The sequence below is a fragment of the Pempheris klunzingeri genome, chromosome 15 (genome assembly GCF_042242105.1).
Source record: "Pempheris klunzingeri isolate RE-2024b chromosome 15, fPemKlu1.hap1, whole genome shotgun sequence".
Lineage (NCBI taxonomy): Eukaryota > Metazoa > Chordata > Actinopteri > Acropomatiformes > Pempheridae > Pempheris > Pempheris klunzingeri.
Window position 1 is genome coordinate 19,460,652 of NC_092026.1, and position 109,541 is coordinate 19,570,192.

The 109,541-nt window shown below is 40.9% G+C and overlaps 1 protein-coding gene across 1 annotated transcript; it reads right to left on the reverse strand.

Moving 5' to 3' along the window:
- Window positions 1-4,636: 4,636 nt before the first annotated feature.
- LOC139213892 (zinc finger E-box-binding homeobox 1-like) lies at window positions 4,637-65,807 on the reverse strand. Its single transcript, XM_070844586.1, has 8 exons — window positions 65,741-65,807; window positions 22,780-22,959; window positions 12,606-12,758; window positions 11,452-11,654; window positions 10,779-10,905; window positions 8,639-10,449; window positions 7,723-7,900; window positions 4,637-6,648 (listed from the first exon to the last, which is right to left on the reverse strand). The coding sequence occupies exons 1-8, from the start codon at window positions 65,796-65,798 to the stop codon at window positions 5,939-5,941; spliced, it is 3,420 nt and encodes a 1,139-aa protein (XP_070700687.1). The 5' UTR covers window positions 65,799-65,807; the 3' UTR covers window positions 4,637-5,938.
- Window positions 65,808-109,541: the final 43,734 nt, after the last annotated feature.

Here is a 109,541-nt window from a genome sequence, read left to right on the forward strand (position 1 = left end):
TAAATATAATGTACACTTAAACTGATGTTTGTCTTTTTACATGTAGCTAAAATGTCTTTCTGATGTCCCCGGCGGCAGCAGTAGATTTCTTGACCCTTACCAGCTTCTCCAAACTGTAGGAGTGCTGACTGTTGTCTAGTGCTGTTGATACACTAACTATGAAGAAGCACCTCATACAATCGCACTTCAAACAATCTGAACTATCCCGTATTCAGTGTGTGTGTGTGTGTGTGGTGTTAAATCATAATTATGTGGTGTTCTAGTAGTTTCCCATTGCTACCCAAGCATAATTTGACTCGAGTGTGTGCTCATAAGTGATATGGATTGTCATTCTGTAAACAGTACTTAGACCATTAACTCTTACTGAGAAAATTGATTTTGCTCATGGAGGGTAGATTGTGAGATTTCACTTCACTAGAAGATCGGATGTGTAGCATTTGTGTCTGTTTCCACAGTACCTTTGTTCATAACACCTGTCGGAGTCCCAAACACAGACAAAGTATTTGTGGTTACAATGATTAACACCAAATACTTGAACTGCTCTAACACCAACCACTTCAACAAAATATTCTTTCATCTAAATGTAGCATTGAACCACTTTGTACAAGAAAATCAATGTTTTTTCCTTTTCGATGCTTCAGTATATTTCATTGCCACCACTTTCATACTTAGGTTGAAGCGTCGCTCTAATGGAGGGACACTGGCCTCTCCTGCAGTGATAATCCATTAAGGGCTAAAATGTTTGAGTACTTCTTCCAGACAATGCAGACTACAGCACGAACCTGCAGCCGGCAAAACCTCCACGATCAAAGACAGCATGTCAGACCTCCACTGCCACCCACTGGTTGTATTATGACAAGCAGTTTAAGTCCTTTGAATCAACACTGAATCTGTATGGCATTACATTTCACTAGTAAAGGTCTTTGTATACATGTGCGTATACTAATATGTTTGCACAGGCATCACAGATGCTTAAATCAAGTTTATAATTTGTCCAGTTTGAGCTGCTAAAGGTCTCATTCAGAGCGATCAAGTCACTTGACACACTTGCCGTTGAATGCATCAATCATTGATCCTCATAGTTACAGTACAGACTGTAGGAGTCTGAACTTTGGCACTGTTCTCTCCTCTAACTCCGCCATGATGAACAATGAAGAGCAGGTTCCCTCCCAGGGGGGTCTGGGGTCTGTTCGCGTTGGGGAAATGGAGTCTCTCCTCTCACTGGTCTGGTGTGACCAAAGCAGGAGCAGCTCTGCCTCATTCTTGATTGAGAACATTTATTTTAAAGTGAAAACAAACCCCCATGGCTCCACCGCTGTGGGACAGTCCCGACAGTAACTCTTCCCAGGAACTCGATCCTCTCTGCCATCCCACCTCCTCCCTGCAGACACCCATTTTAAAACCCCCTCTGCCTGACACGTGTCTGCTTCTTTTTAGTAGTATTTCTGGTTTATAAGTAGTGACAGCACTTATTTATACTCTGTTGCTCCTTATATTGTTGTTGTACATGAATGCTTTCCTTCTTGTAAAAACAATTTACATCGTACACGGACACATAATATCTGTTTATGTTACGCCGTCTGTTTTGTCTTATTTTAGCAATGTACAGAAAAATGCCTTTACTGCCCTCATAAGCATTTGGCCACAGCAAACATCATCAAGTTTATCATGAATATTCATTGGCTCCATTTACACTGAAACCACTCGCACTACTATCATTATGTGGTTGTTTGTAGTAGTTCTGAGTGTGTTAAAGTACATTATAAGCGTGCTTTTCCATTAGCTGGACATAGGTGATCGAGTATTAGCAGCTCTTTAATGGGACAAAACTCTCCTTGAGGGAAAACACGAAAACTAAACATCTCTGCTGGCTCAGAGAAAACTCTGCTGGTTGCTTTTGTTGTCTTCTAACTTCACTATCTCTCTTTCATATCATTGTTTCCTCTAATTGCTCTCTGAAATCAGCCATGGAGATAATCTGTAATTTTCCCAAGAGAGAAAAAAACCGATGTTTGGATTTCATGGGTTCTTATTTGGATAAAGCTCCAGATTATCCTCAGTCATCAGAGGACACTGGCTTAAATTAATAATCATGGTTTATTATTCAATAATTTATGAAAGGTTAAGGCTGATTTGTGCTCTCTTGATACGTTGCGGTCTGCAGACTTCAGTTCTCTCTGGTATTGTCTAAGTATGCTGGATGGTCTTCTAGCTCCACCTGCTGATAAATCTTTATTCTATTTCAGATATCAGTCAGTCAGTGTGAGCGCTCTTCCTCACCTTTTGGCAGTTTTCTGCTTAGCTAAAAAAACTTCATTCCATTTGTATTTTTACATCAGAAATGAACAGACTTTGTTCTGCACTTGATTATTATTATAACCATTATCTAAATATACCAGAGCACAGAAGGAGAAATGGAACAGAGATCACTCACACTCAAACCAGTCAAACACAGGCACACACAGACAGCACAGTAAACGATCACCTCTCTAAAATGTCCAAATTTAAATTCATCCAATGGGATCAAATATTCCAGTTTTCATTTCTTTTAAAGTTCCTTGTGGGGTAACAAGACTTGGCCGGTCCCTGAATCTGAACAGTCCTTTAAAATGTGAGAAGTGATTCTCATATACTGAGGCAGCTTTACTTGGACACATTTATAAACAAGTGATAGTTTGTTAGATAGTTTTCCTCCTGTCGCTCCTTCTGACAAACATGAGTGGGAACTTTTATGTTGAATAAAACAGTTAAAAACCAAACAGCTAGAGGTGATCTGTGGTGTCTTTTTGCTCTGATTAGAGTGATTTTCTTTCTTTCTTGTTTTTTTAGGGTCTTTGTGTCGAGTCTGATCTTCTTATCAAATTAAAAGTCAGGTTCCTCCTGAGGTGGAACTACATTGTCTTTGCCTTATGGAAGAATTTAACCTTTACAGGGATATTTTAGCGAGAAAATGTGCGTTTTCTGCTGAACTGACAGCAACAGAGCGGTTTGATGTGGTTGTTCAGTCAGTCACGTTTTTATTTACCCATAATCCATAGCAAGTTAGTCATATTTATGATGGCTAAATCTACAACCTTCAACATACTGGATTTAACTTTTCTTTTGACTTTTCATCCCAGTAGACTGATGTAGGAAGTAAAAAAGTAAAACGAGTAACTCAGAAATGCTGTCTTATATTTTATTGTGATGGGGAGTCATAAAAATGGAGCGAAACTAAAATGAAAACAATACAAAAAGACAGTGGATTTACAAAGAGTGAGGACATAACGAACGATATGCAGCCTTCGACAGTACAATGGAACAGGTTGGCACAGAACAGAAAAACGGGATGGCGGGACGATCCAAATTTGGCTTCGAAATAAAAAGGGAGGAGTAACGGCTTCATAACAAGATCCTTCATTAAAACGGCGACGACTCATGCTTTTAAAATCACAGAGTTTTAGAATTCAGTAGCTTCATAACGACGCAAAGAGCGGATGCACATGTAACAGTTTCTATTTCTCACTTCATTCCTGTCTTTTTTATATTTTTTAGCTTAAAACAGAAGTCATGTTTACAGAATACATGTTTTATCTTTTTAGGCTTTTTTTTTTTTTTGTTAAAACAAACTTCAGCTCCCAGAACCACATTATGGGGATTTTTGTTTGTCTTGAGATTATTTTTCATACTAAAATATATTATTGTATCAATTCAAACTACAGTAATGTACACTACAATGTGTAATAAATAACCATAAAAGAAAATATAAAAATAAGACACATAAATATAAAAAAGTCTTCTAAAAACTAAACAGGTACATTTTTGTAATCTGTGAAAAGGGTTCTAATACTGCCATTGATGAAAAAACATACAGAGGACACACATAAAAACAAAAAATTAAAACATACTAATACTATAAACACTGTTCGGTAAAACCAAATGAAAACACTTCAACAGAGACCACATTCACTAACGTTTGTTACCTGAAGTGCGGGACAGCTTGCCACAAATTTTCCTTTGTTTAAAAATTATTTGACAACAAGTGCACAGATCTAAATGAATGTATAATTTTACTGTGAAATGGATCTTGATTATCTATGTTCTTGATTTCTTCCTGAGCCAACCTGGCGGAGCTGAACGTCAAACTGGTTTTAGCTTCAAATATTTCAAAATATGTTCTGTTTTTACGCACGTATGTAAACTTTGACTCGTCCAACACATTAACTTGCCTTTTTAGAAACTGCTAACATCAGTGGGAAACTGATTATCTCAACTTCAAGAGGCAGTTTGTATCCACAGGTGAGCTCCGTCTGGACTGTTTGCCTCAGTGTCAAAACATTTTACTTTTGAACTTTAATTTGAGAGATTCTGGACACTGCTGAGCACCTAGAACTGTCAGCTAGGCCGTAACTGAAAATTATTCATCAACAGCAAATATTCATGTCTTAAAGTAAAGATTTTACAGATGCACTACGCAGGGCTGGAACAATTTGACGATTAATCGATGCTTTTGCTGATCGACAAGTAATATCTTAATTGTTTCAGGCATTTCCTTTTTTTAAAAAAAAGGTGCCGCTTTGGGAAATCAACAGGTTTTGTTGCTATTTTCTTTCATTTAACAGACTAAAAAACAAGAAGAATTGATTCATTAAAAAAAATAAATATCTATAATATATATAGTGGTCAGATTTAATTAATAATGAAATTAATTATTATTTGAAGCCCTGATACTATTTCCCCGCTTTCACGTGTGGTGCGACTACTTTGTAAAGGCCTCAAAAATAGTCAGTATCTTTCAGTTGTTGTGACAAGTTTGCTCTTCTGTGCAAGTCGACAAACATTAGTCAATATGGGTCTTGTGTAAGTAACAGAGGGACATAATACTGGCTACATGTGCGAAGAAGAAATGATAACACTGTTCAATGGCACTTTTAACAGCACACAGGTCTTGCATAAGGCTGGAGGCATTGGGGTGGAGCAGGAAACGGCCCTGTTCCTTCACGTACAGCATGACTTCATATATAAGCTAATAACACTGAAACACAGACTCGGAACTAAAGTCAACCAAAATAAGGAGAAGCTTGGTAAGAATAGGCGCGTGTGTGTGTTTGGAGCCCCAGCAGAGCCTGGAGAGGGGAAGTCTGCGCCTGAATCTTCACCTGGAGACCCCGCCCCTACGGGCTACGCCGAGCTGCAAAACACAGGCGCCTGATGCTGGCTTTGAGGTTGTGACTCTACCTTCCCTGATAGGACAAATTTGGTTATGGCGTTCAGAAGCCACGTTCTCATCCCGGACTCCCCATCCCGCCCACAACCCTCCCCAAGAATACTTTGTTTTCCTTAAGGCTAACAGTCAAACTGAAAACAAAAGTAATGCTAGCTAGCAAAGACTAACACTAACACGAACAACATCTCGCTAGCTAGTGTACATATATAACACTGAAGGGCATACAATGCATGAGGCATGTATCCATAGGTAAACCAGGAATACTGTAGTGCAGAGGTTTTTGTTCGTAGAACTCAATAAAATACTGATTTAGGAAACTTCATTGGCAATAAAAAGGTATAGAAATCTTTCTCATCTTTACAGGTTAAAATGTTTTCAAACAAGAACAGGATTAGTAACACTGATCAAATGAAAACAAACAATAAAACAACCTGGGATGTCTCAGTAACAAGTCTAACAAGTTGATGGGTGAGTTCTGCTTTAAAATCTGTACTTCTATAAACAATTTTTAACACTGATTTCATTTCCACAAGAAAAAAGTCACTGTTTTGTTTTTGTTTTTTTCTTTTTTCAAGTTCAGGCACACCTGGGTTTTTGTACACAGTAGTGGACCGTTAAGATCAGGCAACCGCCGTGACTTTCTTTCTTGACTTTTCTGCGGTTTTGTCTTAATTAAACTGGACTTCAATGAGGGACAAACTGGAACTGTCCCGGGGAGGCTTTCCTTCCTTTTTATTTGGCGTTTGTCACCGCTTCCTCTGTGGGTTCGGCACTGTCTGACCCCTCCCTGATGCTTTTGTCCGTATTTGCTTCACAGTCTGCCATTTCCTCTGTGTCCGCACTTGCCACTTCCTCCTTTTCTTCAGTTGTTTGCTCCATCTGCTCGTCCTCCATGTGATCGTCCCCCAGCTCGATCTCAACCACGTCACAAACCAGCTCCTCATCCTCCCCCTCTCTTCCTTCCTCTTCCTCTCTTGTCTCTTCCTCCGCCATCTCCTCTCCATCCTCGTCGTCATCGTCGTCAAAGTTACCCTCGTATATCTCGCACTCGCCGTCGTCCACCTGCACGACCCGGATGTCGTCCATGCACATGGCCTCATCGTCTTCATCCTCCTCCTCCTCCTCGCTCTCCCTCTCATCTGAGTCCAGTTGGGAGGGCGGGGTCGTGGTCCGACTGTCCGACTGTGGGCCGGTGCCAGGGCTGCCGAGCTCCAGCGGGGCCCTGCGTGGCCCTGAACCAGAGCCAGAGTTTGGCCCGTCCTTCTTGCAGTAGGAGTAGCGGTGGTTCATGTGCTGAGAATACGAGCCAGAGTGTGAGAAGCGCTTCCCGCACTTATCACACTGGTAGGGTTTCTCGCCGGAGTGCAGCCTTGAGTGTTCGATCAGGTGGTGTTTGTGTTTGAAGGCTTTCTTGCAGACGTTGCACTCGTGGGGACGTTTTCCTGCAGACAATTAAAGAGACAGTCAGACAGGGATTCATACAACCAGTCTCTGCAAAATAACTCCCGAAACAGTTATACTTTTCTCTCACTACAATCTGACGGAGAGTTGATAAACAGAAAAGTAACTTGTGACTATTCTTAATAATCACTGAAAAAGTTTTAACCTTGCCTTGTTCTGGCTTCTAAATGATGAATAATTTCAGCTTTTGGTCTGCTGCTTGTACAAAATATAGAGTGCAATACACAGTAATGATCTTGGACTTTGGGAAGTTGTGATGAGCATTTTGCACAATTTTCTGACATTTCCAAGGAGAATATAACCGACAAATTCATTGATTTAATAAAAAAAAAATAGCAGCATTTCACCTGTTTAGGCCTCTAAAATTATTGGTAAACACATGCAACAGGTGATGGGGTGGTCAGATGTTTTAAGGGTTCACAAGCCAATAGGGGTTGGGAGTCACCTGTCAAAGATGTGATGTGAACTAATACCAGTTACTCTCTCTCAGCACCATTCTTTATCTTTAGCTGTGTAAAGTTAAGAGTAGATGTACACAAGTGAGTGAGAAAAAACCGATGTTTAATGTATGCATGTAATACAGCTGGTGTGATTTTGTGTTTAGGTGGATGACGTCGTGGCCGAACCACCACACACGTGTGCACAGTAGTGCAGTGAACATCTAACTGCTAACACACTTTAATAAAACCACGTTCCAGATCCTAGCTGAAGCTTCGGGGGAAAATATCCACTTAATTTATCTCAGGAGTCTCATCTTCTTGACGAATACTGATGTCAACTCTTTCTGAGCTGGTGCATTTACAGGCCAGCTGTCCAGTAAAAGTTACAATTGCGGAGTGTAACACATTTAATGAGAGATGATGTCATGTGTAAAGTCATGGCCTTGAACTACCTTAAGGCAACTCAATAAAATAAACTAGACTTAGTTGAGATCATTTCAATCAGTTTAATGTAATGAAACAAACAAATTAGTGTGTTAGTGTTAATTCAGCACATAAAGTCAATTGAGAAAATGTATTCCTGTGTCTGAGCCAGCTTTTAGTTTAACGGCATACCTGTGTGTTCATATTTGTGCCTGAGCAGGGAGCTGCCCTTCTGGAAGACTTTGGAGCAAAGATCACAGGGGTAGACGCCGTTTTCCAGCCGTCGCTTCTTCATCAGCGCCGCCGGATCCGAGTCATTCTGCTCCTCCACTGTGGAAACGCCGTCTGAGCCGCTGTCCAGCCTCTTCTCCTGCTGCAGGTGGAAGACAATGACATTTATCAGTGTTCAACTCATTTAATGTCGTGTATCAGGTGGCGGCAGTAACCTAAAAAAGGAGGGAAATTAGCTCAGTGATCGGCTTGACTGCTCGTCAGACCCGTGAGTAGCCTTTGAGTCCTCCTTGAAAATGATACGTGAGGTGCTGCAGTGGAGCTGCTCTGTGTTGAAGTTTTCAAGTCTGAAAGTGTGACTTACTCGGCAGAACTCCACCTTTAATATAGTGTTTAAAACGGTGGCTACTAATACTGTGCTCATGCACTTATACTTGTATAACTACTCCAATACAACTGCACCTGATATCACCTTAAGTAGCCAGTGTGCAGCACTGTTGCTGAGCAGATCTCAGTAGCCATCGCATCATTTCTTGATTCCTGACTTTTTCAATTGCATACTTAAATGTATTAAATTGTAGATTAAGGTATTATATTCATATATAATATTATTATTGTTAGTATTGTATTTCAGTATAAATGTAATAGTTTGACAGAAACGCAAGCTAGAAAGCTTTCAACTGTAAATGATAGTCCTCTGGCGTATTATCAAAATGAATACAGTCAGGTAGAAGAGGACTGCAAACCATTTCAGAGACATTGTATCGTGACAAGAATCCCTTTGGGGGTTTAAAGTTTGAAGCATACACAAGTCAAATTGTGTGAAGCCCACAGAAGGAAATTTTGTTTGGAAGACAAAATGTCTAACCCTACCAACCTTATGGCCATTCAGTACGACAGTCTTTGCTCCAGTGGCATTGCCAGCTGCAGTGGCGTAGGTGTAAGTGAGTTGGGGGATGAGAATGGTGCGCTTCGTCGTGGCGTTTATGGCACTGAGACAGCCCACCGCGCCCTGGCCAGCGATGGCCACTAGCGTGGGAAGCTGTGCAGCAGTGACGATGTTAACAGGTCTTCCGGTCTGAGGCGTGGTGACGTAGATGGTGCGACCTTCCAGCTGCTCCTTCCTCAGGCAGGTCAGGTTCAGGGGCTGTTCCTGCTGCTTGGCTGGAGGCGCGGCCATTTTTGTTTCCAATGCCGCTGCAAGATGTTTAGGAAGGGAAAGGTCAAGTGGCTCTGCCTGGGAGTCCGGGGCCTCTGGGTCCTCCGGCTCCTTTTTAATGATGACAAGGTCCCTGGTGTTGAGGCTTAGTGGTGAAGAGTCTGACGGAGAGGCGCTGCCAGATTCTGATGAGGCTTTGTTGGATGTTTCTTGGGTGCCGTCTCCCTCTGCCTCTCCGTTCTGATTTGAGGCGTCCTCGGAGCTGGAATTTGTGATTTCAGTCTTTTTGGAAACCACTGTAGCGTTACTGCGGTATCTGCCAACATTTTTCCCGGAGTTCATCTTGGCAAACCACTTTCTGACTACATCCACGGGAATACTGACGGACTCTGAAATCTTCGTCAGGTCCGACTCGCTGGGGTTGGCATTGGAGGCGAAGTAGGTCTTAAGGAGTGACAGGAGGTCGTCCACAGGTGGCTCCTCCAGTGTCACCCCTGCCTCGCTCAGCAGGGCAGCAAACGAGGGGTCCAAAGCAGCGGAGTCGACCGCCTCCCCATTGGCTGCTTTGCGGTGCTGGAGGAGGTGTAACGCCTCCAGGTTGTCAGGACAGTCGTCGCATAGTAAACATGTACTGGTGCTGTTGACTTTTGGCATCTGAGCTGTTTGTGTGTCTAAAGTCTTAACAGTTTTCACATCTGTCTGTGTGACAGCCTCTTTGTCCACAATGGGCACTAACTCTGGCTCTTTCTTTACAATGGACAGATCTGCCACCTCTGGAGCTGGGGATTTATCTGTTTTGGTGGGGGTGGGGGCTGCAGCAGTGGTGATAGTGGGAGGGGGAGGAGGATTGTTTTTGGCAACAAGCGGTGCAGGCTGGGTAGTGGCAGTGGTGGCTGCTGCAGGGCCAATACTGTAGTTGATGATGATCTTTGTGGTGCCGTCGTGATCCACAAAGGCCGGCAGGCTGATGATCTGCTGCTGAGGCTGCTGCACTACAATTCCCTGCTTCCCCTGCGTCACCACCCCATTAGCTGTACCCAGCACCTGCCTGAGCACGTTTCCGTCCATTGCCACCTTGAGCACATTCTGCAAGTCATTCAGATTGATGCTAATGGGGGACATCAGGCCGACTGTTGGTACAACCATAGCCACGCCCTGAGGCAGGGCTGGAGCTGGAACCACAGCTGGCTGTGCCGTCCCTCCATTCACCACTCCGTTGGTACCAGCTGAAGTTGTCGATGTCGCCGTCACAGGCTTGCACTCGTATTCCACAGGTTCAGATTTGATCTGGGTGACAGGGAGCTGCTCCTGGAGGGGTTTACTTTCAGTCTTCTCTTTAAGAATAACACGGGCTGGAGCGATAACGACCGGTGTGGTCTGCGTGGTGGGTGGGGGAGATTTGATCGACGTTCGAGGGACACCATTCGGGGGTGCTGCACCCACACACTTCTTACTGCTGATGTGGGAGCTGTAGGAGCCTGAGTGGGAGAATCGCTTCTTGCAGTTTGAGCATTCATACGGTTTCTCACCTAAGAGAACACAGAAAAATTACAAATTGAAGAAATGTCCACTCATATTCGCTATCTTGTTTACTTAATCTTTTATCAGATAGTTTGTGATTTAGTTGTTTTTCCCTTATTTTAGACTGCACTGTATTAAGGTAATGACTTTGCACTGATGCTTGTGTTTAGACATTTATCTCTTAAGAACTTTGTTTCGGCTTTGCTAGAAGACGTGAGACCTGGTCAGGCTGTGGACTGACTGTGTGTGTGTGTGTGTGTGTGTGTGTGTGTGTGTGTGTGTGTGAGTGAGTGAAAGTGAATGGCCGAGAGTGATGGTTGCCGTGGCAACAGCTCACCGCTGTGAATGCGCAGGTGCTCCTTCAGGTGGTGCTTATACTTGAAGGCCTTGGAACATTCAGTACACTTGAACTTGCGGGTTCCACCTGTTCCTCCTGATCCTGCTGTCGACTGGGAAACGTGACGCTGAGACAGGGAGAAAAATAAAACACAGTGAAGACGTTGATGAGAAACTGCAGCATATGCTTCCATATAACAGAAACAAAAGGCTTTCATTTTTCTATTGTTAGCATGAGGTGTTTAGTATTCATGGGGGTGAAGTATCTAACTGACTAAAAGCTTTGACCTTTATAAAAAACACAGTAAAGATTTAAATATTCTCCAGTTTTACTTACTCAAATGTTTAAAATGGAGTACTGATTATCTGTGCAGAGCTTTGTGGCTAGATTTGCAGATTGAAAAGCTGCATGTTGATGATAAATTGATAATAAATGTATGACTGATCAAGTAAATTTGTCAGGAAACTGAAATTTACAACATTTTTTTGGGTTTAATGAATAAAAAAGAATCTTTATCAAAACTCCTGTGTGCCTTTCTCTTGTCTACCAGCTCAGTCCATGACAGAGACTCTTAAGGTTCCACAAGTTCCCACAACAGGTCATGGTCACTGCTTTATCAGGAGGAATTTGAGACATTCTACAGCAGCCCACAGTTTGACGGCTCTGATGTTACCTGCTCCCTGGTGCCCCTGTGGTGGCTCATGTGCCTCTCCAGCTGCGAGCGGTAGGTGAAGGTGTAGCTGCAGTGTGAGCAGCTGTAGTTGTCCTCGCTGGTCTCGTGGCGATACTTGATGTGCTCCTTCAGCGAGGCATTGCGCTTGTAGCCCCGTGAGCAGTAGGGGCAAGTGTGCAACTGGGAGAAGGAATCTGGTGTTCCTGCGATGGAGACAACAGAATTTAAGCACCACCCTCCATGTTTGTACCTCTCCCTGTCATCCTTCGTCTGAATTAACCTGCCGTCATCAGAGGTGCTTGTCAGAACGTTTTGGGGGAAGGAGATTTCAGAAGCCATTTGACCATCTAACATCTGATTAGATCCGGGTCTGTCCAACCATTACTTTCTGAAACACATGATCTGACAGCCACACCACTTCACGCTGTGATTGGCCAGCTGTCTGTCTCCAGGGGAGCCTGTTCAGTCCGAATGTCCTTTGACCTGAGTTGCCTCAGTATTAGCCTTGACTTCAACCGCTACTAACTGAGCATATGATACTCAAGTGGAGCATCTGGACTTTACATAGGCTGTACTTTGAAGCTGAATGTGTAGCAGTGCAATGTCTTACTGTATCTCAGAGTTTCCTTGACTGTCCCATATAATGACATATAAGTTTTGTGAATAGTGATTGAAAGAGTATTAGGGTATTATTTAGAGTGTAGTTTGAGTTGCTGCTATCATCCAACCTTGGACTCCGTATTGGTTCACATGTCTCTGTATATGTCTGTCAGTGACTCAGAATTAACCAAAGCAAACTACAAGCTGAAGTCTTTCCTTCACTTAGTCCTCAAATGAACAGGGAGAAATATCGTTGGATTTAACATCACTGTGAAAGTTTAAAACAGAAAATTCTAACTTATTATTCAATAGTAATCATTTAATTATGACATTTCGGGCCAATTGGAAACCTTTATCATCACATCTAAATTACCATAAATGTATATAAGAATACTTTTTTCTTTTTTTTTTACTTAAATGCAATTGCAGGCTACGGAGACAACAAAGAAATACGATGACATAAAATATAGTTTAGGTTTACATGAGTGATGATGTGTTGATGACTTTTTAGGCACAGATGCTGAAATAAGTAAGCAGCAGTGTGTAAATGTTACCGTTTTCATCAGCGCCTCCGGTCTCTGCTGGACTCTGCTCATCCTCAGGAGCTTCAGGATAGATGATGGCTGTGTCTCCCTGCTGGAGAATCTCCTCCACTAGAGTATCGTTCACCACCTCCTCTTCCTCCTCTGACACACACTCCTCCTTCACTAAAAACACACAAACATAAACAAAGTTCAGGATGAGTTTAGCTGCTGCAGAGGTGATGTTTACGGGGCAGCAGGATGACGGGTTAAATCTGTCCCTGAAGAGAAAGCACAGGTTTATCCCCCGAGACAACAAGTATCCATCCTACTGATAATGTGGATCACTTATTTCTTGGCTTAGATGTTACAAACCTCCACCAATGTGTGCACCAAGTGAATAAACTTAGAATACTGCTGGATTGACTGATTTTCCAAACATGGTTTAATTGCCTCCCTTTTCATGGGATACAGACATGATGCTGTTTCTTCACCCCCTAAAGAATCTCTCTCCTCACATCCAAAGACTGAATCACCAGCTGCATGTGCACTGCAAAAGCACCACTAGAGGGCAGCAAAATGCTTCTTAATATATCCCTGTGAGAAGCATGGGCCTCGATCTCAGGTTTCTGCAAGGTCTGCAATTTTATATTTGTAAACTCAAAGCTTGGACAGTTCAAGTTTCCAAAATGATTGAGAAAAACATTTGGTTATTTTTAAGGTTAACTACCTGATTTGATTAATAATCCTAGCAGCTCACCATAATCTGAAAAATTCCACCTGCTCTACTTTTGATGTTTGGAAAGTACAGAGTTCAGTTTCATACCATCAACAATGAGCTGTAAGGAAATATGGATGAGAACAAAAAGACTGGTCAAATTTGGTCAAATCCCCAAATTTGGGGATTTTCTCTTTTACTCTAACATTTGAAACCCTTCACAACTATGAGAAAGAACTAAAGGGCACATAGTCACAAGACCTTGATGAAAAGTGGACGAAGCTGTGATTTTGCTGCGTGTTTTTGTGCAGAAATGGGGTCTAGAAGAGTCACAAGCTGATTTATTTGAGTAGTTTTATAGGATGTTCCTTTCACTTTCTTCAAGTGCACTTAGTAGGCTATGGTTAAAGGAACAAAACACCAAAATAGCAGCTCTTTAAATGGCTGTAATGAGCAGAAAACCATGACCAGTGGGACAATATTTGCTAAAAAAAAAAACCCACTGTGAGCCTACACCAGTGTTTTCTTTTGCAAATAGCATTTCATAAATAAACCAATCTTTCATTCAGAACTTGTACACGGCTACATCCAGTTCATCAGGACTGCTCAGCTGCTGACGCGGTATCAGATAAAGTCTGTTGATGTCTGAGTTCACTTGGAACAGCTGGTTTGCCGTTAAAAAGAGACTGTGTGTGTGTTTCCCTGTAACCACAATGAGCCTTATGAGGAATAATTAGCTGGCTGGACTCTATTCTAATATGGCAAAGTGACCCGGGGATGTAACAGTGGTATGAAACTGACAGTGTGTGCTCTTATTAAACCAAACATACTTCTCTTTTCAAATCAAACTCTGGTAGGAGACTCACAGACAGTAATGCGTGAGCTCACAATGACATATAAAAGTGTTATCGCCCACCACAAGCTAAATGTCTGAGCTCTTCCAACAGATTCTGCATGCAATAAGATGTAAACAAGTTTGCATCCATGCTGGAATTTGCTGTTATTATATGCAATGGCATGACAGTGATATGTTGATGTCTATAGAGCAGAAAAGGGGGGGCAGGATTTTATTACATTTACCTTTTGCACAATCATGTTCAACTGACTATATCAAGATTTACAATCACTAGCTTTCAGTCATTGATATCAGCAACCAATGGCAAGCAAAGGTCAAAGTAGCCAAAAATAAATTATGCTTAATATAACTAAGTTATTTTGATAAGTTAATCCTTTAATTCTTCCAGGGTTACAGTTGGGCTGGATAGCTGTTCATGTAACTGCACTTTTACTGAAAGTTGATCGCTCTGATATCAACTTTCAGGTTTAAGCAACAGTGGGGAGAATGGTCTAAAGGGTTAATGCCCATATTAAAGGGGTACTAGAGAGAATTAGTAGTTGGGGCACTCACCAGAGAGAGATTAAAAGAGAAATATCACAATGTAAGCAGCAGGACTGAGATTTCTTGACAGGTCAAGCTGCAAAAACACTGGATCCTAAATATCCCCCATATGCAACTGGATGGTATCGTTCATTAGATACCCCTTCGTCTATCAAATGCCCACCTCTTTCAAACCCCACAGCTCAAGTTATGCAGGCTGTCTGCCATGAATTTGAAGTCTTGATTGTTGTTACATAGTCATCTTCATAACAACAGTAGTAAAGTATCTGTGGCAGAGACGTTACCTCACTTTCTGTGCGTAAAAACATTGATAAGAACAAGCCGTGAAACTGCGACCAGAGTTGCCATAGAGATCAAGCACTTTAAATGCAGGCAGAACCAGAGCCAAAGGCCACGCCCCTTCCTGCTGAGCCTCGTCATGGACAGGTGCAGGTGCAGCTGTGTGTGTGTGTGTGTGCGTGTGTTTCTTCATAAAGAGGAGGCGGGACCAGGCCGGGCCCTGTTAAGCCTCATTTTAAACACACAGATCTTTGCTTCCCATGACCTCATCCAAAAGCTTTCCAAATCTCTCTTTCCCCCTCAGAGACACACACATCTACTTTTCATGCTTATTTCTCTCTTCACACATTCCTCTTTCTCTTAGTCCCTCTTCCTTTCTCTCCCCTACCTTACTTTTCCTTCCTGTGTTTTTAGCAGGGCCCACAGTCCAACCCACGATCACTTTAACAAAAGTGTAAAAATATGTTTATGTGCATATCGCTATGTGAAACAGCCGTGACATGGCCTGTGTGCACGGATGGATTGTTTTAAATGGAGGTCTCCTGTGTGGACGCGCTGAAAGCTAGCTTAATTTAAAAACTGATCTTTTTCTCTCTGTTTTGGCCTCCACACTGAGCCAACATTTTTGACCCTTTAAGAGATATTTTGACAGAAAGTCGTCCCCTTAACTGACAGTCGACTAACGCTCACACGCTAGAAGGGTTGTCATTAACCAGCATTTACTCTCTATGCCCATTTTGTCGGATCAGAAAACAATGATTTTTCTGTGCAGCAGAACAGAGGTGTTTAACCAGCTGAGATTGTACACAGCAACTCATCCGATCTTATTGTTTATACATGTTTAGGTCTGCAACTAACAATTATTTTCATTATCAATGAATCACTTGGTCTATAAACGTTTCAAGAAATATTTTCCTGAAGCCCACATTGCTGTTTTTGTTTGGCGAACACCATAGAAACCCCAAGATATTCAGTTCATAATCTCGCAAAAATAAAGAAAAGCTGCAAATCCTACTGAGAAGCTGGAACTTCAAAATGTTTCGCTTTTTTGCTTGAAAAATTACTAACACGATTAAACCATCATAAAATAGTTTCATATTAATTTTCTGTTGATTGAGTAAGAGGGACTATAATAAGAGAACAGATTAATCAATTAATAGGCTGATGAAGAGATTTGTCAGTTACTTTATACTTTGGTATGGATGAAGTCTCACTTGTTCCATAACCTCCCCACCTTCTCTATACCTTCCTCTGTTCTACTCCTTCCTGCCATCACTCTTTCACCCTTTTGTTCCACGTCTTCCTCCCCACTCCGCCATTACTCTCACAACTCACCATGCACTTTCCTCTCTTCTCTCCACTTTCTCTTGTAACGTCTGCCTCCATTTGTCTCCGCAGCTTTATTTTTTCTTTAAACTCCCTCCTTTGCCTTTCTTTGTCTCTGCCCCTCACCTCGCTTTTTTTGCTTGCTTGCTTCATTTCCCTCCATCCCTCCTCCCCCTCCCCCTCCTCCCCCCTCGCCGATACACCTCTCTGCATATTTTCCCACCACACTCTACAATTACACTTAATGCCTCACAAAAAGCCACGCAGTAATGACAACCAGGACTCCACAACACACACATGTGGATCTCTGGATATCAGAGTGGAATGAAAACAGGAAATCATGTGGTACACACACACACACTCAATAGCACACATTTGCACGCACACAGAGCACTGCACTTGTATACCTTGCCAGAACCTGTCACTGTGAGTCCGTGGTGAATTTATAAGGCAGGATGGATTGGAGCTGCAGTGCGGCCCAGGCTGCAGGGGGAGTAGCAGACACTAATCTCTCACCAGAGGACCAATTCAACACCAGCTGCTCTCCCTGCCTTCTCCTCTTGCTTCAGACGGGGAGGAACGAAAGGAGTGAAAGTCAGACGATCCAAAAATATCACGCAAAGCCTTTGAAGGGTTCCCTACGTGGCTCTACAGCGCTGCAACATTTCATGACTTTTCCATGACTTTCCTCCAACACCGTCGGAGCTCTCACACACACTAGAGACGTTACTCCTTCCTGGTTTGTTAATGTTTTTCTAAAGGAGTGAACGGGCTGGTTTCTACTGCAGGTGCAGCTGAAAAGCAGCAGGTAATGCCACGATTGCATGACTCAAGTCAAATATGTTATGGTACACTTCTGTGGAGGGGCTCAATTACTGATCAGATTCTCTGAATTTCCAAATCCAGATAATACTGTCTTAGTCTGTAATGCCATCATTAATCACACTTTGTTGACAAGTGTTAAACTGCTTTTGTGTACTGTGGACTATAACTAAAATGGGGACAAAGTACATATACAAGTTTACTAACCTACACATACATTATGACAATGACGCACCGGATAGTAAAGGTCAAAGGTTGAAAAACAGCATCCAGACAATAAAAAAACACTCATGGTGGCACACAGCTAATACAATAATTAAATAATTAGTTTGTCGTTGGTGGTCATAACTCTTCCAAGTAATTTTCTCATATCTGAACAAACATCTACTGAGCACCAGTGTTTCATCCTGATGAATCTGTTTACATACTGTATTCATCTGCATATATGTTAGTTAGCTGGATTATGCTGATTTTGCAGTGCCAGTTATTAAGCCAGACCTCAGATCTAACACTTGATTATAATACAGTTATTTGGACAGAAATTATCTGGAGGGTTTACAAAGTGGTCAAAAAAAGGAAAGAGCCTGTCTGATACTGGATATCTGAGGCCAAATCTTGTATCAGTCAATGTATGAAGCTTTAAAAATCCCAATAGCCGGTATATTCATTTGTTTTACAAACACATCACAATAAATGACAAAATGACTGGTCTGTGTAAAACCTTTTGGTATAGGTCCAGTAGCTCATGTCTTAGGCAGGTGAACACAGGCCGTGAATGAGTCAATGGCTGTAATATCATCCTTCAGGGCAACTGCACCTGATCAAGTTCATCCACTTAAAGTGTTTGTTTTTGCCACTGACATGTTGTGAGACATTTTGAACAAGAATATGAGCCTAACAGACAAGATCCCTACAGCAATTAAGCAGATTCAGATGTATCAAGCTATTCAAACCCACCAGACTCCATTGACAAAAACGTCATTTTACCTTGCAGAACATGGGAGCAGCTGCTCATCTGCTGCCTTGATCGGTTAGTTTGCTTATGTTACTGTATGTTTCACAGATAATGTGTTGGATCCAAACTGACCCTCTAAAACACCAGCGTTGCATAATAAAATAAACTAATCGAGATAGCAGAAGAGCAGTAACTACTGAGTAATGTTTTAAAGTTTTGGTACTTACCATGTAATGTATCACTGTAATGGTGACACTATTTCTCACATAACCTCAAAGAAATGGTAACTTCTGTACTGTAATTTCATGTTACTTTTCGACTATAGTCTCCTAATATAGAGGCTCTAACAACCACATCTTATCTCATTATGCACTGTCCTACCTGCAATGTGAGGGCGAGGCATAAAAAGTTAGATGTTAGTTTGTCCAAAAAAGTGAAGTGATGCTAATTTCATGGTTTACTGAACAACAACAACAACAAACCCAGCAAACCTTCTGTGGATAATTATTGGCTGATAATATCCCATCACTTCAAAGACAGCGGAGAGGCTTTCATATAATATCTGTAGTTGGATTCTGAGGAGAAGAAGAAATGAGAAGAAGAGGAAAATACAGGAAACAAAGGCAAAGAAGGCAAGAGGCAAGCTGGGTAGAGGAGTACAAAGAGATGAAAAGGAATCAGTGACGGTAGAAAAATGGCGGGTACACAGAGGAGAAAGGAGAGAGCTGAGTGAGGGAGGGAAACAAAGTGAAAGAGAGCGAGCAGCGCTCATGAGCACTGCTCACACCATGTAAGGCCTTATTCAGAAACAATGAAACAAGCCTCGAGAGCAATATCTCTGAGTGTCACATTCTCGCCGTCTCCACGGTTTTAGTATTTCCTGCTTGGCTGTAACTGACTGCTGTTGAGATGAAGGCAGATGCTTGCATAGGCTGAGCTGTTTGTGAGGAATCGAGGATTAAAAGGGCATTGAGGAGCGGAGTAAACACAAGCCAATCAATCTCTGCTGTTGAATGCAGACGTGGTTCTGCCTCTGCTTATTAAATCTTGTTCTACTTTTGTTGTTTTGGTTTGTATGCTAAGGTGTGTCATGTTTTTGAAACTGTACTTGTATGGGAAAGTACTCATCCTGCAAACTTTCCTATTATAGGTTATCCAGGGGTTTAAGTTCAAGAGTTTTAAAGAGCTTTCTCAAGCTGTCTGGGAATGCAACGAAAGGCAAGAAAAGCTTCCAGAAAGTCTATTTCTGTCAGGAGGGACACCGGGGCTGATGAGCAACATGATGCATGATTATGCCCATTCTGCGTTAATCTATAAGTGGACATGCAGTGCAAATAAAACACGTCTGCACAGAAAAACACGAAGCAGCTTAGCTGACTCAGCCCCCCACAGACAGACATAATCCCAGAAGTGCTAATGAGGGAACTCATTAAAACCTTATTTCTCTAACATCTTAGTCATCAATGTTATTAAATTATTAGTTTATCATTTGATACTTGGTTTTCTTTGTTTTATGTGATCGCAGACTGAATATGTTTGGATTTCAGACTGTTGGTTGAGCTAAACAAGACATTCACTTCTGACTTTAGGGCATTGTGATGGGCATTTTTCAATATCTTCTGAAATTTTACAGACCGATTTATCAGTTTAATCAGTAAATTGAGAAAATAATCGGCAGAATAGCAGGTTATTCTTTCTTTGAAAACTGTTAGCTGCAGCCATATTCAAGATTTACATTTCAAAAAAAGGTCATAGTAGGTATTTGTTTATCCTCCATCATTCTCCAATTCTGCAGTGATGACTATGATGAAGGGGAAGACGATAATGATTAAAAATAATGTGTTTTTTTATTACTTTTGCTTTAAATTAGGTAGTTGGGATCAGTTGAAGTGACTACCATCCATTTGATGACGTTGCAATTGATATAAGAGAATAAACTAGTTCTATTTGGCTATTGCAGGAAACTAATATGAAAAATAATAAATAATATAAAAAGGTGATATTGTTATATGCCTTAAATGTATCATTTGCCTGTGTTTCACCAATAAAGAGTGGTTGTACTGGCTGTTTGACTCCTGGTGTCAAAAGTACAGGAAAAAGTGGGTTCATTTGTCTTTGTAAGTTGTCTGGTTCAGGAAAAAAGATGATCTGCGTTATTCCATCAATCACATGGACAACAATTCAAGATGGCCGCCAAACAGGTCATTAGTTAAGGCTGGCAACATGAAAAAACACCATTAAGGCCCTAAAAATGCAGGGTGCAAAAAATGCCATGCAGGAACGTGTGAATCTATTTCTCTTGTTAGACTATAAAGGGAACATTACTGAACATAGGGCAGAAAAATTGTAGTGTTACTGTTTCATATGATACATTTTTAATAGCTTTTAGGGTAACGTCATATTTCCTCAGACTTGGCAATCTGATGGCTAGGCAGGCACTGTTTTGGAAAAAAACTGAGTCATTCATTCTGTACAAAGACGTAGTTTGACACCAGTCTGAGGGCAGAGATGACAAGTAATGATGATGAAGCTCACTGCTGTGTTTTATCACAGAGAGATGGAGAGGGGGAGATTCAATTCAGAGGGAGGAGAGAATGCGTGTGTGTGTGTTGTACATTTCTAGTTCTAGATTAGCCTTTAGGATGTAGCGTTGGAGAGAGGGAGAGAGACGGAGAGAGAGAGCAGAACATCTGGCTGTGCGAACAGAGAGGCGTTCCCCAAGGCTGAGAGGAGGACTGAACTAATCTGATCAAAGAGAGAGCAGGTAGATGTACACAGATAAATAAAGTAAAGAATATACACCTGTGCACTGTGTGGAAACAGATATATTGTGTGGAAACAGAGATATTGCAGGTTCTTTGCATGCAACACTGCAAGATGGATCAAATAAAAATCTTGGCTGCAATCCATGTCAGACGGTACAACCTCTATCTAAGAATACCTGGTCAATCCTACCACTAAGCCGTAAACAGGGGAAAAAACCTGCAGCTTCGTCAGCCAGTGTACTCATTTCATTCTGTATTCCGATTGGTTGGTTTGGAAATGTGGGTCATGGCAGCAGCCACATTTTGACACTTTGGTCCTTAATTTCCATAAGTCAGCAAAAATCTAAATTGACCTTTGGACGATTAGTGGCCACTTTTTTGGATTGCCGATCAAAAACACTTTTCTCTCATGACTGTCAACCTTCATCTGGCACAGTCTAAAATCACCACAAGTGTGTCTGTTACTGTAAAATCATGTCAATATTGATGTTGATGCTAACATAATTGTCTTTTCTGTACATTCTAATGGCTTCACTTTACTTGACTGGATTACAGTTTCACTCTGATCCATCCATCTCTAGTATTTGCATTGTGCCACATGCGGTGTAAAACAGAGCAGTAAATTGTTCTGTTTGTAAATCTTTATTATCCCATTTGTCATGGGTGTAAAAGTTGCATCGTGTTCACAAAGCTCGGACAATGCAGCAGCATTAAATATAATTCTAACAAGCACTTATTATATGGCTTATGTGAATGGGGCTGTTATATCAGGGATTTGGTGTGTGATCTGCCCGTAAAATTGGCATGAGGCAGAGTGCTATAAATGGAAGATGTGTTTGCCTGTTAGGGAATGTATGGGATTTACACAGGTTTGTTAGTGAGGATGTGAGAGCTGGAGATTATACAGGAAGAAGCTCTGCGTGACTGGGAAGATTACACATTATTGAAGCTTGTCTATTTGTAAGACATGCTGCATTACGTTCCCTTCTTCTGTCTCATTCTGTTTCTGTATCTGCATACCTCACATTTTCCCTCTTTCAAATGTCCTCACGCTCGTTTTCTGTGCCTTGTGATCGCTCTTTAGTTCTCTGATCTCACCACACTGACTTGCGATCGTGTTCAGCCGACAGCAAAATGCTTCATTTTTGTGTTTTTTCCTTGCCATGTGTTGACATCTCTTTATTCAATTAAGAGACAACATAAAAAACTGTCCTGTGCATATATATACGTATATATTTATATGTGCGTGCTTTAGTTAGTGTGACTCTGTTACACAATAATGTGCAACCACCACAGTAAGCATAAGTCTGCTTCTGTCCTGATTTGGTTCCACTTGACAACAGTTGCATGAATAATCTCACCACCTGTTCTAATGTATCTACTCAAACAGAAGAGCCAACGCCAGTCCACATAAAGATGATAGTAGTGCCATACACTGAGCTTGATAATAACTCCATTATTAATGTATCTTTTAAGCTTTATTTACAGCAGTTATGATTACTACACATCACACTAGATAGATGAACTGTTGGCTATCACTATCTAGTCTGATTGTAGTCTTGAAATTATTGATTAAAATCTGTGCAATTAAAATGAATAATACTCAGCTGGGTGGGGCAGCTGGGTAAAAGTTTAACTCATCTCCAAAGCGCTGCAGCTGAGCTGTGTGGAGACGGCTTGTGTAAACCTGTGGGCGCGCTGGGCAGATCCCTGCTGAGAAGGTGTGTTACTGTGTGAATGTGAAAGAGGGCACTGCTGGGAAAGAGCCAACATGCTCGGCAAACCTTCCCCGGATTAACGGCGATAACGAGGATCAAACCCAGGGAATGGCTGACCTACATTTGCTTTTACAAAAAGTTTGCATGGATTACGCCTGGAATTTATACCTCCACAATGTTTCTAATTAACAAACAATTTTTTTTGTTTCTATGATGGCATCTCACCTCCGTTTAAGGAGCCATTGTGGGGTAATACTGTTGTGGCAGCGTTATGGCTCCCCTGCAGCGTGGTCCCATCAGCGTTGGCGACCTCGGCCTCATGCAGGCTGTCCTCCTCCACAATGTGTAGCTTGTCCTCGTCATCCGAGTCTGAACTGGCCTCCAAGCCATTGTTGAACTCTGTCACTGCAGAGAGGAGACATGGAGATGGAAGATCAACTAACACATAAGATTTTAGCAGCTACACCTTAAAGTGCTCTTTCTGATTCCCACTGCTGAGGAGCTAGCACCCTGCTGTTGTAATCAGTGTCTGATTTCCATCTGGGATGAGGAATATAGGCAATTAACTGCAATTATTGAAAGCCAAACATAACATGAGTGTGATCAACAACAGAGCTGCGTTGGAAAAAAACATATCAGCTGAGCTTCTATAGGAAGCATATGTCTAGCATAGATAGTACCACTGAAACACTTCACCCTAGACTCAAACAGCCTGTTTGCTGGTGGTGCTATGCTCTACTTACTGAGTAGTACACAAATATAGGATGAGGTTAACAGTTCAACAGAGCAGAATCAATTTGTATTGGTTTCAATGATGACGTTGATATGTAGAGAAAACTTACAACCCTGTTCACGCAAACTTTAAATCCTTTACTGCAAATGCACTGTAAAGACGTGTCTAATGGCAGCCGGCCATAATGTTGCTGCAATCTTTATGGTAATTTCCTCAAGACAAGACACTTGTGCTCCAAGTGTGTGCATTAACCTGATAACCAATAAGAGAGAGGTGGATCCAAGACAGGCAGCACGGCACGGCCTCAATTAGCCCGCCTCCATCTAGCAGGACTGTAGGCCACCGCAGATCAGACAATACACTGTACCTGTTATCTGCTACATCACTTTAAATGAGACACAGATGTTTAGGCCTATGAAATCACAGAAATTAGCCTGAAATAGGCATAAATCAGTCTGATATGTAAACATGCCAATATGCTGGATAACCATATCAAAAACACAACATCATTTGGTACAAGCCACAGTAGTTCTAGTTCTAGGAAAGAACAATATTTTTACTTTAAACTGCATTTTCAACTAGCCTGAACAAAGTAAACCAGATCCTCTGCCACCATTTGCTCCAAACCACAAAAACATGGCCTTCATCACATCTCTCAATCTCTGACTACATACAGACAATTTCCCTGTCTTCACGCACAACGGAGAGGACATAAAGCAGGACAAACTGCAGCCACGGGGGGAAAATAATCACTTGTATATCAGCTTCAAAAAACAAATCCATTTTACTCTGTGCTGCGGTCAGTGAGTTTGTCTGTGGGGTACAGCTTCTTAATGGGAGCTCAGGGTGAAAAATGGACCAACTGGACTGATCAGAATGAATTTAGCAGGAAGTGTGTTGTAGGTGATAGGTATTTAGTTGCTTTTCCACAGTCAGCATGTGTGATGTCTGATGACTGTGTGTGAGCACATATGAGTGAACAGAAGTGTGTGTGTGTGTGTGAGTGTGTGCTCTCTGCAGGGAAGCTGTACGTCTTGGCAGAGGTGCTGAAGACACCTAATGAGGAGAAAAGCTCTGGTTGTTTGTTCACAGGTGACAGGTATACACACACAAACACACACGCAGATCCCAAACCACAAAACGAGCTCTATGTGTGTGTGTTAAGTGTTGTTCTGTATGTCGGCATGAGATTGGAAGCTATTTCAGGGAGGGTCGTTAACCACTCACACACCCTTGCAGCATGCACATACTGCAGACCAGATAACACACCTACAAGACTCACCCTGAGCACACACACTTTCTAAACACCATGTGCACACACAGTCCTACACACACTCCTCCGTCACCCCTCCAGGAGTGATGGGGCACTTTCCGGAGACGATTCTGTCACTACTACAGACAGATGAGCGGCGCTGGAAATGTAAAAACGTGTGCGTTTTGTGTGTGTGTGTGTGTACGTGGGGTTGAGATCGATTGTCTGGATCGATGAAAGAGGCTGGAGCAGAAAGAAAGGAGGATAACACATTTTTATGCTGGAGCTCTGGTTTGTTATTTCATTAAAGCCAGATGATAGAGAGAAACATGGCATGTAGATAACTTCTGCCAGTCGCTGTTCGACATCCTTGGACATGTCTGCATGTTAAAGGACGTTACCTCATCTATGTACAGACATACATGTATCTGGTAGTGATACTGTCGGGGAACAAAACTTTATCCTCCATGTGTCTACTGTGACTCAGTTATGATCGATTACAGTCAACGAGTGATGAATTTGTTTTCATTCACTCCAGATTTCAGATTCCAGATTAATCTACTGATCATTTTCTTCATTTATCTTCTAAAAAGTGTGTACATTTTTCATCAAAGTCTCCCTGTGTTCAAGATGACTTCTTCAAAAGTGTTAGTCTCAAAAGTTATGACTTATAACTTATTACGATAGATTGATTTTCAAAATAGTTGATGAATAATTATGATTAAGACCATACATTTCTACCTAATCTGACTACTACTTGCAGTGCCCTCTGAGTAACACATTACAACCAGTTGGTTGTAAGCTGAGAATCAATACTTGACAATGTGAGCAGAAAACTAAATGGTAACGTAAGTGGACCTCCGACAGGGTGATACAGTTCACTTTGCAATAATGACTGCCGCTCGTACATTGTCCTGCTTATTACATGGCTTTGTACAAATGAAATCAATAATTTGACATAAAATATTGATTTAAAAATGATTTTATTGCTTCCACTATCAGAGCTGTGTCTGCCCTACGAAAATAAGACCATGGAATGCCGTAATTGATCAATCAGAAACACGTATTCAACAAAGCTGTGTAATAATTTCAGATAAACAGCCTGTGTCTGCTCTGGTGAGTTTTTCTTAACAATGCTAGCTGCAGGGAACAGCACGCAGCTGGTTTGAAGGCACTAAATAAAAGCTTAGGCATCATACCCTTACCCTGCTTATTACTTCATTCAATCTGAACTTTATTGTTAAAATGCTGTACAGCTTCTGATTGAACTAATAGCACAAGGCTGATTGATATCAGATTGCTGTTGGGCAAAAACACAATTTCTGGGTTTTACTTTTACTCTTTTACTTCCATATCATCAAAAATCTTTTCCAGACTTCAAATGCAGTTCTTCAACTTGTAAAGCCTTCAGTGTAATAGCTCTCTCAATTTTTCCAGACTCTGCTGGCTGGTGAGGAGAAAAATGTCGTTATTGCTTTAAAAAAAATACAGTGAAACTGCTCCACTCAGTGTCTCTACAACATTAGAATAAATCTCTATAGTCAGATTATTTTCTCATTAAAAAATAAGCACAGAGGTTGATGAAGTGCTGTTTCATTTGCTTGGTTCTTTTGCAAAATTTTAATAAAGTTGGTGCTTAAAAGTAAAATTCTGGTGTCATGTATGTACATCACTCCTATTCCTACTTTCAAAAAAACAAACAAAAATGAAACAGTGAAAAACAACAGCAAACCAGCACTCTGTCCTGAGACGTCTGACTGTAGCGCCATTAGACCTGATTCCTCTCCTGTTCCTTTGGATTCGATTACACACTGATGTGGTTAGTAGTCATCAGCGTGCCATGTGTTGTTTAATGACATTAGATTTCAGGATTTTTGGGTAGTCAGATGCTTACCTCTCAGTAACCTGTGGCTCACATACTAGTTTGTCAGAACAATTTCAATCTCAACTCCAATGAATGCTCTGAAGGCAATTTAACAATAAACGATATATAAATTCAACCAAATAATCCAGGAATTCATAATTCAACTGCGCTTTCTCTGGTCACTTGGCCAGAGTGCAGTTAAGATAACTACAGGCAGGGGGCAGCAGTGAGCAGACTAGGAGACACAAAAAGAGACGAGATGTAAACATACTGTGGACACAGCCTTGCAACAACTTGTGTGTGTGTGCCTTTGTTAGACAGAGAAAGACCTGTCCACATCAGCACAACAATGCGTCGAGTGAACTGTTAATCCTCCATCTGGAGATCTGTGCTGAGGAAGAGGGAAGTCTAGACGATTGCATTCCTCCCTTCCTGTCATCCATCTCTCTGATTAAAAATGTGTTTCATAACAGACCCCATCATTATTACACTGAGCTAATGTTTATTCACATTTCTTTCTCTGATTACTCGTAGGATTGCTGCCATGAAGCACTACTTCTCTCTGTGCCTTCTGTTTGTTGAGTTTATTCATGTTTCATTGTTCAGTGCGCTAAACATCTGGCTAGAAGGCTTGCCCCTGCATTTCATATCATTGATATAACAACAAACTTAATGTATGCTCATCTCTTACAACTCAAGGGGCACTTAAACAAACAAATGAGTAATGTAAAAAACAATACTGAGGAGAGAATTAACTTATAAACCAACTTGTAATCACTTTTTTTGAGAACAATGATTTTAACTATGATAAAGGAGAAAATGATCAGGTATGTCTGGCCATATATCGATATAATGTCTGTTTGTTTACATTATGCCAGTTATCCACCAACCAGGACCATGCACCACCATATATTAAAACTGTAATTGTAAGATTTACCATCAGCAGCACTTTGCTGTGAAATTTCCCCTCAATTAAAACAAGGGAAACATTGCAGAAAGAGTGAGAGCAATAAGTCAGAGAGTGGAATTCATAATATCCTGTCTGCCTCATCTGAGGCATTTATCTAACCTTCATTTAATCCGAGTGTCTGTCTGAAATAAAAAATACTTCAATAAAACCTCAGCAAGGCAGCGGCACCAGTGTTAGTAGATTAAGTAATAAGAATACACCAAATAATAAACGGATACTTCAAAAAATCACTACAGCAAAGAGGCACTCCCCCTTAATGCTACTGCACTCTGTACAGCTGCATCCTCTGAACTGCCCCTTCATACAGTGTCTTCCTTTTACGTATCAGTGACTGAAAAAGGAGAAAATAAATAATGCCTGACAAACAGTTCTTCTTGGGGAAATGGACAGAATGCAGCGGCAGCAGGTCTCTGAGTGAGCAGCAAAGCATCTGACTTCCACAGCATCGGCGTCAGTGAGCCAGGCCTGCATCTGGACATGTGACCCTGGAGGGGAAATCATGTGTGTCTGACACACCACAACACAACTCTGACTGGACCACATAGTCTGGTATCTGGGTCAAAGTTCAACTGCTGTGCAGTGGGAAGCAGAGGGAGAGGTGGGGAAGGGGGTCTAGAAATAGACACACGTACAATATATCAGGACTTCAGTGTATATAAGGGTCTACAGGCATGGTAGCACAGCCAGCTGTATTTTTAGCCAAATGATAACATCAGCGTGCTAGCATGGTCACAGAGACAGATGTTTAGCAGGCATGTTTACCGTGTTCACAACTTAGTTTAGCCTGACAGCATGCAAAATTTGCAAGTTGGAACTAAACATAATAGATGATAACTCATGGTGCAGCAGAGAGTCAACAGATATGCAGGTATTTGGTAAACCAAAGTACTGGAAGGACAAATAACATTTTTTGACATGATGATGACACTACAGTTAAGGAATCATCAAAGCTATTACAAGTCATCCAGAGGGGGAACATGAATGTGTGTATAAAAGCTGAATGGAAATCCATCCAGTAGTAATCAGGACATTGCACTGTTAATCTCAAATGTCAGCCTCATGGTAGTGCTAGAGGAAAAGTCAGGGGATCATCAAAAGAAAAGTCATTTAGATTCATCCTCTGGGAAACATGAATGTTAGTTCTAAATTTCATGGCAGTCCATCCAATAGCTGCTGAGCGATTTCAGTCTGGACCAAAGCAGTGGACCGACGGACAGACTGACATCTGTTGACTCACCTCACATGCATGGTTAAAACCATCAATCAGCTTGACTTTGCATAATTTTAAATTGAACGGTACGGCATAACTAATAAACAGTGAATAAGTCATCACGAACAGTCATAATTAAAGACCTGATGATTACCTCCTACAGCTGAGCAAACACTCATTATACTGTACGTGAATAAAAATGACTCAACTCCTTTATTTATGATGCGTTATTGAGAAGTGCTGACCAAAGAAAGACCTGTGAGCTAAACATCAAACAGCATGACCAGACCAGAGCTAGTTTGCTAGGGGTGCGTGGGGGAGGGGGGGAGGAAGGGGTGTATGTGTGTGTGTATTGACCCAGTGCAGCTGTGCAGCATGGGATCTCTGCCAAGCCCCTAACAGACAATTAACCCACTGTGTGTGTGTGTGTGTGTGTGTGTGTGTGTGTGCGTGTCGCACACCGCACACAAGAGTGTGCATCACTAAAGCTGTCTGTCTGCTACTAGATGTGACCAGACTTTAACATGGTGAGCAGCTGCAAAAAGAGTCAGCCCACTTAAAGGGCCAGTCACACATTTTCTTGTCCCTCATATTAGATAACTGGTTTATGTTGTGGGAGGAATTTCGTCCTGCTTTTTAGAATACAAATACATATTAACTGGCGCTTCCAATTAAACTTACTTTCAATATTGTTTAATCTCAGTTATTTTTTTCAGAGAACAATTTCCCAGAATCCAACATGACAGATTTATGTTGTTTATTTTGTCCATGTTGTCTGTTTACAGTTATGTAAAACATGAAACTTACAAAATCAGCAATGCCTCATATCTGAGAGGCTGAAACCAGCAACCATTAAGCATAGTTTGACATTCAAGTAATTGTTTTAGTATTTTCTTAAAAGCAAAAGTGTGCAAAGATTTGCGGATTCAAATTGTAATGAGGTGTCTTGGTCATATATACAAGTAAACTGAATGTTTCTGGGTTTTGGACTGCTTGTTGAATAAAACAAGATATCGAAGAGCTGGAGAGACATTTTTTATAGACAAAATGATTAATCAAGGGCAGCATGGTGGTGCTGTTGCTGATGCTAGCGTGGGTTCTCTCCAGGTACTCCGGCTTCCTCCCACAATCCAAAGACATGCAGATTAGGTTAATTGTTGACTCTCAAATTGCCCGTAGGTGTGAGTGTGAGAGTGAGAGTTTGTCTGTCTCTGTATGTGGCCCTGTGATTGGCTGGCGACCAGTTCAGGGTGTACCCCGCCTCTCGCCCAAAGTCAGCTGGGATAGGCTCCAGCTCCCCCGCGACCCTCACGTATAAGCAGTATAGAAAATGAGATGAGATGACATGATTAATTAAGTTAGTTGCAACCAAGTTCTGTAAAGAAGACAACAATTCCCATAAATCTTTGCTTCCTGCTTTAAAGGAATTATTGTTACTTGCTCTCAACTAAGTTGAAAGAGATGTTTGCATTAGATTTTAAGTCCTTCCACCACGACCTCTGAATTCTTTAACTACTGGAAGAAGAGGAAGTTTTGTGTTGTAAAACAATCAACCATCTAACTGACCACCACATGTAAAACACACCAGACAACTCACAAGGTTAACAATCAACTCTGCAATGATACCTTTTGTTTGTGTTAATTAAATGTAACTGCAATGAGTGCATTCACTGCTAAATGCTGCAGTACATGACATTGTCTTTGAATGCCCTCCAGGTTCAAAAAAGGCTACATCAGTGTAAAAACAGCCCTCGTAGCAGGACTGGAAGTTGTTAACTACGAAGCACTGAGTCATATTCCTGAGGTGTCTGTTAAAAGTCAACATCATGAGGTAAGACTGAGGCTGCGTCATCGGCACAGACAGGAGAGGAGGGTGTGGTCGCTTCTTTCCCTGGCACACCACACCGGGTTTCCATGTCCACCTCGCCTTAATGCAGCCGACAACCTCTGGACACACTGCAGAGCTATAAATGCACCAGCTACACACACACACACACACACACACACACACAAACACACAGGAAAGCCCCTCTATTTGCAGCCAGCAATGTAAGCTAGAAGCCAGGGGCTCCCCCCCTCCCCCTCCTCCCCCTCCTCCCCCTCCTCCTTGTCCTCCCACCAAAGAGATAGAGCATCTGCCACGTGTATGTTCTTATGTTCTTATGTGTGTGTGTGTGATTGTTACAGTGAGAGAAAGAGAAAACCTCAGCTTACATGTGTGTGATTAATAACTGTATAGTGAATCTTTGTAATTCACCCTGCTTAGTCAATGAAGCCTAACAGGAATTGTGTGCGTGCGTGTGTGTGTGTGTGTGTGTGTGTGTGTGTGTGTGTGTGTGTGTGTGTGTGTGTGTGTGTGTGTGTGTGTGTGTGTGTGTGTGCGCGCGTCCACAGAGTAATCAGGACTCTCCAGCTGCTTCCTGCTCGGCCCAGGTGCTCAATCAGACCCCATCAGACCTCCCTCTCTCTCTCTGTTTCTTTGTAGGCTCGGGCCCTCAGCACACAACAGTAGGAACTACAGACAATTTACCGGGCCTCACCATTCTGCAACAGAACAACAATCTGCAGTAAGAAAAAAATACTGAGGCTTTAGATTGGACGCAGGGTGGGCTGGAGCTTTGAAGGTCTGTCACATAGCTTGAAGGAACAGTTTGACATTTTGGGAAATACTCTACACTTCATCTATTAGGCCACTTTCATGTCTGTATGTTAAGTGTGAAGCTACATTAAACAGGTGATTACCACATTAGCATAAAGACTGGAAATAGTTGGAGACAGCAAGCTTGGGTCTGTCCAAAGGTATCAAAATCTGACTACCAGCAACTATAAGGCTCACTAACTAGTATATATAATCTTGTGTTTTTCAAAATCCATGCAAGTATAAAGAACCGTAATGTTGGACACTCATAACTCGCTTTATACCACAACTTAGATAAACTAAAAGAAGATATAATGTGCTAACTAGTAAGCTTTTAGAGGCGCAGGTAGCACATTTTTATGCCATCCTAAGCTAATTTCCTGCTGGCTCTTCATATTTACTGGATAAACACATCTACCACATGTAAAACTATTCCTTTCAAAGGCCAATGACAGCAGTAACTTAAAGATATAAACATTTTATTCATTTTTCTGATTCATAAACAGTCTTTGCTCCTTGTTTCTTCTTAAGCCCTAATGGCCAAACACCACGGACAAGGAGAGTCAAAACATATTGTAATAAAATGAAGTTCTTGAAAAATCAACTGTTGTTGCTGTGCATTTTTACATTGTAAATGACAATAACGCCAAATGGCAACAATCTCTGTAACAAATAAGCTTCTAATTGGTCCATTGAGCTGTTGAAACAGGTGTGATGCCATGGAAATAGAAAAACCACATGCTTTCATCTGCCTTGAATGAATATGTTACACAATATATGATCATATAAGACAACTAAAGGAAACCGCAGTGTATCTCTGCATTTCAACGTTTCATCATCAGGGAAACAAAAGGGTTAATTTGAGAGACTGACTACCTGCTCTGCCCACTTTAAGTCTCTGTGTGAGAGAATCATCATGAATCTAGGTTAGTCCCACTGAGATCAATGATCCTCTTTAACAAGCTAGACCTTTTCGTACAGTGCTGTGAGTGTCAAGTGTGAGCAATTGATTCTACAAGTTTCACTCCAAATTTCAGTGTCACAGCAGAGATCTTATAAGATTCAGTATAATTTAGTTTTTAGTCTCCTGGTTGAGGATTAGAGAAATCAGCTTTAATAGTCATATTTAAGTACAGCTTGATTAATATATTTTTGTATTTTTGGCCACAATAATTCCAGCGAGGACAAGAATGATGTATTTACATTATTTACATTTATGATTTGTGGGTGGTGCAAGTCAGTCTGAAAAGCTTTCAATGCAAGGAAGATTTCAACAGTTTGGTGACAGTAGCCAAAAACAGAGGTTTGCTAAAGTTAGTTCTCTACTTTAACAGAATTATCAGCTATTTATCAACATCTTAAACTATTAACATACAGCAGTGGTATCTGTAAAGCTGGCACTAATGAACAAAAAGTTCTAACGCTAATGCTCAGTTCATCTCACAAGAATCCAACAAAACAAATGACATTTATCTCAGAATAAAACTCCTGAGTGTATGTACACTTGGGTGTTATCGGTCGACTGCACCAGTTTCTGCCATCAAACTGGGAGACTTAGTTTAAAATTCATGTAATATTTGAAAAAGCAATAACTCTTAACCTAACTACTCAAACAAAATAAAATTTTTATGTTTACATTAAACATAAAAGAGACAGAGAGGGATAGGATCCAACATGAAGAGGTCCCTTTAAAATTACGAATGACTCTAATACTAACTGTCATGTTATTCAATTGAAATGCATTTAAAAATTTCCAAAAGGTAAATGTCACCTTTAGAAATGAATCTGTTTCAGGCTTAGCTTCTTACTAGCCACTCTTACAATGAGAATACAGGCCTAAAATGACTCTTTTCACATCACCCAGACGTTATTAGGTAACTTACAGGTAACAGGTACGACACCGCCGCTGGTGTAATTTCCCAAAACCTCCTATTTACTGTAAGTGCAGCTGACAAGGCCATGACTCACAGACGACCCTGCACCTGAGAAACCACTGAAAACCACAACTCAAGTCTGGGTGTTACCAAGCGTGTTAAAAGAGTGAGGGATTAATTAAAGTGTGATTTAAGTGTTTCTTGAGTGATTTTACTGTGAAGGTAAATAATGGCCATAGACATTTAATCTTAGAAATACCTGAATACCTAATCGTGACCACTACTGAATTTCTCACGTTGAAAACAGTCTTTCTGGATCTATTCTGTCTAGTGAATTTAATAATTTATTTCATACGAAATCACAAAATATCACAATCATGTATGAGTCACATTTTACAGTCATTCAGTGACAAAATAAACACGTGACTGACGTGTTTTATGCACAGTCCATCCCTTTAGAAACTGATAACATGCATCTGATTACTGACATACACAACATTTTGTATTTGTGTGAGTGTGTGTGTGGGGAATGCGTCATGCCCTACAGGGGGTGGCAGTGCACTGGGGTATTACATAATATTCTCAGCTCTGATCTCAGCCCTGTTACTGCTGCCTGGAAAAACCACTGATTCGACTGCACCTCTGCACTACATCATCATCTGTCGAACCAACTGCAGTTCATCAGTGAGTCACATAAACACTAATGGGTGAGGAGGTATGGATTAAAGCTGCTCCGGGCCACATTTTTGTACAAAATCCCATCACCTCTCCTTAAAGTGGGCTTTCAAGCTGAAGAGGTAACTCTGATTAGGAGGCTCGTTTTGCCTGAGAAAATTCTGGTGTCAGATGTGAGCGCTTCTCTGTGAAAAGATGTGGATCAAACTCTCAGAAAGAAATCTAAACAGTCTGCTAAAACGCAGCAAATGAGGTGTGTGTGACGAAGAAGCTGGCCTCAACAACATTAAAAATCTCTCGTCTTTTTAATAGAAAGCGCCACAGATCAGCCAGAACACTAAAACCACCAATGAGGTGGCTTTGATTGAAATGAATACAGCCTCAGATAAACTACTGTAGGTATTTAAATGAGAACGTGCAAAGTTCAATGAATCATAATCAGCCACTTAACAATGAAAAAAGGCCATCAGTGCTACATGATGTAAGAGCAGCCTTATTTTGTAAATCAAAACACGGAAAGAACAGCACTGCTTCACAATGGGAAAACGGGTGGGCAAACACACACACTTTAAAAGAGAATACTTTAGACAAATCTGCCTCCTTAATGTCAACTAAAGTAGGAGTAAAGAACAAAGATAGAATGCCAGATGGAGTTCAACACTCAAGTATAAATGTGAAGTGGGCACAAAGTTTAGTTTATAAACATAAAAAAAATGCTGATATATTATCTTGAAGTCAATCTTTTCAGTTCTGGGAATATATCTGCTCATTAAATTGGTCAAAAATTACTTCAAATCCTACATAATCTAAGGTTTACAACTGAAACGTCTAATGCTATTGTTGCTGCAGCCAGTTCTAGGGCATTTCTCTGCATGCAACGTGCACTCTGGCCTTTGACCCCTGCTGCGAGACAAAAAGTGTGCTTTTGTGAGTGGAGTTCCCCAGTGGAAAGCAGAATTGGATTTTGCAGAAGTCCCCCCGAGCCTGGAAGTCAGTAAAAAGTGATCTGCCGACTAGATGCATCTTTTGATGTTCACCTGCCACACTGACTTATTGGTACCTGCCTGACAAAGCACACACACATACTCCATCCACTGTGTGTGTGTGTGTGTGTGTGTGTGTGTGTGTGTGACATGTGTAGGATCAGCAGGATTTAACTCACTCTGACAACAACTGGGTCACACGCTAACACGATGCTGTTAGGATTTTACTCCCACACATATATATGCAGACATACAGTACAAACACAGCTTTGACCTACATATCAACATATCTTGTCATGTATAATAAAACATGTCAGGTCTATTTCTTCACCGACACACACACCCCAGGTTCAGTGAGGCAGGGATTCTCCCCCTTTCTGTGACAAATACAACCTGAGCGCTCCTACAGCACAGAGACCTCCATATACAGGAAGTGACATATAGGGAAGTGGGGGGTTAAGGTGTGAGTGGTCACTTCCTGTTTACTTTAAATCTTCCGTCTACCGTCTTCCCTTCTAAACCTGCCCTCCACTCTCAGATCAACCCTGATTGTAAGCAGAACAGTGTTTAATAGGCTTTACAGGTGCATTTTCCACAATTTGTCTGCAATGTCCATTATACATTAAGTAGGATGCAAAGGCCAGATTTCAGCATTTGATTCTGACACTATGGGCAATGGCTGGATATTATCTTTTACTTCATGCAGCATCAATATTTTAGTATATCTGACTGAAATATGAAGGGGCTGTATTACATACACAGCTTTGCATGGATGATTGGGGATAAAAGGGAAACCAAACTGGATGCATACAGACCGAATAAAAACTGCTGTTCTTTTCGGTTACATTTCCGTTTCTCCAATTCAAAATCTGTATATGTGACTGTGTGGAACTCCACTGGGATCCTGCCAGCATACATTAAAATAAGCCAAGAACTGTGGCGCCACTGTAACCTGAGTCGGCGTCTGGTGTGACTGAATGAATGTAAGTGATAACAAAAACACTCAAATTTATTATGGCATTGACCAACAGACTGCATTTGATGTGGATTGACCACTTTATAGCCGATCCCTAATTTGCCTAATAAGATCATGGCCGCGCACATACCCGAAATGTGAGCAAACGCCTTCCTTGGTATAAGCTTCCTGTATTCAATCCATTTCATCAAGTCTTATAAATATAAAAGAAAAAAAAAAAATTGCTGGTTGAAATTTTTACAATTGTTTTTTTATTTTATTCTTCTGTCTATGTGGAGGGAAACGAGCAAAGTAAGAATTTCGTTGCTCAGTGTCACCACCGTGTTCTTACTGTGCACATGACAAATAAACATCTTGAATCTCTTGAATCTAGAGCTACACATGAACGAGCAAACATGACATCAAAACAGAATAATCTACTCACAAAAAAGCAACTGATCGTTTTAACGATCATCTAACATTTTCTATTTGAGGAGTTTGGCTTTGTCACAGCCCAGCTCTTCGACAGTCTATGCTTAGAGCGTAGACTTCCCAGTTATAAGTATTTTCTTTCTGATTCTGATGAATTTTGATAAATTACTTTTCTTTTAGTGTACCCATGTTTCATTCACTTTTGTCCCAGTCTATGTGGTCTATGCATCAGCGCTCAGTTTGACTGGCGGCCAGTCCAGGGTGAGCCCAGGGCCCCCTTCCTCCTCCCTGTGACCCTTGGGCATAATCGGTGAAACAAGTAGGTGGGAGCAATCTGTGAAATCTGTTATGTGGGAAATGAATGAGTGAAAATGTGTTGCATGGATGTTGTGCCGTAAAAATAAACAAAAGGAAACCAAAAGCTACAGTGATGTGGGAAGAGGAGATCTGCCCACCGTTTTGTTTTCCCTTAACTCATTACATTTAACCAAGTACTGAAAAATGCATCACATTAGATTTGATAAGAAAAGCTAAGCACCAACATCAAGAACTTCCAAAAAAACACCCAGCCCCTTATAATGGTGTTGATAACAAACAGGTCAGACTCACAAAAACAACCTGACACGACAAAGTATGAAGAAACACAGACAAAGCTTTGGCTGCAAGTCCGTGACTGTTTCAGACCTAATGTACCAATTCCTTTCTCGATTCTCACCCGATCGCTTCTGATTCACATCTAGGAAATGAGAAGGACATCACTAACAGTTCCAGGCTGCTGGTGGAAACTCCCTGTTCTGTCCGGTTCTTTTAAATGCACGGGAGGAGAAACAGAAGCTCTCACCTCAAAACGAGTACCTAAAAGCCCGCAGCCAGTTATAGAGTGTGTGTGCATGTGTGTGAGAGGTGTGTGAAGGATGAGGCAGGCAGGTGGTCAATCACATAACCTGCCTACTCACTCATAAACCCCCTCCCACTCTTCCTACCTACACACACACACACACACACACACACACTCTCTCCAGCTCTCTAGTACACACACACACACACACAGCGCAGGGCGTTTCCATCTTACCTCACCACAGCAGCGGCAGAGGCGAGCACCTACTGAAGCTTTAATTTAATTTAATACTATAGTACATGCATTAATCTGCCGCATCGCATCAGGAAGCACACACACACACACACAAGCTGTACACACTCTAATCTTCTCTGCCAAAAGGCCATCCATACCAGCTCTATGCCTGGATTAAAGGGGTTTAAGCGGTAATCTATCATGGAGGAGTTATTGTGTACAGTTACTGTTTGTACACTGAAATCACAGGGTTTTACCTCCTGTGTGTCAATGAAATCACAGATCAGAGTGAAGCTGCAGACAAGGTCATAGTTAATGAGATGAAAGCAGACAGCATCACATTTCCCAAAGTACCTCTATGCCTGTATTCTCATGTAAACTCCTATTTGCATCGGATTAATCAGTTCATTTATTAGTCCAGGAAATGTCAAAAAATAGTGAAAAAATGGCCTTTGTGGTTTCTGTTTTATCTGATCAGCAGTCCAGTATATATCTCACAGGTGTGAGAACAGCAAAAACAACAACTTGCTGTTCACTGGATGAGCCCTAATACGTTAAGACTAATAACGTCCACAGTTGAATATAATTAATTGAGCACATCGGGCTGCTAGAAAACAAACAAAGGCATAATATGATGAAATTTGGTCTGACTTTGTGAATTGTATCCCTTCTTTGGACTTTGTAAAAGCAAATATGTGTGTTTGTTTTTGTTGACTATGTTTTTGTTTTGTTTTGTCTACCAAATGTTAGAAAATATATATATTTTTTAAATGTTATATTTTACCACCACTTAAGGTGACGACTTCAAAGTTTATTACCGTGTATGACAAAAAAAGTTTTGTATTTTTGCTTTTAAAAATGACTTCTACGATTATTGCTTATCGTCTATCAAAGTTGTTGGTGACTAATCTCAACTAATCCTTTCAGACCTAGACATAACATTACATCATCTACATAGAGTGCACACACACAGACACACAGAAAAAAAAACTACAGAAAACAGGAAAAAAATACAACATCAAACAAAAAAGGTCCAGGAATGTGTGATTTTCCAACACTATTAATCTGATTCAACACAGAAACGTTACACAACATCAATACTGATCCACACCTCTGACGATAGAGACATGAAGACTCAGTGAAGGCCAGGTATATTACTGTGGGCCCCTCCCACCACTCTGACACTTCACTGAACTCCCAGGATACTTTTAAAACACGGTTTAAGATAACCAGTGTAGCTGATGGCCTCTCTGCTGGTTTAACATTGGTCACCCATGAGTAAGAGGCTAGTAGGCTAATCACTGTGATGTAGTCTGCCTGGCTGTCTGAACCTCTTCCCTGCAGTTTGACAAACAGCCTGGGGAACAAGAGGCTGTATTTTGGTGAAATATCTCTTTAATAGCCATCTGAGTCTGAGGGCTTAGATGGAGGACAGGTTTGAGGGCAGGACCTGAAGTCAGGCAGAAAATAGCTCAAAAAGATACAAGCGTACGTGTGTGAGTGCATGTGTGGAAGTGTGTGTGCGTGCACGTGTGTCTGCCTTGCCAAGAATAAGCGATTAAGAGGAGCTGGACTGACCCCGTTTTCTACTAGTCTCTGGAGCAGACTCGTGGGGATAAAAGACTGGGGAGGTTACGTAAGCTCAAGTCCCAGAAGACACTCACATGTACTGTATAATAGCTACTGTCACAGTCACAGAGAGACTGACTGGCAGAGCAGACTTAATACATGCACCGCTGGTGACAGAATTCATGCATAAGATGAGATCAATGAGGGAGAGGAGGCTGCTGTGGGTCCAGCAGGCGGCAGCCAGTTAGCGACCTCCCAGGATTTCAACTCTGCTGGACCCAGTCGAGTAGCTCGGCCATCCCTGGAACACCAGGCTGAACAAGGAGGAGGCCGACTGTGAGAGAGCAAAAATCAATCTGATAGTTTGAGTTTCTATGCCAGGGGCCACACAAGAGCCCGGCCGACTGGGGAGAGACTGATTCAATTTACCTAAGAAGCCCAGCTGTTACTCAGAGAGACAGAGAGGGAGAGACAGGGAAAGTGTGTGTGTGTGTGTGTGTGTGTGTGTGTGTGTGTGTGTGCGTGCCAAAGGAAAGTGCTGCACTAGCACTTTCCTTTCTTCTTTCTTTTTCTAATTTCATTTTTATGTAGGTCCCCACTTTGCCAGACATAAGATTCAAGATTTAGACATTAAATCTTGTTGGCTGGCTAAATGAGTGTGTGTGTGTGTGTGTGTGTGTGTGTGTGTGTGCGTGCATGCATTCTCTTTCACAGTGCTTAGGCTCATGACAGGCTATATATTATCCATACATCACCTGCGTGTGACTCTTTGATTTCATTATGGGCACAAATAGACTGCAGTGCATGCGCAGCAAGACCCATCGTAAACAGGTTGCTTTTAGAAAGCTGCTCAGCACTCATTTGCCTGTTCCCTGCCTCCTGCTATATTAACAGTATTGCAGTCTGCAGCCTGTGGGCTAAGGTTTACCCTGCTCACAGTCTAGGGTAGTGCAGTGTAACGTTTATTCTGACAGATTAAGAGACAGCTTCCCTGTCTGAAATCATAGCATAACACAATTACTTTCACTAAATTTAAATTAATTATCACTAAATAATGAATGTCCCGTTGCAGCTTGTGGCCGGTCACCCACCATTTTTGCTTACAATATGCCATTGCTGAATATTTTTGGAGGGACATCTGTGGTTCTTGCAATGTCCCATCGCCCCATTTTACTTAATAATGGACTTTACTGGGAGACTACCGCAAAGTAGATGAGTTTATGAATAGCGTTTGGCATTAATAACGTAGGTGATCCATGCATTAATGACAAACAGTTTGTCCAACACGCTTTGATAACATGTTATGGCTTGTATTGTATTTGTTATAGTGCAAAAACTGCAGCCTGCCACGTGTGACATCACGTCTTGTCTGAATGTGAAGTGTGATTAAAACAGAATTAAAATAAGATGCTATAATAACATGGATGCTAAAACAAAATGTCACCCAGTGGACTGAATATCTACAATACTGTACTCATGACATATAAATCCTGCCTGTGCAATGGCATTAGACAACCATGTTAACAGATTGCAGTTGCACCTGCAGAGGTCCTACAGTGAAACCAGTCTCCAGACTGCAGATTCTCTTTCACACATTTACTGACAACACCATTTCGGAGCAAAGGCTAATTATGCTTCAGAAAAGATAAGACCTGGCACCTAGAGCAGGAGAAGGTCAGGGAATACAGAGTCCTCACTGCCTTGGAGCTGGACCACACTGCACCACGCTTGTTTTATGCTGCTGTCAGAGAGAGCCAAAAACAAACCTGTTCTGACAGTATTAGCAAAGGACGTCTGGGAACGGAGGTTTTTCTGTGGTGAATCAGCAACTTTAGTCCACCCCAGGACAATTATTCATTTGTAGCAAATGTTCTTGCATATTCTATGCCGATGCAGGTACCATCAGATCAATACATGTGATTAATGAGGTCAGACCTGCTGTTTTCTATTCTACTTGATGCACTCACAAGATCCTCTTTTTAGGTAATGAGGTCAATCCTTTCCAAGTACTTTGCACAGTCTCCAAAGGTTTTGTCTACAGCAGGACACTGAGGAATACAAATGTGTTTTTTATTTTCTAAGATGCTGCCTTTGCTGCTATTTAACTTACATTAGTAATCAAGTCCCACATAGCCTATGTATACATATATCATCCACACTGTTTAAATACAGTAAATCTTATGCCATCTAGGTAGTTCATCTTATACATTTGGCAGGAAGTTAACTTTTGCTATATTATATCGCAAACCACATTTGTAATTTCACCAGTGTAATTAGTCATTAATGCTTTGAAAGTTTTTAATAAAGAGCTTTCGACCTGGGAGGCAAGTTAATGAGTGTCAAGTGACATGTGGTAATTACCCTCTATAAAAATGACTAAAAATCAAGTGCAGTCTATGAACAGCAGAACATGCTCAGTTGACAAGAGATGAACATGAAGTGCAGCTGGTGACCACCATGTTGATAGTTACCAACAGCCTCTGCCACCCCCCAGTGCGCAGCCATGTTTCAGAGAAAGACCAGGAGCCAGTGAGGAGAGAGTGCAGCCAAGCCGAGAGCCGTGCTTTACCAATCAGCACTAAAGAGGTCGAACAAGGTCACTACCCGGCCACTGCTGCCCAATGACTGGGAACGAGCACAAGCTAGCCATGTAGGGGCCACCTCATGAGGGGAGGAGGCAGGGGGAGGAGGAGGAGGAGGAGGAGGAGAAGGAGGAGGCAGGAGGACACTGTGCTACCGGGGGAGGAGAAACCCTGAGCACATGGTCTTTAATCACATGACACACTGGAGGAGAGAAGAAAGCAGTAGAGTTGGAGCTGCTCCTGCATCCATTCATTTGAATTTAAATCCCTCTTCCCTGGTGGCATCAGCACAGACACAATTTACACAGTAGCATTACATGAGATTTTGTATTTCAGCAGCCTAGTCGTCTGCCAAAACTCCCACACGCTGTCGCAGACTTTGAGTTACACTATTTTTAAGCAACACATGAAATTACAATTTCACATATTAAAGGGAAAGCATTGCTTTTTTTTATAAAGGTAAACATTATCACAACAAATATCTGCAAATAGTACCTGGGTGGCACATACTGTATGCCAGGGGTGCAACAGTACTAGTGTTAGTATGCAGGCTGCTGCTTTCTAAAGTGTTCCTGGTTTCCTGCTCCCACCACACTGGCCAGAATTCAACTAAGCAACTACCACCCACTGCACAATGTACTCAACAAAATCACTTCTCCACTAAAAATCAACAAGGAGCTCCTTGTGTTCTGTTAAAAATCAGCATACGAGACTGTTGATCTGCAACTTAAACTTCATGAATACACTATATAATGAAATACTACTTCCATAGTCCTGCCATCAGTATGCACCAATACTCAAATACCAAATATCGGTCTCCACTATGACTAAACATGATTCTCTGATTACAGTTGAATAAAAACATGCAAAACAGTTTTATTTTGTTTGCACATTTTATTTTGTTCTTCTACCTGGCAATTTAATACACATTACAATTCCCAAGTCTTCAAATGTTTTGTTTAGTCTGACCAACAATTCAAAACCCAAAAGATAGAGTTAACCGTCATATGAGACAAAAAAAAACAATGTGAAAGAAAAGTCTCAAAACAGAGAAGCTGGAACAAGCAAATCTTTGGCATTTACGCTTGAAAAATAAAAACAAAATCAAGATTAAATGATTAATCAATTACCAAAATAGCTACAGTTGATTTTCTTTTGAACAACTGACTCTACTGCCCTTTGTTCCACTTTCCAAACAAACTTGATTCTGTCTCAGATTGTATCACACCAGCCTGTTTTCTATTTCTGTTGACTCATGAATACAGATATATTCTGCTCTTTCAACTTAACCCAAATCAATCAGGATATGAACGTTAACTAAATTCTTTAAATGTCACCATAAAAACATTCACAGCCCCTGAGTCTCTGGTGTCTGTCAGAGCTGATGCACATCTGGAGGAGGAAGTCCTGTAACCAGCTTATTACCCAGCCCTAGATTCCTATGAAACGGGCCTGCATGACACGTTCCCTTCCTGCGTGCGCCTTATGATCGACAAAACAAACAACAAGCAGGTAGACATGCAGCAGATGACACCTTTATAAAGCATCGATAGAGCTGGGGATTTGTTACTTGTTTTTGAAGCCCCGTAGGATCCTCTGTTGCTCTGCTGGAGTGACAGCTATTGGTGGGTGCAAATCTAGGTCATCACTGTGTTTTGGATGCTCAGCATTAGTATTTGACCCAGTAGTTTCACAGCACAGAGGTTTTCCAAATGTTGTGTGGCACGTGAGTCTTAGCATTCACATTCCCAGACACAGACTGGTAAGTCATCTCCTATATCAAGTCTGTCAGATGGATCACTGGCTGTCAGCTAGTAATCACATTTCACTGATTCCTTGTTTCTCTCACATTTCGCGTCAAACATTCAAAAGAAGAATATTCAGAGAGCAGTTCATCATCATTAAAGCGGAGGGCAAGTTCTCAGGCATGTGGTCCTTTGTATGTGGAGGATCAGTAAAAAAAAAAAAAACAGGATTTGCCTGTTAAAAGCTGTATCTGCAGACCATTATACAGACGATTCAGTCTGATATTTAACAATTTTCAACATGCCTTTTTATAAAAATCCTAAACGTCTCCATGCCTTCCCTTAGCAGGTAATGCACTTCAAAGTTCTTAAGTGAGTGGGAAAAAAGCCGAAGACTGTGATTACACTGGGCCGTTTCCAGGTCTCAGTGCGTCTGTCTGTGTGAATGTGAAGCGGCTGTAGCTGCTGAGCTTGTGTGCTGAGTAAACTTTCCTTGGATTAAAAAAAAAAGTTAAGCAATCTGACACAGTACCTTGTGGTTGTATAAAAAGAGACCAGCAGAAGCGTGTAATTAGGCGGTGAATATGATGTACGACATCAAACTCTCAGCAGGGTTTTAATTAAATAAATGTGATACTTTAGCTGCACTTTTGTACAGTTTGAGCAGAATCTCAGGGGAGGGGCATTGGTTTTCCCAAGTCAACCACCCATGCTTTATTTTAAATTACAGTTATTTTCTACTGTCTACCATGTGCCATTCAGAGTTCCCCTGGTGTGTTATCTGTGCACCAAGCAGGTCTGCAGGCACTGTGTCATCTGTACCTCTTCCATACAAATTAGCTTGCCTCTTATTGTAAGTCATTCAAGCAACTGTGATTCTGATGATGATACTGTAACATGGCCAATGAGCTACTTGTCTGTATTGTCAGGCACTGTTGAGCATTAGAAGCAACTACAGGAAAGAAAAGATGTCGGCACATGCACGATCCTTTACGTGTTTTCAGTAGAAATGATTAGTTAATTAATTGAAGAGCTGACTGGCAGAAAACAACTATTCTGATAAACAATCCTGTGTCAAATTCAAGCAAAAAGCAGAAGTTCACTGGTTCTCCTCAAATGTGAGTTTTCTGGTTTTCTTCATCTTCTATGACAATAAGGTGTTTGTGTTAGTTGAACTAAACAAGCAATTTAAATGTTACAATGTGAGATTTAGGAAAGTGATTTTTCAATCAATAAACCTGCCATGTATTTTCTTAAAGAAATGTTTGGTCTATGGAATGTCACAACACAGTAAACAATGCCATTGAAAAAGCCTAAAAAGATGTCATCGAATAGATTTGATGTCCGAGCAACAGTCCAAAATTCAAAGAAAATCACTTTACTATCACATGAGAAACCAAGAAAAGCAGAAAATCCTCACAAATGAGACGCTGGAACTGGGGAAAATTCAGGATTTGAGCGTGAAAAACTGTCCCAGAGATTAATCAATTATCCCCATAGTTTCAATATATCATTGCAGCTCTAATACTGGCCAAAAAAATCAATGGATTAATCGAGGAAATAATTGGCAGAATAATTACTAATCTAGATAATCCTTGCAGCCCAATGCATTAATGCAGCGTTACGGCCACAGTCTGCAAAGGTTTGGTGGACAGGGCAGTGACACTGCGAGAGATGAGACTTCTCTTAAATCCAAACAGCTGGATTCAACTCAGCACGCACCCGACATGCTAAAGTGTCCTTGACGGTGAATCGTCTTGTTTCAGAGGGGCTGTTATGCAGCTGATCCCGACCTGTGACCTCCATGTGCAAAAGGGAGAACGGGCATCAATCAAGTCTGAGATTGGACGACATCAAAAAACAGAGAGACAGAAAGGATCAGTCGGGGGACGGGGGGCATGTGCCATGTACTCTCCATGTACCGTGGGTGCAGTGCTGCCTCATGACCTTTAACACAAGCCTCAACCCCCTTTCTCTGTCTTCCATCTTTCCTGTCACTCGATACTGCAAGAGGGGGTTGGGTTGATCTCTGATGGGTGCAACAAGGTTAATATCCTCTCAGTCAAGACTCGCTTCATCAGTGGGTGGCGAGAGTGAAACCTCTGGATAAAACCAGAAAAAAAAAGATGTTCATGAGGAGCTGCCCAGAGGGCTGCAAGGACAGTTGGACTCTTCCTTGGAAATGAAAACAAGTCGTTTAGAGAAACAATGGTGGTACTTGACTTCTGGTTGGTTTCTGCTTTGTGTGTTAATATCGTCTCCTCTGGCCTTTCCTTTGTCGGGGTTATCGCACTAGAAATGTCATTCAGGTTCGCCCATTAAGTCTTTAATCACGCATAACACTGTCTATTCCCTGAGATTCACCCTGCCTTCTACAGCCTTTGAAACCATTTATAATATAATGATTATCATAAAATATAATGGGAGAGACGGAGCTTCAGAGCTGCTTCAGAGTGGAGGACTCTGCTACCTCCAACACATCTTGTGTTTCAATCCACACACTAATTTTCCCGACATGCTTTAGTTGCAACTCATCATGTATTTTCAGTTTTGACAAGGGCTAATTTAATATCCATTAGGCCTTGCTTTGTCTTTCACTGCTGAGCAGAGGATATCCTATAGGTGTAACGGGTGTTTGGTGGACCCAACTGCAGCACGTGAGGGGGACAGCGTAAGACAGAGATGCCGAGGCTGCAGGCGGACCAGTGGGTGAGCTGGGATGCTGTACGCCGGACTGCCGCGGGAACGGGCAACCAGAAAACAGGAGAAGCAGAGGCAGAACTCGTAATTGGGGACAGTAGGTTGAGGCGTTTTCCGGGTGAACCGGCGAAGCAGGAGAGTCGGGAACAAGCAAGGTCGGCAACAGGTAATCAATCCAAAAGTTAAACGCTGGAAAGTCAGGCGTGGAGATCTGGCAGTGAGGGAGTGAGCTGTGGAAGCTTAAATGCTGGGCTGATTGCAATGTGCTGCAGGTGTGCAATCAGGTGAGTGAGGTGGGAGTGGTTGGCAGGTAGAGTGGAGCAGAGGCTGGGTGAATGGTAATACTGGGGGAGAGCTGGTGAGTGGTGAGGCAGAACTGTGACAATAGGTAATCAGGTAACGCAAAAGCATTCAGCTCATAATACCCCCAATCAATAAACTACAGTCCCACCTACTCTGTCCCTGGCCTGTGGAGACCACAAGACCGCTGTTTGAGTGGTTGACAAGTCCCGGACATGACTGACGTGACAATGCATACATTTCTTGACAGTGCAAGTATTTTCTCCTTTCCTCTCCTACTTTTTCCTTTAGAAAAGAAGCATTTCCCAGATGGTGACTGTTTATTCCTCACAAATACACAGATGAGGAGAAAATCTATTCATTTTACTCTTCAGCCAATAATGTTTTTTTGTGCCTGTTTAAGCAGCACGTTTGAAAACATTTTGGCCGCCTTCTTTTGGTATGAAAGTCTGCTTTTCAAGACAAGCATGGAGAATTAATCTCTCCTCTCCCTTACATTGGTCACAGTGAGTTTCAACAGGAAAAAACACTTCCACCTTATCAATAATAATCTCTGTGTGGCTGATTTATGCCCCAGCAGGTACTGCTGCACCGCTGTGGTCATGATCTCATACTCACTACCAGCTCCCCTATGTTTTCCTCCTCTTCTCACCTGCTCAGTATTCATATCACACACGCTCTCTCTGGCTGAAAACTCCTTGGGAAATAGGTCGGAGAACTGTAGACTTTCACTGGTTACAAAGAGCAGCTTAGCATCAGTAAAAGCTCAACGCTGTGATGTGCAAAACATGACATCTGTGTGTTTAGCTGTGTCTCTGATAGAGATAGCTGCCTCTGCAACACAAGCTAGCCTGTGGGGGAATTGTGTATTGCCGTGAGCGGTTTCTGTTTCTGTGCTATGCTTCACTTGGCTAGGCTACGCTAAAGTAAGCGCTTAGCTTAGCAGGAGACCAGACAAGCCTCATGTGGGTGTGCCCTGGGCTTTAGGGCAAACATACCGGAGCACACACACAGGCTACTGCTGTCATGTCAAAAACGCTCTTGGATAACAATGTTGACCTCAGTAGTCCGGGCAAACTGAGGTCAACTGTAAGGTAACATCAAAACAAATGTTTGCAGTCGAGTAAAAGTACTTTCTCAAGCAGAAACGAGCTTAGATAGAAACTTGATGCCAGTTTACCTCCTGAAACACATACAAATGCAGGTTCCTTAAAGGCAGAGTGAAATTAAAAATACATTCTCAGGTTGTTATTCTGTGTCCCTGCATTAACTGTTGTATCTCTTGGCATAAATAAAAACACATATCCAGAAAAAAACATCCCTATATGTAACAAAACTCCTCTCTTTTTTAGAATTAAATGTGATTTGGAGCAAAAACTGGACCCCTGTGATTTTATAAGACCACAGTTATAAGCTCATGGGTGTAGTGACTAGTGGAGAAACATCACTGGTCGCAGGTGTGTGTTCGGATGTCATGTCTGATATTTTAATTTCTCTCTCCTGCTTCATCTCCTGATCTAATAACTCGGATGTAGTAGGTGTGGGTGGACGGATGTATTAGCTCTGAGTCGCTGATGCTCACTTTTGAGCAATTAAATCAATTCTATATCAGCAGTCTTGATTGCTTACTTACTAAATTATCAAAAAAACAAATTTGTACTGTAGTACTTCACAGTATCGCTCAAAAGCTGACATTTGCTTTGGTAGATTTAAAATCAAAGTACTACATGATAAAATGGCATCACTATCTTACTGTAATAACTGTACTAATCCACCTGTGTAGCTGTAAAGTCCCAACTTCCGGATTAAGCCTTTATGAATGGGTCTGTGTATTCAGTCAGCTGCCTAATTTCATAATCAGAACACAGATGGAGAACAGACAGAGCTACGGCCTCCCCCTCCCTTCCCCACTAACGATATCTCCATCTCTAAATCCAGCAGGCTACTTCACAGCATCCCACCATCTTACATCATATTACTTAATCAGACCACTGTATTTTTGGCACTGCCGCCCCAAAACCGCCCGTCTACTGTATGTCAGGAGTTGGCAGCAGCCGAGGCGAGCTCTGCGGGCAGCTCTCTGGCAAGTAGCCTCGGCTGGCATGGCAGTTCTGTCCTCACTAAATGAAGACCATGCCGCTAACGCCTGGATGCCGGACTGCTACCTAGCTCGCTTTGAACGAATGTCAGCGGGAGAAGCATCAAGCTGGGAGATGAGACAGTGCCCGCGTACCAGAGAGCTGGCAGGGTAGGGGGAAGGCTTCATGTCTGAGTGGCACACAACCAGAGCCGGGGAACGATCTCCATATGCTTTCAGCCGTTGGATTAAAAGTTCAACTGAACCTCTGGGATGGCTGGAGTAGGCACAGCTACAGGCGACATTTTCAAAGATCTTTATCTCACTGCAAGGCAGCAATGTGTGTTTGGTATAAATTCAAAAGGTTTGGCCTTCACGCCACTTTCTGGAAACGTTCATTGCTTAGTCCTGGATGATCTAGTCTATTGGCGTACAGATCAAACAGTTTGGTTCGCTTGTTCCACCTATTTAGCACAACTCCTAATGTCTGAGCAAAGGAAAGACTAAGCAATAGAAACCTTCCGTGTTCAGACTGTGGAAATACTGACCTGTTTTGCGAGCATAATGAGATGCTAACCTACTTTTTCTTTACAGGTGTGTTTAGGGAAAACATCAAATATAAACAACAGAGGCTGCTCTGTGCATTTTAGGCCATAAAGACAAAGGCATAATCCTAAGCCTGTTAGCGTACAAAGCAAACTCCCTTGATGTATAGGCAGTCTGTGAGGATATACACGTTTGAGTGTGTGTGTGTGTGTGTGTGTGTGTGTGTGTGCGCCTGTTTACCTAGCCACACAATGCAGGGAGGAGGGGAAGGAAAACACAGGGACAAGCAGAACCTTCTGAATGCAGTTTAGCAATATGTCAAGCATGTTCAGACCGCTGGTCAACTGAAATGTCATCGAGGCGAGGCAGCAAGGAGAAAAAACGGAAAAACTCTGCACGGGTGGATCTGCACAGAGTGAATGCCAGACAAATATTTATAATTACAGCACCTTCTGGCCACAAATGCGCCCAATTTACCTTGACTGTTAAAGGACACAGAAGGATTAAACTCCAGAACACCTTCACCTTCGTGGTGTTTTTTTCCATTAAGCACCATTAAATTTGATGCACTCTTCATGCTTCTGAAAGTGTGTTTAAGTGACTGTGTGTGTTTTGGCCCAGGTTAAAGTCTCAAATGAACATGTGTGGCCGTGGATATTAAACATTATAGCTCTGAAGGATCCACTTTTAAAAATAACTAAAAAGGAGCCAGCTAGAGGTCAAAGTCAAGTCAAATGAATTCATGAGGTGCTTTTAAGAAAACAGGTTTATCACAAAGTGCTTTAAATTCAGAAGTAAAAACAGCTCAGATCTGAAGTCATGAGACACAGCTTGAGAGAGAGCATGTGTGCTCAGAGGAGCTCGGTCTGTTAAGAGGTACTGCGCAGGGTGTAGCTTTCCTCCTCTGAAGTGTGGTATAATATAATTGTGCTGAAGGGCTGCATGCTCACGCCACGGGAGGAGAGTTTTATATCGAAGCCTGCCTGCTGTAACGGTGTCAGGTGGTATTTATGACACTTGTAATGGGGCTGAAGCCCAGGCACACCTGCTACACTGGGGAGGATATATATATATATATATATATGTGTGTGTGTGTGTATATATATATATATATACACAGTATATATACATATACTAGCAGTAAATCCTTTGTTTGCTGGTTTCTGCTTTCAGTGTTTTTTAGCTGTGTTTAAGCACTCCTGCTAGACAAATCTGATGAGAGAGCCATGTGCATAAATAAACTGGGCTTGTCTTGACATGGATTAAGTGGGAGAGAAAAGAGACTGGCAAGGGCTTCTACAGCTATTCCATGATGGAGGTAAAACTTAAGGGAACGAAGGAAGAAAATTTCAGGTCGTGTCCCATTAACATATTTCCACACACCTATCCTATTTTGGATTAATTAGTTTTGTATGCACCTTTTTCCACTTCCAAATTAGCATGAGTTTATTTCAAGAGCACAGTCACATATTCATCAAATTAGGCCTGCGACGGACAATTCATATCATTGTCCGTTAATTCCAATTCCAATTATTTTCTCAATTAATCGTTTGGGCTATAAAAATGTCAGAGGATAGTGAAAAACGCCCATTAACATCTGTTTTAGACCAGCTCGACATGTCTAAATTGCTTCTTTTATCAAGCAAACAGCCCAAAGCTTACAGATATTGAATTTACTACCATAAAGACAAAGCAAACATCACAGAAGCTGGAACCACGGAATTTTAGGCATTTGTGTTCAAACATGTACTTAAATGACTAATCAATTAGCAAGTAACGTAGTGACTCATTGTTTCAGCTCTAAGTCTGTTACACAGCCGCGCACTATCTTACTCCAGTGCACTGTGATTGACTCCTGTCCTTTGTACACTGAGCTGGAAATGAAACATAACTGACAGTTAAGCTAACGGGTCATGATGAGGTTCACTGTCTGACAAGCAGAAACGCAGAAAAGGTTGTGTGAGTGTATGCAGCCTTTTAAAGGTATTTAACTGCAGCTGTTAATTTGGAAGTATCTCACAGTCTTCTTCCTGTATGATAATGATGAAAGTGTAATTTAATGACCAACATCATTGCTGCTAATGTTAGTCTATGAGTCATGGGTTAAGTACTCTCAAAATACTTCATGTTTGTCTTGCAAAGCCAATTATTAAATCTTTAAATCCAAAATGCATCCAAACACTTGGCTTTTTTTTTAGCCCATACCAACTATATAAAGAACAGATAAAGATCATCAAGTGTGATGAACGCAGAGCACATTTTTTGCTGTAAAATGGCCCTTTTGTTGAATTCTGGGCCTCCGCCAGCCTTTTCTGTTAGGTTGTTAGAGGCAGAGCGACTGGTGACTAATGAGACTCTACACAAGCTCACTACAGGTTGGTGAGATTAACTCCCAAGTATCTCTGAGCTCACATTAAGATGCCTGCAGCATGAGACCAGAGAGGAAAACAAACTGTGTTGATGAAACCCAGTCAAGATGTAAAAGCTGCAGCCGCGGAGCTGCACCTGTGCCAATTCTCTTATACCGATAACCCAAAAAGGAAAACTGCAGCTCAGCCAGAGTTCTACTTAGGTTACTTACTTGATGGAAGCAGGAAATTAAGTATTTTGAGCATCGAGTACAGTGGCTGATGGTTTTCAAAAGTCAACAGCTAATTTGGTGGAGCACTGCAGATCCCAGCGTGTAAGACCATGGTCTACATCTGAAAATGTTGTCATTTTATTTTCAAAAAACTAGGCATGGGCTTCACTAATATCAATCTAAAATACTTAGACTGAGCTGTAAAACACCACTGATTACCTCGACTAACCATCCATAAACACGCTGTCACCTTCCTCTCGTGTCTGTTAAGATAAACTGTAAGCTATCTGGACTGGTTATGTGGTTTGACATCTGATGTTTGCACTTCACAGTGCAGGGTGAAGATGACATTTTGCCTCAGCAGGTGTAAAGATACCACAGAGTTTGTTCTATGTTCACTCAGTACCAAGAAAAGAAACATCCTTGCAAGTATAATGCAACATTAGGAATGACAGCTTTTTGTTGGAAATAAAGTAAACAAAATGCAAATCAGCAAGGACACAACAAGGCCACACCGACCCCTCTGCAGCACGATCACAGAGGAAACCCTGCAAAGACACACAGTAGACCCCCTCATTCACATCCTGCCGTAACAGACACACTTCACTGAAAGATAACAATCATAAACACACAATTCTTGAAGGTTGATAACGTCAGTCTTGTAACCTTTTAGTAAAGAGGCTTCAAAGCATAGAAAAGTGTGATGACGTTACTGACACGAGAGACAGCTCCTCTGGTATTACCACATACAGTACACATGCACAGAAAGCATAGGTGAGGGTGTGTTAGCCTTGCCCCACAGGTTTCCCTCAGCGAAGGTAGAGGGAGCCAAAATCCCACTGAGCAGCAGCTGCACAAACAGAGACAAAATGATGAGAAAGCCCGCAGTGTCGCTTGTCCACATCTCTTGTAGACTGAACAGCTGACGCCTCAGCAATCACGCTTGCAGCGGCAAACACTGATGCCAAAACTGCTTTGATCAACAAAAATCTACCAAAGTGGATAAGCACGGCGGCATTCTCAGTGACAGCAGAGATCCTGAACGCTCAGCAGAAAAAAGGAACAACAATTACAGAGGGAACGCACATTGGATGTGATAATACATACAGAAATGCAGTGAATACTGTATGTTTTTATCCAAAACGCCTTGTAGTTTCATGAAATAATACTCAGTGTTAAGACCATGCATTACTCATGAAACTGCACTTGAGCTCCAAATAAGGATTGCTTTCATAAACAGTTAATCTGTCCGTTATTTTCTCAATTAATTACCTAATTGTGTGTCTATAAAATGTCAGAAAATGGTTAAAAATGACAATTTCCTAAAGTCCAAAGTGACGTTTTCAAATAGTTTTTCCTTATTATCCCTAAAATTGAGAAGCTGGACATGCTGATTTGTCAGTCAATTAATCAATTAAACTGTTTCAGCAGTAAACCACACAAGGAAATGAAACCCAACACCTTGTAGTGCTGGTGCCATTATCTTCCCCAACCGACTGCATCACAAACACATCACAACCTCAGTGTGCTTCCTACTACTTTACCCTGTACAATCATCAGCGCCAAACAATTTCCATGGAATGTATCCAGTGCTGCTGAGATGCAATCACACAAAAAAACTCAAACGAAGGACGAATGAAAATGTATGAACAATAAGATAGGAAGTGATGTCATGGGAGGCTCAAATCCAGGCTGTGATGTTTCCTGTCTCTTTAAAATGTTTCTCCAAAACAAGCAATCAAATAGCCTGGGTGCTACTGTGACACTATTATATTTTTACATTTTCTGTTGATGAAGTTTGAGCTGCAGAAGGTAGCATTCTTGTTCCTTCTTCAACAATACTGTCCATACTACATCCACACCGACTCAAGGCTGTAATCTAATAAAGCTAACAAATACCGCCTTGGAGGGAGTGATTACTTGAGCAAAAATATTTTGGATTTTATATTTCTAATTTAAATCACTTTGCAGAGATCTGTTTCCACTTTGACATTGACATAGACCAGGTGTGTTCAGCCTATCATGAGCTACTTGGTTGTAGGCAGAGCAGAGTAAGATTGAAAATATGCAGCGGGAGACAAAATGTCAATGACATCTGATAAATGGGCATGACAAGTTCTGGAGGCTCAAATCTGTAGATCCAGAGGATGTTTGCTATTTTTGCTGAATTGCTTAAAATATGAATCTATCATACATTTCACTGTTATCAATTTTCTGTCAATTCTCAATTATGTCAGGACTGTTGGCTGTCACCGCTCATATTAGCTACTCATTTTCTTCTGTTCACTCCCAACAAAGGCTTAACTGCTACAACAGTAAACATAAAGCACTTCCATCTTCTCAGAAATCTGACACCTAACATCACATTTTTACAATTTCATGGACTGGCTATAAGCTGACTCACTGCTGTGTCACATGAATCAGTGATAGAACAACAGAGTGGTATATGTAGAGTAACATGTGTATAAAGCAGTATAACTTTCAGGCCTGGCGTCACCCTGCCAAGAGCAACAGTGGGGTGATAATGCTGTTATTGTCACAGCTTCGGTGCAAACGTGTTGCTCTGTGCCTACAGCTCATCAAAACCGAGCGCAGCAGCTGCCTAAATTACAGAAGCTTCACCGCCGGCTCAGTCGTCCCTCCATCTATCCAGTCTGGGTGTAATTCATCAGGGCTGGGTGGCCTCCATTAGCGCTTCTCCGCAGGGACAGGACGGCCTCTATAGCACAGCACTCAGGGAGCGCACTGGGGCCCCGCACTTTACCCTAACAGCTTCATCAACTCTGCATCCCTAGAGCCAGGCACACACACACACACAGACACCAAGCACACACACACAGACGCCAAACACACACTCAACCTCTGGAGGGCCCAATTAGCAGCCATCACCTGTAATTCAATAACAACACTCCCTTTCTTTCAGTCTCTCCAGCTCTCTCTTTCACTCAACCGTGAATTTGCTTGCATGATTTAAAAAGGACGACTCCTAATGTTCTCCTCCATCAACAAACAAATCTAAATCTACTCTGGCAGTTTATTAAGGGATTTGAATAGACCTGCATATCTTGTTTGCAAGCAAGAGCTGTGTTCCACCTACTCTCCCTTCTTACTCCCGGTGTTCACTTTTACAAGCGCCATTTATCATCCCTTTGGCTCCATGCACTGGAAATCAAGCCCACAGGACACAGGATGGAGGAGAGACGCAAAGAGAGAACCCGCATCTCAGCTCAGCTGCTAATCAAATCCTCTGCTCCATTTCAATGTGTTAAGTCACCACCCGTCCTGCAGGGTGGGAGAGGCAAAACAGAGAGACGGCAGCTATCCTACTATGAAACAAATATAACATCACAATAGACAATTCTGTCCACACACAGAGGAAACATTTGTTCAAAACTGAGCAGAATGATCAGCACTGGCCAGGAGGAGACCCTGCAACTAATGATTATTTTCATTATCGATTAAGCTACCAAATATCCTCTTGATTGATCGATGTATTGTTTGGGCTGTGAAACATCAGAGAACACTGAAAACTGTGCATCTAATTTCGGTGAGCGAAAGCAGGACATCTTCAAATGCCTTGTTTTATCCAATAATCCAAAACCTAAACATTTCATTTAATCTATGATAAAATGATAAAAAGCTGAAAAAAGAGCAATTCTTTACATTTGAGAAGCTAGAACTAACCCATGTCTAATCAAGTAATTACCCAATTATCAATTGGTTTCCAGTAAAGTTTCTCTCAGTTGACTAATTGTTTCTAGTTCACTGTGAACTGAAACGCCCATCGGTAGTCAAATATTCAAAAGTTGCAAGGCGACAACTACAGAACGTTCTCTGATCCAACTCAACCGCCTAAAAGTAAACCAACAGGAAGGAAAGCTGATCATCGTGGTCAATGGCTTCCCAATTTATAATAACAAGCTACAAGGGCTTCAATGTGAGAGCGTGCAAACACATTCCTATAGACATGAACTGCTTTATTGCGTGCCAGTGTGGTGGCAATGGGGAAAAAATAACCAATCAGAGCTACGTATCTAGATTACAATACTAGCACGATGTTGTCAGCAAGCTTCTGGCGACCACCTGGTGATTTCATCCGAAGGTAATGTGGAAATTGTGGGTATAATAGAGCTTTTTTTTGATCCGTGAGGTCATTATGCCTCTTTACTTAGTGCACCATGTCACATACTTTCAGTACTGTCCACTTTAATTTTCTGCTTTGAGCAAGTGTGCAGGTATTTCATCAAATTTTGAAATTTCTCTAGAACTGTGGATTTTATGCACACCATGATTCAAGACTGAAATGCAAAGCCAGCTACGGTCTAAAAGAGGAGAATAAATCCCTTTAGTGTATTTCTAATCTAATTCTCTATTCCACTCCCACCTGACCTGCTGCTGCTGTACCCACTTGGGTCTCTGGGGGGTCTTTAGTAAGTCCAGGCCCCTCCTAACCCACCTGTCCACTGCTTATGATTTATGTCCCCTGAGACCACTGGGGCTGCTGGGAGGTCCCCTCCCCTGCCCCTACTGTAGCTTTCACATTTTACTTTTTATTCAACCAAAAGTAAGATGAGATTTTCCAAGAATTCTTCGGTTAGCGTTGTGGTTTTATACAGCTTTGGTTTGTTAAAGTCATAAAATGTGAAATCAGAATAAATAACTCACTGTGGTTATTTCAATACATACTGTTTCTATGAAAACAATCTGGTTCCAGTGAAAAAGCATATGAGCTAAAAACGGGATATCCCATGGTACATGCCTAATGAAGCATTTTCCATTACTGTATGCTGTAGGATTTAAAATGCAAGAAGTGCTAATTTAGACTTGAAAGCCTTTTCCAGTAGTGTCCTGGTCAAAAAGCACAGAATCTCACCAAGTCAGTCGCACTGAGTCTTAAAACCCTGTCATAAAACAAGTGACAAGATTTGCACTTTTTTCCACCTAGTGACTAAACTTGGATTTTCTGAGCTCAAGTGTCAATTATTCACACTTCAGCTCCTCCATATATTTTGATGCAGATTTACTCAACATCCCTTTAAAAAGTCAATCACCAGTATTAGAAATTAGTAGAATGATCTAATCCCCAAATAGCGGATTTTGCTTGTTTTAAGAGCATTTGATTTGAGGGCTGCAACTGAATATTGTTTTTTCAATTACTCAAGCAATCTTAAGTCTAGAAACTAGTGAAAATGTCCTAAAGCCTGAAACAACAGCTGAAATATTCAGTTTACGTTCACTTAAGACAAAGAAAAGCAGGATATCCTCACAACTGAGAAGTTGGAACTAGAAAATGTTTCAGACTTTTGCTTAAAAAAATTCAATCTATAATCGATTTTTTTTTTCCTTCAATCAATTATTCAACCTGTCGTTTTACACTCAGTTTGATTTGAATGACGCAAATGGCCTTTTACTGAGGTAACGAACAACATGTCAGCACATAATTCAATGCTTAATTGGGCTTTTACATCGTTCTGTCCAACTGTTTCTCTTTTCTTTATCCATTTCATGACTCCTCTCCTCTCAGTTCTTTTCATTTCAGCTTCCGCACACCTGTCTCTTCTTGGTTTACCTTTGAGATGTGTCCCAATTTTAATGGAAGCGAATCAAAACAAGTAGCCTATCATAGGCAGGCGGCATTTCACTTCAATGACCAACATGCAGAGGATTATGGCTCGACTTATTCTCCACTGTACAGCGCCCGTAGCTGTGGCTCGGCGTTGTGCCTGGAGGGAGGCGGCAGCTTTGGGCTGCATTTTCACTGATTTCCTCTGAGCTCAAGGAGCTGGCGGCCTCTGTTCTGCTTCTCAGGCAGCAGGAGAAAAAAGAGAATGGAGGATGGCAGGGTATGCAAATTGTCCCACCACCAAAGGAGAGGGAGAGGAGTTTCCCACTGACTGAGTGTGAAAGAGTGCTCCCCCTCTCCCCCCAACACACACACACACACACACACACACACACACAGGACTTTGAATAGGACTCTTTCTTTTGATGCACACTGGCCTGCATGCACACAAAACTCTCACAATCACACAAATGTATAAACACAAACACATGTATAAACTCATTTAACACTTGTGCAAATGCATCTATTCAATCAGATTGGGAAGTTTAAACACATGCACACACCCACACATGCATGAGACGAGCTGGGATGCTGGTCAGCAGCGGAATTAACTGGGTCCCTTCACCACAAGCTCTTTCACAGCTCAGCCTTGGTTAGCATCAGTATAGATTAAAGTTTTAGCTCTTAGCTGCTAGGGGGAGCCTCTTGAATACATGAATATTCAGGTGGTTTAATGGGAACGATGAAAGGAAAAAGCAAAGCAGGTTACTTGTGGAAATGGGTTAGGCCACCTTTAAGAAAAGTGCTAATACGCGTTTGGCAGTTCCTGTGAGATTTTATGCACCAGTGGTGCTGGAGGTAAATTTCACTTCTGGTTCTGCATTTGGCTTTGTTTGGAGCGTAGGTGGCAGGGAGCAAACTCGAGTCTTCATGTCAATTTTGAACAGCGTTTGGAGGAATTGGCTTTACTATAATCTTCTTTTAATTTACCACAGCAGACTATACAGAAAATGGATCTTTTCCACCACTCTTCTGAGCTCTTCATTCATAGCATGGCACTTTTTTTTTTTTTTTTTTAATTATATGAGGTCACAGCAGAATTAAACTCTGAATGTCTTTCAACAAATGGGCAGCAATTATTTTTTTCAATTTATCCAGAAAGAATGGACCTTAAATTCTGAAAGACATTCATTATACTGACCTGTAACAGTCATTGAACTCAAGTACTCTTCTATGATTTGTCATTATTGAGAATATTTCGATTCTATTGGAGTTTTGAATGTGGGACAAGACCCAAGTCTGCAGCCCAGAAATAGAACAAGTTTTGGATAATAATGCTTAATTTGTTTTCTCTAACTTTGTCCTCAAGGTCTGCCTGCCTTAAGTTTGGTCTTTAAGAAGTGACATTAATGCAGTAAAGAAACAGTTAGCTTTACTATTAATACATCTAAATAGAACCTAAATATAAATGTGCCAAACACTGAAACAATACTGAGCATCCACATGCTGGTCACTGCTACAGTGCTTCTCAGCACATGTGGCTCATGTGCTTTCTGTTGTAACACAGCTCCAGGGCTGCTCCATTGACCTCTGACCTCCCTGTGGAGGACTGGGAGGGTGGATTACTCAATGGGGGGGCTATCCTCTAAAATCTGTGTTGTCAACACTGGTGATGCAGACAACTTATAGTTTTGAGTTTCAAAAGCCACATAGCTAGGCATGTTTTGGATTTATTTACACTTTTGCAGTGCAGCCTGAATGAAACAATTAGTTGCTCTCAGTTTCGTATCAAAGAAGAGGAAGGCAGGGCACGATTTCCCTTCCACCTCAGCTAAAAATAGTTCTCATGCTGAGTGTTCACGACTTGCAGAGGCAAATCACACCTGCATGACAACATGCATGTCTGAGCTGCCTAATGTTTTTGGTCATCTGTCATTTGATTGAGGCTACATTCTGAATATGTAGTTCAACCAAGTGATTGTGATTTAAAACACACCCTGAGCATCTGCTACAGCTTACATCGCTGCTGTGAAAATACTCGTCACTAAGTTTCTATAGTGACAAACTTCCCACTTTCTGCCATTAAAATCAGATATCTTATCTTATCTTGAGAAAACTAAGATAAGATAAACTTTCTTAATCCCACATGAGGGAAATTTACTTGTCAAAGCAGCTCAATAGTAGGACAAAGAGCACAACAAATAGAAAAACATAAGAGACATAAATTACATAAATGTACTATAAACATAAATACGCTATATACAACCTAGATATATGAGATACATATAGGATAGGATAAATAAACTGCAGATAATGAATATGAATAACTTCATCATCTCATTAAGTATAACCTCCATGTCTGCTGTATACTTTTACTACCCATAGTTACAGTATAACTACAGAGTTGTATACTAAAAGTTGCTGTATAGTTCATGATGAACAAATTGATTCAGACTCGTTTATTTGACTTAACCTGCTATAGCTGCAAAAACACTGAGTCAGACACGGGGGTGTACATTGTTTAAACCCATTTAAAGCTGTGCGTACGCCTTTATTAGGCTGTATTGAGTCATCTGCCTCAACTTTCCATTCCTGACCTGACAGTTAGTTTTATTAGCCGATGTCATCTAATTGAAATGCAACGGCATCAGCAGGAACCGTTGATTTTCCCTCACAGGCACCATATTAATGCATGTAAATCCAAACAAGCAGGCCTGTGTTGTTATGCAAAGCCTGGAGGAAAGTAGCAGTTTCCTACCTTGATGCTAACACACACACACACACACACACACACACACAACACACAACGCACACATTCTCTCTCTGAAGCATGCACACACACACAAACACACTACTCAATTAGTCACAGCAGCAGCATCAGTAGCTCTGACGCACCTCCCCCTCTGGACCATAAAAGGCAATGGGAGGAGTTAATGCTGACTTGCTAAAGACATCCTGTAGTGCTTTGTCATTCCACAAGCCCATTTGTGCAAGGGAAACAACACACACACACACACACACACACACACACACACAGCCCCAGGCTCTTTAACACCAGGAGAAAGTAACATGAATGACCATTGGTCGTGGATCAATTAACAGCTACTGTTGACCACAACCATTTCTACTACCTCTCAGGACCATTTCCCTCTGGCACTGTCGTCTCCCTACTACATTACAAAGGAGGACATTTGCATTCATATTCACATTACACTTCAACAACACGTATAAAATAGCTTTGGTTGCTAGGAAAGCATTATAACAAATGATGATATAATATGATTTTTTTTGCAATTGGCAATACTTCAAGTGATTACACAACAATATAACATCTATTTTATGTTATCAGAACAATCTAATGAGTGTACCAGGATGAACCCAGCCTATGGCAAGGCCTATTGGCCGCAATTACATGCTTAATATTATCTCAGAGGCAGGACACTCACGTGTCTCCTCTGTTCTGAAGGAGAGCTGTAACTGGAGCACCTTAGGGTGACCTCAAGAAAGTGGTTCATCCACACAAAGATAAAAAGAGGACAACAAAACGTGCTGCAGCATTCATATTTTTCCTTTAATAGACTGTGGCATGGCTCAAAACCCTTGTAAATCGCACTTTGTTGTCGTCTAGATGCTGGTAAACAGAATATAGTCCTACACAGTCAACTACACAGCACTGATTTGAAGCAATGAGCTCATCTGAGGGGCCGTGGTCCTTAAAAGATGATGCAAAGCTTGCTTGTACAGCATGCAAGCATTACTAGAGCATTACAGCTTCTGCATCCACAGAGGAGAGCTGAATAAATACCAGTCACACAGTGAGAATGCTACTCATCTACGCATCAAACAACAGCAAGCTGATCAAAGAGCCTGTCACCAAAGCGAAAAGAGCACTCCTTTAAACAGTAATTCAAAGCTCTTTCATAACAACAAATGTCTGTTCACTACCTGCAGTTTTATATAAGTTATACCAGGTCGGGGACCAGAGTGGTTGAGAGCTGCTCTTAACGCTTTTCTGTCAAAGCATCACTACCACAGCGAGTGAAAATACTCCACATAAATTGTTCTGAGAAATAAAAATATGAAAACAAAACTTGTAGCCAAGCATCCGATCTACAACTGGAACTGGTTCCAAAACAAGGAACCTGTGCTTAAAGAAGTTTTGACCTCTAGTAGTGCTATGGAGCTGTTGTTTGTGTGACAGTGGGTCCCTATTAAAGTTTATCTCAAGCACGCACACGTGGTCACACATGCACACAGGTGACTTTTCTCCCTATCCTGCTGATCCACAGGTGATGGTAACACATCAAGACATGCAACAAAACTTTAAAAAATGGCTTCGTGAATATTTTACGAAGAAAGAAATGCATCCAACACATTTGTCGGACTGTAAGGATACACACAATGAGTTTTGGTGAGCAACTTTTGCTTGTTTACAAGGAAACTCCACAGGACACCTTTAAACACCCTACCCCTTCCTTATTTCTCCAACAACCTCCACAGGACAGGCGCACAGACGCCGGTGAAGGCCCCGGCCCTGGCAGGCTTGTACGTATGAGCAGTCCAAGCCTGGGAGTAGGTCGCTGTGTTTATCCTGTTAAGGTATGTTAACACCAGGCCGCATTCCTGTAGTCTCTAAATTGCAGTGTTAGATTACAGCCCAGCTGAGAGCGCACTCGTACACACACAAACATGGAGCACTTTGAAGCAAGAGGAAAGGCGTTGGATGACGAAGCCATGACCAAAGTGGCAGCAGCAACAGGCGGCGCGCAGGGCGGGCCGACACCTGCCATTTACAGAAGAACTGCAGACGACTGACATGTGGCAGAGCTGAAAACAAGTTCATTAAGACCATTAGGTTTGGATTAAAACAAAAACAACTTCATGCTTCTTGATTCCTTTTTTCTTTACACGAAGGCCTGTATCATACATAATTACTTTAAAAACAGTATAATGTGTGGTGAGCATTTAATTTAGGCTAAAACAAGCACAATGAGAGAAAAGTGAAGGTTGTTGGGGGTCTCTGGGGACCTAGAGTTATGATGTCACCCATCATTTCCTAGGCTTTTATACCAACATGTTTACAGTTGCTGCCTGGTGAGGAATCATCTCTGTGAAGAATTAGAGCATGACCGACTGACTGACAGCCATCAGTAACACCAGGCAGGTTTGGCTTCATTTGTTCAGATAGGTGAGAACAACGCGAACTTCACACCACAGCAGCACAGAGACACCTGAAGAAGAGTCTCAGTTCCCTCTCGAGCAAACTGAAAGGTGGCTCATTATGAACGAAATCATAAGTACAGGAAATGACTCCAAAACGCAAGGGTTTATGGGTAAGAAGAGATGGCCTGTTAGTGTTGCTCATGCATAACAAAAAATATCCAAGGGCAAACTGCTCTCTGAACTGTTGCTCACATCCAGCTTTTTCATCATGTGTTGCTAACTATTTGGCCACTCTGCCTCTACTCAGAAAGAAAATGCAATGTGAAACTAAAACCACAAAGTGGTCTGCCTTCCTTCCTCTTGTAGATTCATGTGTAATACTTTTCTTTATATGTTCTCTGGCCGTAATCCTCGTAATCGTAAGTCAGCAAAACTCTCATGTGAGCAAAGCAGGTGGGAGCCCTGGGACATGTGAGGTGTCAAAGAGCGCAGCTGAAACTGCTTCTTGATTAATTGATTTGACAATTACTACAGAAAATTAATTGGCTATTTTGATAATGAGTCATTTTCAAAGCAAAAATGCAAACATGGGCGTGTTCCAGCACCTCAAATCTAGAGGATTTGCTGCTTTTCTTTTATTGTATACAGGATTTTGCAAAAAAGTTGGGTTGGTTTTTGCACTGTTAATGGGACAAAACAAGAAATTTGGATATGCTGTCTTTGGCTTTTCTCAATGATCTTGTCTATTTTAGATACAAAATAATCATATTGAGAAAAGAACCTATAGATTTGGCTCCATGCTTTTAAGTATTAAAATGTGTAAAGTGAAATGTATCTACAGTCACCTGAGGAATATGAGTTATGACCAGAAAAGAAGCTCTGTCTACTCACTTTCTAATAGAAGAAAGAAAGTTAGTCCACCTTCAGATGGGCATACATGTAAATGAGTTCAGATTTAAGGATCACTGTCAGTGGCATCAAGTAATGAGAGCATATGAACTGTTAAAGAAGTTACAAGCTCAAACTAAAGCCTTTGTGACTGTGGTTGATAATATCAGCAGCTGGTTGCCACATGATGACAGGCCATGATGGGGGTAAATTAGCACAGTCTAATGTTTGGCACATCAGCTCTTTTGTAATTCAAAGCAGTGAACGGGGCAGTGGAGGAGCAGCCCATGTCACGTGGATGAAAACAAATTAAAAAAAAATTTTTAAAAAAGATGCATGTTTGAATTGGGGCAGGTTGGGAATGACAGGAAGAGGAGAGGCAGATGAGTTTCTCTTGCAGCAGATGAAAGCAGTGCGCACTGAATCACGACACCTTTTGCCATCTTGATTGTGCGCCCCTTCACACGGACAAGGGTGAGCTCCTTTTTACATTGTAATCTCATTTCACGTCGCATGTTTGGGAATTAAACTAGAGAGGAATATTCCCATTGAGTGCCTGAAGCTTCCTCTGCAAGGGCATCACGGGAGGATCGGTTAAAATACACCTTTATAGGTGTTGCATCACCTTGCGTACCTGGCTGTCTCCGGTCCAGGAAAAAAAAAAAAAAAACACAGCAACCCCGCCTTCACTGCAGTAATGGTACTGACCGCCATTCCCTTCCGCACACCGCTCAGGAAATTGTATAACGAATTACCGCAACACAATAGATGGAAACGGGAGGTTTGACGGTGAGCCCTGTAGGCACTGTGATTGTGGCTACACGGCGGGGAATAACAGAGCAATAACCACCTTATGCACCGCTCATTTTCCGTGCACACACACACACACGCGCGCGCGCGCGCGCGCACGGAGCTGCAGACTGCACTCGATCAAACCAGACGACAAGCACACACGCACAAAATATATAAAAAGGGAAGATAAAGCATGCACAAGTGAGTCAGAAATGCGTGTCGAAAAGATAAATCCCGCGAGAATGACGGGGAGGCGAGCATCCATGCGAAGCTGGCACGGTGGTACACGGTGAAAAACTACAAAAAAAAAAATCATCTCTACCTGCACAAGTTGACATTTGGAGCGATTTTCCTGGCTCCTAACGAGACACAGAGCCTTTAGGAAACGGCGTGCAGATCCGGTTTGGTTGACGGTGGAGAGCCGCAGGTGTTATTACTGTTTATTTCTAGGCCATTTGTCAGCCCCGTTATCCGCGTTCAGGTAAACATGATGATGATGATGATGATGATGATGGCTCCGGTACGGACGCGCAGAGTCACCGTCGTGTCGTCAGCAGGAGGAAAAAAAGGTGCTTTCCTGCCCCTCGGCTCACACACACACACACACACACACCATGCCTCATAACGGTGTCTAAAAATATATATATTTAAGGGTTTACTTTTTTATTGGCTGGTGCGGCGTAAGAGGGAGAGAGCACAGGTGAGAAACCGCCCAATGGGAGACTCCGGCTCCACAGGCTTGTGTAAATGTTAAGATATTACCACAGCCTCCATCTGAAAGATATTTTTATATCCTTTACTTTATAACAGGTGGAGTCGAAAATACTCTTATTGTGTGGAGGGGAAATGCTTCAGCCCACAAGCACCTACTCTGAGATGATATCATAGCTGTAAAGTCACTGTAGGTGATGTTAGAGGATTATTACTCCTATACCACTGCAGATATAAAGTCTACTGAGTAAGATATGGTAAATACAAATATCAAAAGTCTATATATTGTAATTAATATGCTCTAAACCTATGCCTAGAAGCTGACATTACTTTCCCTTATAATGTCTAAATGCAACCAAAAACAACATTTATTTTAAGCATTGCAATCGGTTCACTGGCCCGAATTGACAGGTGCAAAAAATAAGAGGAAAATGTGCAATAGGAGCGATTTGCAAAGACGATCGACAACAAAAAAAACCACGCCGATTGGTAAAAATTGCTAGATTAACAAGCAAAGCTGGTGCGGGCAATGAGGAAATAAATGCACGGAGAAACATTTGCCAAATGTACTTCAGGAAGATTAAAAATATAACGTCCGCTCTTACCTTTTAACTAAGAGAACATGTGGTGCTGCAGTTGTAGCAGGGAGGGGTGAAGTGGAGATAAAATAAACATCCCATCTCTCTGCCATCACCGGAGCAGCAGTGAAGTCGACCAAAGCCCATGCAAAATATCCCATACACTCACCACAACAGCACGATTTACCATCCGGTCACCAACACAACCAGATAAAGTTGAATTATTTTCATCGGGGGCGAGAAACTGCACCGTCCGGGGCAGCAAGCAGCAAGTTAGCAGGAAAACTAACCCCGCAACAACCTCGCCCTGAAAGAAAACCATACACTTAACTACAAACTGCGCTCAACGGGCCACGTTGTTGAGTGAAAGCCCCGCAACCTGCCGCCAAGTGCTGCGAAAAGTGGCGAAAAAAAGTACAGAAACAAAGAGGTGGAAAGTGAATTAAAGTGGAAATAGAGACAACTACGGGGCGCTGCTCGGGTTGTTATAACTGACGGATAACGGTTCACTCAGCCAGGCGGCCCCATGCACCGCTAGGCGGAGAGAGAAGCCAGCCAGGTATAACGGTACACCACCACACTGGGATATAACACACCAACACTCCCACAAAACTCCCCGAAACGTGGTCCAACTCTCTCCCAGAAAGTCTCCAGAAGGAGTTTACCGAGTGAAAAGCCCACCAGCGGCCCGCCAGGCTCGCTTAGCGACGGTAACGGAGGGTTCCGGACTTACCGCTGCTCCTCTTCGGGTTCGCCTGTTTTCTGCGCTTACACCTGGGGCCATCCGCCATGATCCTCTCGCTGAGTCTGAAGTGCAGCCGCTCATGAGTCGCCTCCCTCCCTCCTCCTCCTCCTGTCTACCCCCCCCCCCCCCCCCCTCGCCCCTCTCCACCCCCCCCCCCCCCCCCCTCACCCATCCACTGCCACCTCCTCCGCCTCACCCCTCCCCTCCCTTCCCCCCTGTCCTCTTTACGACATCACCTTCCCCCAGCAAAAACACCTGGTTTGCGACACGCTGCGCGCCTTTACGGCACCACCTTCTCAAACACCTCAGCACATGGCCCCTCCTACTGGCCACACGTGGGTGTGTGCTCTCTGAGGGTCGTGTCCAAGCTGAGCTCCTCCTGACTGCTCATAAAAAAGAAAAAATATAACAACGAGGTGTTTCTCCACAGGTGGAAGAGTAGAAATATGTCCACAGAGTTGAGCTAAAGGGAAACTAACGTGTCAGTGGTGGAGGAAGCAGTCTCTTAATTCACTCAAGTAGCTTTAAGCAGCAGTGGACTGCAAATAGATTCATATATTTACTCAATACATGCTACATTTGTTGTATTTTACTGGAGTATTTCAATTGTATGATACTTAGGATGTAAATGTTGTACTTTTTTACCACATTACACTTATTTGATCGCCTCAGTTGATTTACAGATTTAGATTAATAACACAAAATATAACTAATAAAATCTGATGTATTATTATGGGTCAAGCCACCCAGTAGTATATAAGTAGCACTCTGTGAAAGTGAAAGTGAAACACTTGAATAGAAAATATTCTGTACTTAAAGAAAAGTGTCATCTTCAGGTGTTGTGTTTAGAGTTTGGCATAGTTTCTGCCAAATATAATCCTTTCTGATGTAAAATAGATAATAACCCTACATTTGATTTAGAGATACAGTAGCGTATCTCTAAATCAATGTGCGGATGATGTAGTGGTGTCAAAATGCAGCATGTTGCACCTTTAAAGGCAAACCTGAGCCCAAATAAACAAGCCCACACAGACACTGAGCACAGTTTTGTCCTCAGCAGGGACAAAAGTTCAATGACAGTTCACAGCGGGTCAGAGGAGTGGCCTTCACAGTCCGTCGAGCTATTCTTGTACCTGCCGATGATCAGGTTTCCAGTTCAGACACACCAGGTGCTGCGAGCCTCTCACAGCCAACAGGACTCCTCTGGATACCCTGACACTGCAGTGGTGACGGGGGACGAAATGAAACTGCACTGACTTAAAAGCTTGAGAATAGGTGCCTTTTTTCCAAAGATTCAAAGACTGTGTGTGAGGTGAATTCAGCCGGATAGTGAAAGAATTATACAAGATGAAAATGTGTGGAGCCAAAAACAGCAGCAGGAGAAATATTCAGATCCTTTACTTAAAGAGTAGTAAAACCACATAGTAGAGATACTGTTACAAGAAAAATCTGAATCAGATTTATTTCCAGGTAGGTTTTCGTGTTGTGGTGCACAACGGTCAAAATAAACAAAGAGAAAAGAAACAGGTACTGTTAATGTCACAAATCTAAATTTACAAAAATCATGTAAAATATGTATTTATATTGTAAATGAAGAGCTGTACAGTGTTAGAAATGATGGAAAAGAGGCAAAAATATTGATTAAAGAATGCGTCAATGTTTGCAGTATGAAGAAAGCCAAAGTGAGGTATTGCTGCTTCACGACAGAAGTATTCACATCTTTTACTTAAGTAGCAGTACTCCAGTGTAAAAGTACAAGGCCTGAATTTAAACTCTTATACAACTAAAACTACAAAGGTATCAGCATCAAAATATAGGTAAGTACTCATTATGCAGAATGGCCTATTTCATAGTCATATAATGTATATAATTAATGACATTATGGATGCATTAATGTGTTCATCACTTTAACCTATAATTATATATCATAACCTATTAGTTTATTATATTTTGTATTGAAACATAGCTAGTAAATAAATCTCAGATAAATATAACGAGGTGAAAAGTACAATATTTGCTCCCAAAATAGAGCAGATTAGAAGAATAAAGTATCATAAATTTGAATTACTCAATTAGTGTACAAACACCTTCAAACTGTACTTATCTACTTAGTTGTTTTCCAGCACTGGCAAAACTTTATTGTTTCATGTGGTGCTGCAGTGGGTCACTTACCATTTAGTAGTTTAACCTTCAATCTGCATAATATTTTAAAGTGAAGTGAAATGATTTTCTACACTGTAAGACAAGACAAGGTCACTTATTCTGTCAGTTTCTGTTTCAAGGATTGTTCAAATTAAAATATTGAGTTAAATATATGAAACCAAGAGGGCACTTATTCTTACTGCGCCATTAAATGGAAAATGTGCCATGGCTCAGAGGTCATTTCAAACATGCTTTGCTGTGATTCAGCATGAATAATGGAAACGTGCTAATCTTGACCAGAATGTAAAATAAAACCTTGTGTATGGCATGACTGTGTAATAATGACTCAGCAGTTGCAGATGCAGTTTAAGTGGTACAGTCTTAGTGGCAGAACTCAAGTGACTAAATCTGAGCTACTTCACTTGAATATTATCATTTTATGTTACTTTGTACTTCTCTGCAATTGGAGTTGGAGCCAATCCCAACTAACATTGGGTGAGAGGCGGGGTGCACCCTGGACTGATCGCCAGTCAATCACAGCGTCAGCACAGAGACAAACAACCCATCACGGTCACACTCACAACTACGCGGAATTTAGAGTCACCAATTAACCTGCGTGTCTTTGGACTGTGGGGGGGAAGCCGGAGTACCCGGAGAGAACCCACACAAGCACGGGGAGAGCATGCAAACTCCACAGAGAGAAGCCTCATGTTCAAATGGCCGACTGCATTTCTGCTGCCCAGTCGAGAAACAAACATCTAAATCATAAAAGAGATATTTACAGTACAGAATGACAAAAAATATGCTAAAAATGTACACAACATCTGTTTAAATGTAAGGGCTAGATAAGCAATACCACGTGCCTATACATTCAGCAGACCAGTAGTCAAATATTGCACAGATACCTCAAATACTGTACAGGTGAGCAGGTAGTGACCGGATTGAGTGACATATTGGAGCCTCCAAACTGTCATGTTTCCTTGGTTGAGGACACAGGAATATGTCAGTAGGGGACCTGGGCCTTATTGATGGGACCAGGACATTAACTATTTGGAGCATATGTCACATTTTGTACTTTTTCTCCAAGAGTATGATCTGAGCAGGTCTTCTACCACGGCTCTTTTCATGATCTGCTTTTGTTCCCCCCCTTCTTCTTTGCGTTCAGTTTAAGACTTTAGACTCTTCTTAGGACTCTTGAGAAGTTATTTTGGTTCTCACTTCCCCTGTCGTGTTTGTTCCTTGTTTTATTTTGGTCGTAGTCTCCTCCTCGTGTGTTACTTCCTGCCTTTGTGTGTTTTCCCGCCCCTGTGATTGTCTGCACCTGTTCCTTCTTACCTCACCTGTCTTCAATCCCCTCACCAGTCAGCCTGCACTTATCCCAGGTCAAATCCTTTGTTTGCTGTCAATTTGTCATCAGTGTGTGGCTGGGGTTTTTTTGTCCTTGTGGTTAGCTCCTGTGTTTTTGATACCTCCTCATGGATTTTCCCTGCACCTGCCTGCACATATTTTGCTTGTAAGGTTTATTGTTATTTAACTCTTGATTTCTGCCTGCGTTTGGGTCCCTTCCACCTGTTCCAGGCTACTACTCACACTTACACTGTCAGTAAATAAAAGTACTGTAAAAAGTGTTTCCAATATGCAGCAATAGGCCTCATATTAATCCTCAGTGCGTGGGTGATGTCACACAAATAAATATTCATATCATTTCCTACATTTTTTCTTTCCTTTTTAGTTTGCTAATAAATCCATGCATCATTTATTTGATTATCTGGTCAGCAGAAAATTTTACTTTATGGTCAAAGGTTCACATATACAAAGAATTTTACATTTTACTATAGACTATAGACGTTCTGATTCGTTTTGTACCATATAAAGTACCATTTTCAGGTCTATATGGCCAACAGATATTTTTGCAGCAGACATTTTGACAGCAAAGGCTCTGTTATGTTCCCTATTTACTCTGTAGTGCAGTTTTATTTACCCTCTGCCATTGCATTTGTCCAAATGTGTCCTAATTCTGAGTGTGTATATGTATCCACCATATGGTGCCCAGACAAATTCAATAGTGGAACAAAAATAGTCACAGTCACATTAAATCTATTAAATGTAACAATAATATTTAATAGATGTGAAAATTACAGTTGCGTTACTCTAAAGCTAAAGCTGAAATCTCTGAAATGCGCCGTTCAATAGTGAATGAATGACTGAATGAATGAATGAGGTGATTTCTGACACTGCCCTGCCCCCATAATAATAATAATGATAATATATAATTGTTAGTTGCGGCTGTAATTAAAATACATTTGAACATGCCAACCTGTTCCTTCAGCACCTATAAACATCATTTCAGTAGAACGATGATCTGTCCATCAGCCTGAACAAGCCCCCCAAACAACCACAACACTCTCCAATAGGCCCCTAAACCACCTCTTGCCCCCACCACCACATGACTAATGCTTCACTTGAATTGAATCTCCCACTGGCAGGATATGAAGGGCCAGAGAGTCCTGTGGTATTTGGGGAGTCCTGCTCCACTACATCACAACATCTCTACAGGCGACTGCTGTCCTGCTGCATGTGATGACAGAGAGGAAATGGATGCCATTATTGAATGCTAATTTGGCATTGACATGAATATTGGGCTCCACTGGCTTTTAGGCTTTTTTACCTCTTCAGTAAATTCATTTGAATTTCTGCTGGAAAATCCTTTTGAATGAGTCGATGGCCAATAGACTATGAGTATTGTTCTTTGAAAAAGAGGTGAACCCTCGGGCTAAATGCCTTTTTATTCCCTACTCAGCAGTGTCCTTTGTCATGCGTCAGGTAGGGGTTCTACCTTAATGGATCTGTGGATCTGACTGAGATAAACAGGGAATTTAACCCCTAAACCTCAGGGGTTAGTGTTAGTGCCTCACTGTCGCCAATCATTTGCTGGTATTTGTTGAAGTTTTCATATTCTTTTATCTTGCCATATCTAAGTTTTTGAAACTTTTTATTGTAGAGCACTTTGTAGCTTTGTACACCACCTTTTGTTTTTGAAAGGTGCAGGGAATGGCTCCAGCCCCCTGTGATCCTTAAGGATTAGCGGTATAGACAATGGATGGATGGATGGAGTCAAAAAAGGCACAAAATTCTGCCTACCATTCCAATTACCAAATAATCTGGACTCTGGACTTTATCCGCACTGACTCAAGCCATACAACTGTTTTCTGATCTGCCCCTGTTATGTGTAAGGTTTGTTAGGTTTAGCTTAAATACACGGTCAGATAGTTGACAATAGATCATACTGGGGCGAACATAGAGGAGCACTTTTCAAATGCTAATTTAAAGAAGCACTTTTTTTACTCTTAATGTAACTCTGGTTTTCATTTGAATGTCATGTAATGACCTTAATAGATTTGGCCTTTGAAGCAGTTCTGTCCTCTCAGGCTAAATGCCTGTCGGTTCCCTCCTGAATGTTTTTGTTTTCATGTTTATCAGGTTGCGGGTTAGCGTGAAGCTGTTTGGGTGAAAAATGGAGACAAAGGTATAGTATAGCTCTGCCTCTGATATGGTAATCAGCCCAAACATGTAACATTTCTTTCCAAGCAAATCAATTAACCTCAGCTCCATTTTCCTCTGGTTCAGCACCATAGAGAGGCTCTGTGACCAACGGATGAATAATGTAATTTTGTGTCAGGGTGAGTAATGCGTGCACAAATCACTTGTCTGGATGAGTGGCTGGGGAGTTGATAATGGCGAGTCCTCACGTTGGGTTTATAAGGCAGGAGGAGAAAGGCAGATAATTCATCCTCTCTCTCTCTGTCTCTCTCTCTCATTAATGATATGCTATGTAGCTCCATGGTATTCTGTGAAGAAAGAGAAAGGCATGAACCTGGAATAAAGGAAACAATCTGCCGGGAAATGTTTACTTCATGACAAGGTTAATTAAAGGGTTATTTTTGTGGTTCCAGTTTAGTTTATCCCAGCATGTAAATGTCTTTATGGCTATAACTATTCTATAAGGTGTCTCATTAATCTGTCTGTTATAGTAAAGACCACCTCAGGTATTGCTAAAACCTGTTTATGGGGTTTCCTATGCAAAGTACTGTTTTATTGATTTCTCTGATTTTCATTTGTTACCTGAGATAAGAGCTGTGTTTGACGGGGCAAAGTCTGAATGACTTTTGGTTGCAGACAGGTAAACCACAGGTCAGTTGGCTGACCACTAACCCAGGTGTGTGTGTGTGTGTGTGTGTACTGTTCTGCTTGTCTGTGTGATAAGAGTCTGAACACCAGAAAAGCAGGTAATAGGAAAAAAGTTGAACTCCTCGCTATCTTGACATGCATGCACCCGAACAAACGCCAAGTAGACACAAATGGATTCTTTGGATAAAATAATTATGCTCAAATATTTATTTATAGATGTGTCTGTCTCAGACATATGTCCAGACAAACTACAACCAATATCCTCGAATTCAATACTGAATTCATCGACTCGTAAAACCGTCATCTATAGTGCAGAAATGACAGAATTCACACCCAACTCTGCAGCTCTGTGGAGCTTTCGACCCTCTTCTTTCTCCCTGGTTTAGCTTTACAGCCTGCACGTTTACTGTATGGTTCAATTTCAACCGTTCTTATCGACACTAAGCTCAGAAAGTGCATGTTATATCATATAGATTGCAAATATGAGCACCAGAATGGGAAAGGTTCGCTGTAATTCTGTAAGTCAGAGATATCAGCAAGGTCTGACACCCACTTCAGTGTCTGTCACATGGTGTGAAAAAGTGACAAAGACAGTGTACGTTAATTCAAATAAATTTCAATATTAGCTGCAGATGAAGAATATGCTGTTTGTCTTATTTTAGCTGTTAGAAAACACTGTCCAGTATTTAGTACATAAGAATTGTTCGTAAAAAGACAACTGCCATTCATCAGACTAGCACTAGGGGTAACCATGTCAGAATAATGACTGAATATATCCGTGAGGGCTTCCTATCTTGTCGACTACATGTGAATGCAGCATCAACGCACCCATAAACAGTAGGCCAACAACGGTATCGATTATCTGATGAACATAGGCTAACATTTAGCAGCTTTGTTTTTTGATTTTTGACTTTCAAAATGGTTTTTTCTGCCATCTATTGACCAAAAATAGAGGGATACTGTTAGAATACAAATAGCATGGCCTCCACCACACAGCTACTCACACACTCCCACTGTTCACCCTCCAAATGAATCAACACCTCACTCTGAATGACACAGTAACACCCTGGAGCCCTTTGCACAACATCCATTTCCTTTGCAGTGACCACCAGCCTCCTCACATCACATGAGTGATCAATAGACCCTCGTCCACTTCAGGTGACGTGTGCAGTGATAGCCTGGCCTGTTTGCTCACTCCCCGGTGGTGATAATGGTGAGCCGTTATCGGCCGGCGTAATGAGTCACATGCAGAAACAGGAGCGACTGATGTCATTTTGCATCACTTCATCTCCACTGGGACCAGACACACTGTGTTTGTGTGTGTGTGTGTGTGCCACAGTGCAAGCCTTTATACATGCAGTGATGTGTGTGATAGTGTGTTTTTATTGCGTGCCTGTGCGTGTGTGTGTGTGTGTAAAGCAGTGCTCGACCTGAGGCGCTGCCTGCTGTTCAAGCCCATACCTGGAGGCTGACCTCATTTGTTGCAGCACTGCAGCTCCGGACACATGGAAGTCACATGACTAAGCCCTCCCAACTCCATATGGAAGAAAAGCCTCCTGCTACAGACCCCGCTGACCTTATTATCACAGTTTCCTTTTGGAGCTTTATAGGAACCTCTGCTTCTTCTAGTGCAGAGGCTCCTAACCTTTTTGGTCCCTTAAAATGAAGGAGTCACTCAAGATAAGAGGCACAAAGAAGTAAAACTGTACGTTATTCCACAACAAAACAAGATTTTTTTTCTTGTTTCTGGTGCCATCTATCAATTGAATCATCCTGATTTTGTTACTCCTTGGAGGGAGTCTGTCCCCCAGGTTGGGAATCATTGCTGTTGTGTTACTTCAACATAAAATAGAGAATATGAACAGTTTTTCACAGTTTTAGGATCCACAAATTTAAAGTGAAGTTGGATGACTGAGAAAACTTTAACATACCTTTTAATCACCACGTTTTACCCCATAAGGTCACATTTTAGTGTCTTCACTGGAATCGAGCAGCAGTGAAACATTCACACATTGTCACACTAGCCAAGAAAATGAAGTGTGTTATTATCATTGTTCAGTGAAAACATGGTGCTGTGCTCCTGGCAGCAGAGGTAGCGACTGTCACCCACTCTGTTTCACTGCAGTCTACTCATATCGTACCATCACTACTGATATTCAGTTTTCGCTGCTTTTGTGGTTTGATGTGCTGGTTTGTAGTTTGTCATTTTTTACATTGTGAATACTTTGCTGTCCAAATTACTAAATGAATATCAGTATCTTGTCCTTATCAGAAGTTTGTCATATTACTATATGTAGACCCTTTTATAGAACACATTTTTGTGGAAAAAGGTCTAGTGTGGACTTTTTTCTTCGAAATATTCCACCCTTCAGTTTTCCTTCGTTTATCCAAGGTCGTCATGGTGGCAGTCCAGATTTCACCGCTTCCACAACCGGCACAGGCCTGTCCGACAGTCTCCCCCACCATCTGATCCATCTTCCCACCAGGTGGTGATCAGCTCCTCTTTCACCAGAATATCTAAGACATACAGCCACAGATCTGATGATACAACAGCAAAGTCGATGATCGACCTTTGTCCTGAGGTGTTCTGGTGCATCTATTAATCACCCAATGTTCAAACACGGTGTTTGTCACGGCCCATCCATGACTAGCATGTAAGTCAAAAAACAAAGCACCACTCAGATCAGGCCATTCCTCCTAATCACCCCCCTCCAGGTCTCTCGATCATTGCCCAGGTGAGTGTTGAAGTCTTCCAGCAGCACTATAGACAGACTAGACAGCATAATTCCCCCACCCAGAGACTCTAAATGTGCTGGATACTCCAAACTGCGGTTTGTTGCATAGGCACAAACAACAGTCAGTCCTCTCAGCGACTCATAGTCACATGGGGGTGACCCTCTTGACCCTCCCCCAGCACAGCAGCACTCAGCCGGGGGCTCCTGAGTAACCCCACACTCACCTGGCACCTCTGACCCTGGGCAGCTCTGGAAAAGAAGAGTCCGTCCCATCTCGAAAAGTCTGGTTCCAGACCCAGTACTATACATAAAGGTGGGCCAAGTTGCTCCACCTAACTCTAGATAGATAGAACCCTAACCCTTAACCCAAACCATTATAACCTGCATGTAGAGGCTTCATTGAGCCTAACCCTGCCCCGGCCAGTGGGATATTGAGGGGCTAAAGAGTTTGAAGGCCACTGGCACAAACAGTTTAATTTCTGTACCTGAACTCTGCAGTATTTTCCCATCGTTTCCCAATATGCCACACAAGGCAACATCTTGGCAATGCTGTGGCTCTTCAGTGCCAACCTACCGAACTGAGACCTGAGCCCTGCTGTCATTCCCACAGGATGTCAGTGTTTGGCTGTGTAACACATAAACATCATTTCAGGTGGAGCATCCTATTTCCAAAGCTATTGTATTCTCTTCATCCTGTCCAATGGCACTGTGTGATACATCCCTGGATGTACACACAGAGACACCTGTGTCAGCATTTTAATCTCACCCTGTGTGTGTTGGAGATCTTTTACGATTCACTACAGGAGTATGTGTTTCCTTCGAAAACAAGCTCAAGGGGCATATGTGTGGGAAGATTAAATATTCTTTGCACGTGGGCATGCAAACTGCATCGAATCAAACTACCTACTATGAAAGAATGTACGCACACCTATTAAAATTTATATGCATATGACTGTAGGTTTATGTAACAGGTGGAGATATGCAGGCTTCATGATGTCTTTACACTTTTCTGAAACACCTGATATGATATTTCTGTACAAGGTGTGTTTGTTTGAATTTCTAAATGTCCCATAATGTTGCAGAATTCAACAGAATAATGCATTCTTTTTCCTAACCACAAGGAATGGTCTCACAGCCCAGCAGTGATGATGCCACAGCCCCAGTGTATGATGGGATAGGGAGCAGCGCTCTGTGTCTAAGTGGAGTGTAAGTCATTGCTAAGACGTCCCCATGACTCATCGTGGCTGACATTATTCAAGATGAAAGTCAGACTTGCTGCTTGTCATGCTTTCACTAATAACTGGAGGGAAAAGGAGAGAAAAGAAAAGGAAGGAGTTCAAAGTAAAGAAAGAAGAAAACCTAATATATTATTAATGCACTGAGCTGTTAATGGAATTACCGGGGATGACCTGAATGGTCTAGACTCACAGGGTATTAACAGCAAATATGAAGTGTTTATTTTTCAACCTGAAAAATTCAGTTATCAATCATTTTCTCAGGCCTGAGTGTAGCACCTGCAGGTATTTCTCTCAGGTTGTATTCAGCCCCAGTAGCCTGCCAATAAGGCAGGACAGGCTATATGTAGCCTGACAGGTGAAGCCAAGGACAAAATAAGGCTGCAAAGTACTCACCGCACCACTTGCTGCTGCCCGTTAAGCTTATTATTGTGAGCACATGGTGACAACTGAGGTGATTCAGATGATCATCATCATTTTTGTCAACGTGTCTCTTCTCATATTTTGACAGGTGACCAGACGCATTAGTGAAAAAAGGTCCTGAAACAATAAATGTGAGGATTTTGAAGAGTGAGGTAGCAGCTATATTTGGGTCATATGATGACAACTGACAAACTCCATCCGCAGAAGACCGTAATGGTGCTGTTGAAAGCCCCAGAAAAAAAACTTGTAAGCTAATCTTTCAACCTGCTTTGATTGATTTTTTGGCCACTTGGGGGCAGTGGAAACATGCTGAAAACACGATACCACCATATTAACTTACGGTCATTTGGTTAACCTAAGGTGCAGATAAATATGATGAGAGCGAAACAAACGGTTTCAGGCTCTGAAATCCAAATGATGACTTAAAAGACACTAAAAACACTCCCAACAGCACATATGATAATTCTCTACAGGTTAATTACTGGTCGCCCCTTTAACATTACATATGGCCATTTGATCTACTGTTAATATAAAAATGTTCAGTGTCTTGGCAGGTTCAGTAGGTAGGCTGACCATGTAATCCCAGTGTGTCCAGAGACCCCCAGACTCTGAGAAAAGACCATCCTCTCTCTTTTTCTCCTTCTCCATCCTTCAGTAAACGTGTGTGAAAACGCTCCATGTGGATCCTCTTACGATGTCCTGAGGGAATCTGTTGATCATGTGATCTCCTTCAGCTATTCGGCAGGCTGACTGTCCCAGCTCACTGAAAACCTGAATCCATCATTGTATCCATTGTTTTTTCCTCGCTAACGCGAGCTACAGGTAACGTCGAAGGTGAGACCAAGCCGCAGATAGTTCTGTTCCTCTAAGAACCGCTACAGCAGCCAGGTCTGATATGAGAAAAATTTGTTTTTTTGAACATTAAATCATGTAAACCTCTTTTTGTAGGACCTCCAAATACAAATATGAACTTGAGCAGCTTTTAATAAAAGCAAAAAATGCCCTCAACACACTGACATAACCTTCACAGCACAGAGTTAGAGAGAGAGGGTTAGGGTTAGGGTTAGGGTTAGGGTTAGGTCATTTCCATGATCTCTACCCATTAACTCTTGATGGGTACGTACACATACACAAAACAACACTTAAATTGCTGTTTTTCAATCCACTGAGCATCATTCATCACCACAGAGGTAACACTCCTCACCACCTCCATCACCCCCCCTTAGCTTCACCCCGTCGTCATCCTCAGATCAGCAGAAACCATCTACCCTCCACTCCTCACTGTTTTGACACTAATTGCACTTTGTCGAGATCAAACTGCCTCGCAGTGTTTTCTCTGCTCACCCTGAAATTCACTCTGACACTTGACAGTCACTGAAAGGGGCTTCATATCTCACACACCCGACAGGTATCGCGCACGATGTGATAAAAGCCAAATTTAATATTCAAACCTCTTTTTTTCCAACCTGCCACCCCCGACCGCCACCACTCTCCTCAACTTCAGAATCACTCTTTAATCTTATTCAAAGTGGGTAAGAGCGGAAAGACTCTGTCTGCGCTGTTTGATGTACTTTTACTGCTGGGGCGTGTTGTGCATGATCACTGATGAAGATTTTCTTTTCCAAAAACCAACCTTGAAACCTGTAAGGAAGAGGAAGCAGGTTATAAAATATATCAATCATAAATATCGGGTCCTTCTTATCATTTAAACATACTTTAGATGTTTTGTTTAGATGTTTCTGGCATCAATCAGTGAGAAAGTGTGAAAGAAGCAACATTATATTTTCTAATTTTAAAGAAAATTTTATTAACATCATTAACATGATGAATTCACAAGATGTACAACTACACCTTCAGCTCCATAGGCGATTGTGTCCAATATCAATTGTGTTTGAAATTGAATTTTTTTTTTTTTTTCCAGCAGTAAAAGCAATTAACACTTTAATTTCAATATGTTAGCTTTAAACATTTCCCTGTACAATTATTCTCTATTCAAACTGCAGTTATTTATTCACAAATCGAAGCTGTAAACAAACTCAACTTACTTGTGTTTCACAGGCAAAGTTGAGACACCGGTGGAAAGCGAGTCATTACTTCTGGCACCTTCCATGAGGAGCTTGGAGGAGCGCCTGTGTACACTGTGTTCGCACTGTTTTCAGTTCGGCAGTGAAGTGCTCTCAAATGTGAGCCTTTCATTAATGCCGGCATTGAGGCTCAAGCTCCACAATTCATGCAGGTCCTGCAGGTAGAGCACTTCAAATCTCTTAGTTCCTCTGGTGGGAACTGAGTGTGCTTTAGAGAGACAAGAGGGGGAAGAGAGGAGAGCGCCACGACTGCCTGTAAAAGAAGTAAAAATATCAGCATAAGAATCAACCTGTGAAAAGTAAAAAAAAAAACAGGGCTTTAAATTGAGTTCTGGTGCTTCTGTCATTCAGGGATTTATTCATGTGATGGTAACAAACAGCTACTTGATACTTGTTACTGTACCAGCACATTTCAGACAAACAGCCTTTCACCTTGAATGAACCAAACTCAAACTATTCTGTGGCCATGATCGAGATCTTTGTGAAACTGTCCGTTAGACACTCTTATGTAACTTTGGCCTTCATGTGTTTGCACGTGTACTTGATTGTTCATACAATGTTTGTATGTAGCGTTCTGTAGATTCATATTTTCCTACATATAGTAAGGAAAGTATGAGAGTTTGAAAATAATTCTTTATTTATCCTAACAACCACCTATGTGTGAAATGTGTGATATTATGTGTTTGTACATTTAATTTCTTACAGTTCATTATGTAAGAAAATCTGAAAATCACATTCCTCTGTGCTAATTTTTCATACGTAAAACAGATGTTACATTACATATGAGATATTCTCGTGTTTTTTTTTCTGTTTTTGTTGTCTTTTTATTTTCTTTTTTTAATGAGTAAAATTTGACTTTAACCTGCTGAAATCTGACATACAATCCATTTGTCAAATTCTGTTAACAAACGCAAATGCAATAAAATGAGCAAATTTGGAACTGATTCCAGTTAAAATACATGATGATACATAGAGGTATAATATTTTTTAAATATGATCAGTTGTAAAATTGTTTAAAAAACACTCGACGACAAACATCCACACTCTTTCTTCCTTCCCTGGTTTTGTCTCATGAAAACACTCAGCAGCTCTTCTCCAGCTATACACCCTCAACCCACCTGTGAATAACACCACAAGAACAACCACTTATAACAGATAATTGACCCACAACAAGGTCAGCCACTCATCTCGGTGCCTGCAGGACCTCTCTACCTGCCTTGCCAGGAGCGTTGGAAACACCTAGAATGGGAGAAGTGCATAAAGGATTAAATAATGAATGGAGATCCAGTGAGGCAGAAGGAAATGGTTGTGATAATAGCATGACAGCATATTTAATTTGCAGATAATTGCACTGTAGGGGCTTTTAAGGGGCTCATCTCACACTGCCATTTTTAATGAAATGAGCAAATCATACAGCTGTTGTCACCTTACAGCCTCTAAAGAAAGTCAAGGTAGATTAGAAACAGCAATAGTACAAAAAAACCTGACCTGAATGGACTGTGTCAGCCATTTTAAAGCTTCAAACTGCCATTTAAAAAATGGGAACTAAACCTTTGCACTGCCTCCATTTCATGACAGCACCCTCCCTGACTTCATCATCATGGGAGCTGAGTTGTTATTATTTTTCATTTTCATTCCATTTTCAAACTTGTATTTTGTATCAAAACAAATTAGAATTTGCAGGAAGCAGATCTGGAGTCTCAGATAAAAGCTTTTTGACTTGTGCAGTGTGCTTGTAGAAATGCTTTATCTTGTCACACAAACACAACTGCACAGTTACACCTTTTTAAGTCTGGCAGCCTGTCAAATCCTGCATCCTGTGCCGCGCATCATAAAATGTAATTTTCACATTTTTGCCATAATTGCCTTTGTGAATGTGGAGTGAATCTGACACACGTCAAAAAAATGTAAAGTCATAAGAAATATTTGAAAAACGGCCAGTGTGTGAATGGAATGGGAATTTTTGATTTCTGTTACAAAATCGATGTCTCTGAAAAATGTTTCATGCACAAACATGAAACATTTAACTACAACTTCTTGAATTTGCAAACACGTTAACCTGACAGGGACCAGCGTAGGCATGGATTCTAATTTTTGGGGTTTGATTTTAAGGAGGCTATGATCAATAATTTGGTATCAAGTATTATTTTTGTGTAAATGTAGCCAAATTCTAACCATAGTCACAAATAACTTTTTTTGTTTGTTTATTTATAACTGAGAAAACAATCTAATTTCAAGGTGAATAACTTTTCTGGAGCTTTTAAATATCAGTTGATTATGATCAGCAGTTTGCCCAGTTGCTAAGAAGTGGTACATGTTTGCGTGTCCAGTTTACTGAGTACTTGCAATTTAAGTAATTTTTTTAAATAGTTTTTTTCGAAGACACCCATAAACTTTGTTGTCCGCCCAATTGGGGTGACACAACAGAATAAAGCTCATAGGGGTAGTTCTGGAGGGCAATAACAAATTACCTCCTTTGCCTTTTTTGCACAGAAATTACAAATATTGTCACTTCTCCTACAATCGTTGCAAAAAACACATTGGAAAAGTTACTGTAGAACCAGTTTGTCACACAGCTAAAGGTTAAGATGGTGCACGTTCAGTAATATAACCCGCTCTCACCAACGGTTATGGTTCATAAATGTGAATATTTTCTAAAAATACAAACTAAGTGCACAATCGCTCAAAGGGAATCCGCTACACGATGCAAAAGCCGACATCTTAGTAAGTCATACAGTTTTCAAGAATTCCATGTATTTTTTCCAGGTAGTACATGTTCCAACTTTTCATACATGTGTATCTCTTTTGCATAAGTGATTTATGTTAACTGGCCACATTTAGTTCCAGTTTAGGAACTGTGATGTTCCTGCCATGTACTTCAGGTGAAAGTCAGTGGAAGTCAGTCAGGAGCAACACTTGACATGATGTTCTTGACTCAGGTTCACATCACAAATCTTCCTATGTCAGCACTGATATTTTGAGCCAATCGATGCTTGAATATCAACAATGGATCACGTGACTGTGAGTAATATCAAAAGTTACCCAACTCTATAGGTTCCTTCAGTTCTACTGAGCTTTTTAACTTCGTTGTTTGTCATTTAGAGCCTGCAAAATAACTCACTTCCCACTTACCATCCTCATCAACCGCTTATACAGTGAAAAAAACTAACTAACTAATATTATTTCTGTAAGCTACCTTTGTGACACAGAAAAGCAAAAAGCTACTAGCTGATGAACATAGTGGAGCATTAACAGCTTGAGGGCCACATTTCCCCTGAATAGGTGGTGGAGACCAAAACAGAGGTAAAAGGTGAATGAATATTACTGAAACACAAGACTCTAAATGAATGCTTCTGTTACATATTCACCATAACAACTTTAACAGCTTTAACAAAATGGTTTTAATCCCCTAAACTTAAGAAAACCGTAATCATGCTTTTCAGTAATTGCCTGCACATGACATTCAATGCTGCATAATAACATATGGTTAAGGCAGTTTATGTCATTAGCATGGAGACTTTTAAACAGAAACAAGTGAAGTAAACTCCTCAATTCACTCTCTAATCAAACTTTTCATTAGACTGCCAAATACATATTAATATTATATAACATGAATATTAATAACATTCAACATTCTAATTTAAATGACTAAATCTATATCAAACTAATTTAATAGATCAAATAAGAAATAATCAAATGTATCTTTCTTTTTACATAAATCTGACTACAACAGTCTCAATATGTTGCATACTGTCGGCCTTCAGACTAACTGAACAGAGTTTAAGAGGTTAGTGTTGAGCTTGAAGTACCAGTCTGAGGCTCTTTACAGAGTGAAGCCACTAATCACCGCTCATCCCTGTGTTTAGTCTTGACAATAATGTTATGGGTGAAGACTGCAGTGACAGAGATGATGACTGATGCTATCCAGCTGATGTTGCTTCCCTAGATCCACCGGATACCTTCAAATATCATCACTTATACTTTGTAATATAACACATGACAATAGTGCTACCCTAAGAGCCAGTGTGCCCTGAAAATAGATGTAACATAATAATCCTGCAAGACTCCACTCAAGGGTGAAACCCAGCACCCTTCCACCTTCTGCATCAGCTGTCCTGCAGACATCTGTAATCTCTTCTGCCTCTGAGCTTTTAGTTGCTGGTCAGCTGAACGTTTTGATTCATGTGAACACACAAGTGTAAAGAAGGTAATCTGGGTCTCAGGAGCAAGTGAGCACACTTGACGACTCATGAGAGCTGAAACAACTTGAGGTTCCCATTTTGCCGATTAATGAGGTAATTCATGTAAATGGTTTGGTTTGTCATTAGCATACTATAATGAGGTGAGTAACCTCCTTTTCTTTTCTTTCTTCTTCTTCCTTCTTCTGCTTCAGCATCAGTGTGCTACACTGGCATTTACCGGCAAATTAATACAAAGAGACAGCCGTGACCTCCTGAAGAGGGATGTTGTGTTTGTGTGTGTGTGTGTGTGTGTGTGTGTGTGTGTGTGAGTAAAAAAGAGAGAGACAGTGCTGTGCATACCAGCTGTTTAATTCAGCCATCTGTGGTGTCAGATGTTTGTAAGGATGCTGGAAGACTCTCAGCCTGGTGTGACGAGCACAAGTGTACATTTTGAGCATTGTTTGGCACGCACACATGCATATACACACGTGCACACACACACACACACTTTCATTTCTTATGTTTCCATCTCTCTTTCTTTATGACAGCTCAGCGAAATTCAATTTAATATATTTCAACTCCGCTCAGTTCAGTTGGTGCTTTCTTGGCGTGAAATTATATAACTGCCACAGCAGACGTTGACAAAATTAATGACTATGGAACAATGGCAATTAAAACACATCAGAAACATTATGCGTCAGTGTGTCTATTGTTGCAAATGTAATTGATTTACATGATGAAAGTGAACATGCTGTTGGGAAACGTGTATTTTATATGTTACATAACAAAGGTAGTATCCAGCAGAGTTGTACTGTATCTAAGAAGATAATTCTATATTATCATTAAAAAGCTTTTATTTTCAAAGGTCACATGCTCCATCAGTTATGATAACTGCAATAATAAACTTAATGGTGCTCTTGAGTAAAATCACATCAGCAGCAGTTTGATGGGCAAAGAAACACGTGCAGTCAGATGACAGAAATGATGCTCAAAACTATGGGCATAAGATCCAAGTTGATTTAAATTACCTTGTTTTTTGAGCTTTTGGGAGAAGTTGAACAGGATCTGAAATTTTGTTTTTTACAAGGCAAATATATTTTTTTTTGTCAGTTACTCTGTGCACTAAATGAAGAAATAATATTTAGATCATTTAGACACAATGTATGTAATGCTGTTCAATATATTTACACAAAAAACATGAAGTGTCCAGTAAATTCATTGTAGCTGGAGTTTGATGAGTGTAATGTGACTTAAAGATCCTCTGACTCTAAGACGGACATGAGCCTCAGTCGTGATGCATGGTCATGGAGTCAGTGAACGCTGACCAGTTGCTTTCTACATGGTTTTGTCATATTTAAAAGCAACACATTGTGATTAAGATGCCTGCCATGCTACGTTTAATCATTCTGTTTAAATAGGTAAGTATACATCAAAGCTGTCTTAAGCCAGACTGAATATCAACTGCTATGGTATTCAATTAGATATATAAGCTGCACTTTGAAGAATAGGACTGGTTGATCTGCGGCACATTATTTATGGCACCGTCAACAGATAATGTCTCCAATATCTCTGATCACAACATAAAAGAAGTGCATCAAAATATGCAATTTCCTCTGGAAATATTTTAAGTAAAAGTAAGTCACACTATCATTAGTTTTATCAGATCACTGTAAATATGTGTTAGCTTTTGTTTAAGTCCAGTCTCTAGTACTCTTTATTAAGAGGAGTACATTACGATTTTAATACCTTCTCCTTAATACATGTCTAATAACATGACTTTGATATAAACTTGAAAAACACTGTATGGCCACCATTGTCTTACATTTTAGGGCGTCTACCTTCATGTGTAGATGCTTTACTTTAAGATGGTAAAAGACATCAATTAATCAATGACAAACATTCATTCATCAGACTGTTACATGACCACTCTGGCTTACAGTGGTGTGGTATCAGCTGAACAGAGTTTGCCATCAATTAATCTAAAATAAGCACACCGGCTGTATACACCAAGGTAGCAGACTAATCAAATGGACCCAACATTAGAATATTGGCGCGCTGCATTTTGCTGATTAAAAAGTGGGGGAGACAAAAACAGGATTTTAAAGAGTGGGGGTCATGTGCCCCCACTCTCGTCACTTGTGAATGTTGTGCCGATGTACAGCTCAGTGGCAGAGGTTGGGTTAAAGTCCTTGATGGAGTGAGAGCTCATCTGGACAGTCAGGAGGTCTGAAAATGTCTCAGACTTTAGGAAGCATTATGAGTGTGTGTGTGTATGTGTGTGTGTGTGTATGTGTGTGTGTTTTGCTATTGATTATTATTGTAAACTTTGACTCTCACTCAAAAGTAATTAGCTTCTATGACAAATAGCATTGATTTTATGTAATAGATGTAAGTGACTTTTTAAACGTGAAGCTATGTCCAGCTAACCTCACTAAATGTGTGTGTGTGTGTGTGTGTGTGTTCTGTTTTCCTGTCCATCAAAGCAGCAGACAGCCTGATGATTTTACCTGCCCACTGCCAACAATCTACCTGCATCTGGCGGGTTTTGTATGCTTATTTCAGATCCTGAAGTCAAGTCTCATGTCTTCATAAGCAAACACCCAGTTAACTGAGACTCTTTCACATGTCTTAATAATGACTATAAAAGGACACAGTGTTTTTTTACATAGCAGAGACAAAGACCCTTCAGTGCACTGAACTAATAACGTAAAATATGTTGCAGTGCCACGTTGTTGCTTTAATCTTTTATTGTTCTGGGATTTCAGAAGGGTTCAAAACTTGAGACTTGAATGTTTTGACTTTCTTTAAGGAGTCTAGTTTCACAGCAGTCAAGTCCAAAGTCCACATTTTTGAAACTGAAACCTGGAACCTTGAGTTCAAATCTCATACAGCTCTGCCAGGGTGTTAAAAATGGTTCTGGATTTGGGGGTTTCAGGTGATCACATTACAGTACATCTTAATAAAATAATGTGCAGTAGTATTTTAGCATTTTGGAACTTCGCTTTTCACCTTTTGGAAGAGTGTGACAAAACATGACTACAGCCATGTTAGCGGTTCTGTGAGGCTATACTTAGGGATACCTTGGGTCTATTAGCTGAATGCTAACATGCAGATGTGTTAGCAGGTATAATGTTAACCATGTCCTCCATCATAGTTCAGCATGTTAACATTTGCTAATTAGCACTAAACACAAAGTACAGCTGGGGGTGATGGGAAAGGCTGTAGTTTTGCAGGTGTTTGGTCATAAATCAAAGTATTGGAATCATTTTGATGATGATGGTGTTAAACGAAAAGTTAGAGTATCACCAGATGTAGTACAATTCATCCTGATGGGAACATGAGTGTATGTAACAAATGCCACATCACTTAAACAACAACAAATAGCAGCCAAATGGTGGCACTGCAGGAAAGGTCAGGGGGTCACCAAAGTCAGTAGGGATTATCATCTGAGAACCAAGAATGTTTTTGCCAACTTTTGAATTGATCCGTCCAGTAGATGTTGACATATTTCACAGGATAAACGTTGACCCGTATGTTGTCCTGGGGGAAAAATTAGGGTATCACCAGAGTCACTGGGATCCATCCTCTGGAGACCACGAATGTCTGTACCTGTAGAATAAAACCTCAAATGCATGACATCAAGTGGTGGCGGTATGTTGGGCAGGGATATTATCTCATGTGATTGTTCAAAGATGGCCTGTGGTGAGTGATCTTTCTCCACCTGTCCTCGATGCTGCATGCGACCAGCTCTGGTCTGCTCTCTTGTTTAATGATGTGGCGTTCCCCACAGCTGGTGCATGTGATCTCACTCACGCACACCGCTCCAGTTTTCCCATCCAGACAGAGCATGTCATTAGTCTTTAATTTATGACATTTCCAGCTAGATCAATCGTCATGATTGAGCAACTTATGGAAAAGTAAAGTTCTAACCCCCAACTGCTTCAGTGACTGGACAACAGAAGATTAAGTTTTACTGGCACATGTACGAATGTGAATGTGATGGTCAGTGAACCGCCAGGATAAATATGGGATTTAAAAAAAAAATCTGTGTTGCCTCTCAGTTGGACTTCGTCTCATCTTGTCGAAAACGACTCCATAAAGCAAGCTGTTTCCCTTCAGCCAATCGCCCAGATGATCGGAGTGAATGCCAGGATGCTGTAAAGAGTTACAGATCTGATGTCTGAACAGGACAGCAGAGCAGAGAGCCGGTGAGATCCTTCCATGTACCTGTCAGCCTGAAATGATGGCTGACTTCCTGTGGGCTGGAGAAACACTAATAGTCTCCAGCTGGACGGAGAGAAATCTTCACCATGTGTGTGTGCGTGTGTGTGTTTTCTTCTAACAGCGGGAAACTTTACACCTATGTGAGGTCAGAGGATGACTTAAACATATGTGAATTTCTGTGTTCACCTGGTGGTACTTTCCCAGCAGAAGAAAATATTTCACTGTTAAGGTTTGAAAATCAAACCGGAGGTGACTTCATGAACACGGCTGGATCTTTCTCTCCCCCTGTCAGGTAGAAAATACCTTGGAGATTTGACAGCACCATATTTTTGTAGCTGCATTACAAATATCACGCCAACATTGTCTGCTACCATCATGGAGCTCCACTGGAGAATGTTATAACGGACACATGCCCTGTGTAACAGCCAGAGCAGAGCTGGCAAGTAACCTGGAAATATTGTGTTCATATGGCAGGAGGTGGAAGTAGGAAATGTTCAAAAAATTCTGATAAGGTAGATTTACTGTAAACTGTCTTGCTTTTGGAGAATGAATTCCTCGGTGTTGCTGAGGAAAGCTTAGGCCTGAAACTCATCAATTTTCTTATGCTGCTGTGCATTAATAAAAGTTTTAACATTTACGATTTATTCGCAAGTGCTGACAACTTCATTTGCTATTTTGTGGAATTAAGGGCCGACACCCATTACACTCTAAAGACCTTTGAGTCGAGCGAGCCAGGTCCTCCCTGAGTTTTTCTTTTTTTTTTTGGTCCTGCATGGTCTCTAAAGCAAAATAATCTGAACTGTAATATCAGCTGGGCCATAATGAGAAAGTTGAGTAAAAGTACGCACTGTAAGACGTAGAGTGGAGGTATTCGGGCCAAGCTATGCATCGTGTCACATTGCACCTGTAACTTCTTCACATTAAAAGCATCTCATTGGTTCACAAGTGAAAAGCTTGACACAGTTCCACTGTGTCAGAAAGAAATAAGTAAATAGTAAAATTAGGCTGATATCTGAAAGTACAAACAGGAACATGACAGTGAAACTAAACTCTAAGCCACAGAGATTCAGGTAAAAGCTACAAAAGTACCGAGATCTGAACGCAGGGTGACTTTTACTGCTGGTAATACTTTATTATCACGTATTCTCACCATGTAAGCAAAGTAAAAGTATGTATCAAGCTAAATCTAAAGGGTTATGTGTATCATATTGTATGTGTCCACAGTGTTTTCTTGTGTGAACAAAAAGGTTCACAGCATCTATACTGACTGATCATGACATGCACAGTGTTGACAGTGCTACAGCTCACTAACTAACTACCACTCTAGCCAGTAAAATAACATTATGAGGTGCACTTTTCGCCATTGGAAGGGCAAGCTAAGTGTTAGCTACAGTATCTGCCAGTCCTTGGAGATAAGATTTATGAAACGCTATAAAGCAAAGGATTTAATAATATTTCTGTAATTATTACAACATTTAACTGTAGTATATAATGAGGATATAATGTATGTATATATATATATATAATATATATATAATAATATAATATTATATATATATAATTACACCACAAAAAATATGCATCTAAATGTCAGTTTGACTTGTGTAGTACTGAAAAGTTTCTTAAGACAGAAAAAAAAACCGACTTAAGAGGTAAGATTGAGTGCATGCTGTAAAAGCTAAATGCAGGTTGTTAATTTTATATGAGCAATAGGCTAATCCACAGTCACTGGTGCTCACAGTGACCTTATCGTAATGGCATCCTAAACTTTTAACAGTCTCTCAAACTGAGAGCAGACAGTTCACTGAAGATACAGAAGGACATTTCTCTTTCTTCTAACCAAACTGCTTCTCAGTGTAGCTCTACTTACTCGTGCTTATTATTTTATTATAGTGCACACACTGCTGTGACATACTGGACATTAATGTACTGTTTGTGATGGAAAAATGCTTAACATGATAATGATTTTTTAGATCATGAAGACTGGATAACGTGACTTTTATGTTTGGAATGTGCCCTACATCTGGCTCATACTTTCTAGAGCTCATCTAAATCTACTGGAGTGAAATTGGGCATTATCAATTCATCTCTCCACCTCCGCCTTTTGTTCTAGTCATCAAAATTTCTTTCTACTCATGCAAGAACTTTCTCTTGTAATCCTGTCATGTATGTTTCATAGCGCAGACATCCACTCAGCCCTGTCGTATCTAAAATCGCACTTCAGTTGCTTTGATCTGACAGGAAAAACTGCAGTCTCTCTCTGGGAGGAGAGACGAGCATTTCTCCCAAGTCCCAACATGCATCCAATATTTTCCTCAGAGGATAAACAACTAATACATCAAATAGCGGTTGGATATAGTACTTTAAAGTGTGTGGTGTATCAGAAGTTTTGGGGTTTATTCTCCTCTCATTGTTTGAATTTCTGTCCTTTGCTGCATTGCCCTAAAAGGTATGCAAAAATGATTTCACCCCGGTCTGATCTACACAAACAGAGGGGTTGAAACCATGTTGAAATCATTACCCAACCTGCACGCTTTCAGCTGCATTTCTCGGTGTCTTGCAGGTAAAAGCTGAAGTCAAACCACAGCACATACTTGAGATATCTGGCTGAAGGAATGTGTGTTTGTGTGTGTGTGTGTGTGTGTGTGTGTGTGTGTGTGTGTGTGTGCTGCTTTCCATCCTGAGGTGTGTTTTCAAGGTCTCCAGGCTGCATGGAGGTCCCTGCTCCAGGCCTGCTCCACATTAAAGCCACATGTCTCTGTTTTTCTTTCCTACAGTCATGTCATACCTGCAGCTCTCACACATGCACACCGCTGTCGTACAGTGAAAACCTCATGACTCCACACTGGTGATTGTCACGATTTTACTCAATGGGAAAGATTAATTGGTTCACAGCGGTTTTAGAAACATTTACAGCCACATGAACATTTTTCTAAATGGATATGATGACTCAGAGAAGGAGTGAGGTAACTGGTAATTGATGGAAAAAATGACTGGGTGCACTATTCGCATTTATGTATTTATTTGGCAACAAACCATGAAACATCTGGCAAAAATAATCGTCATCAGTGCTGATGAAATAACTTGTTGCAGTTATTGCAGAGTTTTATAATTTTATAATGACTGTTGAAAATGTATAAAACATTTCCACAAAATTGCAGCATGACACACTTTTAAAGCTGCATTAACAGATATTTTGGCCACTTGGGGGCAGTAGAAACACGTTTTAAGAAGGTGATCGGTGAACATGTTAGCAAAGTTGCCAATGAACTATAGAGCTCCTTTATCATTTATTAGGAGTCATGTTTGTGTTCATTTGATGACTGTAAGTTCAATATTCCCTCTCATTTTAGCTCTGTTTTGGTCTGCACCAATTGCACAACCAACAGTTTAGGGGATATACTGTAGGTGTAGGGAAGGTTGTGTTTAGCTTTTAGAGATTTTAAACTGAAAACAGCTGCCTGCTGTGGCCAAAACGACGCTATGAGAGCGGTGAGACAGAACCAAAACAGTAAAAGTGCAGGTCATATTACTAAACTGAAGAGCTGAAAGACAATAAAACGCTTCGTAAAGCTGTGTGGAAACGTTGTTATAATTCATCCTTAACCATGATTTCTTCTGTATACACATAATCATTTGATTCATTCATTATTCATAACATCAAATATCCTTGGTTCCCATTTTCATTTGAAAAAATACACAATTGCATGCAGCTTTGCATTACATTACTTGCAACTAGACAAACATCATCACGTCATTACATTGCAGAGATGTGGAGACTCAGTCACAGCCTCTAATGGAACAAACACGCTTGAGAAATTCATGGACAGTTTCACACTTTAACTTGTGGTTTACACTGTGTTCAAACTGCAAATGTGTACATGTACAGTGATTTCTTTTATTTCATTTTATTGTTGAAATAACAAAAAAGTGACATAAAAAGACAAATAAGACAACGGACAGACATGCAGACAATAACATAAAGCAGTAATGATGTATGTGATCATATGAAAAGATGGGATGGGCGATGTCTGTGTGTGCAAATTTGGGTGTTTGCATGAGAGTCAGTGACATGTGTCCGTGTTTAGTGATCCTGGACTGGTTGGCGTGCGACGCAAGAGGTATGGCATGTGTGGCAGGGAGAAAGAAAAAGACTTTGTGTCAGTGTTATAGTGATAATAAATATATGATGTAACAGCTCTATCGTTATGAGGAGTAACATGCTTTGTTTTCTTTGATTGTTTTCTTTTTCTTTTTATTGTTTTTTTTTTTTTTGGTTGCTGTTTGTAGGTGGGGTCAGTGGGATGTATTGCAACACAGAAGCCCTTCAGTAAATACTATCTTACTTAATACTGCACTTGGTAGAGATGGTGTAATAAACAGTATTACATTGAGATGAGTCTCAAAGATCTCATTTACACCATGATGAGCTCTGATTTCCCGGATTGCTTTGATTAAGAACACCTGATTAAGCTGAAGGTATAGATGGTGTTTAACTGTGGAACCGTATCAGGTTCAATTGATGACAAAATTAAAGCTCTACTGGTTTATAAAATGCACAGAAATGCATGCAATGCACGTGACAATCTAGACAATTTGAGGAGGAAGACATAATAAAAGCAGCTAGGTTAATAATCATTCGTTAATGTGCCTACACACACTTTTTTATCACAGTCTGAGGATGAGCTGTCGTTATTAGCAACAGCCTGCGTCACATCTGTACAGTTACATATATTCACACCCACAATCATACAAACGTGATATGATATGATCTCTCACTCTTTCTCTGTGTCTCTCACACACACACGCACACACACACTGAGTTGGACAGGAAGGGGTTGGGTTTCATGTTTCCTGTGCTGTATTCCCCAGGCTGTTGGCTGATGTCTCGATGTGAACCGTTCCCAGTTTCCTGCAGCTCCCAGGTGAGTGTGTGGCTGCAAACTCTTGTTTTTACTGGGAAATCAGAAATCTCCTACTTTCACGTCCTTTTCCAGAAGTTACTTTTTGCAGTTTTTTTTCTCTCTACACCGACACACACATAGATGTAACATCTTCATCTTACATCCTCCTGCATCTGTACCGCTACTTTAACTGAATAAACCTCCCAGCAAAACATCATTTGAAAAGACAAGTGTAATATGTCATGATGTCAGTCGACCTACAGTCTGAAAATGTGCAGATGCTGGTTAACTGCTTGAATTTTTATTTGGAAATCTTCATTTATAATAACAGGAATTCACTTTAAAGTTAATGAGAAAAGTTAAAACTTGTGCAGCACAGAACAATAATGCATCTACACCAAAGATATGAGTGTGCATTGCTGTTAAAATGTGTGCATATTGATTTTCATACTGTAGACCCACTGAGATGGAGACTATTGTCTGTCTGGAGGGAAGGAAAACATTCATAAAACATTCAGACTAAATGCGTGCTGTACTGTACATGGATTTGGAGCCTGGAGCTGCGGTTTATCCTCTCCAAATGTAACTGCAACCTGCCGTCGCCCTATCCTCTCCCTTTTTCCTCCATCTCCTCCTCTGTTTTTCTGTTTCGTTAATGCACTCCTCTCTCCAGTTTTAATGCTGCTGAGGTGGAGTCGTCTGTCTTTACAACGTGCTAGTTACGATGCCTCGGGGCGCACCATCTCCGTGTTGATCCTCTCCTCAAAACAGACGCAGTCCTGCTTTGCTGAGCACAATATTCCATGGCAGTGCTGCATTACAATACCAGCAATTTAGTTTGAGGTGTTCATGTCACAAAGAAAGAGCGTTAATATAAAGGACGCTCACAAAATCTACCATCTCAGGAGAAAAATGTAAGGTGCCTGCAGCAAAATGCTTGGAAGATGAATAGGCTGGAAATTCAGCAACTACACTTTTTACTCATTGTTTGAGCCAATGATTCACACCGAATAAAACTAAACACTTTACAGTAGCTGTGTCGATATCAAGTGCAGCTGCTTCAGGCTCCCAGAGTCTTTTCTGAGGGTTTAATGTGTGGGAGAATAACAGCAACATTGGCACAGTTCAATATTATGCCTTTCTAATTGGAAATGAGAATATTATGCCTCTTGAGTAAAGCCAGTAATTATGAAACTATTATAAGATGTGTTTGTACGTTAGTAGTCATTTATTGTGTAAACTGTTTAGTTTCAAGCCAGACAAATGTAGACCGATATTCAGAATAAACTACTTCAACCAGCTTTGATCACAAACATTGAAGTCAGTTATTTCAATTATATTTTATTATTTCTAATATCACAGCTCTGCTTTAGATTTACTTCGGGTACAAAATAATGCATGTTGTCCACGCTGATGTAAAACATAATGATAAATGCTGTTACTGCCCTTAAGGCGTTATAATGGAATACGTTACTATATATAGGCTGTGCTCATTAGTAACATGTTTGCTCCCCTCATCTCACAACAAACAGAATCTGTTGTTTACATCTAGAATAAAAGTGTACTCAAGCCTAAATATTCTGGTTATTCCAGTGGTTGTTATTTTAAACAAAATTATACACTGTTGCCCATAAAGTTGGAATAAAATGTTTTTTACCTCTTCTTGTGAAATGATTGTGACAATGTGATTTATTCTTGATAAATAAAGTGTATATCTTCTCAACTTTATTGATCAAACTCTTCCAAACACATCACAGTGAAATTTAAACCACAATTAACCTTTGCAAACTGTGTATTCAGGCTTTAACAAAATTGGGGGTATTGAACTATTATTCCAACATTACTACATTACAAGTATTCCACTACTACTACTACTACTACTAAAAAAGAGAAAATGACTAGTTTACTTATACTGTGATTAGCATTGCTGCTACCAGTACTGCCGTTACTGTTATCACTATTACTTGTAGTATCAGCTCTATCACCAACTCTGCCACCAGTGCTTCTGCTATTATGGCAATTATTACCACTAATGCACAATAAATGCTATTTCTACCACAACCTCTTCTACTGCAACTGAAACCTCTACTACTTCTTCTACTACTACTACTACTACTTCTACTTCTTCTACTACTATTGAAAATTATTATTACTGCTAGTATTACTACTGTAGTACCACCATGCTACATCATGAACTCCATCACTATTTGTACTACTACTTCTACTACTGTTATTGCTATTGTTTACTGTAATTGTCATCACTACTACTAGTACTACTAATAATGTGATTATGACTGCTTTTACTGCTATTGCTGTCATTACTGCTACTAGCAGTGCCACCAGTACTATTTCTAATTCTTCTAAAAGTACTTCTTCTACTGTTACTATTATGGTAACTATTAAACTGAAACACGAATAATGCTACTCTTACTACTTTGGCACAATGAGTATTAATAACTACTATGGCTACATTAATAGTAATTATCACTATTTCTTCTACTATTACTTTGACAGCTACCACTGCCACTACTGCCACTTGTGGTACTGCTCGTTCTGCTACCACTACTTCTGCTATTTTTACTATATTATTATTATATTATAACCACTTCTGTCAATGTTGCTGCTAATATCACTACATCCTCTACTGCTGTGGTGACTGCTGTGGTTATCACTACCCCTGCCATCACTAGTACCACTAACACAAACACAGCGCAGTGCAGAATCCTGTGAATGTGTAAACACCGCTGCTGCTCTCTGATAGTCTGATATCATCAAAGCCAGGAGGTGTAGAGGAGTTCTTGTTTTCCACTCCTGCTTCCCAGTTCTTCATACAATCTGTTTTTTTTTTTTTTTTTACATTTAGTTTTGTGGAAAATGTACGAAAGACTCTCAGGTACGATTGTTTGACACACACAAGGGGGGAAAAAAAACCTCTGCAGCAACAGAGGAATTGACCTGCCTCACTCAGCTAAATATAGCCAGGAGATGCATGTCTGTCAGCCTCCCTCCCCCTTAACTGCACCCTCAAGCCTTTATCTTAATTATTTCCAGACCTTTCAGTCTACATGCAAACACACACACACACACACACACACACACACAGCTGATAAAAAAAAAAAAATACCAGTGTTGTGTTTACAGGCCTTCCTGCTGGTCTTAAAGTCAGGCAAGGGCGTGACTGTCTGTGTGTGTATGACTGTGTGATGGTACACAGGTTTTGTTTTCTGTACGCTTGATTGCTTGAGCATATGTGTGTGTTTGTTTCAGCGCATATGTATGCACATACTGTATGATCGAGGAATATAGAAAACTTCAGTTCTCTTCCTCTTTTCTATCCTTTATTGATTTCCCTTATAAAATCATCACTAATCACAGAACAGAAGCTTGAGAAAGTAAAAGGTTTTTAAAGAGCCGTTTCAGTGTTTTCAAATTTTAGCTCCTACACAACACATGCATGCATTATATTTTTCTGTCTATTTTCAAACGCATGCTTTTTGGATTTTTGGATACATTTTCTCACCCTCTCACTCACATTTTTTCATTAGTTTCTTAAAAAAACTACTCATGACAGTATCAGTATAATCTTAATAACTATACTGGGTAATGCAGTTGCAAGCAAAGTGTGCCACCTCAAAACAACAATGTTTTTGTCAAGGTAACTTTAACCCAGTTAAAAATCACAAAGTTTCCAAAAATAGGAAGTAAGTTCAGGCTGAACTTTGCCTGAAATACATGTAAAATGATGCACAAGACGTCTAGGATATTCCAGCTAGATTGAACAGTGCAGCCTCAGGTTTAAACATTTCACTCACTGTAAACATCATAAAAAGCTGCTACAGAATATGTATGAAACTGTCAGACTGTGTGGAGTCAGATTCCAATCTCAAAGCAAGTTAAAGGGAAAATAAAAGGGGAAAGACGCGTTTTTCAGGTGATGGATTTCACAAGTTGTGCAAGTTTCAAGTAAAAAATATATCAGTGTAGTATAGTTTAAAAAATGGTTAGCGATGATGTAAAGCATACATGATTCATGGTAAATTGGCTTAAACATGTTGAACTGGTCTGGTCTTTTACAAAAGGGTCTCAAGGATGCAATATCAGGAGAATATCTTCAATATTTTGTTGAGAGAATGTCTTCCTTCATAGTGTGTGTAGCTCCAGAGTAACCAGAGGGTGTGCAGGACAGACCATGGACGTGTGTGCTAGCAGTGATTAGATTATGTCCATCTTCTGGCCTCCCCTGTGTGGAGAGCTCTGAGCAGTGAGGTGTGAGATTCACTTACCCAACCTGACTCCTCCAAACACCTGAGGAAACACTCCAGCACGCTCACACATAATGTTACCGTGCAGATGCTGATTTATGGCTGCGCGTCTGCAATATGGAGAAAATCAGCCTTTAACCAAAGTGGCTTCCAGCAGCAGGGGCGCATACTCAGCAACACATTTTCATATAATTGTTGACTCATATCTCCTGAATACCTGTCGATTTTTGAAATTATAAAATGCATCTGAATAGCTATCATCAGCCAATTCTAGGACTGTGTGCGTCGAGCAATAACATTAGATGAAACATTAATGATCTCAGTGGGGAAATTAGGTTGCAGGAGCAGCAGCAGTAGCAGCAGCAGAGAATGAATGCCACCAAAGCACAAAATGGAGGTTTGATAAACATAACACGACAAAAAAAATATGTTAAATGGCTTCGAGGAGCTGCGATTTTGGCAGCGAACACTGCAGGCTTATTATCTTTCCTGCTCAGAAGCGTCATATCAAGACAAATTCCCTAATGGCACGGGTATCCACCCATCAATAATTCATCATTTCATTCAGGTAATTAGCTGCTCTCTCAGAAAACACTGTAAATGTCAAACACATTCAAATAATTGGTATGTCTCTATCATAGCAAATGAACATAGGAGTGGTGCTGGACACTGAAACAAGAAAAGGGGCACTTTTTTTTCCATAAAGCTCACTAATGATTTGAGTAAAAATCTGCATTATGTAGTGCTCGGTGACATCTTCCTTTATGAATACATGAATACTCAAGTTCAAGATGCAGCATGCACATCGTCCTGCTGCTGGGAATACTCAAAACAGCATGAAATGTGGATTAATCCGCAGCTGAAAATAGTCCCTGACAAGTACACTATTTACTCCTGTTTGAGTGATGTTTGTTAAAAACTACATATCCCAGCTGTTTCAGAATTAAAGTTATTTAGACAGTTTTTTATGGAAAAATGAAGCTATATACTTCAGTATATCTTCAGAATTACGCCACAGACACAGTAGGGGAGAAAGTATTGAGTGTTGGTTTTAATTTTTTAATGGGATTTGTTGACAATAAGACAAATATAGAACAACATCAACCTCATCCTATAGAGGCAATTTGTGCTTTTATTTTTCTTCATGTACTTAATTGTAAGATCTTCCAATCTTCAATTTGTTATTTAATCCTTTAGTTTTTATGCTTATTAGTAAAACGAGTCAGTCTAACCCCTCCTGATGTTTTTGTCAGGCTTCATATTTTGCGATATAATCCGTGTCTCTGTGTTGATGCATTTTATTCTCTTTACCCTAAAAACACATCAGTGCGTGAACTCTGGTTTGTGGAATGGTAGATAGGACAAATATGTTGTCAGTGATTCCTGCTGTCTTCATGCTAACATCAGAATCAAAGACACATCACCGCAGCAGAAACAAGTTTGAAATTTGGGCCCACTGCCTGCTGCTCCATTCCTGATTTCACAGGAAAAAGTTGAAAGAGAGGTGACAGGATTTAAAAGTGTGTGTGTGAGTGAGTGAGTGAGTGTGTGTGTGTGTGTGTGTGTGTGTGTGCTAGCTTTGTGCTAACAATGTCAGGATAAACAGAGGATGGTCAGACAGCTGCCAGCAGGACCAAAATTGTGCCTTTGAAGTGTTTCATATGCAGCGGGTCGACCATCACTGAGTCAATTTGAATATGAACGTGTGTGTGTGTGTTCATGTACATTATGTGTTCATACGTCCATACAGTTTATCTTTAACCCTCACATGCAGCTGCTTAAATTAAAATGGGCATTTTGTACCACACATGCACAGTTTTATATTGTTATATTCATAGATAAAAGAAGTATCCAGATCCTTAACTTGAGGGAAAGTGTTAATGACATCTCTCCAGGACCTGTACCCCGTCAGGACCCTGAGGCGAGCTGGAGAGATTGTGCCCCCCCCCCCCTTCCCAAACGGGACACAAACCTTTTGAAACACTCTCCTCTGGTTGGAGGCTGCAGTCCATCGGGACAAAAACCTCACGCCACAAAAACAGTTACTTCACGTCTGCAGCTGTCCTCATCAACAAGGCCGGGGACCCCCACTGACACGGACCCTCAATCCCCCTCCCCCACACACACACTACATGTTACATTAACATACAGTCACCACATCACACTGTTAACCTTTGTACATTAATACATCAATATTTTGCACCTTTCTGCACAAACTGTAGAGTCCTTTTATTCCAAAAACACATATAGTGCATGTATTTTTTAATATTTTCTTCTTTCTACTTTTTGCTAACTTGTTTTTTTACCTCTACTTTCTAATTTTCTCTATGATTATTATTAATCCATCATGTATGTGGAAATTTTCTTGGCAATAAATCTGGTTCTGATTCTAACAAAAAATACTCTGCTCCAAGTCCTGCACTGAAATTGATGCCACTTTAAAGTAAAAGTGTGTAAGTATAACCATGAAAATGTACTAAAATGAAACACTCTCAATGCAGAATAATGTCTCCTGTGACTGCTGTACATTTATATATCATATTATTAGATTATTCTTGCTCAGTGACACCATTTTTCACTGAGTGACACCTTCCCAATATATGTTTTGTCCAGCCAACAGTCCAAATCTCAAAAGTATTAAAAAAAATAGTTCAAATTTTCTAAAATAATGAAAAGAAAAAGCAGCAAATCCTCACATCTGTGAAGCTGGAACCATTACATTTCAGCTGTACTTGTACAAAGTGTTGGGTAATTTCATTTACAGCAAAAGTCATATTTTGTAAGATGTTCATATGTTTTGTATGCGAAGATCTTAATGTGAAACAGAACTAGAAACTAAAGCTGTCAGATAATTGTAGTGAAGTAAAAAGGCAAATTATTTCCCTCCAAATTGAAGTAAAATGCAGGTAGAAAGTGGCAGGAAAATGAACTTGGTTACATATTTTGCTAAGTTTCCCCCACAGACTGTCATGACCACTAGGGGGCAAAGAGGCTGAGGGTGACTGAAGGCATCAGTGTTCAGGAAGAGTTTCAGCTCTGCATTGATCAAAAAATCCCTCTGCTCTGTTCTAAGTTAGTAATTAAGATCAAATGATTAATAACTCTTGTTTTAATGTGACTGATCTGGTTCCCAACAGTTTGTTTTGTGAAAACAGTCCACACCTGCCTTAAGGCTCGTGCATTTGTGCTGTAGGAGCTGGAAAGATGAAGATTTACTTCACTTCACTCACAATTGACTACCACACCATATTATCATTTTGTGAATTTTCTTTTGTTGGGGTTTTATGCCAAATTCTCTGTTGACATCCAGTTGATGAAGACTGTGGACGTCCTGTCTGTCTATAACAGGCTTCCCTACAGCGTGGAGTCTGACTGTGCTCGTGGACACAACAATAACAACCGCTGAGGGACTCGCTGCTGCTTTGCTGCCTTTGATGGTTTTATCCTTCACCTAATTTGTTCACAGACACAAAATCCCACAAGTGACATGTGAATAACTTTACACTTTTATCTTCAAGCTGTGAGAGCGACCCAGTCATTTTGAAAGTGTCACAGCCATTGTCATCGCTCATGATCACGTTATATAATGAACGTTTTCCCTCTTGACGCCTCCTCGTCTGTCTTCTCCTTTTATTCTTATAGGATTCATTATGTAACCACAGCACTCCCAGTCTCTTCTGAACTCTTGTCTCTTAGCTGTCACAAGCTCTTAAAATGAGGCCAGAGGTGCATTTGAGGCTTCTCTATATTTCACACACACACACACACACACACACACACACACCTCTATTTGAGCCTTTGTCTCTCTCACAGAACTCGTCCTGTTTATGAGGCAAAGCGACTCTTCGCTGCTTCACTGTATTTCATCTAAGGTCATCATTTGTAGTAATGTTTCCAGAAAAAATGGAGGAGGGAAGCTTGCGGTGCCATTTAAAGACCCACCAGCAGCTCACTGGGAGTCAGACTCATGTCTCCTGTTGCGCAGCAGTAGGACCAAGACGGATGTGAACACGCACCTGCACTGACTGTCACCTGAGATTTGAAAAAAAAGATGCAAGTGAAATATGTGCAAAGCTCAGTTTTTTTAATCTGACTGCTGTAAGCATATAAACCAGGAGAATAACTTTACCTATGAGAATTCTTTTTGAAAAGATCGTCTAAATAGATAGATGAAGATATCTATTTCAGATTGTCCCAGGGTTGTATGGGAGTATTATGTACGATTTTTATCATGATGCTTTCTCTCCTCTCTTCTTACTGACCTGTCGTGAGCTTGTGTGTCTGTCTGATGATCAATGCTATGCTATGATTGGTCGATGTGAGTGCTCGTCAGCTATTGGCTCCTTCGTGGCAGCCTCAGAAGATATAAGCAGGTTGTAGGCAGTTCTTTCAGATCCTCCTTGAAACCATCAGCCCGCTGATGTGTGATATGCCACACTGACATATGCTCAACATTACAAATGAGACACTTCGGTGGGAAGCCTATGTTATTTATTCTGTTTTCTTTAGTTAGAAGAGAAATTAAGTGAGGAAGGGTATGTAGGTCTTTAAGGGCGTAAGTATGGGTTTGATTTAAACCCACTGTGTGCTGTTTCAGGATATATTCCCAATGTGAAGCTAAAAATACATTTTGTGAAGGCTGAACTCTTCAATCTTTATTCCTAGAAAGCAGGGAAGGGCAGGAGTCATATTGCTGGAGTGTCAGGGAGCTGCTTTTGTACCTAATTTGTGTAATTCAAGTCCAGCAAGATGCATCAAACCTCCAAACTGGACTGGTGACACCTGTGATGTTGTGTTGAAGCTCAAAATGTTCAACTATAGCGCCTCTATGAGGACGTGTAAGGGATTACATTATTAGGCGAGACACTTTTTTTTTTTACACCAGACACCAAGACATGACATGTGATAAAGACAGTAGTAGAATAAATCTGTCTCTCACTTGCTGAAAGGCAGAAAGTTTAACGGAAATCTGAATTGACACACGTGATCACATCTATACTATCTATCAGAAAAAGAGAAAATGTGAGTGCATTATACCTATCTGCCATATTTTTGCATAAATACATAAATCTGCATGGTATTAGCAGACATGACTCAGAAAACTATAAATATGCACACTTCCATGCAGCTCTGGCACATGGAAATCTTTCTTGAGTCTCAGTGAACCTTTGCAGGCCTCACTGGGATCAGTTTAAACAACCGAACCCATGGGACGAATAAGGATTTTTTATGCCTTTACCAGAAACATGGAAGTCTTTGATCCACTGTTTTCAAAGCCTGGCTCACAGGGTTTGTCGACTGCATCTTGGCGGAGGCCTGAGGAGCGCTGCCAAACACACGGGCCACTGAACTGCCGGGGGATTTGAATAAATGTTTCTGGAATCACACTTCCTTGTGTCCTTGTTAAATGAATTAAAAGGAGATGATACGGTGTCCCTGCTTGTCTTGGATGTATAATGCAGAGAAACAAACAAAGACTACAGATAAAAAAAAAAGGTTTAGAGTTGCTCTTGGTTATGTAAACTAAATAGCAATTAATGTCACTGGATGAAAACAGTGGATCTGATTTGAATGCCCTATTTCCCACTGATGCCCATTTATTTATGAATTCAAAGGATACAACAGGGACTTTCTTAATGGGTCATTACGGTCGCTCACATGACCATGAAAGATTTATTTTCAAATTAGACAAAGAAAAAAAAATCAAATTTCATACAGGGCCACAGTAGTGGACACTGTGGTCAGACACCAAGGAACTGAGGTTTTTAGCAACCTCAGTGTAGATGGTCTATATTTTAAAGGCTGATACCAGTAATTTCAGACTAAATATAAGACAAGATATCCCACAACAGGGATTACAGCAACAGAGGAGACAGAAAAAGTGTCAGTAACAGAATTAGTGTAAAACAAGAGATATAACAAAATATAAAAACAAAAAATATAGAAATAGGAGAAAAAGTGTAAAATATATGTATGTATTGCACAGCACAGGGTATTGCAAGTATCAAAATGAGTGGTGATTAAGTGCAGGTAGTGGCTGTGATATTGTCTTTGGAGATTTATGTAACACTGTTAAACAGTCTGATGTTAAAATGTGACCTTTTGCAAGTGAAATGGTGAATAAAATAAGACATGGTGACGATGTAATATCATAATCAGCACCAGTTTCTATCTGTCCTCACATAATGTTGATGCCTAAGCTTATTAGAGACAAGCTTGTGACTGACTGAGTTTGAGTGATTATAATGTTGTAAACTAAACCAAAAGTGTGCATTATATCTTTTTTATGAGCATGATGAACCTAAATCAAAGGTTTAAAAAGTCTGTGTGGATTCTAATGACGACATTCAGTTGGACTGAAGTAACCAGCTCTGTCTGTGGGATCTCCCCTTGGGTAGTAATCAAGATAACAGATGCTGGAAATGAAAGGCTTTCTTTAAAGCAGCTTGAAATGCTGAAGAAAAGGAGGCTGACGTGTGATGCATTATTGAGCAAAGTGCAAGAGATTCTTCTTAAGTTTTAGTTAGAAGAGTGGAGGCTTTTCAAAAGTTACAGCTGTTTGAATTTAAAGCACTGTGGGTTCCTTTTATGTCGCACTGTCCCGTCCTTTGATGCTAGCACCACCTATAGACTGGTTCTGGTCATCCACGGCGTAATCATAAATACAGGATAGATAGAAACACTCACAATAATGTCTCTGTATCACACACAGTGACACTGGTAAATACAAAAAATCTCTATCAGGTGGTAACAGAGATTCTGGCTCTCATTGCCCTACATAGTGCAGACAACATGTGCACAGCCTAACAATAAATACACAGAGGTGACACCATAGCCCAGTAAGCCTGCTTCTTGATGAAGTAAAAACACATGCAAAAGTCTGTGTGATGTTTTATTTATTGTGTATATTCACTGATAGTAAGCTCAGCAGTGAAGGTAATAAATCTAAAATCTGTGTCTCTGAGATGTCGTCTGTCTCTTTGTTCATTAAACTCTGAGCGAGACAACATTTAAAAGGCGAGTATGAAGAGTTAAAAAGCAATCCCCCGCATTATTATCCAATGTCACAGCTATAAGTTCTTCATTTGTTGATTCTATTACTAAACATATCCTAAATATTGTCACGTTATTTACTTTAAAACTCCCACCATCAACCAAGTGTATCTAGGCAGCCATCATTTACATGCTTACCACAAAGCCCTGATTAAAAAATGAGTTCAAAACAGCTGGAAAGACTCTTAATTAGCCGTAATTCAAATCACAATCAATCCTAATTGATATGGAGTGGGAAATTATCCTAGTCATGGTGTTATAACTCGTGTTTTTGGTGAAGCGGCAGCGGGCTGGTGCTCCCACCACACTGTGCTACTACTTTTTAAATCTATAATATCTATCTATAGGATGGTTTTTGTTTAATAGCTGAATGACTGACTGCAACCAGAGCAACTAAACTCAGAAGTTCAGCTCGTGGCTCATAATGAGGTGAATCACAATCTACAGTTTCAGTTTGAATGTAATAAATTGCGACAACAAGCGCTGAGCTGCTAAGACTTGACTGAGGTTCAAAGGTCATTTCAACGTCCATATGACTTCAGCAAACCTTGGTGCAGTATCAGGATGTTTGCTCTTTGATTGTGCTTCTCTTTCAGCATCCTTCATCTGTCATGAATACTCATTATACATACAGCACATATAGATTGTGTACACAAGGTGCCCGCAGCCACAATCACAAAACACGGCGTCATGATGGATATCCTGTCAGATTAGGACCGGCACTTGTACTCAAGAATCAGAAAAGCAATGGCAGGTGCCTGTAAGCTTAAATGAATGAAAACTGCAAAACAACAACGGAGCGTTAATGGTATGAGGGTACAGCTTCTTTGTTCCTGTTTCTGCTGCTTCTGTGACTGTTGGAGCGGCGAGATTAACGCCGCAGGTGTATTATGTCTGCTACAGCTACAGCAGAGCACCAGAAAAAAAACACTGGATGTGTTTAAATTTTCCTAAACCTCCCCTCCACTCTTCCGTCTCTGGCAAAAGTCATGATCAAACACAGCGAGGAGATGTGGAGGAAGTGAGTTAAAGACGGGAAACTCGTGAAGTTCAAAAGTTCAAATGTGGGCGTAGAAGGGAAACGAGCATCGCACACATTTATCACTCAGCAACTTTCATATCGCATGAGCTGTCAGAGCCGCATGGGAGGAGCAGCTGTCAAACCCACTGTTTAGCAACTGTTGTATCTTTTTGGAAAAAATGAGGTGCTCACATTGACAGTGTTTGAAATTAGGATTAAGTTTATTGCACAGATGTGCTCAAAGATACAAGTGTTTAACTCTGCTTCTCAGCTGACAAAGAGCAGCAATCATGGAGCTAAATTAAAAAAAAACAGTGGTAACATTGGTCTCTGTATCTATGGTAGCATAGATACAGAGACAGTATTATGTGCATTATGTAGGTCAACAACAGTTTAGAATACTGGCTTAAAAAAGAAGAAAATAAAGGAGTGAGGAGCAGAAACAAAATGCATGACCACCAGAAGCTGCTGGAGGGACTTTTAGGCCCACGTGTCTTGTCCTTTTAAGCCTCTGGGTGCAAATATATAGTGTTTCTGATTGAATCGTGCTACTTTTTTGCTCAAATTATATACCCCGAAGTAATCTTGTTTCCATTCTTTCCATTTGCTGGAGAAAACACAAGCACTGCAAGCTCACCGAGCCCTGACACACAAGCAGAAATCCACTTTCACTGAGGAGCACAGGAGCTCAAATACGTCCTCAACCTCGAGTTTCTGATGCTTGTACACTCTCTCAGTGCAGGTAAATAATTCCCTGCCTCTCAAAAGCCAGGGGCTGATGGGAGCTCCGTGGAACTGAAATGACAGAAAGGGAGCAGTCAGATACACGAGCACAAAGACTAGAAGAAAGGCAGGGAAAGAGCTTTTCAGCAATGCTGCTTAATAAATCGAGGAGGCAGATCAAGGTTGTGGCTCTGCTATCTTGATGAACTTGCGCTGTAGCGAGCCTGCTAGGTACAATGGCACGTTATCACTCGTCTCTCAAGAGCGAGTGGGATGGAAAGATCAGGGTGAGATAGTTACCACCAAGTCGTGTTTTTTCCCTGCCTCTCATTTCCTTTTCAGTTCTCGTCTTTTGTGTCTTGCCAAGGTTTCCAGGTGACGATCTGCTGAGTGTTGTGTGGTGAGTCTGAAGGAAAACCCCCAAGTAAGCAGTCTTCATTGTACAAACAAAACACCTTTTTCATACATGTAGCCAGGAAATATATCTGGGTTAAAGTATCTGAATAGTAGTGAAGAGATGAACAGTGTCTCTGTTTTAGTGGTTATGTGACATATTCAACACATTTAACTAAAAGCTGCAGAGAAGCATTTAAATTAGGTTTTTTATTTTTTACATTCAATGTGAAATAATTTCATGTATTTCTTGTATTTTGGAAAATACAGTGATTCCATATTTTGACATTTATTGTTTCCTTAAACAACGTGGTCATTATTATCTATTATTTGTCTCAGGTTTACAAAATCAATATATTTCAGACATTTTTGAATTGAAATATATACTAATTTAGGAGTTTTTGGTGCACTTTGTTTTTAAACCCTAAGTATACAACTTATACTACTTAATCGTACGACTAAAAACTTGAGGCAAGTCACTGTCACACTCTTGCTTTAGGAAATAGCTAAAGAATCTGATGAGTCGATAGAAAATGTTTGTGTTAAATGTTTAGAACCCACAGAGATTGCTGAGAAAAGTTTTCTCCCTACAGTACAATGTGTAAATCTATCATAACCAAAGTGAGTGAGTAGTTAGTAGGATGTGATCTTGAATACAGTCGAGACTCAAAAAACACTTTCAAACTCAAACCAACCTCAGTTTAACTCTGATGTAGTTTGTCTAACTATATTTGTGTCTTTAACTTGGCTTTAGTCTCTTTTACAGTCTCTTTTACAACATACTTGTCAAACATTAACGCTGGAAGGATTTGGCTCTTCTTGTAGTAGAGGGAGTAGTAAGCTGTACTACCACCACACTGTGGCCTCAACATCTGGCAGGTAAGAGGCCAGTGAAAGTAGCACATCTGCAGTTTTTTGAAAGTGATATTACACCTTTACTGCCCACCTGCAGAAAAAACAAATTGTCAATTACATGTGGAACAAACACACTACAGATATTAGTGCTTTTTCACCATATTGTTCGGTAATTGTAATGTCATGCAGATGTTGCACTACATCTAAGTCTAATATGGATCAGAGTCTTTGAAACAGAGCAACCGTTCCAAGAATGAAAAGGTGACAAAAGGTGCCTGTAGAGGAAACATCTGACTAGGATGTACCCTTTCTGGAGGTATTCCAGGAGCATTGACCTGGGAGGAGACCATGTACTACAGCAGGGGATGCTACAGGGACTGAGTCTCCCATCAGGCCAGGAAAAGCCTCTGGATACACCGGTAAGAACGGCAGGATGTGACCTGGGAGACGACCTACCCCACTTAGCCTGGTAGCACTCAGCGCTCAGACCCAACCAAAATGATTCAGAGAACCCACCTTATCTTGTTTCTTTATCGCTTCCTCAGAAAAATCCAGATGGACCTCTTTCATCTTCTCCAGCATGTCATCATATCCAAACGCCACCACAGTCAGAATTTTTCTCTGACAAACCTCCTCCCAAAATGTACAAACCCAACACGGAAGGGATTAGAAGACATACGGGAATGCAAAATGATCAAAACACAATGATCTGAAAACCAGGATACAAGATACAAAATACAAACTGAACTAACGAGGGAGCAGGGAAACACGTCTTGATGAGCAAAGGAGCCGAGAGGCTGAAGAAACAGAGGGAACAGGACAAGGCTTTCACAGGCGATGCATGGCAGGTGTGGAGGGAAAGAGACAAAGAAGACACACCAACACCCACAGAAGAACCGAGGAAGCAGGCACAGGTGTGGGGAACACGGAGACACAACAAAGAGACAGAGACACATCAGTGATCATGACAGGGGGGGGGTTTGTGGAGATGACCCTGACAATACACAGTTTTTACACCTTTAAACCCTGACGTTGTGGAGTCTGAAAGAGAAGGGCCTTTACCAGACAGGCAAAGACAACTTTGAGTTGCATTGTGGAAAGTCAAGGAGGTTCACTCATACTATGGACTGAGAGTGACGATATCTCAGCTTTACTTAATGTTTTGGATGCTGGACTTGGTACAAATCTTAAGGTGTGTAAACTTGTGGCTACAAAGCTATTCAACTGATTCATTGCTGTTTTTTTGTTCCTTTAGTACACAAATTTTAATACAAACCACAAATAACGCAAGCATTACTGTTTAAACTAATAATTTATTCATGTCTGACAACGATAACAATAAAGCAAGCAACCTGGGGGAGGAAACAGGACTCCACAAATATTTTTCTCTTCGACGCCGTCTCAGCAAGGCTCGACTGTAAAAGAGTACATTTGATAGTCACATTATGTCAGGGGACTTGTTTGTCTTTAGTGTTGGCCTAGTGTCTCCTCATTTCTTTTTTCTATACCCCAAAACAGGCGACTCTACCATCGCTGCCTGTTAGTTAAATGTCCCTCTTGAACACACATTAAAATTTATTACGGCAGCAGTGACATAAGTTATGTTTTTGACCTTTGAATATCAAAAACTCCACAGTCTCCATAAATATGCCCACTGTCCTTGATCAGTAATATCTCTCAGACACAAAATAACAAAAAAAAGTATTTTTTTCTCCTCTCTGTGTCTCCTTTAAGACTTGTGCATTTATCCCCTTTGACAGAAGATGACAAAGCGAGAGATAACCGTAGAGCCACAAATCAGAAGAGAGCTTGGAAAATGTGCAAGCAAATACACAAGGAGCGGGAAGGAAAGTGACTGTAATGGGTTTTTGGTTAGTCGAGGACTCAAAATTAGGCCTTCTGATGTTTCTCATCTGTTAGATAATTTTATCTGCCGGAACAAAACGTTCTGTCTATATCTCCAGTGTGTGTGTGTGTGTGTGTGTGTGTGTACTTGTACAGTTATCTTAGCCACTGTTTTCAGTTTTAGACCTTGGGAGCGAGGACATTGTTGGTGAGTAAGACAATTTTGGGTGGTCCTCACTGTCTGATAGACATTCAAAAGGCTGTTTGATGGTTCAGACTAGATTTTAAGGTTGAGGTTACAACTGTAAGGGTGTGTGTGTGTGTGTGTGTGTGTTTGTGTGGGTTGTGAGGACATTCTTGCATTGTGAGGACAATTAGCTTGATCATTGCAACTTCAAGAGGAAGTCTGAGGGTTAAAACTTGGTTTTAAGGTCAGACTAGGCTAAGGTTAAGGGTTAGGCATTTAGTTGTGATGATTAAACTGTGATGGTTATATTGTACTTTGGATTGTATTAGTATTATTATTATTATTAGTATTATTTGATATGATTGTTGATACTGATTAAATGAGAGCTAAAGAGAGACTGGAGACGACTGTTTTGTTAGTTTGTTGGTTTCCCAATAACTGAATACCTGACAGCGCTGTGGTTCAAACCTTATTGGACACTGCTTAACATACTATATATACATATTTTGAGAGAGGCTGAGAGAGGCCTGTAATTTTCATCATAAGTACACTTCAACTATGAGAGACAGGATGGGGGGAAAGAATCCAGGAAATCACATTGTAGGATTTTTAATGAATTAATTGGTAAATTCCTCGGTAAAATAAGTATTTGGTCACCTACAAACAAGCAAGATTTCTGGCTCTCACAGACCTGTAACTTCTTCTTTAAGAGGTTCCTCTGTCCTCCACTCGTTACCTGTATTAATGGCACCTGTTTGAACTCGTTATCAGTATGAAAGACACCTGTCCACAACCTCAGACAGCCAAAATACCAGCAACAGTGTGTGAAAACCTTGTGAAGACTTACAGAGAACGTTTGACCTCTGTCATTGCCAACAAAGGGTATATAACAAAGTATTGAGATGAACTTTTGTTATTGACCAAATACTTATTTTCCACCATAATTTGCAAATAAATTCTTTAAAAATCAGTCAATGTGATTTCCTGGATTCTTTCCCCCATCCTGTCTCTCATAGTTGAAGTGTACCTATGATGAAAATTACAGGCCTCTCTCATCTTTTTAAGTGGGAGAACTTGCACAATTGGTGGCTGACTAAATACTTTTTTGCCCCACTGTATATACTGTGTATATATATAATGCATATTAAGTTGAATGTAATGTTAATGTTCATTTCATTGTATTGTATTTTGGATTATACTGCATTATGTGATATGATTGTAGATATTTGTATAGTATTGTATATGCTGACTGTACCGCTCTGTTTATACTGGTGCTTTGTTGTTCATGTTTTTATCACTGTTCTCTTGTGGTGTGAGGTAACTTTGAGTGCCAG

Excerpts from the sequence above, each read along its gene's own strand:
- LOC139213892 (XM_070844586.1), bottom strand. The coding sequence starts at position 65,798 with ATGGCGGATGGCCCCAGGTGTAAGCGCAGAAAACAGGCGAACCCGAAG. Across the intron at positions 10,906-11,451 it reads ACAGGGGCACCAGGGAGCAG|CGTCACGTTTCCCAGTCGAC; the intron begins GTAACATCAGAG and ends TCCCTGTCTCAG. Across the intron at positions 10,450-10,778 it reads GCACCTGCGCATTCACAGCG|GTGAGAAACCGTATGAATGC; the intron begins GTGAGCTGTTGC and ends GTGTTCTCTTAG.